We start from the raw sequence: 144179 nt of genomic DNA, 5'->3' as shown, positions 1-144179 counted from the left end.
ACTATCGATACATATATTACGTGTTCATATTTATGTAACTTTTCATTGTACTTGCAGTCCATGAAAGTTGCACACAGAGCTAGTGTCCAACAGTGGTGGGTAAAAGGTCAGAAAGTGGCACAAGTGGTTTTTACTTAATATAGTTTTGTAAGAGCAGATTCCAGTTCCTCGAATGGGGGATTTTATGTGTGTAATTCAACATTTTTGGGGGAATTAAGCTTATTATTTTAAGCTTTCATGATAGATTGATACACTCTCTTAGCTTAGTTTAGCACAAGAAGTGGAAACAACTAGCCTGGCTCTGTCCACAGGTAACACAATCTGCCTTCCAGCACCTGTAAAGCTCACTAATTAACATATAAAAACTGTAGTGTAAAAATGACAAGTGGTTTTTCTGGGGAGTTATGTGCAAGGCTAGCTGTTTCCCCCTGTTTCCAGTCTTTGTGCTAAGCTAAGCTAGCTGGCTGCACTGTAGCTTCATATTTGTTGTACAGACGTGGGAGTGCTATCGATCTTCTCGTCTAACTCTCAGCAAGAAAGTGAATAAGCGTATTTCCCAAAATGTCAAACTATTCTTATAAACGAAGAGTTTTGCCGACAAGTTTATCTTATCATATATCCATGATATCGGCAGGCACTGCAGAGTTTAAGGCGACCAGATGGACTACCTCGAGACAATAACAATTCCTTAACAGAACAAACAAGAAAACAAACGTATGAGGTATTAACCATGATGATAAGAAGATGCATCGCTACGTTTCTTAAAAACCTCCATGTTCTCTTCGGGTGCAGCTTTCCCACCACACAGACTGTGATGCTGTTTGATCCCCACTACCTGGAGATCCTGAAGAACAAGAAGGAGGTCAAAGTAAACCACTACACCTGCCAGGTCTACTACCGACAGCCACAAGACTCCACCACCATGTCCTCGTATTGTTTATAGACCACATTGTGTCCTGAGTCGATGTAGAGGATGCTAATGGGGCTGAGTTTGGACGGGGCGCAGCAGCTGGGCGGCATGTTGCTGGGGTTCATTGAATTCATCAGAGTCTGGATGATGGCGTGGTTGGTGGGCTCCAGGTGGGAGCGTAAGGGGAAGTCACACACGCCCTCGCAGTGGTACGCCTCGTAATCCAGCGGGGCAATGATCCAGTCATCCCAGCCCAGATCCTTGAAATTTACATGCAGTGGCTTCTTACTGCACCTGGATTTGGACTTCTTGCCGTGCCTCTTCCCATGGCGCGTTTTGGATGCAGCCGTCCTCCTTCTCCTGCTGGCTTTGGCGCCAGGACCCCTCTCCTTGGCTTTCCTACCAAGGCCCAGTAACGCTCTCCCCTCTCTCCTCTCACTGAAGAGGGTCTGCCTCTTCTTGGACCTGGTGAAGACCACTAATATGGCTTTCTTCTGCTGGGGCCTGCTGTGCCTGTGCAAGCCCAGAAGGTGCAGGTCCAGCTCCCTCTCAGGGTTGTCCAGCATGGCCCTGAGCTCCAGGCAGAAGAGTTTCCCCTGGCTCAGGTGCTGTCGCTCTTTGAATATTTCCCACACGTCCAACACCTCCCACTTTGGCCTGTGGGAATCCTGGAGGTCCAGTGTCTTGGAGTCGAGCAGCTGCTGGTCGTGGCAGGAGAGGAGCTGGATGTCGACGGGCTCTGTTTCCGATATCCTGAAATTCCCAGACACTTTGGTGTATATCCTGAGCTCGGCTCCCAGCACCTCCGCTTTTTCGGAGAGGGTTGAGACGTCGAACAGATACTGCTGTCTCCTCAGAGGGGAGAGTGGGAGGTCATCTGTGGAAAGCATTAAAACAACGGGGTCAGACACATTCTCACAGAGATGATGTGCATACCACAGAGAAGTGGAATATGACAGGAAGAATCCCGCTATTGTCTGCTCTGAATTAATCTGGAAGAGACAAACTATGAGTCATGAGTCATTCTACCTGCACGTGCACGCGCATGCACGCACGCACGCACACGCACACGCACGCACACACACACACACACACACACACACACACACACACACACAGAGTAGAGAGTAGAGAGTCACATACCTTGCCCATTATCCACAAAACTTGCGATTGTATTTGCAGCTTTTGAGGAGCGAAAAAAACTTGCGTTGAGTCCCAGTTTCTCCGCCGTGGAGAAGGTTTTGTAAATAGACAACATGTAGTCATGAGGCTCAATTAAGTCTTTAGATGCTGCTTTACTATTTCTGTCGATTGAAGGTGGCGCGTAAAACTCCTTGAAATATTTGGACGCCTCTTGTCCATCAAAAAGCTTCGCCACCTTGCTGCTCTTCGGGACTGATGGGGGAAAAATAACGAGAGTCTGGAAACAGGGGATTCCCCACGCAAACACAAGAGCCCCGCAGAGAAAAGTGAAGTGACAGAAATCCATCCTCTGGTCTCTTCCTTTATCAGAGCCGGAGCCTGAGCTGTGTCCGGGTGAGGGGGGGGGGACCAGGGGCAAAGCCGGAGCTGAACTCTGCATCCACTTCTGCAGCAAGTGGTTGCTCCGCAAAGTGCGCACGGCTCCGGAGGACAGGCGGTGCAACGTTAAAAAGGGGGCGAGAACACGCCCACATTGTACTGTTATCGTTACGGCTAAATGGAGGGCTCAAATTAAGGCTGTAAAACTAATTGTTCCTCTGTCGCCCGTCGCCTCCCTCTTGGAGAGAGCAGATGTGCGCTGAAAAGATGCGCAACAACTTAAAAATAGTTAATTTTAGTTTCTACAACAAAACTTGATTGTAATAGTACAAAATGGCTCCTAAATGTGACTTTCTTCTACCGTATTTTGGAGTTTTCCCTCTTTTCAAGCAGGAGTCCAACTCTCACTAGATCTGTACCTCAGTGGACCCTGCATCCAGTATTTACCATGGAGTCTCCTGCCCTCTGGTGACGCGCAAAATAGCGCCATGGTGTGAACGAGGAAACATGCAGCCAATCAGCGTCCTTCAGCACCATGGACAGAGTCTTTACTTTGTATTATTTATAAAAAAAATCTTTATTTAATCAGACAGGTCTCATTGAGGTTGATTGATCTCTTTATCAAGAGAGACCTGAGAAGAAGAAACATTCATAATCAGACACAACCAGCAAACAGAAGCAACACAACCAGGGCCAGACAGGCACAATCAAGGATTAATTAATAAAAACAGATACAAGAGCTATTAAAACAAAAACGATAATTAAGTCTTAAATCTCCAGGGGGTGTGAAAGACTGAAGGCAGTTTGCATTTCATTCAATTTAAAAGGTGCCTGAAACCAGTTCTGCCAACATTAGTGCACACATGAGGGATATCTAAGGTTACTGGATCTTGTTTCTGTTGTTACAAGATTTAAATGTTATAAGAGAGCTTCAGCAGTAGTGCTTTATAGATGAATATCATGAGATTAATATTTCTTCTTGTCTGTAAGGAAGTCCATCCAACTTTGTGATACAGAGAACAATGATGAGTACAAAGTGTGTAATTAGTGATAAAGCTTAATTAACTATGATAAACAGGGTTTAGCTGCTTAAGTGACAATGGAGCAGCAGGATAGTACAGAATATCTCCATGATCAAGACGTGTGAGGTCGACTGCAATATAATCGTGTGGTTTGAAAAAGACAGACAGCCTTTTATTCTATACGAGAGGTTCAATGTTGAATATGAATCTTGAATAACAGTCTGCTATTTGCATGACTCAGCAAGAGTGATGTTGGTACCATTTAAAGTTTTACTGGCAGTACAGTCAGAGTCACTGGTGGAGGTGGAGGACACCATGAACTCGGTCCTTTGCATCTAAAACAAGTCTGTGATTGAGAAGTGATGGTTGAAAAGCATCAAAGGCAGACTGAAGACGAGCCACAGTCTGGGTCCCTCTTATAAAATTGTGTCATTTGCTGAAAAAAAATAAAAATTGATATTGAAGTACTGATTTGGAAGAATGATGTTATTCATGTATAATGTGAATAAGCAATGGGCATGTGAAAATAATTGCATTGATCAAGAAAAACACTGATACAAGAAAGATGTATTTCACAATGAAAAATAGAATTTATTGAAGGGAAAATATAGTTTAAAAAAAAAAATCATCATCACAGTGCAGCAGTTACAAAACTTCATTTCTTCTTTCACCCTGTTAGAGTTTCAAGTTCAGCTCTATTGCACCTGTCAAAAAAAATAAAATACAGAGTCCATATGGATCTCGCACCCGATTTGTAATCATGCCGAACAGAGATTTAGACGTAATGACACAAAAGAGCCCCAGAGAACAGAAAAATAACCATGTGCATAGAATATTTAAGGAATGTATTTGTTTTATGTAACAGACTTTATGTTTACGTGTTCAGGAGTCCTTCATTAATCCCTCATATTGTAGCTTTCACAGCACTACTGTATCTAGCATATCTAGCATATCGGGATGTCGTCTGAGCAGCAGGCCACTGCGTAGATGACGCTGACCAGACACAGACTGCCAGCAGACACAGCCGTGCTGGAGCTGAAGACGCTGTTGTCGGTGGTGGGCTCAACGCTTGTGGTTGAGGTCGTGGTATGATGGGTTGTGGTTGAGACGGTGGAAAGATCGCTTGTGGCGGACGGTGGCTCAGTGACATGGCTGCTGGTCGAGGGGGGCTCGGTGGTCGGGATACTCTTGACGGAGAAGGCGCGTGACTCGGCGCCCCACTCCTTCAGAGTGAAGACCATGGTCAGGTTCTCACCTGCAGGGAGAGGAGATGTCATTGTTACGGTGTTTCATTTAAAAACAAAGTGTTTAACAGTCATTTGGAACGATTTCTATGTAGAAATGTTTCATCAGAGAAGTAAGATCCAGATTTCTGTTGTGAACACGTTTCTTTCTACAGGAAATGATCATTAAAAACTGAAGAGCAAAGTCTCTCAGTCCTTTGGTAAGAAGCGGATACACATAATCATATCAGCTGCTTATGTTCATTATTATTAGTCTCATTATCTCTGATTATTAATGTCTACAGACTTTTGATCTTGCACAATGTGGAGTTGCCTTGTAACAAAGTTTAGATATGCTTCAGTAGGAACAACAAAATACCTAAATTATGTTATTTGTTTACTGCAAAGCCTGATTTCCTTTTACGGTGGAATAAAGTTCATCTTAACATGAAATTCCACTCTGACTCTCACAGAGGAACCTTTCATATCATATTATGCATCTTAACAGGTTATTATTTTTACTCTTTTGTCACTTGTGACAGCTCTTAGCCTGTTTATGATGTTTGTATTTTATTAATTGTTGAAACAATGTTTTGAGGCTGCCCTCTTGGCAGTCCTCTGTTTGTAGGATTGATTTTAAAAAAAGCAGGATGCAGACGCACCACTGTTGGTGATGGACAGGTCGGTGAAGTTGGCCCAGCAGGTGCTGAACAGGATGGTGGCGTTTCCTTCCAGTCCGTCCACGCTGTGGCCACTGGCGTTCTTCAGGCTGGCTGTGACGGTGAGAGTCGTCACGCCCACAGAGACACAGTTACCCTGCAAACGACATCACAGGTCAGTGTTTACAGACACCAGTTACTCTAAACTAAATTGATAAAAATGGTACCAAATTTGAAAATGAGGAGATGATTAATTAAATACAGCCAGCAAATACAACCTCATTTAGGCTAAAATATTTCAAGATGGTTCTAGATGAGAAAAATGTGTTTTTGACCACTAAACAGACAAAAAATTAATTAAGAAAATTAAAAACTAGAACTTGAAGCAGTAAGAAATGTACTGTAAGTACTGTAAAAATCCTCAACAACCAACCAAACAACAGAGGATGCCTGTTAAAAATGCAACTTTACTATTTATTAATCCAATAATAATCCAAAAACTCCCCCAAATAGTGGGCCAACATCAGTCCGTGCAGCTTTAAATCACAGTTTATGTCATTTCTCTGACTGATAATTAGCTTTAATGTCAGCTGTGCAGTGATAATGTTTGTTTGGATTTCTGTCAGTGCTTCACCTCCTCATCCACAGCCATGAGACGGGGCTGCTGGTGCAGAGGACCCACGTAGACCCCCGCCATCGGCTCCTCAATCAGCAGCAGGTTATTCACACTGGACACGTAGCTCACTTTTTCCTCTTCCCTTGTCACTTCCTCTTTTGCGACCTGAGATAAAAAAGAGGAATGAAGCAGTGAATGTCTGGAGAAACGCCCGTCGGTATGAGCACTCGTTAATATTCAATTACTTTAGTCCTTTTCAAAAAACGTAATTGTACTATGAGTCGTACATCATTCCAGCTGGGGTCAGAGGACGGAGGAGGAGGAGGGATGATGCCCATCGAGGAAACTTCGAAGCCGATGGACTGACTGAGGTTACCAGAAACGGCCGCCTGACCCAGATCATCGGCAATATTCTTCAACAAAGTGAAGTCCTCCTCGTCTGAGAAGACAGAGAGAACAGAGAGACGTTACAAATATCCTGCGGTGATCTGTGTTTTCTGTTTTAGCGCTAATAGGGTCTGTAAATACGATTCCAGTGCAGAAATCATACTGCTCACTAACCGTCGGTGCTGTTGGTGGTCTGCTGGACTGGAGGTTTCTTGATCTCCACCTCCACCTTCAGGCCCGTGGATCTCTTCCTGCGCCGTGCGCCTCCGTCCTCCCGGATGATATTGGTGATGCGGATCATATTTGGGGGAACTTTGAGGAACAAAGCAAGGTTCTCGATCAGGCTGTCTCCAAAGAACTCTTCTTCAGTCATGGCAGGCATATCGAAGGCAAGGAAGAGAACTGGGGAGGTTCGGATCTGCACCGGTGTGGAGCCTCTCAGCACGACCTTCAGCATCTTGTAGTCCTGGTCGAAGTAGTTGGTGCCCACAGTGGAGTTCAGCTCGGGGACGTACTGACCTGGAGAGACAAGATAAAGAAAAACAGAAGATATGATTGTTGAATTGCTGAGAAATTTTGAAAAAAAAAAAATCTATTTTGTGTCTTACATCCTCAGTTGTCACCTCACTCTGTTTTTTCTATCACACACAATTCATCCAAAAGAAAAACGTCTATGAAAAACTCTTTGTATGGCTTTTATCTTTATTGTTATGATGGTTTGTTGGCTTTTAATGTTAGAAATCAGGCAGCAACTTAAAATCAGTGATTATCCAGAGAGCCAACAGTCAAATCATCCATCTTTCAGTTGAAGAATCAACTTTTCCAACAAAAGTCAGACATTTAAAGCATGAGTTGCTCTGAAAACTTGTTTGTTCAGGTGCTTATGGTGAAGTTGGAAAAATTAATTTGTAATAATGATAAAATAATAATAAAAAGTTTGTTTTATGAAACTGTTAAATGATACAGAAATCCTCAGTGCAGCCATGTTGGTAATCCAGGACTTAAAGCTCTTTTTACAGTTACTGCTCACTTTACTTTATCTTAATAACATTAGTTAACAGGCAATTTAATGCTGTTGATGTGATTATATGTTTGTAGGTAATATTATGTAATGACAACAGCAGCACAAATCCTGCCAATAATCTTATTAGGACAGAAATGTGACCTGTCCCTTAATCATCCATTTCAGATGTAGTTGTTTTGGTTCCTCTGACAGACAAACGTGAGCTCCAACACTAAAAACAAACAGGCAATTTAATCACATGTGAAGAAATGTGACCAAATTGTGGACTATTTCACTTTCAGGTGTAAATTACACTTAGAGGGAATAAGAAAACTCTGCTGCCAGACATTAGATGATTCTGACATTGACCTTGACTTTTTCTACAATATCTGCACATGGAAACTACGGTATTGTTAAGATTAGAAAAAGAATTTGTTACAGTTAAAAAAAAAGGGGGAACATTAATAACAGGTCTGTGTTGGCCTCTACATAAACGACACAATACTTTCAGCATTGGCACAAGATGTAAGTTGTGACCTGTGGTGACCAGCTGTAGAATGCTGGTCTGAAAAAGAGAGACATAATCTGAATATGCTGTTCAGATACTGCAGCTGTTAATATTTTCTGAACTTGATTACTCTTACATAATCTCCGTGTGTGTGTGTGTGTGTGTGTGTGTGTGTGTGTGTGTGTGTTAAGCATTAGCACCTGCAGAGATTGGCTCCTTCAGGGTGTAGTCAGTGTTGTCAGCGTTCCACTTAGCGTTAGTAGGAGGGATCAGATTGTTGTCAACGTACACATCCAACCGCTGAGGCTTTGAGTAGAAGACTGACACCATGATGCTCTGCACGCATTCAAAAACAAAAGGTCACTTTGTGAAAAATGAGAAAAAAGTGACTGAATTGAAGCTGAAGTGAGATTTACAGGATATATCTATGTTTTATAGGTTGGGAAACTTAACTGATGTGTGAAGAACTATTAAAATAATAACCCAATTTGAATTAATGTTATTAATATTGTGGATTGTGAGTGTGCACTGACCTCAGATGGATCAGCATTAAGCATCATGAGGCGAAGTTTCTGAGGGCTGACGCTGCTGAAGAAGATGTCGAAGCTGCGGCCGGTGGCCACGATGCTGTGGAAGAGAGAGACTCTCTTCTGACAGGTGTAGCCAGCACACCACCCATGATCCTGAGGGCCTGGACACACAAACACACACCTGAATTAAACACACGTTCTCTGTAATTTTTTACACCTAGTCCTGGTTGTATCAGGAGTCTAAAACTGGTCCTTACCATTGATGAGATCCACAAAGCCATCTCCGAGCACAGCGACTGGGGACAGCCGCCTGGTCTCTGTGTCTGAGTCAAGACTCTCAATCACCAGCATCCTGTAATTCAGCCCGAAACACTTGTAGCCCTGCCAGGTACTCATGTACGTGCAGTCTTCTCTGATCACACCTGAGGAAAGATGAAGCAATGACAGACAGTCAGACAGAGCCTCTGCTTTGTTTCTTTTTCTTATATTACAATTCCATTCAAAGAAGTTGTACAACCCATTTTACCGAGGTTTACTCAGAAAAAAGCATCGTCATTTGGAGAAGAGTTGTGCGATCTGTCATCCAGAAAGACTCCCTAGTGTTGTTTTGTACCTTTGTGTGGAGCGATCTGGTTCACAGGGATGCGGCTGCCGTTGGGGAAAGTAAGCATGACTTTGGGGATTCGGTAGTCGCCCAGCCCCCTCCTGGGGTCTCCTCCCCACTCGTACTCAGACTGAGGCACCACAGCTCCCACTGCGCCCAGGAACGAGCCGTCCAAGTCCTTCAGCATGCTTTTCTTCTTCGCGTCGCACTCCATGTCCACACAGTTAGATGGGTCAACTTTACTGAAACACACATCGCTGATTTTACTCTTTGTCATATACTTATATTTAAAAATCAAAAACACATAAACAACCAAATCATATGCAGTTTTATGTAAAAATACACTTGTTTTTTAATCAATTTAAATAATAAATTAAAGCAGCAACCATTACCAAGTTTGGTTAGTTTGAGCAAGATGTGCACAGTTTACGTTTAACAGTTACAAAAAACAGAAAAATAACAAATATGAAAATCAACACATCATTGTAATAACTTGTGTTCATCTGTAAACTATTCGATTTCTGCTTTTGTCAGTGCATCAAAGACGTATCCAGGTGTATCATTTATCAATATCTGGCAAATGTCTCCAGTATTTTGTTTACATCTCATAGATCTTTCAGCTGTATTTTCTCAGTTTTTTTTCATTCTGTTTATGATTTACCCCAGATCAGCCCTGTGGATGAAGACTTTGGCCCCCTCTGCGCTGTCGATCATTTTGATGCCTGAAACCTGCACAGGGTGCTGCAAGTCCTCGTTTATCGGGTTGGTGATGAACATGATGTTCGTCTCGCTGGAGCAGACGTTTCGGAATCCAACGAACGTCGTGTCTGGAAAAAGAGAAAACAGGAAAATAAGGAATAGATTTTCTTCAAATTACTGTGAAGATTTTGATCACGACAGCAGCATAAAATACCTTTTAAATTAAACTAATTTGGACGCAGAATACAGAGCCTGAACTCACCGTTGACTGTCATCAGTCCTTTGATGGCGTTATAGTTGTTGTTCAGATGATGGACCTTTATCGGGGCGGTGTTGTGTCCAGATCCAAAAGTGGGCCAGCAGATTCCAGATCTGCCACCTGCACAGAGTTAAAACAGAGACCCAAAGTGAGGAGAGGAAGATTTATTTTTAATTTTACCAGCCTGCATTTATATGGAATAAAAAGATCCAGCATTTTAATTCATATTCAAGGTGTTGGTTGGTGATTAAATAGTCAAAATTACACAGTCTCTTTTTAAAAATGTAATCATAACCTCCAACCCTAAAAACAGTTTCTGTATCAACACAAATCTTTATCTTTTGAGTTATCAGCAGGATAATATATATATTTAATTAAGGCAAATCCAAAAAGACATTGAATTCAAAAAGAAATTTAAACAGATTTAAGACCTCTAAAAGCCTGTAGCAACTGTATAGTATATTAATTATATATACCCTGTACACTATATCAATTTTCCCAGCTTAAAATGACATGGTATCCCTAAATTAAAACATGAAAATAATCCAAATCAATCTACTTTATAGCAGTGATATATTATCTGTGTGCTGTACCATTGAGAGGTCTGGGGGCTCGATGGCCTTCACTGATCGCCATGTTGAAGTCGCTGCTGGACAAAGTGTCTGCACAGTTGAAGTTCGGGCTGCTGCCAACGATCAGCGCGTTCTGGGAAAAGAGGAATACGACTGTCAATAAAAAAAAGTCACAACTGAATGAAATATGAGAGACAGTAGAAACAAATACTGACTGAAACGCTATAAACTTGTTACCTGAATGTGAACTTTCTTATCAGCGAACGCGTGGGTGACAGAAGGAGGAGCGAAGATGAGAGGCATGATGCCCATCCCGTTGTCCACCAGGGTCACGTTAGAGACAACGACATTTGAGATGGTCTGCAAAGGTTAGAGGAAGAGGAAGATGTTGTAATTTCCTGGAGATAATCTAGATTATCTGAAGCCTGCATCTCCTGGTCTTTATTGTTTTACAAGGACCCATAAACTCCGATAAATGTCGGGAACAAAACTAATTGATATCAAGGTCAGAATAAACATGATCTTAAAAAGTGAGCAGAAACAGAATCGACCTTTCATCTTTAGTAATGTGCTAAATAAAAGGTTTAAACTCATTCTACAACTGTCTAGATCAGAGCAGGCTGCTCATTCTGCTCTTCATACTTGGTCTCTGTCGTATCTGAATAAATCCCCAGTTTATTTTACATTTCCTGACCCTTGACCGGAGTCACAACTCAACACTCTTTCCTCTTGATGTAGTTAAATTTAGTCCAAAAATAATCTCTGAGCTTCTTTTTTTGTTGAGGAATAAAGCTTGTAATTCAAGGTAAGTGTACCTGGAAGTAGATGCCGTAGTCAAAGCTCTTCCAGATGAAGAAGCCCTGAATGAAACTGCAGCCGGGCAAACCGTCTTTGTTCAGATACACACCGAACAGACCGCCGTGAGCCTCGTTATGAATCCACTTCTCGTTCTCATTCACATTTCCTGCACAAGTATAAGTCATGTGGGGAAAAAGTCTTTGAGGATGTCTGACTTGCACCTTTTTCCTCAGTCTGAGCAAAAGCACCAAAATAAAACCTGCAAACTGAAATCATTAAAAACATCCGTGTTTTTACTACCTGGGCATGGTTCGCCATCGATGCGGTACGCCACTCTCTCGTAACCTGCCACGATGTTATTCTGCAGCACGACATTCGTCCCCTCGTTGACCTGATGTTACAGAAAAAAAACAGGACAGGTCACAAAAGCGGCCATAGTTTTTTTTTAAAAGGTATAATAAGTTCTTATATTTTGGGAAAACAGACCTCGATGGCAGCGTTCCAGGCGTAGTTGAAGGGTTCCTCTCTGCCCTGGTACGATCCAGGCCACAACGTCATCATCACCAGGTTTCTCCTCACTGTGGTCTTGTTGCCCCAAATTCTGATACCTGCAAATGGACAAATTTTAATACACGAAAGAGCTTCTGATCAGTGCTGGTGAAGAGTTGCTTCTGTTACTGTGGTCACATTTAATTTGGATAATCACGGCCCATGTGCAAAATGTATAGCATTTGTAAATCATTACAGTGTATTAGTGTTTTCTCTCATTCCTCAGTTAAATTTATGTGTCTACATAAATGATGCAGCTATATTTATATATATATATATATATATATATATATATATGAGGATACATGTATGTAAAATCAAAACTAAAATTAGATAGAAAATGTTTAAATTAGATTTTAATTGTTTCTGTTAGGATTGAAATTGGAAACAGCATGTATGAAAACAACTTGTAAAGCGATACATTATATAAAGTTAACAGTGTAGTGTTTACCTTCTCCGACAGTACGGTGGACGATGTTGTCGTCAACGTTCAGCCCTTCTGTTCCAAAGACTCCGATGGCCGGAGAGAAGCCGTCATGGAAAGCGCAGCCCTGAAGATACGAATCTTCTCCTGAAACCTTTTTAACAAAGAAAAGACAAAATTCATTTTAGATCTCGTTAAGAAACTGAATGCCTCCTGCTAAGATTCCTCTCTCCTCAGTGAACTCAGTGCTATATTTAGTCTCAGCGTCGGCTTCATATAGCGGCCACGTGAACTCCTGCTTGATATTACAGAAAATAAAAAAAACAAAAAAACTTGTTGTTCTCCCAGCTGTATGTCAAAAGTCCGTGATGCAGCCTAAAATGTCTTTTTCAGGAACAACAGCCCACAAACCAAAGATATTCAGTTTTCTCTCATAGAGGACTAACAAAACTAGAAAATACTCACATTTAAGAAGCTGGAACCAGAGAATTTTGACATTTTTTGACATCCAAATTTAAAAATTATCCAAAAAAATGACCCAAAATGATCAATCAATTATCAAAGTAAGTAGTGATTAATTTTACTAATCATTGCAGCTCTAATTGCTTTCATTGATACTCTAACATTTCTAAGACTTTTTTGCTTTATTTAAATTGCATTTGAACCAAACAATTCATCATTGTTGCACAAGAATATTAATACATGACTACATATTACTTATATTTTTATGATTAGAGAAATAACTATTGCAGCTAAATAATACGATAAAACTGGGTTGTGAACCCAGTATGGACATTGAAATCAACTAATGTTCAATTTAATATTTTTTAAATAGGAATATTAATACAGAAGTTTGTTGGACATGTCTACCATCTTTTAAATCACTTCATAAACTTACCTTTCCGAGGTTGAGGAAGGTCACAGAGTAGCGAGGATCGGAGTAGTCGGTCCAGCCCTCCTGACCAGAGCGGAAGAACTCCACATTCCTGATCTGAGCCTTGCCTAAAGAATAAAATATAAAACAATGTGTTAAATATGTTTCAATAACAAGCAAATAATCAAAAGACTGAATAAACAGTCATACTAGGGCTGAATATCCAAATAACACAGAATTTACTTTAAACTCACTAAATAAAGAAGGTCTGCTCACCTTTATAGTTGATTCCATCCCAGGAGTAGGTGCCGACCAACAGTCTGGCTCCGAACGAGTCCTTCATCATATCTGGATACTCCTGACCGATGATCTTGATGTTTCTGGTCAGGAGGCCGACATCAGCGGCCAGAGTGTAGGAGAGCGACGTACCTGAGACGGAGTGAGTCTCACCTGGACAGAGAGACAGAGGGATCAGTTTATAGGTTGCAGTCCCATTTTCCCGGGTTTCTCCCGTATTTTCACCCCCTCTCCTGCTGTGCTCCCGTTTTGTTGTTTCTCACAGGAAACTCCCATAATTTGCACAGTTCCCTCAACCTTTATTATGAATAATCGTCACACACATGGATCCATAAGTTTTATATGTTTGTCTGATGTTGCCAGATCGTCTACGAAACACAATCTACATCATCATCAAATTCTGCATCATTATTAAGTTCTGGAGACATGTGCTGTGTCTGTGGAGACAGATATTGAACTGACCGATGTGCGTGTGGGCCAAAGGCTGGTCCAGGGTCAGTACAAGGCCGTCTGATGACACGGCAGTGATCTTGTGTTTTTCTGTTTCTGATGCGTTGTAGCTAGTGGTGGAGATGGCGACCTCGTCTCCAACCTGCAAACACAAGCAGATATGTAAAAAACAGTAACTGATTACTGGCTGTTACTGGTTATACTGGTATTAAACATTCATATTCAGAGAAGCTGTAGCAGTGTTTAGATTTAGTACAGTCTTCATAACTCAAATGTACACTTAGATATGAATATTTCTGCTTTTAAGATCTTTACATTTAACACAAAATACTGTGTTCAAAGTAAATAAAATAAAACCACAGAGACCTTCCAGTCGACGGACTGTGTCAATCTCAGGCTGTTGGAGCCGGCGTCAGCTGTAGCAGCTAGTTTGGTGTGGTAAACGTTGTGAGGTTGTCCGTAGAGCTCCAGCGTACCAAACACACCTGTTGGACAATAGAAAAACAGACTTAGTGCTCAACTATGTGTCACCTCACATCCGTCTGGGCTGGGATGATTCATTTTACGGTGTCACTTAATAATATTATGTCTTTGTCAGCAAAGACAACGCCTGTCAATCCCAGCATGGTGGACTGTACAATCAAAACTGTGAATTAAGAATTCAAACATCTTCTGAGTGTAGCACAGTTATAACATTTTAATAAACCATCACAAAATCTGAAAAGGGTATAATTAAAATATAGATTTTCTTCAATCATTGATTGATTTATAATATACTATTATAATATTCTGACTTAAATATGATGTAATTTGAAAATATATTAAATATTTGTTTTGTTTTGTCTGATCAACAGTGCAAAACTCAAAGATATTCAGTTTATTATGATGTGTGATGTGATGTGATGTTTGAGAAGCTAAAACCAGCAAATATTCTGCATTTTTCCTTAAAAAATTACTAAAATGATTATTCAATTATCAAAATTGTTACGGATTAATTTTCTGTCGATCGATTGATCATTGCAGCTCTACATTACATACACTGCAAAATTGCATTATAGTTTCTGTTAGAATAGTAAATGTCTTTATATCAGTTATATATTTTGTGTTCAGAATGTTGTTGAAACAACAAAATGTTTCTCATTTATCTCCCCGACAAACATTTGCTGTTAACAGCGACCGTCAGATCTTAAACCTGACACAGTCTTCTTACCCAGGACTTTGGATCCCTGGTTGGGCCCGTTAGGCAGAGGCCAGTCAGGAGTGCGGTGGTTCCCTCTCAGTTTGATGTGCAGCTGACCTCTGAATGGCTCGTCAGCCCGTCCTGCCATCATCCTGCCGCCCTGAAACACGATGAGACATGAACATCACTTCACTGAACATCACAAACTCAGACTGTGACTCATACAGTTTGTGTCGTACTGTGATCTCATCTTCATTTTGATTCACGGTAGTTTCTATAGCTGCACTTTTCTCTTTGCCTGTTCAATCATGGTTAACTGTTGTTGCTCATACAAAATGCCTAAATCTTAATAATACATTATCTCCTTATTTATACTTCACAAACACATCTATTGCTGCTGCTGAGACATGAAAGGCATCACTCCTTGTGTGAAACAATCTCCCCTCCCTCCGAAAATACGCCTACAGCTCCACCCGCTGGTTGTTTATAGAAAACACCTTCAGGAACTGATTATAGGTTCATTGTTGTTTTATGTCCAGCAGTGAGAGACACTAAACTAACATTTATTGACATGAAAGCTGGTTTGCCAAATTGAAACAATCTCAAATCAAGGTCAAGGTTATTTTTACTGTCTCCTGCAGGAGAAAATAGTCTTGGATTGAGGGGGCTGCAGCAACATCAACATCAAACAAAAGAAAAAAAAAAAAAAATAAGGGCACATGTGCAGAAGTTAGCCTGAAATAAAATAAGTTACAGTTACCAGTTAAGTACAGAACCATTCACTCTACTAAAAAAATACAAGAATTGTAAGGCAAAACATCTCAAAATTTGGTAAATAAATTACCAGCAAACAGACACGACTGTTTTCTCGCCTCCCTTCCCTTCTATCTATCCTCCAGGAATTGCCCATAAATAAATTTAACTGATAGAGGGACACATGAATAATCACTGGACTGATGTGAAGCGATAAAGTAGATAAACATGTGAACCAGAAAGATAACTGAACACTGACCTGGATGGAGATGTAAACAGCATCGATCACAACGGTCCTGTTCTCGGGTGTAGAGCGAGCCTGTCTGCTGGAGTCGGGGATCTCGAGAACTCCCAGGACCGTCAGCTTGTTGAGGGGAGGAATGTCGCTGTCCAAAACGACCCACTTTCCTGAGGGCCAACGCAGATACAAAGGTATTGTATTAAAGGTTCATTACTATTTGAAACTGACTTTTTGGTTGTTATTATGAATTTCTTTTAAATTTCAAAAGTCTTGAATGAATTTCCAGTAATTGGTGCTTAAAATATACAAATCTTTTTTATTATCAAACTGTTTCACCAGACAAGCTTAAGACTGTCTAAAAGTCATCTTATGGTGAAGGAAATCATGATATCATTTGTAAATCGACATGCAACAACTGAGATGGACAAAAAAAAGCAAAACTGTCCACATGATGAAGATTTCCCCAGCAGATGTCCTCTCCTTTAACTCAGTCAAGATTTTTAGGGGTTTTTATTCCAGATGTTACCTGATGGGATGACCACATCAGTGCCCTCTGCTGGTACAGTGAAGTTATTCTCAGCTGAACTTTTCCAGAAAGCATCACTGGACCAGCGACTGGAGAAAAAAACACACAGCATTAGAAAGACCAAACCAGAGTCAACATAATAACCACTTTATATCAACAGTGTTTGCTTTTAATGCAACAATTGCTCCCAATTTGATGATAACTTCTGATATTGCAAAAGGTTTTGATGAGTTTTCAGTATGTTTGCTTTAAAGCGATAAAATTTATAAATAAAGTTTTGTGATGTCTCACTGTAGCTAATGAGTTTAAATGTGTTTCCTGCTCATGAATGAAATGTTGCAGAGAGGGGAAACATACATGAAGTCCTCTGGTCGGCCGGTGGGTAAGGGGGCGAGCGTGGCTGGAGGTGGTGGCGTTGGTGGGATGCAGTCGGGATAGAAGCAGCGGTAGACCCTTAAGTTCACGCCAACGTCGACCATGGAGCGGTCAACGCTGTTGCGACGCTCGCGCTGGCTGGTTTTCCCAGACACTGTAGGAACACAACAATGTCGAGTGAATGAAGACGCACAAATCACTGAATCATTGAATGTTTCTAAACATTTTGATATTTTAGTGTGATTTAATGATAAATAATCTGGAGGACAAACTATGAACTCCAATTAGTGATCTGAATGAGGCAAACTATCACTAAAGCACAAAAAGATTTAAGTTACAGAGACAGACTAACAAAATGACTCTGGTACTAAAAATAATGGTGATAATAAAGCAGATTTAAGTGTGTTAATACTGTGATTTAACAGTATTCCGTAATACACAATGTGTACTATATGACCTTTTTTTATAACCTACATAACCTATTTTTTTTATGGTCCACAGAAAAAAAATGCTAAATTTGTCAACAAATAACCAATCGTAAAGTTTTCTGTATCCACTGGCTACTGAAATCATTAAGTGTAGCTTTAAAAAAGTGATTATTTAATATTGTTAATAATTTATTTATTAATATTATAGGTTATAAGATACTAAACTTGAATATACATTTATATAAAAAACAAGAAAAACACTCACATGTGAGAAGCTAAAATCAGTGACTAGCTGACATTTTTCCCTTATATTATAAATGACTTAAACGATTAATCCATTATCAAAATGATCACTACAATCAATGGATCCATAATAAAGCGCGTCTAACCGATGTAGTAGAGGTTGTTGGAGTTGTCGTCGAAGTACCAGTCTCCGTTGTCGTTATCGCTGAAGCTTAGCGGCGTCGATGAGCCGTTCCTCTCGTCGACTATACGGAACCTGTCGGGACTCTGGGTGAAGTTGTGGTTCATGATCATGTATTGATCTGACTGTATGAGGGAAAAAGCACAAGTAGAAACATCAGTGTGCAAACAGGCAGAAAGCCCGCCTGAAATTTGATTGACGATTAGATAATTTGCTTATACGACTATTGAGAGAAAATATCTACTGTAAATGTACCTTGAAGCCGAAGAACTTTGCGTTATAAGTGATGTTTGTGAGATGGTCCATGTCGTTGAAGTACCAGTTGTAAGTTTTTCCAGAAACCAGCATAACCATCCAGCCAAGCTTATGAGTCATTCTCTTCTTCAAATAGGGAATCACAGTGGTGCCTGTAATAGTGTATTTTTTTCATTCAACAATGAAAACACACAGTCAGACAGTCTTATATTACAGCAAAGACATTTATATATTTCCATCAATGTGGCAGTTTTAAGTGATTAAAAAATGTAAACAGAATACTGAAAACTGGTGAACCTATCCTTTAATGGCAGAACTCTACTTCAATTCCCATTAATCACCAGTAGAGGTCAATAAAGGTTCCAGATTAGTTCCTTCTTCTTCAACAACAAACATGACATTTGAAAGTAGCAAGTCTGTGTGTTTTAAATACCATGTTCGTTGGTCATGATGACATCCTTGGCCTTCAGAGAGGCGGGTGTGGGGTTGTTGAATGACAAACGATGGAAGTTGACGGTGTGGTCGCACACGGCGCCGGGGAAACCGACGCTCCACTCGGCACTCTGGGTGCAGTGCGCAGGGTCCAGCAAGGCGCTCATAGGCACGACTTTGTGGTCGACGTTCCCTGGAAAACAAGTAATTATAATCAATGTAGGCTGTATTAACCTCACGTCTAAAACTGAGAGCCATAGAGTTCCACTGTCATCTAAAAACTATTAAAAATTCATGAATGAGTGACATGTTCCTTCATTACCATGAACACATCCTGTAGTTTATATTGAGTCAATCCCATATACACCATCCTGCTACTGTAAATATTCTCTAGAGCACCGAGTGTGTATTAATCCACTGCTGAAAATAGTCCCCAAATGTCCCACAAATGTGCTATTTCCTCCTGTTTGAGTGATTATTGTTTAAACTACAGTGCTCACCTGTTTTAGGAAGTTACTGAGCCTTTTTTAAAAATAAAACTGTATATTTTTAAGCTGTTTTTAAAAACTTCCGTCACACTTACGAGTGTCAGACGACAGAAAGTACTCAGAGACAGACAGAATTGTTGGTTTTGGTCTTATATAATCCCAGACTTTAATAAGAATAATTTTCTGATATAAACCTAATGGTTTTAGGGACTGATTAGGTATGTATGTGGGAAGGTTTTACAACTCTTATATAACAAACTGATCATTATTATGACTATTAAGTGAGAAATAGGAGCAATACATCAAAAAAATTAGCAGTAAGAGACGGAAGACTGAGTACCTGTGAGGGAGCCGTCGGTGTCCACCAGCTGCACCTCATGCTCCCACCTGAAGCCGGCCTTGTTGGGTGAGTCGAAGTACTGGATTCCACTAAACCTGACAGCCCAGCCTCCGCACCGATCCACACACGTCCCATCGATAGAGGCTACCCCGATGGCTGAGCAGGAGCCGCGGTTGAAGTTGATGAACTTGGTGTTAACGACGCTCATGCCATCATCGAGTGGCGCGATGACACCTCGGTGCGTGCAGGAGGAGTCTCCCAGTCCGAGTTCGTCCACATGGGCCACGATGGTGCTGTTGGACACCATCGCCCCTCCGTTCTCTCCGAAGCCGCTCACGGCCCACTGCAAGATGCGCTTGGCTTCAATGCCGGCTTTCTCGTTGTTCACCATGACGAAGCCGTTGAACTGCACAGCGCCCACGTTGACCCACTCAGCACCTTTCTCGCAGTTCCAGGTGGTGAGGGAGTTGAAGACAGCAGGCTCGGGGGTTCTGGAGCGGCAGCCTCCGTCCTTCATTGGGAAAAACTCTTGGAAGATCCAGAGGCCGAACCAGCCCTGGGAGTGCACGGTGTTGTTGTGAAACTCACCGAGGGGAACCTTCTTCTGGCAGATGTTTCGGTCGAAGGATGGACCGTCAGGGTGCTCGTGCATGCGGTACCAGAAACCGAAGTGGGTCCCCCCCGCGGCGACGTTGTGGCGGACGATGTTGTTGGGATTGGTGACCCAGTAGGCTGCAGGAGTGACATCGTCGTTTAGCAGGCTTGTGCTTTGTTTGACGAACACAGCCAGGTTGTACTGCAGGATGTTCTCCGTCTCAATGCCGTCCTCGATGAAGAAGGCCCCGCCCATGATGTCGTAGATGACGTTGTGCTCCACCAGCAGCCGGTGGGTGTTGTGGATGGTTACGGCCCTGTTGAAGGTCTGATGGATCGCACAACCTCTGACGTATGACTTGTAGTTGATGTCTCCCATCAGATGCCAGTGGATGGGATAACGTCCCAGCCTGAAGGCCTGTCCAGCGTGGAAGACCTGTGGCACAAAAGCATCAAGACTTTAAAGTTTATCATTTCAATTTCAAGGAGCAAGAAATAAGAGATTGTGAGGACGAGGACTTTTAGAAAAAAACAGGTTGAAAGTTAAAACGTGGCCTGTTAAGACATGTCAAGTACCTCAACATATTCCAGTCTGCCGATTGCAAGATTCTCATTTGGCCGAGGTGCGTGGAACATGATGCAGCCTCCGAACTGATCGCTGCCGACTTCCTCTCCAAACCTTCCTTGGAAACACGTTTGTGTGGTGAATTCACCTGCAGCACACAGAACAGAGAGATATTAATATTAAAAACCAGTATGACCATATAGATGATGTTGTTATCGTCTCAAAATAAGTACAACGATGTAACAAAGTCTCTGTTGAATTGTGCGCTGTTATTTCATGAGGGTCATTTATTCTTAAATGAAAATGATAATGTAAAATAATTTAAATTAAACATTTTTCTTCTATTTGAAAGGCTTACAGTTCTACTCAATGCCAAGTTGTTGTTCTTTTTACTTTGATTCACTTTGATTTGATTGAATTTATTTTACTTAATGTAATCTAAGAGCTCATCCACAACGACACAGTACCTGTGTTAAAACCATCTGGGCAGGCTTCGATCTTGTCGTTCCATTCTTGGTGTTGGGATCCTCGAACCACGATGTTCCTGGTGAGGAGACCCACCTCTCCTCGGCCCTCAAACACCGTCCCGTCAGGCAGCGTGACGCTCACCCCGAGGTGAGTGTACTTGAGTGGTTCGGTCAGGGTGAGGGTCCTGCCGTCAGATGACACAGAGTCGATCTTCCTCACCTCGTTCTCTCTCTGACTGTGCCTAGAAAACAGAAATAAAAGAGTTAAGATCACGGCCAAATATCACAAAGCGAGATTACTTAGTTAGTTTAATTCAGGCTTTCCGTTATATGGTCCACCTCGTAACCAGTAAGCTTACTGGTAAAAATGAGTAATTATTCCTACAAGATTCTGACATGGATGAAACTGCCTTAACAATTAAATTACAGGTAATAAAGATAAATAGAAAGATTTTTAGAGCTCAGTTGAATCACTTTGCTTTCCATCACAACAATGTCAGAGATAATAAATGTTTCTGCACAACAATGTGTCTACTCAAGGTTTAAATACATACAGTTAGTTTAACAAATGACTGTTGTTATCATGCTGTGGACTTTTTATTAGAATAAACAAACATCTGAACCCTGTTAATTAGCTGTTAACAGTGCAACATGTTAGCCAGATAGCCCTTATCAATGTTAATTTTCTCTTATGCTTTTAGTCTTTTTTTACACAGTCATACTATCTCTATATACATTTTTCTCTGTGAAGTGGCTTTCTGAGACAAAATGGCACAATTGTCAAATTTCCAGTTATTTTCTGTACACCAGACTACAAATCATCTTCCTGACTGTATTTAGTAAGTCCAAAGTGTCCCAAAAATAATCATTTTAATAGTTGTATATTATTTTTATTTATTTATTTAGTTTCTTATGGTATTCTAGATGTATGATTGTATTCTATATCATGTAAATATTTCTTATTAATAACCTAATTTCCCCACAGTATCAACAGTTTCATTTTATATAATACTGAATAATCTGCTCATGGTTCTGATTTTTTTGACTGGCTTATAATTAGGAAACTTCACCTTTCTCATGTGAACACTCAAGTGTCAATTTATAGATTAAAATACAGTAAATATAGTAAATATGACAACAGTGAGCGATTTGCCTGTAACTTTTGTAAAAGAAAAAAATCTTGCAACAGAAAATATTAACATTGCTGCTGAATAACTATGTGATCATATGCATTTTATTGGAGTGAGATTTTTTTATACCTCAAAGGAGACAAATATGTGAATAATGCAGTTATTTTATCCCACATTTTCCTGTCAGGCAGGATTTTTGTGCTGCTGCTGAATGGCTGAGATTAATTTCAACTTTAAAGGATTTGGTTACTTTACAGGATTTGCTTGATGTCAGTTATAATCCTGACTTCTCCTCTTTGAGGGGTTTTCAACTTGACACCCTGTTATGAGAGAAACTGTTAAACCTCAGCCTCAAGGTGTGTGTATGTGTGTGTGTGTGTGCGAGAGCTCGTTTGTGTCCATGCACTCTACCTGTGGCCGGTAGAGGCGATGACAATCTCATCTCCGGCTTTCCATGTCACCGCCTCCATCAGCATCAGTGTGACGGAGCCATTAGTCACAGTCTGGGCCAAACGGGTCCAGGGGACAGGAACCGGAATACCTGGAGAGACAGGTTATCAACAATTACTTTCACCTTAGGAGGACAGGTGAGGTGTCACTGATGATAAAATCCCTGCAGGGCACATGACTCGAATTACACTGTCAGCTTACCATTACGTGACATAATGACTTGTGTGAATTTTTTTGGAATATTTGGGTCACAGCTATTTAAGTTTTCTGTTGCATAATGCCAAAACTTTTTGGATCAACATGTAGTAAACTGACTGTATTCAGATTCTTCACGTAAATAAAAGTAGCAAAACACCAATATAAAAATACTTCATTACAAGTCAAAATCATACTACAAGTATAATCAGCAACATATTCTAAGTAACAAAAGTAAAACTAGTCATAATCCCGAATGGCCCATAATTCTTGAAACAAGTTGATTTGTATTGACAATAGGTTGAAATATTACTTCTACAGAACAACTTTTTTCAAAACTGACTTTTTCATTTTTTATAAGAAAATTGACCTTTTACTTCACTGAAAAATACATCATGTTTAAGCAGGTGATCATACAGTATGTTTAAAAAAAAGCAAAATAACTAGATACTATAGGTTTCTCTTAAATGAAGTGGAGTTAAAACTACAATGTTTTCCTCTGAAACGCATTGGAGTATAGATATGAAGTAGCATAAAACAGAAGTACTCGGTACTTTGATTAAATGTACTTAGTTAATTTGATGTATTTGCAGCATTGATGTTAACAATTTGTACATCATCAGAGGTTTTTCCTTAATATGAATAATAATAAAATGTTTTATTCTTTAAAAAAGCTCATGTGATACTACGTGTACAAACGACAAGCTCATGTTTTAGAAGGGAGTTATGATTTGGACTATTTCTTAGCTGGGAGCAGTGACATGTCATTGTACCACATAAGGATTAAACAAATTACCTTTGGGCACCTGTTTCAGGCTTTAGTGCCAAGCTAAGCTAACCAGCTGCTGTCTGTAGCATCTAATTCTCATCTAACATGTTCTCAAGATGTGAATAACCATGTTTCCCAAAATATTTAACCATTCCTATAAGTTTCACAATCATAAGAAAAATCTCAATTTGAAGTGACATTTTTCAACTTTACAAATCAACCAACTGTAAATCCTCTGTGTGCACCAATGTTGTGTTTTCGTACCATGCAGGTCCAGCACTCCCTCTCTGACGGCCAGCGTTTTGGTTCCATACACAGGAAGTTCTGGTGAGCGCAGGTTTCCATGAAGTGTGATGATGGCTTTGTGTTGGAACGGCGCCCCCTCCTGGCCGATCTGCAGCCGTCCGCCGTCTGCGATCAGGATGTTTTCTGCCTGCAGCTCAATGTCCGCTTCATCAAACACCAAAGTCCCTCCTGAGCACAAAGAACTAGCAAGTTACAGACTAAATACAGGTGGAACAAAAAGAGTATGAAGTTGTCTAATGTGAGGTCCTCAAGTGTAGTTTGGTAAGATGCTCTGTCAAGATTAATATATATATATATTTTTATATTCATATTAAACTATTGGCACCAGTTACATCAATACAAATATGTGTCTTAAAAAAACATAAAAAATACATTCAAATCCTTAAAATGTCTTGTTTTAGTCACAGCTAAACCAAAAAACCCTTTCTGTGTCATTATAAATACACAATGTTTCATAACTATGACAAACATTAAAAAGCAGCCATGAGAAAAGGATTTTTTTGCACCTTGAATGACGAGCATTTTCAGCACAGGGGTGCTGACGTCCAGCAGGATGGTCTGGCCTTTAGTGATGACGGCAAACGAGCCCTTCTCGGGTGGAGACAACCCTCCCCACGTGAATCTGGATGACCACACGTCAATGTAGAAGAAATCGGCGTTGTCCTGAAGAGAAATAATAGATGAAAACACGTCCTCAAACACTATGAAATCTGTCTGATCATATTGTTGGTGTGAAGATTCCCTTTTGAATCCCTTTTGTGAGTGACAAAACAGCACCTGGAGCTATGAAGGTGTCAGTTTTAGTAAAGAGGCTTCAGCCTTGGTCATACCTGATAACTTGGCCAACATTAAAACCTCAACACGTTTCCTTTACTAAACGTCAAACAAGCATCCTCTCTCACCATCTTGGCGATGCCTCGGTCTCCGATGCTGACTCGGACTTTGGTCTCTTGAGACTGCCGCTGAGCGTTTGTCACACAGATGATGTGTGTGTTGTTGGTGGACTGGACGTCACACACAGAACCCGCGATTGTCACGTTGACTTCGTTCATGTCGGTGCTGTAAGGTGAGAAAGTGAACATGAGGTGGGAAAGCGTGAAAAAAAATATAAAGTATTGTATATCAATAGACAGATTGATTGATTGATGGAATGGTAGATTAATAAATGAAATAAAAGCTTATCTTATACATTTGTGCTGTCATGACATCTATTATTGTCTTTAAATTGGTATTATATTCTAAAATCATATTATAAAATAAAGTCTATATTATACATCATATAATAGTCGTAATAGTGATAGTAATAGTAAACACAGTAATATGTATCATACATGTACATAATATAATATCATATAATGTTAAATTATGTTATACTATATTATAGTATTATCATATATGTGTTAGAATTAGTGTTATGTTCTAAAGGTTTATATTATATTATAAACCTTATAGTGATATACGTATTATATATGTATGTAATGTAATATATACCAGATACTTTCAAATACCTATATACTGTACCTCTGCACAATAATGCACCACAACACAGTTTAATCCCATGTTATAATTGAATAATTAATAGGATAATATAATATATACTATAATATATAAGTATATACAATATATAGTATATATAATATAACTATATACTATATGATACAATATTAGGCTATATTGCTAATGCTATATTATCATATAACAAAATTACATTACATTATATTATAATAGTATACTGTAGTTATTACAGTATAACATATGCGACTAAACTGTAGTATTGTACATTATAGTCTGGTAAAGTATGAATATATGCATATAATTACACAACATGTTATGATTTAATATAATTTTATTCAAGATAATATAATATGGGAGTAATTTAATATATAATAATATAATAAATTGCTATATTGACCTGTAACAGTATTACATTACATTAGTATAATATACTTATAATAAAATAATATGTTTAATTTGTACTGCGCTTTTCATTCATAGTGAAACTAAAACTGCTACATTATCACACAACACACATCACATCACACAACATTAAGAAAATAATAAGAGTTATAATATATTATATTATTATCTTGCATATTATTGTATTGTATCTTGTTCGATATAAATATAAATATAAATATATATGTATATATATATATAAATATATAAAACACTAAATAAAATAATCAATATCTATATATAGTTTCAAATTGGAAATCATTGCATGCCAAAAGTAAGGCGACGTCTTTTCATTAAACCCAATCAAAGCAAAGAAGTCCCATGAAACAAATGCAACTGTGTTATGTAAGTTGAGCACTTAATGCTTAACTAATGTTCCCTAATCTGGGCGTGCCTCTCCATTGTGTCATTGTGTACATTGCAGTGAATCTTCCTTTACCGCACCTGAAACCAGAGCCGGTGATTGTGAGCCTGGTGCCTCCAGCGGTGCCTCCTCTGCGTGGAGAAATCTCAGTGATCAGCGGCGTAAGCTGAGATTTGTAGGTGAAGCCATTTGATATGTTGACGGCACCCAGCTGGTTAATGACAGCAACTACGCAGCTCACCTGTGACTCTGTGCCTGAAAGGACACCCATACGTAACCACACGCAGACAGACAGACAAACACACGCAACAACAAAAGGACAGGAAGAATAAAGATGCGTGCTCAGAGATAACACAGCAGCCTAAGTCGTCTCATCATCCTTGATGAGTTATTGTTTTGTCTGACATGTCTGTCATTTTCGCCTCCGTTGAAAGGCCGAGAACATTCCTCGTAGATAAAGTCTGTCGCCATTAGAGCATTTAAAGTTAAACTTAGACAGGACTGGTTTGTCAAAATGAGTTGGGAACCAAAAATATCAAAAACCAGCAGGAACACATTCTTCTCAAAGAAAAACTTACAAAAGCTAGCATCTTATTCCCTTTAACGCTGACCTTTACTAGAAAGATGGGAGCACTTAAAAAGGTAATCTAATGGATAAAATAACATAAATGGTTTCTGGGATGTATCTTATATGTATCATGAAGGCAGCAAAATAATGTTTTTAATTTATTTAATGAAAAAAAAGAAGTAATTCAAAAATATATAACCTGGCGATCACAGTTTGGAATCTTCACCTGCTTTTCACAGAAAATAACCAACTAACCACCCGTTATTTGAAATCTGGTCATACTTACCGTTGTTGAATGGGGACAGGCAGTAGAGACGGCTCGATGTCGACATTTCTCTGTGAACTTCACACTCCTCCCCGCAGATCAGCACGTTGGAGGTGTGCGGGTCAAACCCAGAGCCCTGGACGGACAGCAGAGCACCGCCGCCGAAACTGCCTGAATCACAGATTAGAGAGAAAGAACAAATTCAAGATACCTTGAACTCAAAAACAACCCTAACAAATAATACCAAAACTTTTTCTAGGAATAGCGATAACAGCTGCTAGTAAGTGTATTGCAGTTTGTTGGAAGTAATACGGTTCAATGAGATGTTATCCTGTGTTCCAATTTGGGAAAACTCACAATATATTTCATAAAGTTTGGGGTCTCTTTTAGATTTCAAAGAAAAATTTAAACCAGTTGCTCAGAAGGTGTGTTGGGAAAAAAACTGTATTTAACTACCATTTTTGTGTTTTGTTCTCTATTATTATTATTTTTTTTTTCTTCTTTAAATTTGTTGATATATTTTTCCATGTGTTTATTATTGGATACTCTATGAAATGCACTTAATAAGAGTTATTGTAAAGGAGAGTGATGTTTAGATTTTTGGTGTGGTTTTTGGGAGGGGGGGGTTAAAAATACAAAAAAATTTAAAAAAAAGGATGAAAAAATGTAACAGCAAATTCAAAAGGTAATGTGAAACTTTAATGATCACTGTGGGATAATCACAAAGAAGATGCAGATGCAGATGAAAACTTAAAAAGAAGAAGTTTAACATGTAGTTTTTACAGTAAAAGATATAAAAAATATAGATTTACCTTCATAAACAGAACAGATTTATATTTTGAATTATTTTTCAGATTTCAGATTTTCTAGAGTTCATTTTGCAAGCTGTAGCTACAGATGTTTTAAAAATGAATTACTGGTTAAACACTTTTCATTCTTGATCTGAAAATGTGTTGAGTATTTAATGTGTCTGCAAAGAACAGTGATGTGATCGGGTCTTTAGTTGCTTCAGGGACGCCAGGAAACACGTTTCCTATAATATTTTAAACATAGCAGACGCGGTAGAACAGTTTGTCTCTCTGCTTACCCTCGTTGGGCTGCACGCCGCTGAGAGTCAGCTCATAGGTGAACATGACCTCTGACTGAGCGTGACCTTTGACCTGGTGATGAAGCATGACTGGGTATGCCCCCCCTGGGTTGTCTCCTGCGGTGCACTGAACCTGGCCGTCGCTGACTGTGGACACATTGCAGGGAACGTGGTTTATGGTGACGGAGACCTGCTGCGGGTCGGTGCCAAATCCTGAACCTGTCAGTGTGACGACTGAACCGCCCGGTCCTGTGGGACACAAACAGAGAGAGGAAGAAGAGATAATGAGACGACTGGATGGATGTAATATGAGTATGAGACACTGAATCAGAGACATTATAGCTACAGTTTCTGATTTTATTCAAGTGAACATACACATTGTATGCTTTTATCTGACAGATGTATGGGTGTAGTCGGGTTAAAATCAAGCTGCTTACATGATTGTATGAAGTTTATTGGTTTTACTGAAATAGAAGAATTACACAAAGCTCTATGGGTTAATTAAGTTTACTAATCCTTGCACTTAAAACATACTATCATCTATCTAGAAAAAGAGTTGCTTTTCTTAAACAAGCTAGTAAAGTGCTCTTTTTAGGCCGAACAAGACAATCAAATATATAACGGTTGCCGTCCTTGAACCCTTTAGATTAAAGTCATGATCCTCGTCTTATCAGTGAGGTTACTTTTCTGAGTTTACTATCATAAAGTAGGAATTTGTTTGAATGATACTGAGCCAAATTTACAAAGGTAAAAATCTTACAGATTGGACTGTTTGGTTTTATTGCTATTAGCAAATAAGCTACTGCTGTCACATTGATATTGGGATCTTAAAATGGTTTACAAAATTGAAATCATTAAGCTTTGTGCTTTAAAATAAAGTATAGTTTGTAACGGTTGATTGACATCCCAAATAATGTAACAGACTCCCCCTCTGGCCAGTATTCATACTGCTGTTTGTTAATAATCGGAGTAAAGCTACAATATTTTCTCCCTACTTACTGAGCACAACTGTTACTATGACTACGGGATGTAGAGGACCATAATTACCAGTGGTGGGGCTGATGGAGCTGATGACAGGAGTGTGAGCTGTGGAGTAGGTGAAGTTGAGAGGAGGATACTCCACAGAGAAGACCTGGATGTCGACCGTCACCAGCCCCTCGCTGTGAGGAGGCGTCAGGCAGCGGAGAAGAGCCGGTGTCACTTCCTGAATCTCGCAGCGTTCGCCACCAACCATCACGCTGGTGTTCCCTGGAGCGAAGCCGTTTCCTGTGAGGACAAGAGGGGTCCCACCTGCCAGGCTGCCCACATCGGGGTTCAGGGCAGCCTGGGCGTGGCTGCTCAGGGTGACATGACCGGATGCGAGGCCTTTACTTCTCACGATCACTGTGACTGCGTGGTCGCCTGCAGGAAGAGCGTTGACGCTCAACGTGATGTTTCCATCAGTCACGGCGGTGACTTCTAACTCAACGGTGCTGGCGAAAACTACCACATCATCCACGCGGCTGCCAAACCCTGAGCCGGAGATGGTGACAGTGGTTAGATCGCTGATGCTGTCGGGGGAAATGCTGGTGACGGCGGGAGTGACAGAAGGAGAGTACATGAAGGAGCAGTTTGAGTGACAGGAGCTTGGGATCCTTCCCGCCTGGAAGACGACATTACCAGTGTGTGGCTGAGAAGGGGAGGTGTCACAGATAATAGAAGTGTAATTGACTGATACAACAGCGCACGGCTCGCTGGCTACAGTCACTTGTCCGTCGAGGAAGCCGGAGCCGTGGATGAGGAGCCTGGTGTGGCCGGTGGTGCTGCCGATAGGAGGCGAGACCAAGTCGACGACGGGCAGGACGACAAAACGACGGTCGAGCTCGTTTTGTACAGCGATGATGGCGCTACCCAAGTTGTTAACTCTGACGGCTACGGGGAGAGCGAGGCCGATGGGAAGTTCGCTGTCCTTGCTCAGCTTGCAGTAGATCTCAGAGGAAGAGCTGTTGATCACCAGGCAGGGCTGATCTCCAACCGTCACCTACAGGACGCAGAGCAGCCGAGAGTAAATGACAACAAGCTCCGTCTGAGCTTTCCCTGTATTTCATCATAAAATGTTTTGGCAACAGAATAATGATGAAAGATCTGGAGTAGAAAGATGTTAGAAATTATTTGTCTACAATCTAGAAAATAACTGCCTACTGACTGGTGATAGATTAACTGGTTAACTGCAGAGAACAATACATTTAAATCATGTAAACTTTAAAAATGTTAAATAATGACTCACAATGTAAACAATGGTAATGTAATGTTTAAATATGTGTGACAAAAGTGTGTTTGTTTGGGTCAATAACAAATACAGTGTCTATATTAACAATGAGTACATATTAATGTGGAGAGATAATAACTTACAAAGTTGAATTAAATTAAATTACCAGTGTAATTATCCCACAATTTTGTCAACTATTAATGTATTGATTCAAATTATGTCATTAAAAAGTTTTCCTTCTAAGTCTTGAGAGCGAAGACTTTTGATAAAAACAGTTATTGTTAATAAAAACATAACTGATTGGGATATTGAATATTATACAGAATTCAAAGATGTTACTGACTTTATAAAAGATTTTTGTCGTCACTAAACATATAAAACATAAAAAATTATGTGCTCTCCAGCACCTGCATATATCATGTACATATTAATCTATAATACGTGCTAATATAACTTCTACCTAAGTGTAATTAAAAACTAATCAAAGCATTTCAACACCAAACCCATTAGTTCAGAGCCACCTTAACGCCGCTCACCTCATTGGCGCAGGCAGTGTCGCTGAAGCCATTTCCCTGGATGTGGATGAGCTGCTGGTATGAGCCCTGGTTGGGAGAGATGGAGTGGACTGTTGGGGTTGAGCAGGTGGAGGCGGTGAAGGAAAGGCCGTCTGATGTCCCGTTGGTCTGTGGGCACTGTGGCGAGGCGACACACTGATCGACTGACCTGGAGGTACGACGTGAACCTGCAGGGGGAGACAGTTTGAATCACTGATGATGATGATGAAACTTGGAAATCATCTTTAAAAGATACGCAAGTATTATTTTTACATTTTTTCAATTTGGGAAAAAGCGTGTGACTGAGCATGTTTTACACACATCTGTACATTTACCTCCTGTCATGTGTCTGGCCTCCATGCCTCCCACGCTGACAGAGACCTTACTGCTCTTCTCCTCCCGAGGTTCAACTTTCACGACACCCTGCAGCAGCCTGACGTTGGCGCTATCTACGTAGCCGCTGCTGTAGTAGTACACACCAGGCACGGTGAAACGGTGGCCGAAAAACCCTGAGGGGATCGAGAGAAAGAGAGGGTGTGTCTAAATTTGTGACTATTATTATTATATAGCATACTTGGACATGGTGCATGCATTTGTCTTGTTCTGTCTCTCTCATGCATGTTGAAAGATGTGACACATCACATGGCGCACATCAAGTTCTTCATGTGCGTTCATGTGTCTTGTTTATCACGCCATCGATCACAAAAACTAAAAGGAAAAATCCTCCACCCTGTTGTTTGGTACTTGATTTTTTCTCACAGTATTTTTGTGGATAAATATACAAATGTAGACAAAGTGAAATTAAGTTGAGATATTTTATGAGCACCTATAGCAGAAGAACTCAACAATCATCAACAACAAAGAGAGAAAAGGCCAGTGAAGAGGCAGAAGGAGCCGTTTTTCTACTAAGAATAGGACAAACATGGACCACAATTCAATGCAAGAAATGATGAGCTTCAATTATAGCTTTACTATAATTACTATTTCCATTCTTCACTCTGTTCATGCAGAGAGCCAGAACAAGATTTTCACACCTGTTTGAGATCTCTAACCAAAGTAAAGTATTAAGACGGGAAAAAGAAGCTTTTGAATATGCTGCCCTCTTCACCTGAACATATAAAGAAGGACTTGAAATTGTCAGAGGTTATTATTTTTTAATTTGTTTGGATGGTTTTCAAAAATCCAAATACTTATGTGCGATATGTGCACCGTAACTGAAAATGATTAGAAATGTGCTGTTTTTTCTCAGCCTGTTTATGTTGTTTGCAACGTATTTTTTATTATTACACTGATTCTATACTGCATCAGTTCTTTCTGGAAAAAGGGATTTTAATAACACAATCTCACTTCTATCTTATTAAATAAAGGAAAAGTGAAAGAACATGACACAATCCTGCATCACAAGATGCATGAAAGAGTATGTAAGGGTGGGTTTTTCCTTTATTGGGAATAAAGTGCAATAACAAAGAGGAAAAAAGGGCTTTTTTATAGTAAATGTGAATCATTTCATCATCATTTCTGTTGAGGGATGGGATTTTGTTCTACCTTTAGCGGTCTTGGTGTCTCCACTGGTGAATGGTCCTCCTTCATAGGTGGTGCCACTTGGGCTGGAAACACTGAAAACCTGGTACCCGACTTTCTGGAAGGCCGGTGCCTCCCAACGCCACATTACTGTATCTCCAACAAACACTGTCAGTGAGGCAGGACTCCATGCATACCCCTGGCCATAAGCTGGACAACACAGACAGTCATGAAGTTAGATAGTAAGTCATGTATACATACAGTACAAACAGAATACACAGACACTGATGAATAAACCCATACAGGAGACATTTCCTTGTTACATGTAATTTAAATACTTGGAAGTCCCCTTCGAAATATGGTTAATCATGCAAAGAAATGAGGTCAAACTGGTTTTTAAACACTTCGTCTTTGAAACAGTTTCTAGGTGCAGTCACATTTCTGCTACAGGTGACAGTTTCCTTGCTTGCGGCAGTTTTCTGTAAATTAACCCTGTTTCTGTTGTAGCCTGCTGAGATTTAGCTTGACATCTGGACAAAGGATGGAAACGTAAACCTACTGCGGTGGGATCCCTGGTTGGTGACGGTGTGGGTCTTCTCCTCCGACTTTACAACACACTGCAGTTCATTCTCCGAGGCAGACTCCACTTCACACTCAGCTCCTCCTGTCACAAAACATGTGTGAGATCATACAGGAAACCTGATGCAGTCGTACTATAATATCGCTTTTCCATATTTGCATCTAGTTCCATTATTGTAGATGATCCAGCCAGCAGCCAACATATCAAATTTTGGATTTGGTCAGAAAGCGTTTCCTCGCAACCATCATTCTGTTATCTAATTCCACTGAGAAAAATCTAATTGGCTAATAAAACAAACATTTTTTAATACTTAAATTTAATATAACCTATGTGTTAATTACATTCTCATGTTGCTTACCGACAGAGACTTTGTTGTCAGAGGTGTTGTTGCTGAAACCAGATCCAGAAACAGTCAGCTTGGTTCCTCCCATTAGAGAGCCAAACATGGGGGAGATACTGTGGATTTCCAGGATGTATTCAATGGTGGCGTTCACACCGCTGCCATGAAACAAAGAAGTATATAAAAGAGAAGTTAAAAATGAATCAGTTTTAATACTTGAATATAAATAAATATCAAGGTAGTTTTTTTCAATATGATGTGTAAAACAAGACTAAGAAGCTAGAAGCTCTGTGGGGCTGTATCTCACTTTGAGCTAAATGCTAACCATGTTTACCATGTTCACCATCATAATTTAGCGTGTTTGAATGCTAACATCTGCTAAGTCTGACCTAATGATGGATCACCAAACTTATCAGGGCACATTGTCTAGAAACCATGAATATTTGCAAACTTTTGTGCCAATCTTTCTTGTACATGTTGAAATATTTCAAGTGACTTGTGGTTTCTGCAATGTGCACCAAATTAAATTGAATTAAACATTTAAAGACCTTTTAAAAATCTTTTAAAAACCTATGTAGAAAGCAATTTTATATCTGTTTCTAAGGCGAAACTATGACAGTATAATACATGGGATGATACAGCCTAGAATTATTTATTATTATCACATTTTTTCAGTACTTCCCCTCAGCATATATAGCATATAGCAATAACTTCTAATGATATGATTGCTTAAATTAATGCAACAAGAACCAAGATAAGTTGCAGAAGAAGGATGGATGAATAAACTAATTAAAACTGATGAATTATTTTAAGTTTTTGTTAAAATGATCACATGCCCATTATGATCAGGTGAGCGTCCTCGCTACTGTAGCTATCAGTAGTGACAGTGTTTGCTGCAGGTCTAATGGTGCTGACTGAAACTTCGAAAGGTGTTTAATGTCTCCTGACAGCCTGTGATTAGATACAAGCGCTATTATAACTAAAATTACTGCCTACAGCAGGTTAATGGAGGGTAGGGCAGGTAAATGACATTTAAGACTTTTTAACACCCTCTGAGGCCTTTTTTGAGGAAACGACATTTGACTTGTCAACACCTGCAGACACCACGAATTAGGACCAAAGTCATTAGGATTTATCCTCTGTAGACCATTTATGTCTGTATAAAATGTCACGATATCATGATAATGATATATATATATATATATATATTTTTTACTGTCTTATATGTTTTTATATGTTTTTATATATGTAACATCTTATTTTATGTTTTATCTTTTTTGTTTTATATATGTAATGTTAATGTAATATATTCATTATGTATGATCTTTACTTGTTTTTAAGCACATTGAGTTTACGCTTGCCGTATGAAATGTGCTATATAAACAAATTTGACTTGACTTGACTTGACAGCAATCCATCCAATAGTTGTTGGGATATTTAAAGACCAAAGCGGTGGAGCGACTGAACAATAATGCAATCTCTGGAGCCACGTCGCTAGCTGAAAACTATGTAATCTACCACATCTAACACAACATGCAGAATGTAAGAAAAGATTTCTAAACCCATGTAACAGCTGGCGATACTATCAGCACTCTTTCAGAAGGTATCCTACGAAATAGTTGTTGTCCTTGAGACTATTGCGTAATCACTCAGTGTGGGAGTATCTTTCACAGTAGCTGTACCTTGTCTGGGGGTAGCCATTGTTTCCAACCTGCACGTCCACCTTGTACAGGCCGGGTGGCAGCACGGGGAGAAGACAGGTGATGCTCGTCGCCGTCCACTGCACGGTGACACATTCCTTCCTGCCTACGAACACGGCGCTGTCGTTGTCTTGAGCACCGAGGTTTGAACCCTGGATGGTGAGAACGCGATGTCCTACACAAAAGAAGATCAAATTTTTACCATGAACATGTTTTCCATGAAGGCGCTACTGTCACTCAAGTGCCAAGATAATTAACACTTGTCAGCCGGTTAATGCTGCAGCTTTATTTTTTACAAAGTGCCGCTGATTGTTCTGCAGGTTACTAGGTATTCGTGTTGTATGGATGCTTCCAAATCAATGACTATAATTACATGATTGACATGTTAAGTCTCTTCTGCTCAGATTCTCAAGGTTTACCAAGAGCAAAGGGCAAAAAACAGAGAAAACCTATGAGTCAACATTACGAATACTAATACGGTGAGAACGATAACAAAAGGTTTCTACACACTTCTTTAAGCTCCTGATGACACCAGAGTCACATTGAGCTTTGAACAGGAACAACTAAATAAAAACAACACTGCGCTATTCTCTTCCCTTCAGGCACATATACTCAGATTGATACCTCTCCTCAGAAGGGCATTTCAGGTATTTCATAAATTCACACACCCTCGGCCTCAGTTGGTCTATTAGTTGTATTGTATTCTGGCGAAATTTTTTTTAATGGCTTTTAGTAACCTCTTACACTGTACAACTGGTTTTATAACATTAGAAATGGCACGCTAATCTTGTCGACAATTACAAGAGACATAGCATTTTCTTTCTTTTAACTATTGTCTTCATAGAACTGATTCACTGATGACAAATGTTTTATGCTTGTGGATCAATGAGTGATTTGTTTTGTGAGAGAAAAGGACTGTAGGTATTGAAATGTCATGATGCTCAGCATTGAAACACAAAGAATAAACATTATATCCTATTATTTCCATGAACAAAGGACATGTAGACTCACTAGACAGATGTCTATGTTGATGTCTATTGACCTTTAAAGATAAAAGTTATCCTCCCCATTAAACCTGACTCTTCGTTTAAGCATATCAAAGAACATAATACAAGCGCTCCTCTGGGTTTACCCCACTTTAATATAATGACTCTGCCTCATCGAATGGTTACTGAATGCAGGAACACAATTAATAAAAGTCCCATTTAGAGTAAAAAAAAAAAAAAGACTCTCAACTCACCAATCACAGTGGTCGTCTGGGGACTCAGGTCTGAGATCTGGGGTGTTAGGTTAGTATCGTAGGTAAAGGAGCTGCTTGCTGTCTGACTCATGTTTCCCACCATTACTGTGACCGTCTGTGACCCTGCAGTTCCCTGAAATAAGTAAAAAGTGCATGTATCAATTATAAAATTACCAAAAGAAGTCCAATAAAAGTAAATGACAAGAGCTGGGACTCTTTGGAGAACTTGAAAATATAGGACAAGTTATCTAGCCATGCTCCAAATGTGTTAAAGCAGCCGTCAAACATATAATTTACTAATTTTTCTAAGTATCAAAATTAGTAAAACAAATGACTTAAGCATGTTAATCTGCAGCTGCAGCTGTGCAGGAAAATAATGTGCATTGGAAGTGTGTTTATCAGTCTGTACACTTACTGCTGGTGTTCTGCATTTCAGCTCAGTGTCACTTGCGTGAACCACCGTGCACTCCTCACTGCCGACAGTAACTCTGGTGTTCTCACTGAAGCCGAAGCCCGTCACTGTCAGCAGTGTGCCTCCTGTGAAAAAAAGATTAAAATAAGATGTATAAATGTTTGGGTTGACATTTTGTTCATGGAGAAAGTGGTTTTGCCAATGATTTTGTGATATTATCATGGGTTGAGGTTCTAGTTTGGGTACATCAGGTCTTTATAGATGTCACACCGTATGTTTTATAATGACTTACCTGCCACGCTTCCAGACACCGGAGAGAAAGAGGAAACGATGAGCTGGTAGGTGAAGTGGAGGATGCTGTCGCCTACAAAGCGTGAATTACCCAGAGAGGGGAAGCTGACTGACACTGGGTAAGTACCAGCGCTGGAGCTGCCCAGTCTGCACACCTGGGTGGTAGCTGAAATATCATTAACAAAATCTGGTTAGTCTCCTTCCATTAGAAAAAAAACACAGCTGAATTATTTAACAACAAACTAGAGTAGAGTATTCACTTCTCCAAACATCTTCTACTTACCGGTGATCTGTTCAACATGGCACTTTGCCTTTCCCACCATGATGGAGGCATTTTCACTGCTGAAGCCAGTACCAGTTACAGTCAAAAGAGTCCCCAGTCCATTAGATCCTAAAAAAGTCAGGGATAATTAATAACAGATACAACAGTCTCTACCATCATCATCTCTGATGTTTTACATGTAGCATATATAAGTTCTAAATGTTGAGATGTTTTTTTCTGTAAAGACAGTTTACTAAAACTTATCAATATTTATTTGAGTTATTCAGAACTTGAAAAGTAGATGTTTTGCAACTGGTAACAAGAGGATAAAATCCAGGTGACTGAGTCTTGAGTATAATAATAAAGAGCTTTAAATATTACAAGGCTGACGTGTTAGTGTTAGTCATTGTGCCCTTTGACTTCAAAGAAGATGTTTTACTTTTACTTTTTGTTTACTAGGCAAAGACACACTCTAGATCTTTTAAGTTCTACAACTGGTATTGAATATTTTACACTATAGAATAATTAATTGTTTTTGACTTTTTTGAATCCCTTTTGGATTATTCACTATCAAATTTTACACTCATAACAGCACCCATTTGATTTGATTTAGAAGATATAAAAGTGCATATTTATTGTATATATTGCATATTTTACAGCTCCAAGAGATTTAACCAGCGCTAATAATGCTAGATGATGAATGAACAAATAATATTTCAGAGGGACACCTTGAGATGGGCTGATTCCAGTCACAACTGGTGTCTTCTCCTCGGACCATTCAAAGCCACAGTCACCAGAACACTTTGAGGGAATGCCATTGATGTAAACCTCCACCTGCAAACAGCATCACCAGACATCTCATCAAAAATGTTCAAGACAAAGTTTCCCAACATAGAAATGACACACTGGGTTGTTTTAGCATGTGAACTTGCTGCTACAAGAGTCATAACAAAAGAACAATGGAGGACTGTGACTGTCAGTCACTGCAGTAACTGCGGTGATACAAAGCAGTTATTTAGTAGCATGCAAAGAAATTAATTAAATTGCGCCTGGAGGCAGCGCTATGCAACAACACAGACAAAAATAGTACTCGCTCAACAGAATACACTAAGTAAGCAAACACATCAAGTAATCAGCGGTAGCTACAACAGAAAGCTGATAGGATGATAATGCTGAAACTGAAAACCACATGTGCCGGAGGGTTTTTGAATCAGTTGTACCTGTGGTTTCGTTTCCCAGACACGGAGGAAATCTCCTGTCAGGCTGCGCATCAACAGTCCTCCCTTTTTCCTCTCCTTGACGAAAGCACGGACGTTGTTGCCAACAAGTGAAGAACCATTGACCTGCAATGAAATTGAATCACAGATCAGGACCGGCCTGCTGTTCTCTCTACACCTCTGTAGAAACTTTAATCTTTGGAACAGAAGATTATTAGATCTACAACTGACACTGTGGTAACTATACTACTACTATCACTGCTACTGCCATTATTGGTATTAGTTTAGTTTTATTTTGCACTTATACAGACAAAACTTAAGTAAAACAGATGCAACAGGAAAAGCAAAGAAGTTATAGGCTTATACATTGGACCTCTTCCCAAATTAAGAATAAAAAAACGTGAATTGGTAAAATAAAAATAGAAACAAATACAGACAAAAATGAAATAAGAAAAACAAAGAGATGGAAAAATAAACAGAGCAATGCAACACCAATCAGCTGACAATAATGAATATTGTCTAAATTAATTAGACATCATGAAATAATGTGATGACTTTTTTTTAAAACTTATTTTGAACCAATGGTAAGCTCTTAATAATATGCATCACAATATCTCAGGGAACAAAGCCATGTCTGGTTTAACAAAAAGGAAGGTGAAGGTGGTCAACGTGTCTGGTTTTATGAGAAGTAGTTCAAGAATTACATTTGAAGGACTTATTAAATGATCAGATAGAAAGTGACGACTTCTGCTAATATTATCTTGAGTCTGACCTGCATCAGAGGCTGGTCTCCGGGTTTTGTAAGCCACTCGACCCTCCACTTGGGAAGTCTGCAGCTTCCCGGCTTTGTAACTCTGACCTGGCCCATCCCCGCGATTCCCTCCAGAGCGTACTTCAGGTCCTCCTCACTGATGTCCACCGGCAGACCTGAGAACAAGCACTGGTCGTGTTAGACACCTCTAGCTGCGTTGTATGTTGTACTGCTTGAATGCACATAGAAGTGTACTGATGTGGATATATGGAGTGATATGTGTTCACTACATCTTTCACTGTCCCTCTGCAGTATCTCTGAGGTCCTGTGGTCCATGTGCTCAAATACAGAAGATGATAGTATGTTTTTGCACCAATAACATCACAAACAGAAAATTCCTAAATAGGGCGATTTTCCTCCATTCAGAGCAGAGCATTATGCATCTCTTTAACAACTTGTTTACCTAACTGTTATATGTATACTGTCCATTTTTTTTTTAATCATATTAGAGTTAAGTTTTTCCTTAAAATGTCTGTGTTTTACTACATTGTCATTAATTATTTGTTTATACATCAGCCTCCACTTAACTATGGCCACACTAGGAGTTATAGTTCTTGTCAAATAGAGTAATAAACACTTATATCAGCTAATAACTACATTATAGTGCGTTATAAACCATTTATTATTAAAGTATTATTGATGGTCATGGTGTGATCATTTTAAATTGCAGGAGACATGAGAGAAACTTCTACTTTAACAATTTCTGTGTTGACTGGTACTTTCATTTCTCAGTTTAAATAATTTTGGAAAAGAATCAACACCTGAAAGTCAAAGCACTTGGTTCGAGTGTCATTATTTTGTCATCTGTGAACTTAAGAAGCCTCCTTCACACTAACCAGAGCCAACATCTATTAAATCAATGCTAAAGCTCTCTCTGTCTTTGTTTTGTGTACAATAAATTTTGACAGTAGCTTGTATGAGGAGTGACTGAGTGGAAGTCAATGAGCCTTGGAAACTTTCCCAAACAGCTTCTTCATACCATATATCTTTAATGTTAGCTTATAAATCACTGTTAATGGCGACACACATAGCAGAACAAGTCAGCAGTCAATCTTGAGTCACAAGGAGCTTAACCTTTTGGGTGATCCTATCTGCGCTTACGGCCAGGAAAGGTATAGTTATTGCAATGCAAATGCTCCCGTGAACTACCTTCAACACGGTCTCCGTAAATCTCCACATCAAAGGTGCCGTTTAGGGGAGGTGTGGCTTTATGGGGGCGAGTGATGGTAACGGTGGCTGCTCCTTCCCTGAACTCAGCCATGTCCTCGCTGCTGTTGGACATCTTTGGAAGACGAGTGGAGAGATAATAGGATTAGACAGATGCTGAGGACACACTACTCAGACATTGTTTTCACATGAACAATGAGTGTTCTCTCAACCCTATGATGTGTCTAGTTTTACACAATCATAAGTCTTGGATGAAGCAACCTGCATTTTTCCCAACTGATATCCTTGATTATTTGGTCTCCCAGCTTTTATACTTTTTTTGTGTTTTATTCATATACAGTAAATATAATCTACATAGAAGTCTTTGCCAGTAGAATAGCTTTACAAGCGATAAGACAGACAGATATAAGTGAAACACGTGTTACAACAGACACTTCACCCTGCAGTTAAACATTTCCATGCCAGCCCCTACAGTCTGTCACTGCTCCAAACCTAATCTGTTAAGCAAATGATGCCTGCACAGCGTGCTGAGGCACGAGACACATAGAGGATCATTCTGGCGCCTCTCTGTACTGTAAGTTCCATCACATGGCCGTGGGCTACAGAACATTTCCTCTGTTTTTATGAGTCACACATCTGACACAGCACTGTTCCTTTTATTTACAGCTGGTTGCCTGGGTGGAAATCTTTGCAAAGAACCCTTATCAGGACACAGTGGCTCTGGGTTAGTACTGTTGCATCATAGCAGAAGGACTTGGGTTTGGTTTCTGGCCCAAAAACTTTCTTTGAATGGATTTTATGGTGTAAACAGACTCACAGGTTAGTCTCTAAACACTTCGCTCATAGAGACTGAGGACAATCTCCCAGCTTTCGTTATTTAAACTGGGTGGAAACAATAAGAGGGTTTTAAAAAAAATGCTGCATTGCAGAACCAATCCAAAGTCTTTAGGGCGGCCCTTCACATTGGGGCGGCGACATGCAGTTCACTACGGAGGAGAATCGGGGGGGAGAGCCTCATTTCCGGTAAGGCGTGTCCTTGACAAAATGTAAGGGGCGTAGATTTGTTAGAAGCCGTTCTCGCTACCATTCAAGCAATTAGCGTGCATTTAGAAATCCCCACACATCAGTAGGCGGTCTGGTATGTGTGGTGTTGCGAGACTATGGTCCAATAGACTCTGATTGTAGTGAAGTGAATGGAAAAGCCCCACCTTCTCATGCACGACGCAAAATCAACACTCAACAAGTTGGATCTCAATAGTTTCGCTACCACTAAATTTTGAAATCTCATTAAGAAACCATTGAGGCTTCAGGAGAGATGTCTGTGTTTTAGGGAGTGTCTGATTAACTAACGTGTGGTTGCTATTTGTTTTCTTCACTTCTGCCGCTACACCCTCCACCCCTGTAATTTCCTGCAGTCAACACAGCTGCCCCAAGGGATGAATATGTAGGTTAAAACGAACAATGTCCTTAGTCTTTTTAATATCACATTGTTACAGAAATTCAATGAATCAGTTACCTGCATGAAGCCAACGTCTAGAAGTGGGAACCCAAAGGCACAGTCCACTGGTGTGGCATTGATCTCATAGCTGATCTTTGAAGGAGTTGATGTGTCTTTGCTAACAGAGATCGCCTTGAAGGATCGGCCAGAGCTTTCAAAAGGTGGGGGCCTCCTCTTGTGGGGAACAGCTGTGAGAAACAACACAGATCAATACACTAAATTAGTTAACATTAAAGTCTTGGTAATAGTGACCAACATCTGGACAGTCCTACCTTTACACATCAATATCAAATTTAACATATAAAAAGATATTCACATTCTGCAAAAAATATGTAATTTTCTGCAATTTTCTTCTGTAATTTTCTGCACAAACCGCCCCCCCAAAACATCAGAGTATTGTGCTTATGATGCTAAATGTGTTATCCATTGCAAATGTTATTGATTTGTTACATATTTTTTCTTAATCTTAGCAGCACTTCTGAATAACAACTGGCTTTGATATTAAAAAGCGGCCACCCAAAACCAAAACTAGTATCGAGCTGCGTACCGTTTTCATCATTTGTGGTGGGATTCTTTCCAATGTGAACGGCATCCACGTAGAAATCTGCATCGGAGTCGTCTTTGTAGAGGTAAAACTCCAGAAGATTGTAATTGCTGCCAATGTATTCTGTCTGTGAGAGAGAAGTCTGGAGGTCCATGCATTTGTAACTCCACCTGTGAAGAAATAATCACATTTATGTGCTGCAATGTTGCTGAGAAACAGCGACATGTTATCAGTCTTTGCATATATTGTAAACCTCACTATTACACATTAAGCACACTTGTGTACAATACTGTATAATATAGCTTCTTATTTTAATTTGTGTAAGAGTTTGTTCTCTACTTACTGTTTACTTTTTTGCGTATGTAAATAGATTTAATTACATTTTTATTTTTGAGTAATTTTCCCCATTTTTATATTGTTATTCCCCTGTTTTCTCAATCCTTTTTGTAATGTAATGATAATAATGAACTTAATTTCTATAGCATAATTAAAATGTGACACAAGGTGCTTCACATAAAAGAAAAGAAACATTCTGTTAATAATAAAACTGTAAAATCAGGATAAATACAATAAAACAGGATAAAGTTAAATTAAATAAACAGGATAAGACAAGATAAAATAAGGTAAAAACACAAAGCAACGCTAAAAATATGTGTCTTAAGATTTCATTTAAAGTTTTGGCAGGTTTAGAGTCCCTTAAACCCTGAGGCGGACAACAAAAACAACAACTGCAACATCTAATTTTCCCCTGGAGTTCGATTAAGTGTTTAAAAAATACCATTTATTTATTTTATCTTGTCTCATATAAATGAAAAAATCTTCATGGTTTTTACTGACTTGTGGCCTTTAGTGAACAGAGTGTTGATCTTTGCGGTCTGAGTCTTGGTTTGACCTTGATTGTTGCGGTAAGTGAACTTCATTCCAATTTCATCCTTCAACATCCCCTTGTACGCAAAGCAAAGCTGGAAAGAAAGGAATAAAGATGATGACGAAAATGAAGAGTAAGTCACAGTAAACAGAGCGAAGGTTTTATAACAGATCGCGTCAAAACGAGTATGTTTCAGTACATTTATCAATTACTCTCTGAACTGCATCCATTTGTGTATTTGCAACATAAATTCTGATCCAGCTGTTTGACTCAAACAACAATAAATAAAGCCAGGTTTGTGTTTTACCGTGGGATGCTGGTCCAAGGAAACTGTTCCGTAGGCACCACCGGTCTTTCTGGTGTAGCTGCTCTTGAAAAGAACCTCGGCGTTCTTCAGCGACCACAGTCCACAGAAACCTGAGTTTTTCACGGGAGTCCCTTCCTCAGTATTATCGAACTGGTGAATACAAGAAATGAGAAAACTGTGAAAATCCAAAATCAGATGCTCTCCAAAGATTTAAGGTCTGTGCGTTAGTATATAAAGCAAATAATTGTTGAAAATTAAGGAGAAAGTATTTAATATTTCAATGTAGGAACTCAACAAAGTGCTGGAAACATCTCTCCATTACTCATTCATTTTTTAAAAATATTTTTCTGTGCATTTTTGTGAAAATATGATGGATTTTTTTTGTCCTCACTGACCTGAGAGTTGTCATCTTCAAAGTCTTTGAAGTATTTCACATCAGTTCCTTCAGTGCTCAGAATCTCATCGGGACACTCAGCTGTCATCATGTCCTCCAGAGCCGACTGAACCTGTTCACAATCACACAAGCTGGTTGTTAAATTCGATTCTACTTCTACTTCTACTTCACTGTAGAAGCTGCAAGATTTGCAATGAGTTTGTTCCAAAACTAGAATTTCTGTCATTTTCTTAAGACCTTTGTTTGCAGGACTGCTTTGGATTTAGGTTAAACATTTAAAACATTATCTTGTAGATATCTGAGCACATAGAGAGTCAGGAACTGCAATTTTCACACGACAGACCTCAGATACAGTTGCATTGAAGGCGATGGGCTTTGTAGGGATTCCCCCCAAAAGCAGAGTGAAAGTCTCCATGTTGCTTTTCCCCTTGGTAACCTCCGCGACGGTGACATTGGTGTCGGAGCCAAAAACCTCAGAGTGGAGAGGTTTGAAATCACCTGCAGTCAAAAAAAAAGAAAGATAATCCATTAATTTGTTGCAACTGTTGTGCACTTTATTTACAAGTTCTGCATCTATAAAATCTGAATTTGAGGATGAAGACAAGTCAGTTTACACGTGACTCAAGTGTAACATCCATAGACTTCCCAAAACTCCCTGACTTGTTTCTAAGTCTCTTCTCACCTCTGTCAGACTCGAACGTGACTGTGAAGTGAGACCCTTGATCGTCGTCCTGTTTGGTCACTTGGACTGTGTCAGGTTTGATGGACCAAAGGCTGTTCAAGGCTGCTTCCACTACTGCTGCCGAGGCGCTCACAGGGATCGGTCCTAAAGGCGACAAAGACAAAGCTCATGAACAAAACATGTGAGCAGCAGTGTCAGTTTGCCCAAAATGTATGCACTCATAGTATTTTAGTGAAATTAACTAATTAAACAATGTGAACTTATCTGACTATTTATCCTGAGACTAGTCAATAAACATATAATCAGTAAATTTTCTTTATTTTTGTTATTATTTTTGCAGTCTACTCAATACTCTCCACATTACCAGTGTTTGCGTCTCCGTAGCCCAGGCTGAAGAAGATGCTCCCACACTGATGGCTGGCACAGCTGCTGCTGACGGTCACTCTCTGCACCTCTTGGACTCGGGTGGCGTTTGTGGGCCACGACTCAAAGGTAATCACCTGGGTGACAGTGAGAATGAGCTCAGGTGAGACACAAAGGCAGCGATGGGGTATATGGTGAATCATACAAGATCTTTTAAGATTAGGAGAAGAATCCATTCACAGTTTTTTATCATTAACCTCTGCTTTTTGACACATTGCAGGACTTATTTTTGTTATAAAATATTTGACTTTTTGTTGTATCCCCTTTCCCTCAACCTGCTACGTTTTAGAATTGTAACAACAGAAAAACAAGAACATTTCCAGTTGAGAAAACTTAAAATGCAAATATGTTTCTGGCTTTATCGCTGTGACTACAGACTGAACTAGAAAGTCAGAAATAAAACTTTTTTGAGGACTAACAGAAACCTAATGTTTATGCTAAATTGTAATAAGCTTGGCTGCTTTTTAACAGTTTTGAAATGTTTTAAGATGTATGCAGAAGAGTATAAAAATTAATGTCAGACAGTTTATTGTTAAGCAATGACAAATGAGTTAGATGAGAAGAAGAAGATATTGTGTAATATGCTATATTTAACAAAATAAAACTACAGTTTAGCCACCACATACCTGTTCTTCATCATACACTTCATAGTCTGCCACGATAGTCTGCATTTCATTGACAGCATCGTCTGTCTGGTCTTTGGTGAAAGTGGTGTCCCCGCGGAACAAACCCATTCTGATACCAGCTTTGCCGCCGTATTCTTGATGCAGAATTTCCATGTAGTAGCTGCAGAAAAAGATAGCTTTTAAATCATTTTCAATGAAACTGTAAGTTCGCAGCTATAGTTAATATATTATACTATTACTTACGCTTTTCCTTTCTCGAAAGACATTACTTCAGTCTTCTGTGAACCCAGGTGTGTGATGTCTGAGACGTAATACGGCTGGTGAGCAACTTTAACCTGAAGTGAAGGTTGTGAAAAAATATGTTAAATGCAGGAAAGAAAAGATTTACAAAATAATATATTCAACATTAATATGTTAGGTTACCTTTAATTGTTTAAAATGGAAACATGACTTTGATATTGTACCATCAGGTATTTACAGTAGGTCTTATTATTCTGTACTAAACTCCGTGTTCATACCTTATCTTCTGGGCGGCTGGTGTTGCTGAGGTAGAGTTCACATCGGTCATCACACTGGAGGTAAATCCTGTAGTTGCCGCTGTCTGGAGGGACAAAGAAGCCTCTGGATCGTGTAGAAAAACTATCCAATTCATGATCGAAGTCGTAGGGCATATGGTCGACCCACTGTGACCAGTATCCAGTCGTGTTATCATTGTAGCTCCAAATGTCAGTCAGGGCATGGGGTCTCGTGTCGTTCCACACCTCCATCTTCAAGCCTCTGCCACCTGGGTTTAGATAAAGAAGTTCATGTGATATAATGTCCTCAAAAAGTCTCTGCACACCTGAATATGTGACAGGTGCGTTGGAAGAAAGTACAACTTGAATAAAAATAAGGAAAGTCTCACTTAGTGCTGGAATGTTTAGTAGTTTATTTCAGCCTGATCTGAGTTTTTCTCATTTTTACTCAACATGTGATATAATGGCAATATGGGAAAATCATGTAACAAACTGAGATTAGAAGATGATAGAAAATAGAAAAATTGTGTTTCAGAATTAGAACAGAAACAATAAAACAACAATCGTCAAACTATTTTTACAGTCGATTAACAATTTCAGTCATTTTTTAAACAAAAATGCTGCTCAGTTGTGAGAGTTTGTTGCTTTTCTTGGGTATATATGATAGTAAATCAAATATCTTTGGGTTTTGGACTCTTAGTCGCACAAAACTAGCAATTTTAAAATGTCACATTGGACCCTGGAGAATCATAATGGGCATTTTCCACTATTTTTTGACATTTTATAAATCAAATAATTAATTAATTGACCGAGAAAATAATCAGCAGATTAATTAATAATGAAAATAATCACTAGTTGCAGCCATAATCAGAATTTATTATTCAACAGATGGGTGCTAAACTGTAATGCTCTCTTACACAGTATAAACAGCTGAACCCTAACATACATTCACAGATTAAAACACTTTTTTGGCTTAAAAGAGACTCAACAAATTCAAATCAAAATCCACTTAAATTATTTTTTGCTAAAGCCAAGAATGCAATTTTAATATCAGCTTGGTTGGACACTATTTCGCATGTTGCATACTTTAAATAAAAATCTTCGAATCACATGGAGCAGTTGGGAAATCATTGATGAAATGACATGAAAAGCAACAGCTGATCTCTTCTTTTAATGCTAAAAAATTCTAATACAAAAATGTTGCAGAAATTAAAGGCTGGTGGCAGTATCTGCCGATGATGTCAGCTATAATCAGAGGAATTTTGCATGATGCATGATTAGATATATGTTTCTTTGTCACAGTGACATAACAAATTATCTTGTCACAGTACACAGCACATCAAAGTCTCCGCGGAGTCTTGATGAATAATGATGAGAGACAGGAAGAGCGATATGCTACATCCTCAAAACAAGAGCTTTGCTGACGAGTGGAGGGACGGATGCTTTAAATTCTTTCACTGATTAATATGTTAACTGATGCTCATGTATTGTGCAGATAATGACACGGCGCAAAATAAAGCAACAGGGTGGATCAAGATAAGTGTCGCCTGCATCACATCAAAGGACAAAGACAGAAGCAGAGGGGTGTTCTCACCTGGGTAAAGTGTCATGTTGACGTTCGTCTGGTGCTCGGCGGTCCTGCATGTGATTCTGTCATCGGACACGCTCTGGATTTTACAAGGCAGGCCTGAAGAAAACCAAGTATCAGTGATTGAAAGCTCGTCTTAGCTCACAGTAACTTTCCACTGACATAAAACCGAAGGCTACACTTAAACAAATAAGTGAAACTTCTGTCACTATTCATTCACCTTCAGTTGAAAACACAGTGGTAGTTTGTAGGAACTTTTTCTTACACATTTCAAAGAACTTTCAGCTGACATGAAGAAGAGTTCTCATATCATTTTCTTACAATTTATTTGATTCAATTTAAATACAATGTAGAAAAAAGTTCATTATGTACCTTAGTTGCACAAACAAGTATTCTTCCTCATAACTACACAAGACACTTTATTCTCCACCTGTTTCCAGTCTTATTTAATTATTTACTGAAACGTCCTCATTTCATCACATATTTGTGACACTTTGTGTCTCAGTTCACTTAATGATTATTTGTTATGGTTTATCTATTTGTATTAAATAGATGCTCATAACTGATATAGTATTATAGTTTTTTCATTATTACCTCTCTACACTTTGTATCATTTTTTACATGTTTTTGCTGTTGTGACTCTTCAGTTTCCCTGCGTGGCATCAATTAAGTTTATCTGATCTTAGTTAATATTATTTTGTTGCGGTTGGCAGATTAAAAATGATTCAGGAAGATAAATTCTGTGAGCTCTGTGATCTGGTAGAAGTGGAAGATGAGTTTTTATTTTCCTCTGTATTGTACATTCAGAAGTTTCAAACTGCCATGAAATGGTTCATAAACGTTAAAAAATTCAGGTGTAAAGATGATCAAAAAATTTCTCTAAAGCTTGTAAAAGAGGACGATGCGGACAATTACTAAAGAGGAATATACAATTACTATATTTGCTTACATGACTGTTATTTCTGGTGTCTTAAAACCCTTTTAGTTCATCAATCATTTTCTTTACAATGTCAAAAAATGGGTTCAGCAGAAGTGCTGATCTTCGCTGTCAAACATGTGCTATAGCTTAAAGTCAACAACAAGTTAAATGACTCATGAAAACCTATGAAATACAGTGTACCATATCGTTTGTCACGGTCTGTTGTGTCTCTAAGCTTTCGGAAGATTCTTCCCTCCACTGTGTGACATCTCTATGATTTTCTTTTGTTTTGAAGTATGCACACATTTTGTTGTGTTGAAAAGGATTATCACCATTGCATGTCTCGAGGTCCCCAACAATGTCTTTTGTAGAGTTTTGTTTGGTGGAGACACACGACAATCATCTATTCATGCTGAACACTTTGTACTAAGGGAACACAGTGTCAGCACATTTGTCCTGGTATCCGAAACTGGCTTTAAATGTTGAGTTAGTAAGTTTCCACTGTGGTGGTGATAATTACCTGCGACGAGGACACGTGCTGGGTAATCGGTTTGGTCAAAGAAGCGGCCATGGATGGTTAGAAGTGTTCCACCCATGACGCTACCCACTGACGGTGAGACTCCAGTCACCTCTGAGCAAGAAAAACAAACATTTCACTGTAACAACAATAAATACTAGAGATGAACTTTATGAAAACAGCCACGTTCTTTTGCTTAACATACCTGCAAAGGTCTGAAACATGGAGAGCTTGCCCAGAGCTGAAACTCGAAACAGTCTCTTCTCTGGTAAACTCCTAAAAAATTTAAATAAATGACTTAATATAATTACAGTTGTTCATACAGAAACACCATTGCTGAGTGAAATAATTTATCTGAAAGAAGTCAAATCATCAGGAGCTGTTTCTAGATGAATATCCAGGCAATTATTAGTTTATCTGTGTTTTCAAAGGTTGAATAAACTCAGTGGTTAGAGAATTTTCTGAAACAATAATGGTGTGTGTGTGCAAATCTTAAATTGAAGCTGAGATAGGAATTGACGAAATTAGAGTTAGTGTGTGAGGTTTTTTGCTTTACCTTCCAAATTCACTATCAAGAATGTAGCTCAGGTTGTGATGCCCTGTTGGAACAAAAACATAATTATTAGTCAACAGTTTGGAAAAGGTTGTTTTTTTCCTGTTTTTTTTCAGCAGCTTTAGTAATAAACCAAACCAGCTTACCAACATATGTTCCTGTCATTTTGCAGCTCATGCGTCCCCACCAAGAACTTTCACTTTCCAGTCTCAGGTTGTATCTTAAGAAATGTTTAAAAGACTTTTAATACTGTGCAAAATATCACATAAATATCACTTGAGTTGCTATAAAATATATTTGGACTTGAATCAATATGTTCACTGTCTATAGTTTAGGACATTTTACGCATCCACACAAACTACTTACAGATCATCTGAATTTGGTTTGAGCATCTCACACGGCATCCCTCCCATGTAGGCTCTGCAATACATGAGATTATATTGATAAACTGAGTATATTACAATATAATAGTCTGCATTTTAATTAAAGAACAAGCAAATACACTTCTTTTAACATACAGTAACATTGAATATTAAATTTTCCCTAAAACAAGGGAATAAATGTCAATAGGTTGAGATAATTTCAGCTGTTTTCTCTAAGAAATTTGGTTTGCATCTTCAGCCTTTATCATTATTTTATTATCTGACTTCCTTTAAGATTATATATTGGTATTTTTTGTTAGATAAAATGGGTTAACATGCACGTTTTGGAAGTTGTTTTATTTCCATACCTCAGAAATCTGACGTTGAGACCATTTGAGCTCTTGGCAGTGTTGCTTCCGTACACATCAGTGAAGATCCGTCCATGCAGCGTCACCACGGTGCCTGAAGTGTTTTTAAAACTGAGTTTAATTCAAACTTCAAACTGGGCTCTGTGAATTCACCACTCGCTACAGAAATAAAAGACCGTACCTGGGGGGCCGCTGACTGGACTCAGAGAGTAGATGCTTGGCGTGCGATACCAGACGGTCTGAGGAGAGTCACAGTAAGAATACGTCAAAACAAATCTGACAATTTGACTGCAGGATGTAACTGATCAATTGATTTACTTGTGGTTATACTTACATAGATGCTGCAGTGATATGGTTTGTGATCACCGTTGCATATTTTGCTGTCAGGAATAGGAACACCATCCACACTGACACGGACCACGTACTGACCATTCGGCATGGGCCTGCGAGGGACAAAATTAATCATTTTAGTTTGTAATGTGCATGAAGTGACTTCCATATTTATTTTTAAAGAATCTGTGTTTTTCAGTTAAAGTATGCCTGTTGCCTACCTGGTGTAACACATGATCTGGTTGCTGTGTGTTGAGTCTCTCTCCACATCGCAGGGGACCGACAGTTTATCTGACACCAGGGTCACACGGTTACCGAATGTGTCGTCTTGTGGATTCAGCTGGAACTGTCTCTCCTGGGCAAAACCTAAAAATAAAAAGTCACTTTTTTAAAATTAAGTTTTTATGGTTTTATGGTGGAGTCACTCAGAGAGCCGACAAGCAGACAGGATGAGTACTACAGGGAAGGACATTGTTTGGCATCACAAAACAGGTGACAGTTAGGCAGTTAGTTGCAAATTCTAGATTAGGATTTGACTTTGGTCACAGATTATAAAGAAAAACTCATCAACTTCAACTACCAGATCTACTTTAATTTATTCAGCTATCTGTAGTAACATGTACAGCATACTTCATCTCCTATTAGCTAGTTACTACAAATGGGTAAGAACATTGTCAATTTTCTTTTAAAATATATATAATTTGAATATCAATATAATATGTACACAAGAATGAGGCTGGGCAATATATTGATATTATATTGATATTGTGATATGAGACTTGATATCATCTTAGATTTTGGATATTGTAATATTGCGATAAGTTTTGTCTTTTCCTGGTTTTAAAGGCTGCATTACAGTAAAGTGATGTAATTTTCTGAACTTAACAGACTGTTCTAGCTGTTATATTATTTCTATTTACCTATTTAGTCATTATATCCACATTACTGATGAATATTTATCAAAAATCTCATTGTGTAAATATTTTGTGAAATCCCCAATAGTCATCCCTACAATATTGTCTTGATATCGAGGTATTTGGTCAAAAATATTGTGATATTTGATTTTGTCCATATTGCCCAGGCCTACATAAGAAGTGTGCTTAAATATACAAATAGAGGGTAATTAAATCAACAGACTTTGTTGTTATTAAACTAAATGTAAAGTTTTGTTTTGCCTCACGAGTCATTGATCTATACAAAGTTGGTATTAATGCACAAGATTCATTTTATCTTCAAATTTTTACGTTTTCTTACTTTAACTGCAAGATAAATGTTACATACAGAAATTAGTTTTGATTGTTTTTAGAAAGGTTTGATTATTGCCAATTAATTTCTAATTGATAGACCTAGGACAAATCCCAACTGGAGAGATTTATTATTACTATTGTATATTTATTGCTAATTATCTGTCAATGTTAATCATCTCTGTGCAGCTTACGCAATATAGGGTTCCTGATGTGTCATGCCAATAAAGATTATTTGAATTTGAATTTGTTTAAGAAATTTATAACTTTATTATCGTTGATATGTAAATTACTGACATAAATCACATGTGTACACAGCAGGCTACAATCTGTCACATCACCAGCAAGGTACAGCAAGCTAATACTGCTAGTTATAACGTTATTATCGTAACATAAAGTCAGCTAGTTAGCTTTTTAGACTGATAATAATACATTTCTGACCGTTGGTTAGCTATTATGTTATTGTAGTAGATCTTACCCCGGTTTACACTACGATTTTAGAAAGACTTTTTGTGTTTAACCTGTTAATTGTCTCATAACTGAATTTTAAAAAGCAACAATTACTGCTTAAAAATAACTTACATTAACATTTAAGCATCAGGGTTAAACTTCTTACCTTCTCCTGAGATGGTCAGACGTGTGGCTCCGTTAGAGCTTCCTCGATGAGGATAAATGTAACTTACACGCTGAGCATCTGAAGAAATAAAAAAAACAATATAATGAACTTTTCCCCCTGAACAGTAGGCTGTGTGGGGAGAAATGTGCGCATGTTTTACACATTGAAGGCTAAAAAAAGGGCTAAAAATGACAACTAGACCAAAGGAACACGATTTAAAACCAACACAGGTACTATGAACTTTCAATAAATACTGTAATAGTCAGACTTTACTTACCACAGCAGCACCACAGTGCGAGGAGGAGAGCCGCCGGCCGGAGCGGACGCCTCAACGCGGACTCCATCCTGCAGATTTCCCAGCTTCCTCACCTGCAGCCACTACCTGGTGAATAATTTAAACGAGCTATTATACAATACTGTTTCTTCTAAGAAAATTCATACAAAGCAGAGTTGCAATATTTATGTTTGGTTTGATTGATAAATTAATTTATAATTGGCATTCTGCAGGAAAAATCTAGATACCTGGAAGAGGTTCAAAGTCACAATTCAGTATCTAAACACTACATGTTTATAGGATTATAGCGATGATATAGTGATTTATTGTACTATTTTTTTTAACAATGAAAAGAAATAGCCATATCTATCCATGGACCCCCCATGAGCTTGTCCCTAATAAAGATGAAAGTCTAAATATGTAAAAGTGATTAAAGCTCACCTGTTGTCAGTCACAAAAAGTCGTTTACCAGCTGAATGTATGAGGTGTTCAGAGACAGTATTAGAGGCCTGTCTGAATGTGTGTGTGTGTGCAGGAAGGTGCATTAACTCTTTATAGTGTGCTCAGTGTTCCGCCCTCACCTGGAGCTGGGAGGAGCTGGTTTCATCCCATCCTTGGCTCCTGATGCCACGACGATTAATCACCACCACAGCATAAATCAAACCCAGTGGTTTTGTCCATGTACAAACACATACAGACAGTCAAACTGGGTCAAAATGGGATGATGAGTAACAGGCTTCATGGACGAGGAACATGAAATCAGACTTTGATGGAAGTGTTTCCTAATCAGCCAGATCAAGAAGTGAAGCTATGAATAGCACGGAGTTGATTCGTCATGAAGTCTGTTCTGTCCCGCATGATTTGTAGATCAGGGATGGAGATAAACAAAACATTGAAAGAGATAAATTACTGGAATGTAAATATGTGAGCACATAGCGAACTAACTTGAAGACAATATGCTGATATCCAAAACAACAGCTCTTGAATAAATATGACCTTTATAACTTGTGATTTTATTAATTTTTCCAGCTCTTGTTTGGATTGCATTCTATTATAGTGCTTACATAATATCTAATATTTAATTTAACACAATGAACAACTAGACAGTGTACTCTATGTCTTGTAATGGAATGTATTTATTCTATTTTATTTAATAATTAATAATAATAAATTGTTTTAATCATTAACCTCCATCTAGACCAGTGGTTCTCAAACGTCTCCACATCAAGGACCCCTAACTGACACAAGACAGACAGAGGAAAGAGAAGGTTTTGTCACAGGGACCCTCGTCTGATAAGATTTTGGCTTTAAGATGTTTTATTACAGAAAGTGTATGAAACCCATGACCAGAATAGTCACACATTCTGTCATTGTGTTACTTATGGACGGAAATACAGTGAAAATAAATGATTCCCCTTTTTGCTGGAGACCCCCTGGAACCCTCTCAAGGACCCCTGAGGGTCCCCGGACCTCACTTTGAGAATCACTGCTCAAGGCTACATGTCATGTGTAAGATATACAAGACATGGGTACAATGTTGGTTGAGTTTGTGTCCAGTTTGAAACTAGTTAAAAAAAAACAAATATTATTCAGGGGGTGGACAAAATAATAGGAACACATCATGACACACATCACTCCAACTCAATAGCCCTCTAATAAATTATGCTTTTAATGTCAGATTCAGAGCATCCTTTACATTATTTATTTTACATTTAATCAAGTACTTAAGTATTATTTTGAGGTTCTTGTACTTTACTTGGGTATTTAAATATAATGCTACTTTATATTTCAACTCCACTACATTTAAAAGTCATAGTTTTAGATTGTTTGATTTTTTAAATTTATTTATTTATTTTTAGACTTATAGATTCAGGTTTTACATCAAAATTGGTGACACATTTATAAAATGTGATGCAGTTTTACAAATGACATGACCCAACAGTAGTTAATAGTGGCCTTGTCTCAAACTGCTACATCACAACAATGCTGCATATACAATAATGCATCAGTAATAATAATAATACATATAATATGCATAATTAATACTTTTACTTCAGATATTTTAAGTACATTTTGCTGACAATATGTAGGCCTACATACTCATACTTTAATAAGATTTTTGATTACTTTTACCTGTAATGTATTTTTACATTGTAGTATTGCCACTTCTACTTAATCAAAACATCTGAAGACAAGTTTCAACTGTAAAAAGTATAAAACTGACAAAACATAAAACATAAAATAAACTGCATAAAGACATGTAAAAATGCTGTTTAAATGTATTGTTTATTATATATATTATGTACTGTATTGCATTACAATGTCCACACTCTACGGTTCATACACACAGTTTGTGAATTGTGCAAAATACAGCATGATTGTATGAGATGGGAAATAACAAATCATGGTTGTGTAAAAACATAAAGGAGCTTCTTTGCTCAGCAGGGTCTTTATGTAACCAAATAGTCTTCAATAGTGACGTATAATACGCAGCAATATCTCAGATATTCTGGTAAGTGGTGTTTGCAGGCGTTTAACTATGTGCTGCCTCTGAAACAAGTGGACTCTTGTGTCAATAAACTGATCCGAGACGCTCTGCAGCTCAGGAATGTTTACAGCCGTGTAATTTCAACACAAAATTTTGCAACAACCACTGAGCTCAGTGGACCAAAGACATGTTTGACTCATCATACCATACGCGATATTCATGTATTACACAAATATTATCACCATGACATGCTAAACAGACAGATTTCAGACTGTAATTTCATTGCTAGTCATCATATGTCATATCATCTGTGCCGTCTTCTCCCACACCCCCACACACAAGGAAGTGTTACATCATTTCATGTGTATTACACATTATTATTGTAGAGACTTCTGTATTACAGCTGCTGGGTGTGTGCAATCCAAAACCTCTCCAGGAGGGCAAAAGAAGTGAAAAAGGACTAGAAGACTATGATTATGGAAGCATTTGTTATGTTTATTAGACACCAGAAAAGCAAAATCATCTCTCCATATTCCATCCATCCGACTATTTTTGTTTTCTGGTGTTGATGATGAGGATGCCGTCAGTGCTACAGACTCTTATTCCTGCTGTTAAAAGCTGTTTAGAGCTGGGAGGTTATTAATGGCTGTACATCCATTAAAAATACAACAAAAAAACTTGCTGTGTTTGTTTAATTGTCAAGTGGAGCTATGATTCGTCAAGAGGCAAACAAGGAAATACAAGAATCTGATTACCTGATGAAACCTGAAGACCGAGATAAGTTAAGTGAAAGCACAACTTTGCAACTTTGGCAGCTTCGAGTGTTGATGAGAGATAAAAGTTTGAGGTTTGAAAAGTTTGACTGGCTTCATGTAAATGTTTAATACGACTTCACTCCTTTCACCTCAATTTCTAGCTGCTGCGGAGATGATGAAAATAATTCATACTGTGGCAGGTGCTGGTGTGTAATGGTGAGCTCAGCACGAGGAGCCGAACAGCAGAAAACATCAGACGAACAAAGAGGGAAAAAGACAAGTGAGGAGCAACTTAGTGTTTAAATGTTTTATTTGCAACTTTCTTCACACGTTTGTTTACTGCAACAGCATAAAAAATGCATACTGGATGAATCTCTCTTCAGCCTCCGCTCTGCATGAGGATGTGACTTAAATAGATACTTTTGATGTTTTATTTTATTTCTGCAGGTAAACTGTCAATATTATCTATGAGAAGAGTAAATTGTGTTTATGAATCTGCTACATATGGATTTTCTATAGAAATGAATAGAAATTTGTTAAATCTGTAGTAACAGGAGGGTTTACTGATCAAAAAGTGAATATATCAGACTTGTTTCTCATTTATGAAACAGTAGTGAAAAAATACTGGAAAAACGGTGAGGCATCGATTGTTTAAAGTAGTCTGTGGAGCCACAAATGTTTCTACCAAATTACCTTCTGAGCTCATAAATCAAACTACTCATCCTAGAAATGTCAGTCTGATATTTACAAGCCTCCAGAGTCTGTAAAAGATGTTTGAAATGTCCATTGTTAACTGCAATTTTATGTATTTACATAGTATTATATAGAGGAGCTGTTTAACTGACATCATGTCACAGCATTTGTTCACTGAAGTGCCTCTGGGAAGGAAAAAAAGATTGTTCAAAGAAATGTCGTGTCTCCTTACATAACATCTATGAAGACAACAGCAGAGCTCTGCTGCTCTTAACTTTGACAAGATAATGCTTGTCATTCTTTCTTGTAGCTACTTTTGGTTCAAACCATTTATTATGTTGTTTCACAAGAAAAGACGAGGAAGGAGATGATGATGATAGAAAAATGACCAAACTCCTGGAAATTAACTTGTTGTTGTTGTGAAAGTTATTCACTCAACACCTGCAAATAAACCTTTTTGATTGCAACAGAGGAGAAAAATCAGGACCCCTATTGACCAAAATCACTATTTAATTTAGTTTCAAAACAAAAAAAAGGACAAACGCAGTAAAGCATGTTGCGGTTGCTCTAGTTCAGACTCAAGAAGGAACAAATTAGTAAAAACAACTTGTAATGTAGTTGTGGTCAAACACACAGATGACTAATTACTGTGCAGCATTCACTTCAGCTTGGCCACGAGAGATGAGATACTGAATATCAACAAATGAAAATGAACAATCATCACAGGACAGCCGGACAACTCAAGATAGAATCTGAGGAAGTTAAAGTGTGTATTTAAAGCCACATGCTTTATTATTATAGTGAGCTGTAATAGTTAGACCATATTAATCATGGTCAGAGAGACGCAAATTGTGAAGGAATTATAAAGATAGTCAAGTGATTCTGGTTGAAAGACAAGACATAAATTGTGGTTTATAGTATGAAAATCCCATCTCATGATTCAAGAGATGAAGCAAGTTGTTCTTTATTTACTTTAAGCCTCTACAGTATCGAACAACCAGGTGATCCAGAATACAACATTTTTCTTTATTTGATCCATTGCATAAGGAGCTACGACTGAGTTATTAGACATAAACATTGTTTCTTTTGAGCCTTTGCAATTTTCCAAAGGATATTACAATTATTACAGAATATTCTCTTGTTTTTTCAGCCAGCAATTTATTATATAAATGTAAAAAAAAAGAGACAAACATGTCACAAGTTGTATGTGATGTCTATTTGAACTAAAAATGGTGGATTTGCAAAATGTTAGCAACTCCAACCTCTACATATCAGGCAGCACACATACTACTTAATAGCTTAGCTTAGCTTAGCTAGTTTTGGAAATTAGAGGAAAAAGTGAAGTCTGATTAGTGGTGAGAGCAGTGTGGGTGTGAAGGATAAAACTCTTGGGACATTAAAACAGCTGCTGAATATGTGATCAGGTTGCTTTTTCTGTTACTGGCATTCAGATCGGGTTTCTGCATGAAACAGCACTCTGGTGTGTAGGCAAAACCAGGCGGTACAGAACAACCACCACACATAGAGACTCAGTGTAAGTGGACTCTCAAAAATACACTTGTGGCCTACACACACACACAAGCTCTCACACTCCCCACGCACCAAACCAAAAACTCAATCTAAAAGTATAAATATCTCCGTCACTGTCTGTGCTATTTAAAGACTTCATGATCATCTGATGAGTTCTTTCCACAAAGACTGAAGTCATGCAAAAAAAAAGGGAACAAAGACAAAAATGTTGTGTAGCGAGTTCAGGCAGAGATGTACAATGTGTGACAGTATCGGTACATCTTACTCAACTTCCACTGAACAGTATTATAGAAAACCTCACTGATAATTCCTGAAAGGGCAGATTATTCAACTGCAGCAGCATGACATCATGCCTGAAAAGACAACAACAATGAAAAAGGAGAGTATACAGTGTACAGGGTGATTGTGATGGTAAAAACAATAAAATTAAAAGGTAAAAACATAAAATTGTCTGCATTAGAATTACAAGCGATGTCCTTCTCTTGAAAATATAAAAATACAGAATTGTTTTCACAAATTCACAGTTTATCACCAAGGACAATACTGCAATTATTAAGAGCTCCCTAATAAGATTTTCAGCGTTAGAAGAAATCTTAAGTTCCCTCTAACATAACATTTATAAGAAGAGCTGCACAACATCTTTAAATAACAAAATACATTTCTGTCATACCGCCTGGTCTTATTTTTAACCCTCATCAGCCTCCATGCTGTCTGCAGAAGAAAAGAGCAAAAGAAGTATGACGTGTTCTGTAATGTTTGCATTTTTGATTTGAAAAAGCATATCAATTCCAACAAGTTTTAAGCTATAAATAAAATCAGTACACCAAATGACCAAAATAGGCATGACTTTATTATTTTTTTTCCAAAACTGCTGCATAACAAACTAAAATCAATATGAAAACACACAATACAAAACAAAAATAACACTTCAGCATCGCTCACAATGAGAACAAACATCAGTTTGGGTTTTAATTGTGAATCTACAGAGAGTAAAAAAATGTCTAGAGAATAGTGTCATTCACAAGGTTGCGTGTTGAGCTAGAAATGCTCTGATTCTCTGGAGAAGCTCTTTCTTCACGCTGTCTGGTACGAGGGCTGCGGAGGAGAGAAACATAGATTTAAAAAAAATTAGAAAGAGTTAATGTTAGAGCACATAGAGTGACCAGAAAAATAGAAAAAATACTAAATCTGTCAAATGTAGTTCACAGATTGTTGTTGTCCAGGATTTCATTATATTGTATGATGACTCAAGTATTTTTACTTTTCCATAAATGTAAATGAGGAAGTTAAAGTGTGTATCTGGTTAAGAATCTGGTTCTCAACAAACAACTAAAACAGAAGTCTCAACAGAAACTGCAGATTTTATGTAACGCATCATTTGTTGTAAAACACTTTACACACTTTGCTGCGTATGTTTACAGATCTGAGTCACATTTGTGTCTGTGTATCTCTGAATGAAAGACATCAACATAGTGTGGAAGTAACAGATTATAATTTTCATCTCTTTTAGCATCTTTTGTATAATTGTACCATTTTACTGCAGAACATTTTGACTGGTGTACTGCACTGTGCTGCATTTTATATTACAAATCATAGGGAGCTTACGGGTCGTCTCTCTAGTTGCTCTCCAGTTCAGAAACGTGTCATATGTGAAACAACCAAATGTGAAGCCATTTGAAGTTTACAACTAAAGATGATTTATTACAACAAAATGGAACTATTGGAGTTTTTTTTAAACCTCTTAAAAATCCAGTTTTCCCCTTATTTTCCTTCATTAAGTAGCTTTAAGTTTAGACAAATAATTGAAGCCTGTCTGTCTCACAGTATTACATATAACATGTGCATCAGCTTGTTCCAGCTCTTCATTAAAGCTGTATGATATTTACAATGGCTGAATTATTCAAAGCTAAGAGTCTATGTTTCTTATGGCTGCACCTTTCTATCAAATGGAAATATTTAATGATCTTTTTATAGTGACTATATTTTATTATGCGTTCTATATAATTGATTTATTGGTTAGTCGATTAGTCGATCGACAGAAAATTGCAACTATTTTGATAACCGAATTATCATTTTAGTCATTTTTTAAGCAAGAATTTGCTACTTTTAGCTTCTCAAATGTGACTATTCAATGCTTTTCTTCGTCATACATGACAGTAAACTGAGTACCTTTGGTTTTTTGGACTGTTGTTTGGACAAAATGAGACATTTAAAGATGTAACCTTTGACTCTGGTATATTATAACAGGCATTTTCACTGTTTTCTGACCTTTTATAGACAAAATGACAAATTGAAAAATAATATATACAAAATCGGCAGATTAATCGATAATGAAAATAATCGTTAGTTGCAGCCCCACTGGATAAAAATAAAACTAACAATTATTTTCATTATAAATTAGTCTGCTGATTATTTTCTTGATTAACTGACTCATCATTTTGTTTATGAAATGTAAAAAAAAAAAAGAGAACAAAATGCTTGTTTTGCCCGACCAACAGTCAAAAATCCAAATATATTAAGGAAGCCCAATAATGTTTGTGTTTACGTAGTTTGTATGATGATTGTTTTGTGACGTGAATGAATCGTCTTATTGTGATTCTGTGTATAATAAAATGTTCTCAGGTCTCTCTTGATAATAATAATAATGATAATAATAATTTATGTTTCTCCTAAATTCAGCCTGCCACATTTAGCATCTTTAGACACTTTAGACACATTTAGCATCTTGTCTCCACTAGAATACAAATAAAATTAGTTTTGACTGTGGAAGATGTAGAAGTTAAATTAGGCACTTTTTTCCTTCATATCCAGGTTTTTACGCCCTGCCTGCATAATTCAGCAGCTCTTCTGCTTGATGTGGTAATTTTTGCTGTTCTTCCACCCTCTGCTGTTGTGTTTTTGAACATGAACATCTGTACAATACCTCTGCCTTTCGGTGTGACTTCTGTGACCAGGTCCTCCACTGTGACGTGCTCCAGGCCCTTTTCTCTGATCACATCTGAACACAAGAGTTAGTCACTTTAGAGATCATGTCTTTCACAGGACTAAAGCACCGTCACAAACACACAAACACAAACAAAAATACCTTTGCAGTGTGCTTTCAGCTGATCCTTCCATCCACACTCAACCAGCTTTGCCCTGAGTAATTCTTTCAACCTGCAGCCACACATTTAGTTGACATTATATTAGTATCTTACAAAGCCAGTGCTGTCTCTAAACCACTGGTGACCGAATCACTGCAGAGGAAAGCTTGCTTACCGCTCCCGTTCCCCCATTTCTATCAGCTTCTGGTTTATTGCAGCCCTCATTTGGGAATCTTTGCTCATGATCTGTCACAAATCAAATACAAACAATCACAGGGTCAGTTTGAATGCAACCATTTCAGGGGAATATACAAAAAAATGATTTGTTTAGCGAGCAATCAGGTAGCCGCTACCTTTGTCGAAATGGATCAGCTGAAAAATACACAGTGCCTTCACATAGCCGTACCGTCTAAAACATCATACGACTAATGGTTCCGCTATGGCAGCGGTTACTTTTCTAACAACCGAACCAAACTTACGTTATTCCTCAAAATCTAGTCTCATAACACCCATAATCTTCAAACGAATATATCATGTCTGTGAATACTAAATAAATAAAGGCACACAAAGCGTTTTGAGAGAAAACACAACGAGAACTCGGCTTCCCATGAGCGCGCGGGCTCGTCGTGTCCGCTGTAAAAATGGCTCCGTGTGCGACAAAACAGGAAACGTGTGTCTTGTCTTGCCGAGTTGTTCACCATCATCATCTTGCTGCACAGGCTGTCACCAACTTGTGATTAAAGGCAGTCGCAGTTTAAAAGACATGGCTGCGTCCAACTACTCATTGAAGGTCAACAGAGAGCTGTTGGACCCCAACTTCGAAAGTTACCGGTTATCTCTGGACGCCATACCAACGTACAACGTAGAGCTGGATGCTGGTGAGAGAAACTACAGTTAGTTAGCTTCAGTCTGCTAGCAGATTACTACTGATACATGTCTGTCACAGCACTTATGTAATAAGCTGAGAATTTAAGATAAACATTTGATTTCATTTATTCTCATATTTCTCTGAAATTTGCATCTCATTTGAGGCTATTTTATACTCCACTACATTTATTTGACAGCTGTAGTTACTTTTTAGATTAAGATTTGATACAATGGATAATATAAGAAGCGTTTAAAATACAACACATTGTTAAAGATGAAACCAGTGGTTTCCAACCTTTTTGGCTTTTAATGTCTTACAAAAAGCAGTGTGTAGTCGGGGTCACATTTCACATGTCTAAGAGTTGTTAACAGCTCCACCAAATAGTGATTTTTTCCTCTAAACTTCTCACATGCTTTCATTTCAATAAATGTTCAAATGATCCAATATTTCACCAAAAAATCAAAGATTAGAGAAAAAGTCCAAAAACTGAAAACAGATTTGTGTATCAGAACTTTGTTTTTTCTTCTTACCTCTCCCATTAATCATCTCACGACCCCACAGATTTATCTGGTGACCCTTTGGAGGGGCTCCACCCATAGGTTGGGAATCACTGGACTAAACTAGCTAACTGTATATAAAGTAGTTGAAACTAGCTCCACCTCCAGCAGCTACAACAGTAACATGCTGTTCTAACACTGATGCTTCAGTATTAATAATCTAATGATGTCACATATAATATTATATCAGTCAGAGGGACCAAACCACTACTTTTACTGCAATACTTTAACTACATCAAGCTCATAATACTTATGCATGCTGTTTTTTAAGGTGCTGTCTAAATAAAGTTATGAATATGATGATGATGATTATTATTATGTACTTAAGTAGGATTTTTCATGCAGGACTTTTCATGCAAAAATCCCTCCAAAATAGCACATGAAAACACCAAGACCTTGAGGAACACCATAGAAAAAAAATCATGCTGTGATTTGGTGTCAAAAGCTTTTGACATTTGGAGATTTCTGTGAGAACTGCATTTTTTTTGGATTTGATGGCGAGCACTTCTGTTCTGGAAATTGCTCAGAAACCCCCTTATTGTCAATAAACATAGGAAGACACATTCTCTGAATGCCCTCGGTCTCTAGTTTGTGGTTGTAATGTTTCACGAGAATGTAATTATCCTAGAGGTCACAACAGGTCATTTTATACAGTGAGGTCATGTTTAAAAAAATGGTCTCACTACAATGAAATGGCTACTATGGGGACTAACATCATCACACATGAATACAATTGGGCTCATTGAATCCTGAAGAGTCTCAGCTTTTCAGTCCCAATTTAAGAAATTTCAAGACTGTTTAGGGACCCCAGTATGCAGAAATATTCAAATACACTAACCCATTTATACTGCATGTAAATACTGCATGGTTTTTGCCAAAAACTGCATGGGATTAGCATAAAGGGGAGATTCGTGGGTACCCATAGAACTCGTTTTCATTCAGATATCTTGAGGTGAGAGGTCAAGGGACTCCTTTGAAAATGGACAAAATTTAGCCTAACTTTGGAGCATTATGTAGCCCTGTTCCTGTCAAGCTAGCATGGTTGGTACCAATGGATGCCTTAGGTTGCTTTAAAACTGAGCCTGCTACAGCCTCTGAAACACAGTAATGTTGTCTAAGGGTGCAGATGCCTCTGTAGGTCTCTGAAGGTTAAGACAGACTTGAAAAAAATTGTGAACCTTTAATTGCGTTTGGCTGGAATGACTTGCTGTACACATTTTTGGTGGCTCTCGATTGTCTATAATGCCTCCCTGAGAGTTACAAAGTGCTTTACATTAAACACAAAACATACCGCAGTAAAGAAATGAAGTGAAAAATCGCAACCAAATTAACATCTGCTGAATGTATAGAAGACATGAAAATAAAGGTAAAAGAAGACAAATGTAATCAGAAAATGAAGCCATGGTAGGCAGGGATATGCAAATATGTTTTTTTTTTTTTTATTTTCCTGTTTATTTTGGCCACTACAGATACAAATACGTCTTGCTTAGTACACATGTAGGGGTAAGCTTATCAGGTGTGCCGCTCAAAGTAATTATAAGTGGCTTTTAAAAACATTATTCAGTTGTTAATATGACATATAAAGTGACATTAAAAATGATCAAAAATACTAATTCCACAATCTACCACATATCAGCCAAGATCACACATTTACTTCAAAGCTAATGGTGGCAGATACCAACAATACGCTGATACTTAGCTGCTTCTTTTAATGCAGAACAGCTGTTCTGTTATCCTATATATCACTCTTACAATACTTTATAAAGACTGAAAAAGAAAAATGTAAATATTGTCAATTGTTCTTATTCTAACATTTTGCTTTTCCATCTTTCCTGCAGCTGTGGAGGAAGTTAAGCTGAAGGATACTCAGTACACCCTGGAACACATGCGTGCATTTGGCATGTACAATTACCTGCACTTAGATCCTTGGTATGAAGACAGCGTGTTGTTTGTGGACAGCAAAGGACGAGTTCTCAGTCTCACCGTCACTCTGGTAAACTTTTAAATCTGTCTGTTTTTTTCTTGAAAGTAGCTGGTAGGAGTTTTGAGAGCTGTTTTGCAGCAGCAGGTTGGCCTATTTGCATTTATCGTGACTCAGTTGTCAATATGTTGTTCCACCAATGTCTATGAGGCAAATCCTTGTTTACTTATTGTAGCTGGCAAGTGCAGCTCTGATTTTGTGACAGTTGTGAATTGCTGATGGGCTTTAATGCATCTGACACACCAGCAGGTGGTGACCAAATACTTACCAATACATGTGTAATAGCAGAATCAGCCCACAATGCATTTCTGGCAGGTGAGATAAAAACTAAATTTGAAAAAAATGTCACAATATTAACATTTCAAAGGTTACACTATTAATGTGGCTCATTATAATTTACCTAACTTGCTGTTTTCTTGCATAAGATGCTCTATTAGAGACAGTCAGAGAGTCTCAGTAGAAGGGGAAGAAGACAGCTTTTTTTTATTTCATCTTTTGTCCTTGCTATGATTCACAGAAGATACAGTTTTGAATGAGCCTCAGTTGGATAATCACAGGACCGATTACATAATTGACTCAAGGTGCTGATCCAGGTTTGTTATCCAACACTAAGATACTGAGATGTGGAGCAAAATCAGCAAAATGAACTCGTCAACCAAGAGTTCTTTTATGCCTGAGACATCACTGACCATGATTAGAGATAATTGCGCCACGTCTAAACTGGCCTGAATGATCCGACTATAATCCTGGGGGGACGGTATTTCTGGCTTTCAGTGGAATCATTAAATGACTCTTTATGGAAATGTGTGGCTGAAATTCTAATTACAATCATCACATGATAATTATCATCACTAGCGAGCCTTTTGTGCACATTTGAAGGGAAATGTCGCCCGGCACGTTGTACATAAGGGGGGGTTCGCAATTTGTTCGGGGGCATTAACGGAACAGATGCTGGAGAAAAAGATCTCAAAGGTGCGTCGTACATTAGGTAGCGATATAATACGCGGTGTCACGCTCCATGGCAACCACAGGGCAGCTGCTGCATAGTCCTTTTTTGAGACACTGTTACTTCACGCAATGAGTAATTGATGCTCACGCGCTGGCATATCTGTGTATTACTAATAAGGCTTGGTGAGTCGTGCATCACATGTGAAGCGCAGTCACATGGGCAGCCACAGGATGGTCGGTAACTTCATCTCTCTTTGATGAGTGCATCTTGTTTAGTGTTGAAGATGTTTTCCTGTGGCGTTTTGACAGTCAGAACATCATAGAAATGATGTTTTACAGTGTGTTTTTAATGTATCAGATGTTAATTGCAGTATTTTCTTCTGGGATTAGAGTGACTCATCCAGTATGAAAGCAGTGACCTTTTTCTTCTTCTGTGGTTCAAAGACCTCTCTGATTGAGTGTCTGTTTGAATCTTTGTGAGTCATAACTAGTTACAGAACGTTATTTCATAGGTTGGTTGAACTTGTTTAAAAGCAGTAAGACATTATTCTACAAAATTCAAACTTTCCCTCATTTTTAGTGGAACATGTAGTGAAAAATGGTGACTAAATCAATTTTTGGTACCATCCCTGTGCTTCACTCTACCACTAGAGTTGAAAGGATTAGCTGATTTATTGATGCACAGAAAATGAATCAGCAACTATTCAGATTACCACTTTTCAAGCAAATCAAATTCCAAATGTGAAGGTTTTCAGCTTTTCTTTATCATATATGACAGTAAATTGAATTTCTTTGGATTTTGGACTTTTGGTCAGACAAAACAATAAATTTAAAGATGTCACCTTGGGTTGTGAGAGATTGTAATGGGCATTCATTTATCATGAAATGAATCGTTCGTACCCCATTCACTCCCTGCAGATATGAATAAATCAAACAACGCTCAGATTTATGTAGAAACAAATGCTGCCATATTTTTCCTGAATTCTGACTTGAGAGGTTTGTTGTGTCGTGAATCCAGGACACCGCCCTGGGGAAGCCGAGAGAGGTCTACCGGATAACCTCCGACTCCGACCGGTGCGAGGATCGTCTCTGCGCCTCCCTCAGCCTCACCTCAGCGACCTGGGCGGCTCTGTCTGACGGCACGGGGAGACTCTACCTCCTCCGCACCGGCAAGAGAGGAGACAGCTCCCATACCAAGTGGGAAGTAAGTATAGCGACTGGGTTTACTGCTTTAAGCAATACACAAATACAAATGTTTTATAAAGTAGTAATGTAATGTGAAAATAAAAGGGCAGAAACTTATTTATGACCTCTTTACGACCTCTGTTGGTGACTCACCAGAAGTGCAACAACACGAATTTGAATTCACCTCAGTGATCTATTGCACAGCTGCCATCCCTTGTACAGTATCTCCATGAATAAGTGTTGCCTGTAATTGAATGTCACACTCAACTATTATCACCATTTCAATAGTGAGAGATATATTCTATGCTGAAGAGTAAATATGTCACCATGTACTCTGTTGATAACGGTGCTGCTTCGTCGTCTGCTTTTTCAGCTCGACATCGTGACTTGTTAGCATTAATAATTGACATTTCTTGTAGGTTTAAAGCCCCCTTCTCTACTCAGAAATGTGTTTTTTCTTCTTGTTCCTTCAGTTGGATGTTTGATCTTCACTATGCAGGGTGATACATGTGCAGAGTTTGACACCAAAAGGCTGTTTTACATTCACCTGCTGACGAGGGAAAAGTTTTATTTGTGCTCACCCAAAATCTGAGGTTAAGGAGTGTACCTAGGAGCGTGATTTATGACATCACATCTAGTTTGGAGCCAATCGAGGGCCAGTAAACAACAAACACAACATGAATGTACTTTTCAGTGAAGCAGGAGACGTCTTGTATCCGGCAGCTCAACTTTTGACATAAAGAATATTTGAATATTCATAGATTTCTGGATTGGATTTATACCGTCCCCGAGTCCTTATCAGAGGAAAGACAAGCCAGTCATCTTCTCCGTCGGCCCAGACACATAAAATTTAACACTTCATCCATCTTTGGAAGCATAAATCCAATTTACACAATAAACAACCTGAGCAAAGACACCGAAAAACAAAATATTTCAAGACGTGAAGAGATATTTTATGTCTTTTACGTCCTTGTCTACATCACACTTTGATGGAAAAAGTATTTGCCAACGGTTGATATTGATTTTTTAAGTAGTTTTAATGAGGTTTTTTTTTTTTGTAGGAAAAAACATCAAAGCAGATGATTCTTATATATCATAAAACATGTCTGGAGAGGTTTTTTTAAATTTAGACCAAGTTGTTTTGAATGTCTGGAAAGTGAGTGAGTCTAAACTGGTGATATAATTAATATGTCTGTCACTGTCTAACACTGTCAAAGCCCCACAGGATCATTAGATATTACAAAAAAAGCTTGTTAATTATGATTTTTGGCAATATTTGATCCCTGTATCTAAAAATCTTGGTAAGATAGTTAACTTGGGATGTAGATGCTTCTATGCTATTGTAGATGAAGTAGCAGATGCAGTGCTGTATTTAAAGGACTATATTGTATCAACAGTATATTTTAAGGTAGATAGATCAGAATGAACCAACCAATAGTCCTGTTGAGAAATGCAGGCAGCGTTTAGCTTTTGCATTGAGAAACGTCCTGTTCATCAACTTAAAAACTTGTCCAAAATAAGTCTGTTTGAACAGTTATTCAAATTCTAAGCTTTAGCACCAGTTTCTGTGTTTAAAAAAGCTCAGCCAGGATTTGGAAATTGGCTTGTTGTAGCGAGGGATGAAGGCGGACAATTGGGATTGCCTACAAATGAGAGTTCACCCTCTGAACAAGCACACTCGAAGCGATTCTGGAAGCAAATTTCAAGAGTGGAATTTGTAATGAAGATTTAAGCCCTTGAGTGACTTACTTCCAATGTTCTAATTTTAAGTTTCAGCACTCAGGGATCCCCGCCAAGCCATGAAACGTCTTTCATTTTGGTTTGTGTGTGTGTGTGTGAGTTGTAAAGATATCGGTAGTAAAACAGACCCATAAATCAGATATATTTATGCAGTCACATTAAAGTCTCGGCATCATATCACCCTTCTCAACCTGTAGCTGTAGACATTGATTTAGAAATACTAGTTTGAATTAGCATTTTATTGATAAAATGAAGATGAATATCTTCTTTCTCAAGCGCAACGTAGACCGTTTAAGGTCATTTTGGAACATTTTGATGCAAAGTAAATGCAGTGGCCTTCATTAAAGCATATTTTACAGCTACATTAGCTTGCATATAGCCCTTAATCTTTATAACCATTAACGTTTTGTCATTTCAAACCATTAATCAAATGCAGCTACACCTCCACCTAAACTCCACATTTCACATTTTAAAGCTTATAAGCTCCTGTCAAGACTGATTTACAAGAACTGACACAGTAGAATGAACTTATATATTTTTTAAAATTAACAAATATTAGTAATAACTAAAGCTCATTATTATTGATCAGAGAAAGAGCCCTAAATACTTTACTGATCACCACAGACTGATGAAATAAAACAAAAGTGTGAACGGACCATTTAAATGAAAGAAATCGAGAAGGTTAAAGGGAGTTTATGCCCTCATTAACTGCTCAGTTCATCTGCAGAATGAGCATCACACTGTATGAACATCCTATAAAATCTTTTGATTTGATTAAATCGTTTATTTGAAAACATATGAGGAAAAACTCCCACACACTGTCTCATTTACTGCTGTAATATTTTCTTAGTTCACAATGCTTCGGTCTGTCTGACCTTCATCAGGTATACGGGCAGCATCACAACATTTCTTTATACTGTAAATACCCATAGAAGCTGCCTCAATCATCCAGAAATTAGTCTGACCGACGAGCACCTTGAACTAATCCAAAGCGTAGCCTACTGTATGCATCACCTACAGATTAATCAATGAAAAAAAGCAAAGCAGAGACCAGAGAAAGAGAAAATAACACAAAGGCAGAAATACCAGTAAATCTTACAATATTGTCATACATTAAATATTATATTATAGCAACATCCATATTATCCCAAACTGTCCAAAGGTCATGTATAGAAAATGACAAGTAAAATAAGAGCAAGAGTTCTGATATATCATCAATGTTACAATGTTATAATTGCAACAAAAAACAATATAAACCCATCTATCAAAAAATGAAAAAGGAAAAGGTAAATTAAGGATAAATGTGCCAATTTATCAAAAATCTTTACCGTAATATCCATATAATTTACATAGTATAAAGATATTAGTAAAGTCTAGAGATAAAACAGTGCAAAGGATCATTACTCTTAATCAATGCATATATTCTTTTTTTTTATTAAGCTGTTTGTTAGCAATTAATTTTCTGTCAATCAACAAATTGTCTCAGCTCTTGTCATGAGTTGACTTTTCAGTGATATCAGTTGGTGGTAGATAAGCAAAGCTGATATTCCTTTTACATAAAAACATTCAGGATTTTTACATGAACATTAACGTCAGCTAACAACTAAAATGATCCTAATTATTTGCCGTCTGTGTGTCATGTCTCAGCCTCTGTTCAGTGAAGATACGGGGGAGCCTTTCACCATCCTCCACAGCGTCTCACATGTCCAGGCTGGAGTTCACACCATGGAGGTGCTGCTTCTCCGCATTCTCAAAGACCCGCAGGAAACCAAAGGAAGCGGATACTCGGTGTCTCTTGAGTGGATCACAGTCGCCAACACCGCAGGACAAGGTGGGTGGTACGCTGACCCCCCGCTGTAATTTTGGTAATTGAGCGTGAAGTCGGATGAGACAAGTGTGTCACACATAATTAGGATCTAAATTTCATGTGCATTTTACAGTAGTTATACCCATCCAGTGACAGAAATCCTTGTTAATGAAACCAAGGGAGGAAGTTAGTCATAGTCGGCCATTAATAGAGTTTGATTATTACGCCCCAGATGAGATTAGTGCACAAACATTGGCAACAGGGATTTTTCATTAAAGTTCTTGGCACTTGCTGTGAAAGAAAGACACCCTGACTAATGATTCAAAGATTGGATGGACAAAAAAAAAAACAACAACACAGAAGCAGCCTTTGGAGAATCCTTTCCTCATTTTGTTGGATTTAAAGATGCAGCCGATTGATATCTGCTCGCTGCAGCTTAATCTTTTGTTGTTTGTTTAGTGTCTCAGTGTTCGACTTAATCTACATTTTCTTAATGCTAATTAGCTCCTGTATGCCTGATCTTAACTTCTAATACATGCTTTTCATGGCTCTGTTATCACTCAGTAGGGGTTGAATATCACCGTAGAGGGGAATCTTAGTCTTCAAAGGTATTTTTTTTCATAAAATATGCTTCAATGCAGATTAACATTCTTGATATCAGGATTCTTAAAAGACAATTTCATAAATATTTGCAAACACAAACAAGTTATTGCTTTTAATCTGTGATCCTATCAAGAGATTCTTGACAAGGGGCTCTTAAGATGTTTTTTTTATTGGATGTTATATTTTCTTGGAAGTAGTTATAAGCCTGAAAATGTGTCCAAACCTCGTAAGATCACTGCAGGTTTGACACGTCTCTGTATCTGAGAGCCAGTTGAGCAGCTGTTGCTCTGTCTCTCTACGATGAGATTACAAGAGTCTGGTGGCTTTTGTGTCCCACTTTCAAAGAGCTTCTCCGGGAAAACAAGAGATATGATGCAGTGTTGTATAATGTTTAGATTACACAATTACTTAGATAACTGCTCTCTTTTTGATTTCTCAAGCATTCTCTACATGTGGCAAAAAATAACAGAACTGAACTGATTAGTTGATTAGTAAATGGACAGCAAATGACTTGATGGTAATTGTGATAATTATATAAATACTTTTCATAAGTAAGTAAGTACAAATAACAAATATTTTCTGATTGCAGCTCCTTAAAGGACGGGTTCACTTTTTTTTTTTAAGTCTGTCTTAAAACAGTCAGGTGTCCATATGAACAGTGACAGAGGTTTTCCTGTTCATACTGGTTGTTAAAAGATCCTCTTCAAATGTGTTTTCAATGTAAGTGATGGGAATCAAAATCCACTCTATTGGTCAAAACAAGTAATGTGAAGACATCTTAAGACAAAAATATGAATTGAAAATAATTGATTTATTAATCAGTAATAAAGCAGTTATTAGTAGCAACCTGAATTTAATGTAAAACATGATAAAATTACTGATTTTACTACAGTAAATTGCCATGTTTTACCTCTTCTATACATTTCCATTGGACCTCTAAAGCTAAAGAGCAATTTGGTTGACGGTAGTCAAATGAACAATAAGTACAAAAAACACAGCAATAAATCTAAATAACGTAACTACAGTAAATAAACAACAAAACAAACAGGATACACCCCTCTGACATTTACAACAGCTTGCAGACCACTTACATTTTGTTCAAAGAGCTAATAGCTGATGGAATAAAAGAGATCATACACCTGTTAGTTCCACCTCTGGGGAAGGTAAAACCTCGGCTATGATGGAAGCAGCTCAGTACAGTAAAATAACCCCGAGCTGTCTGCATTGCTTTGACCTGAGACATGTTGACGTTGTCGTAATTCTTCTTGGTCACCATCTTTAACACCTTGCCCTTTGGTTTCCACATGCAGGCCAGGAGAAGAAATATGAGGTGAAGAAGAGGAGGGTCCTGAGGGGGAAGTCGGTGCCTCATTACGCAGCAGTGGAGCCGCAGGGGAAGGGCCTGATGGTGGCCTCAGAGAAACCATTTGTCTTCACGCATGTCGATGGTCGACCTGTTGAGAATCCAGACCCAGAACCCATGGAGGTGGAGAAGACAGGTTGGTTCAAAGGTTTTACAAGGAAAGGAACCAACTTAATGCTAGAAAATGATCACTGTGGTTAGGAATTTCTCTACTTTACATAATATTTTTCATGTTGTAGCCTTTCAATTCTATTTTCCATATTATAAACCGAAGTAGATGGTAAACTGTGGTAAACTACAGTAACCTGTGGATGTAGCTCTTCAAAAACACACTGTTTTTGTGTTTCATAGAATGTCAAGCAATTAAATTTTTAGATATTTTGATGTGCAGTAAATTTATTATGTGGAGAAAAAGCATTTTTTTTAGCAGAGCTAAGCCATTTTCAAATTGCAATACTCTTTTGACATTTTCTGAAAAAGAATCTTTACAAAGCAACATTATTATTTTTTTTGAGTCATATATCTCGTTTCCTGACAAATTTCACTTTGCTTTTAGCTTCATTGTGGTCTGCACCAACACGTGAGAAAAATACCTTTTTCTTTCACCAGCTAGTTGCTAAATCTATCTGCCTGGGCAGGTAGCACACAGTGGATTTATCAGAGCTTGTTTGCTGAAAACAGCAGGGTCAAAGAGAGAGTCTCAGGCTTTAAAACCAAAACAATGAGTTAAAGTCAAAAAGAGGAACTGCAGAGATTTGTTTTTTAACTCTCTATGGATTTCTCGCTCCAAACCGTCTCATATTACACATTTTCTTTTGATTTGTTGTTAATATAAAAATATTTATCAGCAGAGCTTTAAGAAGAAACGTTACTGCAAAAGAACCGATGTCTATATTGTTTACCTTTTTAAAGGAACAAATGTCTGATTTCACTTTTCTGGTCTTCACCTCTACTATTCTCTTTCAGCTTGTGGTTCTTTGTCAAAAGAGTTTTTGCAGAGTGCAGATCTAAAGATCTTTGTAAAAGCCGTGATGTCACGTTTGATATAGTTTTACTCATTCTTGAGACTTTGAGAAAACATTGGAAGACGTTTCAGCCTGGTCTGGCATTGATCATATGTACAGCGAGAACGTGCACCATCTATATTATTTTTTTCTCGTTAAGATCACAGTCTGAAACCGGCCAGAGAGCGAACAAGTCTGTCTGTAAAACTGTTGAAACAAAGTGAAATACAAACATCATCTGAGCTCTGAGCTCCAATCCTGCCTCCCATCCATGAGAGATATGATGTCACTACAACATTCACTTCCTGGCTGTTTCCGGTTGAGATCCATCATGCAGTCGCAGCTGCTTGTTTTCATGCAACATTCACTTCTTCCGCTCATTTCCTTTTAAGAGCTCGAGGTTGGAGGCACAAACTGACTAGTTGGGTTGCAGCCATAGAAACACCAGATTGGGCTGTCACTAGCAGAATATTCAACCAGGGGTCTCTCACATCTGCTAATCTAATCTGTATCTATGTACATATAGTAGATATGTTACCAGGTCATTTATTGTGAAACAGTCTCTATAAAACACCTGCAGCATAATTCTTCCCTTACAGTAGCATTGGTTGGTCAAAGTGTCTGTTTAGTTTAGTTAATGGAAGAGTGTTATTCAGTAATATTTATCAGCAATTAGACTAATGGATTCATTTTGTTTGAAAATGCCAGAAATAATGATAAATGCCTGTCATAGGTTAGCTAAGCGTAGTGAGATCACATCACACATTGCTTATCTGAACAACACTCAAAAAGCCATAAGGTGTGAAAAGCTGCACATTCTCACATTTTAGAGACTGAAACCCAAAATATTTGGTATGTGTACTTGTTAAATGACTGTTGAACAGATGATTATCAAAATTACCATTAATTTATCACTAATCAATTTAAAGGGGACGTATCATGCACATTTACAGGTCCATATTTTTATTCTGGGCGTCTACTGGAATATCTTTGCATGTTTTACAGTTCAAAAAAATCCTTATTTATCTTATGCTGGCCCTTTATACTGGCCCCTTGGTTCAGCCTCTGTCTCAAACAGGCTGTTTAGCTCCTGTTTCTTTAATACAATAGTAGAAGGATTTCACTTTTTTTTCTTGTTCTTTACTCGAAATGGAAAGTTCTTAAATACATCATACATGTTTTAGCCTGAATCTGATCTGAAATATTCGAGTGGACAACATGAACAACTCATGAAACAACCTTAGCAACAACCTTAGCAACAAAGGCTGCTGGTGGACATGTGCGAACAATCTGAGGTTACTTCGATGGTGGAAGTAGAGGTAACTTTTCAAACAGAGCATTCATAGAAGGCTGAGGCTCTGGCTTTTTACTTTCAGGTAGCATTTTTACATACGTTTATTTCATGTTTTGGAACTTTGACAATGTTTAACATCCACTATTATCACAGTAAAAAAAAAATGGCAAAGTCACAAAAAGCATATCATGTCCCCTTTTAAATATAATGCTGAAGCTTCAGTTTAGCAAAGCACAAAGGCTCGAAACCTGTTGTATCTACTTTGTTTTCAAATATGTACAACCAGGAAGCCACTGCGCCCGATCAAGTCCCATACAAAAACCAAAATAGAGATATGTTTGCACTATGTCTTAATTAGTGAGCTTTAGAGGTGCTGCTGAGTGGATTTTGTTACCTTTGGACAGAGCCAGGCTTAATGTTTCCCCCTGTTTCCAGTCTTTGTGCTAAGCTGAGCTAACCGTTGCTACTATCTTCTAGCTGTAACATATTTAGAAGCTACAGCTAGAGAGAATGGTATTGATCTTCTTATCTGATTCTTGGCAAGAAAACAAACTATTCCTTTACTCTACTTATATTCTTTCAGCAGTGATTATTATTTGTTTCACAGATAGATTCTTGGCTTTACTTTAGTATTTCATATGTGCTAACTGTAAAACCATATCACAGGGGTTTGAGATAAATTTGGAATCTGAGATTGAGAGTTTTGTAGCCAATGGACCTTTTTCACTCTCTGCTGTCAGAGAAATGTCAAACGTTGGAGAGTTACAAATAGTTCTGGTGAAAACATCACCAGAACTTATCCTTAATTCACAAAACATTTGGTATATGAACTGGACCAAATGTTCATACCCAGCTGGTTTTATCCATTCCCCATTTCTTGTACACCTGGTTATAGTCACAACCTCTAAACAAGCAGACAAACAGCTACCATCTTGTTTCAAAGATATAAAAAACCTGGAATGACCCAGACAGGGCGAGGTGTATGTGTGTGTGTGTGTGTGTGTGTGTGTGTGTGTGTGTGTGTGTGTGTTGATGGTGCAGAAGCAGAATAATGGCATCTTTTTAGCCTGTCCTTTTATCAGCGGTCTGCCTTTCTCCTTTCGAAGAGGAAGAAGTGGAATAGATGTCAAGAGAGGAGACATCTTCAAAGAGGCTTGTAAGTGATGAGGAGAGGAAATGCAAGGGGGGAAGGAGAGATGGGGGGTGACCTGAGGCTGTGTTGATGCAGGGAAGCTGTAGATATGAATACAGTATACATGCTGTATAGACGGAGAAAGCGTAACAGAGTGATTTATATAAATAAATGTACAAAATAACGGTTGCCCAAAGTAATAAAGTGTGACTATGGGTTATTCATGTTCTGAAAGTGGATGTTTTTAAATTTTCCGTTTGCTATGCAGGGTTGGTGATATGTTTCTGTTCAGCACTTTGACCAGTAGAGAAGTTCAAATAGAAGAAAGCGAGAGAGAAGAAGATCGGGGAATGAAAGATGAAATGAAAGATTTGGCAGCTCACCTGTCGCCTCCTCATTATTTTCTTTGTTGATTCATACGACAACAAAAGGTGATAATGAACATGTCTCGGTTCCTCACATCCTTGCCAGATATGGAGCTGCTCTGTTGGTTTGGAACATCATAATTGGACCAATTTCAGGGCTTAAGCTTTGCCAGTAATCAAGAGTGTGTGTAGTATATGGCAGCTCTGGCACAGAGTTCTCTCCATGGGAGTGTTGTATATTAGAAAGTTGGCACAGAGAAGTCTGTATACGAGTCGGATGACTCAGCTCAGGCTAGTCTCCCCCTTCTGTCATATTGAAACATCCACGACAGTTCTTTTTTTGTGTGAGTTATCTTAAACACAAGCCTGTAACATGCATATCTAATTTGGTTTTATGTACGATTGACTGTATTTAAGGGCGGTGTGCTCTGTGCTATAATAACTGTCAGTGGTTATTCAGGGTATACATCTGTTCTCACCATCGACAACAATATTTCAAAGCCTCTGCGATGACTTATCGTATGTTTCAGCGTACCACACTGTATAGGTGTTGTTTTTGACCACTTAAAAAAAACTGATTTGATGGAGGAATCACAAATGCTAACAGGCCACCCGAGGTGCTGAGTCAGAGACAACAGAAAGTTGGCTTCTTAACAATGTGGGCACTGGTGAGAACAGATTTGTTCCCTGTTAAGAAGAAGCGGAAATACATCATGTTTGTGAAAAAAAAGTCTTTTAACGAGGAAGTCAGATGCTTGAACTAATTTTGGTGTTATGTGTCAAATCACCCTTCCTGTAACTCATCCCACTCTGCCACTCAAATGATTCCTTCTTCAAGGCTACGAAGACCTTTTTAAATTTGTTGTTTTAATTATAGAAAATGAAACTTTCATGCTACATCTAGATCCAGCTCATTGAAATCCACATACAATCACAGGATATATGTGCCAGATTTTTCCATTCAAGTAAGAGCAGCAGTTAATGAGTAAAAGACTTGTTTACTATAGCGCTATTGAGAAATCCTCTTAAAAAAAAGAAAAAAAGAAAATCATGAATCAGCACCTGGCTTGGATGTACACCAAAAACTGCTAATGTGCTCTTTGGCCAGTAGCCTAACAGTGCACTAAATTTAATTGAAACCTGTCTACAGGTTTTTTCAGAAACTATTCTCACTAGCAAATAAACAGAACTAAAACACATAACCTCTCTGGTCCATACTAGGAGGAGGAAATAAATGACATAGATTAGTTTTTGCTGACTCACATGTACTGTAAATATTTAGATTTTGATCCATGACACTATTAATAACTGTTGCCACCATAATTGCATTCTCACTAAAATGTAAAATGTACTAAAATTTTGGATTCTCGCATCAGTCCATGGACCCTCGGTTGCATATTACTGTGTGAATATTAAGATAATAGTCTGCAGTTTATATAATTGAGATCCTCACTTTACTTTAATTAAACTAAGTGCTTTGCATAGACGTCAGCCTGAAAATCATATAAATTGAGAATAAATCATTTTCATGTCAGTAACTACATGTGACACAACAAAATATGAAAAAGTTGAACTGTCTGGACGGTTCTGCACTGCACCGCGTGCTTAAAATGCCAATTTGTGCGAAGAGAATGTTGCTTAATAGCGTCTGGCGTGAACCAGGTCCTCGTAATCTCCCCTCGCAGTCTGATAACTCATTTATTTCAAGTCTCCCGTCTGCAGTGTCACTGAATATTCAACAGTAATTACCTTCAATTCTTGCACTGTTTGAGATGTTTTATGCATGACCCCTGCAACAGCTGGCACAGGACTGTCATTAACTTCAGCACCGTGCGTTTATTCCCTTTTTGAATTCAGATCCCATTTACTTCTGGCAGCAGACGACAGAGGACATCACGGTGTGCGTCCGCATGCCCGAGGGTATCACCAAAGAGGAGGTGCAGTTCAGGCTTACGGCGGACAACGTGAGCATCGGAGTCCGAGGTTTCCCTCCCTTAGTGCAAGGGCAGCTTTTCGCATCTGTAGACCCAGAGGCCAGCGCCTGGATCATCAAAAATGACAAAAGGTTTGCAACTTGAAACATGTATTGTTGTTATTTCAGAATTTTTTCTTTTGAATTCAGGATTTTCAGGAGCTGAAACACCAAGAAACCTCACAGTGTATTACAGCAGTATTTCAGTTTTTCCCAGATAAAAGCCTCATTCAGAATGAGATTTGTGCTCAGGCACCCACACACTATTGACTCTAAAGAACAGTTTCCAACTCTTTGTTTATTCTACTCTGTGTTCACTTTCATTCTCTCATATCAAAACCATGAATCTCACATACTGTAAATAGCTCGCACCCCACGAATCTCAGGAGATAGAGTTGTTCCGCACATGGAAATGATGAAACATTCACTATATGCCACATTCATGCACCATTCCAGTGATTTCAGTGACATGAGACTTACTATGAGCTTGTTTGTACATACACTCATTTTACATGTTGTGGTGTTGCTTGTAGTGGAGAACAGTCTTCATCTATATAGCAATTCAGCCAAGTATACCGTCAAGAAATTCAGATCTTGAAAAGATGCGGGTGGGGGATCTAGTTACAAGTGTTGTTTTGGTCAGGACCCAGAAATCATTCGAGGGGCCTTTGAGGGGTCGGTAGCTCCTTGTAGGGTCTCTCCAGGCAAAAAGCCAGACCCAAGAGCGATTTAAAGAAGCCTTATACATTAAACCAACGCCATCGGGAAAGAGTCACCTCTCCCTGAATAGGGAGACCGAGACAAACTCCTGGAGCCGGGCCTGGAAGGGGAGCCTGCAGACGAACTGTGGAAGGGTAGACGGGGCCTTGTTCAGTTGGTTTTCAGCAGGGGAGACCAACTACTGACCTTGACTGAGGATATACTGTAGTTGGGCAGTGGAACGAGCACTTTCACAATAAGAGTATAACATTTTCATGCTACGATTATTGCGGCCAAAGATGTCACGGTACTATAATACTATTAGTGCTAAGATAAAGTAAAATTACCTTTATACCATGTTTGCCTTGTATTTTATCAAATTTGACAAACTTCACTGTGAACACTATATTGTAATATTGTTAGAATCTGCAAAAAAAACCTTCAAATACACTTCAAACACCATAATCAAAAGCAGATTGTTAAAAGTCTGAGACTAAGTCGGAGTTGGAAATGACTTTGAATGGCAGCATGGCGTCTTTGTCATGTTCTTATGTATGTTCTGATTTTCTGTTGGGTGTTAATAGTACGTTTTAAAGGGCAGAACATTTGTAAACATGCACAGGATATAAGAGCGATGGACTGTGGCACATAATGGGCTCTTAGCCACTACCTCCACTTTACTACAATCAAACACCACGGGCAGAGTGGAAGCTGACTTGTGAGGAAGAGTGTAAAGTGTGCAGTCTTGAGGCGGCAAATATCTTTGTTGTCAGTCACATAAAACACATGTTTTCTCTTGCACCTATAAACTAGCTGCACCCCAGTGGATGTAAGTCATGGCCTCAGTAGCTCGAGTTAGAAGGAGCCTGGTTTGTTGATCTTGCTGTGGGTGTGAGGAGCACTGCGTTGTGTTCATGGTGCCCTCAGAAAATGAAGATAGTTGCAGTAATGACAGAAATTGTCAGTAGTGTCGATACCATCAGAATGTTTCAATACAGACAAATATATTCAAATTTCAATTCTATGAAACAGAGAAATGCAGCAAATAATCTCCCTGGAGAGGCTGGAACTAGTGAATGTTTGGCATATTTGCTTTAAAAATGATTTAAATGATTAACCGATTATCAGAATAGTTGCCAATTATTTGTCTGTCGATCAGCTTATCAATTAATTGACTAATTGTTGCAGCTCTACTTGCTTGACATGCATCCTCAGTGATGTCACATCCACTGTGATTCAGTGTTGCTAAATAATAAGACATAAAAAAGGCTCAGGGGGTTGAATACTGCACTCCAAGCATTAAATCTATCAATCCTGTTGTCAACATGAAGTTGAGTCATATCCCATCCTTTAAGACCTCTCATCTCTCTATTAGCTCTCCATCTCTGCTTCCTGTTCTTTCAATATGAGTCCTTCAATGCTGCAGTTTAAAAACATGTTACATAGCCTGTTAGTTAGTTTTCTGATAATCCTTTATACATTCCAAGGCTCTTGCATGTGAGCATATCTGTCTGTCTGTGTCTTGTTTTTGTGTGCACAAAGAAAAAATCTAAAAATAATGTGGTTGGGTTAACTATCTGTGAGGTGGGCTGGAGTGTTTATCCATCAAGTTTTATTCATTTTTCATTTCGTATCCTCAAAGCTTATACTTGCTTATCTACCAAGGATACATTTTTTTCGCCGTTTTAGCAATAATTCCAGACCGTGACCCTTTCTCTTTGTCTGCATCTGTAGGTGACATCTCCTCCTTTGTGTGCTGAATGCATCTCTAGATGCCCTTTAAAGCTGTGAATATCTCAAGTAAATCACCTTCACTCTGGGTATTCACTGTGTTTTTTCCAAGGATACACAAAGGACATCATGACGGCTCAACAAAATATAAAATAGATGGTTTGATTTGTTTCCATCTTAAGTTAAAAATGCGTAGTTTGGATGGAAATCTAGCAGGAGAAAGCATGTATTGGTGTGCATGCATGCATGCAGACTGCATCTGGATGGCCTATTACAATGTAAATATCTAAAAAAAAAAAAAAAAAAATCACTCCCATTGTTTGTTTTGAGCATGTTTTTCCATACAAATGGCTCTTTATTGACAGACAGCTGAGCACCATCCTGCTTTCCTGAGTCCGGAACTGAATTAAGAAGCTGCCCTTTGTGTCTCTTTCATATCTTGTCATTGTTGCCCAAATATGGTCCTGTTTTATTACATCCAGCAGTATAATAGAGCATACTGAGTGATTCTGGCTTCTGAAGGCTGCTGTTGGAATTTTTCAGTTGAAGCTGCCAACATTTGCCCCATATGTCATGTTGAAGTGGTAGATTCAATCATAGAGGACTAAAGAAACCAGAAAATATTCACATTTGAGAAGCTTGAATCAGAGAATCTGGACATGTTCTTCTTAGAAATGTCTCAAATGATTAATCGAATATCAAAATAGTTGGCAATTAATTTAATCGTTGGCAACTAATCAGTTAATCGACTCATTGTTGCAGCTCTACATCACAGGTAAAACTGTACAATCTGTACATTTCTATTCAACCTTATACTGTAGTTCAAAATGGGTTCACATTTGTACATGATGGAGTCAGTTTCACAAAACATGATAAAGCTCCAACATAGATCATTATTGCTTAATGGAAAAAATCTACAAATGTTGCACTGGTGACTAAGTATTCCCAGTACCTCGACTGACTTTCACAGGAAAATGTAACATCGCTCTGAGCAAAATGCACATATGCAAACATATTTATTACAAGGCAGAAAATCACATTCAAATTTTATTCTAATTTATTCAGATTTTTCCTTGAGTCCTTGAATGATTTTCATTACCATCATTTAATGAGACACTGAGAGTTAATGAATAGACTCACGTTTCTGTGTATTGAATCCACGGTGCACCCTCCAGCCGAGTGCATCTATTGTATAGATTTCATTGGTAGAAAGACACAATTACAGTGTATGTAAACTGAGAGGTGAAACCCAGAATAAAGCACCTGCCCTCACAACTGGCTGCTGCTCGACTCAGACGGACGTAATCAACGCTTTTATCTACTCAGATCTTCTCTAATCTGGACTACGGAGACAGGATAGTAACAAAACAATGTTCAGTGAGACTTAACTGAGAATATCAACCTGACAATAAAAGCGATCGCAAGTGCAAATTACACCCTTGTCATTGTCCAAATTTCATGTTGATGTAAATTTGGCTCAGCTCTGGGCAGCGTTTTTAGGTATATACCACATCAAATGATGCCTCTTTTGGGAGTTTTGAGATTCAGGTGGTCATATTACTATTTTTTTTTTCCTGCCGTCTTTGATTTATTCTGCTGCTCAACTTCAAACACCTCTCACTTGACACTAGGGAACCTAATTTGTGTCAAAACCAGATGAGCCACAGTCCTGTCAGCCCGAATAACTCTACAAGATCTCTTCTGACCTTTCTCATCAACTATGCATTTCAGCTCAGACTGCTCCTGATTGGATGTTTACTGGCTGATTGCATCAGTCTCATTCTAAGTATACCTTTTCGCTCTGGCGTTCTTAAAAATCAGGCTCTCAGGCAATTTCTAGGATTTTGAAACTAAAGCTTTGAGCTCCAACAGTCATACATTTAGCGAACCGGTAACTGAGCTTCCTGATTCTACCTGTCTTCACGCTGTGTGCTTAAGCTTTTATTATTTGCATATATGAATCATATCATCAGCACTTTGAACGAGAGGGAACATGTAATTATTTCTATACATGCGTGTCTATATGAATATGTCCTCAGCCTGGAGGTGACCTTGCAGAAGCGCAGTGAGGGACCCATGTGGTCGGAGCTGGTGATGGGAGACAGGAGAGGGGAGTATGTGATGAGTGACGAGCAGGCCGCCCTCATCCACGAGAGGCTGACCCACCTCACCTCCGAAGACCTGGTGAGGCTGATTCTCCATGTGCATCACTGATAACTCCAGTTGTATACAAACATCCTGCCTTCCATGCATTAAATTACTGAAAACTTTGCAGAGCAGCCCCATCCTGTCCGAAGTTATGAAGGAGAATAATAAAAGTGAAGTAGGAGACAGGACCAGTGTTCCTGATGGCAGCAGTCCAAACTTTAAATCAAAAGTGTTTGTCTCCTTGTGAGTGAGAATGTGCTCATAAATTAGATGGTAATTTATCTTTACAACATAAAAGTGTGCAAGGTTCACATTTTGTCCTGAAGGTTTTGCTGAAGGAAAAATCCTTGAAGGAATAAGAATTAACTCCATAACTTTTGGAACATTCTGCTTATTAGACTTTGATATTTACAAAAAGATGCAGAATACAGCAGAGTTATACGGTATGGATAAAATCTTCTATTATGGTCATACAGCACAATATTAATAATATAATATCTATATATCATGATTATAGTATATTTTCTGGAAACTCAGTTGAGAAACTGTTGATGAATAACAAGATGTCTGTGTGTTACGGTATATATCATCGTATAGCAAAAAGTTTTTCAGTGTTTGAAAATATTATTCAAACATAAAACTTGGGTGATGCATTGATTTTTCTAGTGGGGTAGGTTTGTTTTCTCCAGGGCTTTTCTCATGACCTCCCATACATTTCTTATTAAAGTTCACCCTTCTAGCTTTCAGCCTCCCTCCTTCCTCCGAGGCCTCTCATCGTCATCCCTCTCCTCTTCAGTTGCTCTGAGTCCTCTTCCTCCGTCAGTCTTGTACACATCATAACACTCTGGTCTCCGGAGTCCCTCTCAGTCTCATGTTCGACAGCGTTTTTAGCCACTTCCTCTCTCACCATCACCCTTCATTAGTATCATCTGGGTCCACTTGAGGGCTTCACTGCAAATCAAGCCTTTCACATGTTAATAAATGCAAAACAAGTGTAACCCGAGCCTCTGTCTTGTTATCCTGTTCCTCCTTTTTGTCCAGAATGGTAACCCTGACAGGGACAAGCCCCCTTGTAACTCTCAGGAGCTGGAGGACTGTGATGGGTTTCCAGAAGACAGCTCTAGCCTCACACACTTTGATGGAGAATCGCTCATGCCCACTCAGGTGGTGAGTAACACCTCTCTCCTTCACCGGTACACACTTTCATTCTGAAATCCTTCAAGTCTGAGCTCTCATATTAAACATTTTCAGTTGTTTCTGTCGGCTCTTTCTATCTTTCATTCCCCTCAAGTATGTTATTGGCTACCTGATGCTCACCGCCTTTATGAGAGCATGTTTTTTTATTCAACCCTGCTTTCAGTGCGTAAGCCAGTGCTGGCCTTACCCTTTAACAAGCCACTTGACCAGAGAGCTCTGCAAACGTCCAGTAAAGAAGAGACAGGCACACCAACTAATTTTCCTCACCCCTCCTCATGACTAGAATAGTAAGAAGCTAAACCATTGTAGCCAACATCTATTTTTATAAACACTCATTCTATGAATATATTCATCAGGGTACAACATGTCATTTGGCAGGGTTGTCTGGTGGTTGGAGAGGCTGTCCTTCTAATTGAGAAGTCACAAGTTGTATCCCAAAAAGTTTCTGCCAGCACATGAGTTGGTTTAGATTTGCTGATTCCTGATTAGATTCCTGTTTGGTACCTTCATTATTTATGTTGTTCTGTTGTTGAGTCATATATCTCGACTCTTTGCTTTTTGAACGAGAAATAAGCAGACCGGTTGGCTTGCTTCCAAAGTTATATAGTATCACTCTTATAAAATGTGCTCTGCATCAAAGGGATCTTTACTCGTTATCGCTTTGTTGATATATACCTGCTATGGTCTACCTACTGGGATGTCTGTCTCAGGTGCAGTAAGCCTTAACTTCTCAAGTAAATGGTTACTGTGGATTTGTTTGCTTTATTGCATTATAGGCATTTACTCTGTCCAACTGACATTAAATTGCCTTTTTTGTCTACTACAGCATACATACTGTATCTGCTTTGTAAGTCACTTGTCCTGTTTTCTCCTTTGAGAAAAATTTAGAACCCAAAAGGGAGAAATGTGTATTTTAGAGTCTTTGATTTCATGATCGTGCCCCCTAGTTTTACGTTATTTTGATTAAGTACTGTTCCATCATCTTCTTACATAGCTGGAGACCTTATTTCAATGCAGCAAATCAGATCTTGAATAAAGTCATAACGTGGCGTTCAATCATAGGCAGAGCAGACGGTCACACTGAGCCTGATTGCATCCTGCTACACAACACAAGAGCCACAGACTCTGAACAACAACCCACATTAACTTAACTGCTAAAGTCTCCTTATCTAATTTACAAACATGATCACAGGTCTTGTCCTTCACCTCAGCTTGTTTAACGAGCCACCAAACAAACATTCATCAGGGAAAAGTGCACCGCTATCATCGGTTGGCAGGCTAGAGAGCTAATTAGTTGCTCATTCTCTAGCACATTAAAACAGCATGTTAACATTCCTGAAAACGTCACTTTGGTCCGGTCAGATGTGCTGGTTTGGTCGTTGCTCTTCAAAATTCCTGTTAGTGACATGCTGTCTGTCCATGACTTGTAGCTACAGCAGTTTGTTTACTTTGTCTCCGTTCTGTGTGGTTTAACACCAGCTAATGTCAATCAGACCAGCCTCTAACACAAAAACAGGAATTTCTAATATGTTTTCTTTATTCTAATAATAAAAAAACTATTAACAATGCATTTAAAAACATGTAGTCATTATTTTTATTATTTATGACTGCAAAAAGGGATGATTAAATGTAATTTCAGATAGACTTCAATATAGAATACACTTTACTGTTATGTGGATTATAATGGCTATGGAAGTTTAATATAAAATGTTCCTCCAGTATTTTGTAATTGTATGTTTTAGCAGCTGAGCTGTGAATGATTTTATTGCAGAAGCCTTCTAGCTGTGGTATAATGGGTGCTTATGTACATTTGTTCTGAAGTGCTGCGCAGTGAAATCTCAGTCTTGTATTATGTCATTTTTCAACCTTCCCTTAGGCATTTAGAGGTTTTTGCTCATTAACAGCATTCATTGAGGAAGGTAAGAGGTTGTCTTGTTTACTTACTCCATCCAGATTTTCCCTGAATATGTGAGGAAAAAAACAACAACTGTCTAGCTGCAGGCAAGTTAATCTATTTTAGTTGGAGAAAACTACTACTACTTATATTTCACATTCACATTGTACACTTCCAAAATTGCCGATAGCACAAAAAATAAAAATATTTTGCTCCAAGACGTATTTCAAAAAGCAAAGCTATAACAACTTTGCCTCCATATTTTGAAAATACTGATATAAATATTGAAAAGCAGATACGTAGCAGTTTTCAAAAGCTCTATTCATTTGTGGACATTAGTCAATGTCCGTCACTGATGCTCCACTTACAGCAGTTTCTCTGTTTCATTTGCACAAAATAATATATGTGTTTATGGATAAGAATTCCCCATCACAAAAACTCACACAACGGTCAAAAATGAACCCTTTCACTATGTAATGAAAGGCTAATAATGAGTATTGAATATAAGGTACAGTGTTTCTACTCAGGCTGTGATGAAGGTCTTGATGTGAATGAAAGCTCTTAAATGTTTCTCCCTCCATTTACTCTGCAAATAGTACATCCAGGCAAGCTGCTGCCCTTAAATAAGGTGGATTGTGACCGTACCTGTTTGTTCCACATGTGTGCTAACATGTGAGTCAATGTAGGTGTGTGTGTGTGTGTGTGGATGTTTGCCTGTGTTTATCTCATCCACGAAGCCTTACCCTTCTATTTTTCTCCTTCCCCTCATTGTATCCACCTTAATGCTTCAGTCGCTCGCCTGCCCACCGGGATATATATTTGCTGACCTCTTTTAAAAACCTTTCAGCTTAAAATTGTAGCACCTCCTATTAATTAAGCATCTTTTATTGATCTCCTCCTCTTCGGTTCCGGTCTCAGTTGAAAAGATGGAAAATGGTTTTTATGTGCGTTTCCCAGAGGGAGGCTGTGAGTCATTTCCACTGGCCATATGTGTAATACCTTTTACAATAGAGGATAACTACTCATCTGGTAACTGGGGGTGGGAAAAAAAAAAATCGATTCACTCAAAGCCACTGGAACCTTGAAATAGTAAAAATGCATTTACGATATCAAAATTGAGTATTTCATTAAGCATCCGCAAAAATCTGAGTGAAAATAAACGTTCATAACTTTTAGAAAACCTAATTCAAAAACAGCTCATTTGGCTGCTCAAACCATTTCTCAGGATTGTGGGGGCGTTATCAGGTCACGCTTGATTGACAGCTCCCTTTCTGCTCAAGTACCAGTTTATTTTTCACTCAATCACTAAAATGTTTTGCTGCCATGGAATAAACTACCAAATCAATCAAATGGACCCTACTTGGTTAGAAAGCTTGACTAATCGACTAACTGGCAGACTAGGTTAGACGACCCAAATCTGTGTTTTTATTTAACTATATCTCCCGGAGTATGGTGCTAATAGTTCTAGCATTTTCCATTCACTTACATGAAATGGTTAGCATTAGCTTTTCTGTGCGAAACTTTTGAGCTTATTATAAACTACCCCAGTAGTCTGCTTGTTATCTTGACTAATTGGCTAACTAGCAGACTAGAGTAGACCACAAATATCTGTGTTTTTATTGAACTATACCTAAATGTTTTAGCATCCATTCACTTACATCAAACAATAAGCGTTGATTATTACAGATTTGGGTGGTTTACTTTGATGGTCAAAAGTGACCTGCGACCAGATTTCCGCCTCTTCAGGCGCACATCCTCTGCTCTCCATTTTATCATGGCTGGGGTCATGACCTAGAGCTTCTAGTGTTCCTGTTTTGGCTGGCAAGTGCAACTTCTTACCATGTTGTCTTTAGAGCGTTTGGCATCCCACGTTCCACAGGGTCGCACACAAAAAAATCAGGCTCAAAACAGGGTCATCTGCTTTCCACCATCTGATGAGCTTCAAAGAACTGGTGCTGGCTTTGAACGTCTGGCTGGATCTGCAGCATTCACCAGGGTTGTGGGCTGCAATACAATATAGCAGCCAAAGTTGCATGAAATTCAGTTTGAGGTGGCAAGGTGACCAAAATGAACCACAACCATTAAAAACACCCTGTATTCACCCAAAACTCATGTTATTCCACACCATTTATCATGTGATTCCTCAGCCAGAGAAGGTCATCACAGCTGATGCAAACCTCCAAAAGAAATATTTCTAACTGTGACTCTTCGTTTTTCATAGCAGACAGTCAGACTCACACTTAAGACACTCCAGACTGGGATAGCTGACTTTTCCTTCACATGGCCCAACTGCCGAAAAGGCGTCACACGTGTCTAGTGGCAAACGGCGGTTCCACTTGAAGTTGCCATCTCCTGAAAGTACCGGTCAGTTGGATGAGGAGCAGGAGTGACAGTTGCGCGTGTGCATCTGTAGTTATATGACAGGTGTGAACATGAATGACAGGCGTCAAGAATTGTCCAATAACATTAGATAAAAAAAAAACATAAAAACAATACCAATTCTCTGCCAATAAAAGTGTCTGGAGCGCAGAGAGCTGTGGAAAATCTGAAGCGATCAATTAGAGAGCAGCCTCAGAGATGGAGACACACTTGAGCTTGTGGAACAGGCACTGGGGCCAGATGACCGAGGTGGTCGGCTTCAGCCAGACTTGCAGTGTGGGGAACAGCTGTGTGGGCGCATTGCCACTGCTCTTTCAGCGCCAAACAACACTACTCCAGCTCTTCATGACCATGATTATTATTAAGGAGACACATTAAAGTCAAAACCCATTCACACAAGTTTTTTGATTGAAGCTTAATTTCATGTAAATAGTTTCAATTGCTATTGCTAATAGTGTTAATAGTTATTAACAATATAGCCTTTGATCTGTCTCCATAACATTGTTAAACCCATTGGAAAGTAACGGAAATGTTATGTTAGAATTTTCTTTGTAGATATTAGTTTCCATCAGTCAGTGCTCATCAGTTTCTGAAAAAGAATTATCGAAAACAAACAAATTTCTTTCTGTTTTTATCATTTATATTTTCTCATCTGTTATTTCTAATAAATTTAACAGCCTCTCCTCCCTGGCCTCATCCCGCCTGTCCCTCTCCTCTGCCCTATTCCCTTCCCCCTCCAGCAGTTCCAATATGGCGTCATACCATTGCCTTTTTGGTGGCCCTGGCTCCTCTGACCCTGACACTCTCCCTGGTCTGGCTCAGATGGCACTGAATCAAGGGACGCTGATTCAGAAACAGAAGGGTTCTCTCCCAAGCAGGGCACAAAATTAGCGCCAGCCACCAGCCAAATGCTGGTAAAATATGCAAATGGCTGTTAGATTGGCTTCACTCTGCTCTCACTACTTCACAAAAAACAATGGTAATCTATTGAGTGATTGGTAAAATTTGAACATTCGCTAGCCATTTGGGTGGTGGACAAAAAAAGTTAACTTTATACCCTGCTCCCCAGGCTGAGGTAATGAGGCAGGAGGCTGAATAGCATGCCACCTGTTGCCTGATCCATGAAAGAACCACATCTATGTTCCAGCAGTTGGCTCCACTGATTCATGCCACTCCCCGAGCCCCTGCACACATTACAATTTATATAAAATATTTGTAGTGCACAATTCATGTAGTGTTCATTTCACATGCTAAATACAGCAAAGAAAATACTCGAAGAGATCAATAACTGTGATATTTCATCTGTGCTTTCACTATATTGGACTATAGTTAAATACAGTGAATCCAAACCTTGTATGTCTAAGATTTCCCTCTTCTTGGCTGCTCAAGCACGACTCCCCACACCAGCAAGGCCCCTCTCTTTCAACACAGCTGTACAATATATAATAGTAAAATCTATTAGTATCATTAGCAATGTTGATAGATGGCAATGTAGAAAAAAAAGATAAAGTGTAATTTTTCTTTTGTTATGAATACACATCAAAATGATAATAATATAACTTTATTTGTATAGCACCTTTCATACAAGAAATGCAGCATAATGCATAAGTGCACCATATGAAAAGGACAGAAAAAGAAACTTCAACAGATCATCAAAAGTTAAACAGAAAATTACTTACATAATTTTTGGAAATATAACTCAGGATATACATGATTTAACTTTTTCACATGGTCTAGTGTTAAAAAAGTAAACAAAAATCGCAATAAATTGTAATATGGAATCGCAATACTTGAAGAATTGCAATACTTAAAGAATCAGCACCCAAGTATTGTTACTAATTTGGGGCGGCAGCGGCGGGCTAACCCATTGTTGCTAAATTTGGGGCTAACCTTCACTTTTCCAGCAGTTTGGGAAATAACAGACGAGAGTTTTCTCGGTCTTGAGAGGCTGCAGCATTGATTAACCAACACACTGCAGTCTGTACTGTACATTTACTGCCAGACTGACAACTTACTGCTAACCTTTTCCTCTGCTCCGCTCGCATTCACCATCACTTTTCTGCCGCTCGCTCTCTCACACTCGCCCAACCACACACTCGCTATGCACACACATTATGCACTGCCCTATTCCTTAAAGGAGCTACATTACTCTTAACAGCACCTTTCACATAGATTTGCTTTGAAGAATGAGGAGAGGGAGGATTCTGGGATTTGATGCACTAGTCGACAGCTCAAAACAATTCCAGGGTAACAAGGGTGTTATCGTGCTTGTACAGTGTGCGAGTGAAAAATCATTAGTAGCCAACTGAAATTAGTGATGGTGTGAAATTTCAGCAGTGGTGGTCATAATTCTGCAGCAGCACACCACTCATGACATGGTCGGTACCAATGGATGGCCTAGTTTCATATGATACCCGTATCTTCACTGTAGCTTTAAAACTGAGCCCGCTGCAGCCTCTGAGAGACAATAATGTCAGCCGAGGACACAGCTAAAATTTATACCTCTGTGTTATATCCCTCTCTTAAACTAGAACAATTGTAATTTTTGTGAAAGCCCACTATTTATTTAAATCGGCCTGTGTGAGTGTGATACTGCTGGGCTCACGCTATTGACTCCAGCGAGTGAAAACACAAACATGGTGTGAAACTCTTTCATTGTGTTGGCACCGTCAACCAAGACAGGTGTGACTCCGCGAGCCAATCAACATCTTACAATAGCAGAGCACAGAGAGCACCTCTATCTACTGTGTTTTTGTGTAAAATGGACAATGATACCAGTTTTAAAATAATCAGTTTCCCTTTGATTCAAAGAAGGGACACTAATTCAATGTGATTTCAAAGGGACCAACAGCCTGAGGGAAAGTGATTTTACCATCATACAGTTATGATCACATAGCGCAGACTGGATGATATCAAAGGTCATCGTGTCTGAATGTTGTTTGATCTAACTGGTTTCTCTACGGTCAAACTAATCAACCTGGGCAGTTTAAAAGGACTCGAAAAATCTCTGGCAGGAGAGAGTCTAAACAAACAGAGATTTGTCCTCTGGCTGTAAAGGCGAGTGAACGCCAGCCTTGCAGGAACATGATGGAAGCGATGATGGTGAGCTGGCATTTCAGCTGTTATTACGGACATCTGGCCTTTGTGTACAGATGCATTTGCTTTTGGTCTTGTAATGTGACCCTCTCACTTCCTCTCCTCCATCTACAAAGCCTTTAAACCCTTTGATAAGAAGAGTATTCACTAAAAAGCTTTCTGTAGACTCAGAACAGGTACAAGTAATGTATTCTTGCCTATACTGAACCCAATTATAGTGCTTCATACAGTGTACATCAATAAAACAACCCCTACAATCAGACAATGTTCAGTATCCTTACAAAATATTCTCAACATAAGGTTCAACTTACTGAATAGAGTTACTCTCTTTTAATGCTCAGCTCCATCTGCAGTGCAAGGCCACATGATGTGGTTGGAGACAACAATAAGTTGTTGTCTGCTGTTTCCAAGGCCAAGACAGAACCATCAATGCAATATATAATATATATTGTATTAACTTTTCCTGCTATACACAAGACACCTTTTAAAAAAACATTTTAGTATTATTATTTTTTAAATGGACCCAGATCTTTTTAGCCTGGTTTCAGACCTCTGAATCCCACATCTTTCATTTTTTTCAGCAATTCAAATGCTGTAGTTGAAATTAGAGCTTTGTATGCAGGGTTAAGAACAAGGGTAGCTCTTAAATCTGCATATTACTTCTATCATCATCATCTATCATCATAAATTGTGAATCTGTTTTCTCAATATGTGATCATTTTGTCTAGAAAATGACAGAAAGTATTGAAAACTGCCTATTCAAAGTCTTTTTTTTTTGTCCCACTAACAGCTCCGAACCCAAATATATTCATTTTGCTGTCACATAAGACAAAGAAAAGCAGCAGATTTTCACATTTGAGATGCAGGAACCAGCCAATGTTTGGTATTTTTTTTTTACTAGATAAGTACAGCCTCTGTACAGCTTATCAAAATAGCTGCAGATTCATTTTTTTTTTTCTGTCAACTGACTAGTTGATTAATCTACTATCATTTCATCACCACTGCTCCTAGCAACCACAACTGTAGCTTTTGTAAAAATGGTTTTGGTGGGACAGATATGTCACTCAACACTGATTAGGTTAGAACAAAACAAAATAACTTGAACACAATGATTAAATGATTAAGTGGAACAAAGTGGAATATGAGTCTGATTATCAGGTGAAGATCTTTCGGTCATTTAAACTGATTCCTTTATTAAATGTATATCCTGTAGTAAATATACAAAAGAATAACATAATAGACTGGAACAAACTGTGTTTTTTACCACAAGGTGTAAAGCAGACATGAAGTAGTCAAATGGCAAACCTGCTCATCCCATTGCATTCTGTTTCTGCTGTGTAAATACATCAATTACAGTACATTTAATGTCCTGCAGTGGAAAAGATATTTTTCTTTGCCTGGTGACAGACTACTTGAGACAAGTTCAGCTGTGTCTAGGTCATCCACCGGTTTTAATAAAAGCCCTCTGGACCCAAAGAACTGAGCGTATCTTTCATGTGTTTATCGCTCTCTTTGTAGAGTAGCGTATCTCGGTTCTGCAGGTAACATATTTGGATTCAACAGGTTAATCTGATGCTCTGTTCAGCTGCTGGCAGTTAAATCCTCCTCATTCAATAATGGCTGTGTAAAGAAACTGGATTCGAATAGAGCAGAAACTTCTTATGTTTATATGGATAGTTGAGCTCCTTTTTGTAGATGTTTTGATTTGCCTGATTGCTCTCTTGTAAGATGAAACCTGAACCTTCTACGGTACATATCTGACAAAATAAGCAGTCCAGAGGCTGTTGGAAAAGGTATACTGAAAAATAATGAGATAAAAGCCTTGTAATTGAATTTTTCCTTTTTTCAGAATGTGACCATTATCAAGCCACAGAGAAAATGGTATCATTTTTCAAGACTGAGGCAAAGTTAGATTCATATCAGTCGTATAATGGGAACGCTTAGTCACTGACTCTGAAAATGTCTTGCAAAACAAACTAAACCTACAGAGTTTGAGAACCTAGTTTTATTTTTCTGGGAAATGTAATTGCAGATTTAAATTTACTGCCAGAGATAATTAGTTTATTAGTTAGAACTCTAAGGGCAATATGCCACAATACGTCAGCATCTGTGAGTAAGGGCAAAGGATGTTATTATGTCTTAGAGTGTCAGATATTGAGAAAGAGGTAAGTAGATTTTCTGCAAGTATCAAAGCTTATCCATAAGATTATATCTTCTCTTGTGTCAGAAGCAACTTCAACAAAACATTGTTGGGGATTATTAAGTTTAACAACATCATCAGGAGACTCAGAAATTTTGGTGAAATCTATGGGCCCTGTTTTTGTGGATGCACAACGACCAGTGCAAGCAGTGCTTTGTTTGGTATTTTCCTGACCTTTAAACTCGCTTTGGAGGAGAGGCAGCACAAAGTGAGTAGCTGTATTTTGGTTTAAATTTGGTCCTAGTCGTTGCTCTGAAAACAGATGTCTTAGAATGATGTCTGTTTCTTTTTTCACATCAATCTTCTGCTGCGTCATTGATGTTCATCAACAAGAGCAAACTAAATACTTGCTGGAAACATGGTGCAATAATGGATTAATGCTTGAAATATAAATAATTTATTTCAATTAAACACTGAAAATAACGTTGAATGTGGTTAAAGCAGGAAAGTCGGTAAATCAGTTGGCAGTGATCTATCAATGAATGTGGGTGATTCTTATAGTATCTTTTGTCCACAGCTGCTTTATACTGTATGAAAAGCTTCTCCTTCAGTTCATTAAATCCCTGCAGCATCTGAAGGCAGCAGGATCGATATATTGATAAATCTGCAGACTCTGAGAAGTGCTGCACCAGAGCACAGTGCCCTGACATGACACCAGGCTGCTACAGTATAACTACACACATCAGACTAGTTGCTTATAAGTCAATATTCTGCTTGAGATGTTGGGTTGCTAGCGTTCATCATAGCCTCTTTTCCAACCTTCTTTTTAGCAAAAGTTGTGCCGTGGGGCTCTGAACTATCCAGACATTCCCTGAAGAAAAACTTCAGAGCTAAGAGAGCAGTAATGTGACTGGCTTAGCGAGTATTTAATAACCACCACATCCACTGATCTATATTCTCCTTCACTCAGCCTTTTTGCACTTTTTTCCAGTCTTTTGCATATGAACCAAAATAGCAGGTGTGCACAGAGACGCCCACGCAGTCAGTGCCTCCAAAACCTACCACACCGCACTTGTCGTGGCGCTTGCAGGGTTAAAATAAGGCCCAATGTGTGTTCACTGTCTGTGTTTGGAATCAAATCCGTGGTACCGATGTAGAGCTGCAGCTTTTAGTTGATTCATTGATTGGTCGATCGACAAAAAAAGAATCTGCAACTATTGCGATAATCGAATAATTGTTTTTGTATGTTTTTTTTTTTTAAGGAAATACGGCAAAAAAATTACTGGTTGCAGCTTCTTAAATATGAGGAATTTAAGCTTTTTTGTGTCAAACATGACGGAAAGTGAATATCTTTGGAGTTTGGACTGTTGATCAGACAAAACGTCACATTTTAAGGCGTCACTTTGGGCTGTAAGAAATTATAACAAGATAGAACATGTAGGACATTTTATAGACAAAATAATTAATTGAGAAAGTAATCAGCAGTGAATGAAGATAATCGTTAGATGCAGTCCTAAGACAATGTCTGCCATGTTGTCTTTTCGTATCCTACTGATTAACATTCTTTAATTGCAGAGATTAACTAATTATTAAAAGAATTCGCTGCAGGGATTGTGATTAAACCTGCACATTCTCTGCCCTCCACGGCACATAAAATCATCTGATTTAAGTCATTTTAATTTAGCATACATTGTAGTTGTTTAATTTTTTTTTTTTTGTTGTTCATCACAAAACATGACCCTTTGCAATCACTGCCGTCATTGTCAGTCAACTTGCGCACAAACACAGGCTCCACTAAAGCATTAGCGAATGTCTGCTGTGCGCTCCAAGTCAAACACAAGTGGCAAGAAAATGAGTTCTAGAGTGGAGGAGTGATGGTTCGCTAAAAGGCTTGTCACTGTGCGCAACCGTCAACATATGGGCTGGTTTATGCTGAATTTTCAATGCCTGTCAAGTGTGTGTTGAGACGGGGAGGACAGCGCTGCCTGACAGCCTCCGAGACATGATGCTGGCAGTTGGATTCACGGGATGGGAGTTGAGTCTGAGTGAGAGATCGGTGTGAACAGTCAGATGTCAAGGAGCGATCATGTCGTAACAGCGGTCATTTTCTTTCCAAAACAAATGGAGTCAGACTAGAATAGCACCAGACTGCACACATGCAATTACTTGAAGTACATTCATGAGTGTGAGCTGAACGTGGAGCAAATACATAGACTTTTATGGTTGTTATCAGCTACTATGCAGAACAGCTTTTTACCCATAATGGCCATGTTCAGTGTCAGGATGGAGATCTGCTGCAAACTCCCTGTTTAATCAAACTGGTAACTATGTGGAATGAAAAAATGAAATGAAATGAAATATGAGCAGTGTAAACATTAATAAATTAAAACATATCAGTAATACATGTCCCCAAACCACCACCATCACGAAAATTAACACAAGTCTGTCAGTAAAAACATATAACATAGTCTAACTGACACTGATATCAAGATTAAAGAGATTTTAAAAATTAGATTAAACATACATCAGCCACAGTTCCCTTAAGGGAAATAAAATATGTACTGTGCAAATAATTTTTTAATTAAAATAAATACTTATCAGTGCTTTCTCACGGACAAACTGTGTTTTTAAATGACCTCAATCATATCATATATTGTCATATGTCATATAAATGTCTTGTACCTTATCGGTTGACATTTAGACTGATACCATAATATCTTTGATATGCTAATGTCAGCTGATATATCAGTCCAGCTCTAAGAGATAAAAAGCTAAAATAGAAAGATGGGGGGAAAAATGAGTGTATCAGCAATCCACATGGATGTGCATAACTGGTATTCATGGTTACTAATGGATCATGATGGCTGCCCCGTCACACCACTCCTCTTTAATATTTCTGCACGAAATATTGAATCAGAGATGCTAAACAGAAAAAGGAGAATGTCAATGGAAAGGTGTCATTTAACAAATTCTGCATCTCAGTTTTTTTCCACATCAGTGTAAAATCTTTGATGTGTTGCATTTTGGGAGATTTCACCCTAATCCTTGTGAATGCAGATACTATCTATCTCAATTTCTGGACAGATTTTGAGGCTATTGTGGGGTGTTTTTTTGTAGCTGGCAAGTTGATGAAGTCTGGCTGTGATAGGAGAATGATGGCAGAAGTCATTCGGGAGTTTATTATAGTCGCTTTTCACCGTAAAGGAAAAGAAGGTGGAAAATCACAGGTTTTATCCTCACTCTATCCTCATTATTGTGTCAATTCACTGCAGCACTGATCCTCAACCTGCTCAGGGATGTCACACTCGTCTCACACGTTTGTGTATGACAGATGGAGAAAAGGTTAAAAAACATATATACCTATACCTGCCTCTCCTGTCTGTCTCTCTCTAGGTGAATCTAGGCAGCCATCAGTACCTGTTCACAGTCGATGTGAACCCATCTGAGATGCCTTGCCTCTGCCTCAGACACGACGTCGACGCTCTGTTGTGGCAGCCGCGTCCCGACCAGCCCAGCAACATGTGGGAGCACATCGCCACCTTCAATGCTTTGGGTAAGAGCTTCAAGTCAAAACAAACTCATTGTGATTCTTTCAAACAGGCGTACAGACATCCTGAAAGCATTAAACATGCTGTTTCTAAAGTATCTCCCAGAAAAACTGAATTTTTGTATTAGACATAATTATTTATGATTTATTATCCATGTCCAAGTTGAAACATGATACATCATTAGAAAGATAAAACCTTGAAAATGAGGACATCACAGATCACTAGTTTCCTCGCTACATTGGAGCTTGATGATGTAATGCTGGGATTAAGATGTCAGCCATGTAAACACCTAGTGATGTCATCTTCTTAAGGTCATATTTTTGGCATTAATGTTGCTGATAAAAGTAACACAGTAGAGTTTTCCATATAAATCAGCAGTCATCACTGACGCATCACCTTTTAAGTTTATATGTTGAACTTTTTTAGCGAACAGTTGCTTATTTAAACATCCAGGAGTTACAGAAACACATTATCATTCATTTGGAGTTTCTGTCCACCTGGTGAATGTAAGTCCAATATTCACTCTCTTTTATCTCTGTTTTTTGCTCTCTCCCAACTCCTGAGGGAAATATCTGAGTCTGTAGCTGCTAAATGCTCCACTCTGATCAGCTTGCCACTAACTGTCTCTGTATGCCGTTTGGTGCTGAGCAGGTAGAGTACAGTGGGTTTTTAGAGCTTTTTTTTTCTGAAAACAGCTGTCTGCCGCAGCCAAAAATCATCATGAGACAGTAAACCAAAACAGTAAAGCTGCAGCCAGACAGAAACTCGCTATAAAGCTCTGTAAAGCCGAGGGAAGCTGCAGAATAGCTGATAATTCTCTGTCGGTTCATCACTACAAGCCTCTCATACTAAACATTTTCATTTGATACGTTGTTATTATAAAAAATATTGATTATAGCCGCTTTAAGATCTAATAAAAATGCCGAATGCATTTCTTACCTCATAAAACAATTGCAAAACCTTAACATGCAAACTTACTACATTGTATAGTTAAATAAAAACAATTATTTGGGTGGTTTAACCTGTTTTGCTAGTTAGTCGATTAGTCAAGCTTTCTAACCAAGTAGAGTCCATTTGATAGATTTGGTATTTTATTCCATATCAGCAAAACGTTTTAGTGAATGAATAGAAAATAAAGTGGTACTTGAGCTGAAAGTGAGCTGTCAATCAAACGTGATCTGGACACGCCCACACAGTCCTGAGAAATGGTTTGAACAGCCAAATGAGCTGTTTTTGAGCTAAATTTTCTAATAGTTATGAACGTTTATTTTTATTCAGATTTTTTGTGGATGCTTAATGAGCCACTCAACTTTGATATCATTTATGCATTTTTATGATTTCAAGCTACGTTTCCAGAGGCTTTAAATCTATTTGCAAATGTCTTCTGAGGATTTACTCAAAATACAGCCAGTAGATTTTATTTGAAGTTTTTTAGGTTACATTGTAAGTCGGTACATTATACTAAAAGGATATATTAATAATTGTTAAGGCTATTTATGTAAGTACATTTGATTTAACCTCTGCATTGGTAGAAAATTGGCTTGGGGAGAGCCTGAGTGTCCAGAGTTCTTGCTTTCTTCTTTTGCCACCTCATCTCTTTCACTACAGTCCACTTTGAGTCCACTTTAGAACAAGCTCAGTCACAATAACGCCAAAACAAGCTATTTTGTCCCCATTTGCTCCACTACCAGTGTATCTAGGGTAGTATCCAGGATTTACTAACATTTATCACTGTACTAGGATTATAAAAAACATGTTCTTTGTTTGACAGTGTGAGAATCCCTGAGATTTGAATTGCATGGATGTGAGGTGCTACAAAAGACACTTAAATATAAGTCTCACGATGAAAGAGGTGACAGGAAAAGACCTCAACAGTCGGCAGAAATGTGTACCTCTGGGCGTGTGGTGTGCACGTGTCGCTGGATTACATAACAATCAATATATAGACCTGCTCATTAAAACCACTGCTCCTAGTGGTAAAAAAAAACCCCACAAGCTACCTTTTATGATTAGTGAACATTAGTAAAAGTATGTGGGAGTGGTCAGCATTCTCAGTAGAAGCCTTCCTTCATTTCCATTTTTGATGAATCACACCAACTCGAGTTGAATAATTCATTCTTACAGCTATTAACTTTGTTTATATTCACTCTCATGCAGCTGCCGTGCCTCCGGTGCTGTGGCGGATAGACGACAAACATTTTAAATGGCTGCAATAAAAGCCCAGTAAATGATAAGAGGGTGTTTACCGGCGCTGATTTCAGCCTACGAGGACACAAAACGAAATATATGAAAGTTGTTTGAAAACAGGGTCATTAGCAGGTCTCTCCTCTGCTGTGCATATAAACCATTCAAGCAGGTCTGGGTTATATTTTGCCCATTAGCTCAGTCACTGACTGATGTGTTGACTGTTCATCTAACTCCAAATCTTAAATCAGATACTCAGGCCATCAACCACTGTACCCACTTCTAGAGCCGCGTCTCTTTCAATCTCCGTCTTGATTTAATTTATCTACTCATCTATTTCTCCTCAACGACGGCATCTGGAGCATGTTTTATTTCAATTTTCCCGTTTGGCAGGTATGACATCTTCATTTGTCTGCCGCTAACACCGCAGAGTTTTGCCAATCTGTCCATTTCTGTGTGAAATGTATCATCCAATTTGAGAATATAAATGGATCCCCGGTGATATTTTCAGACGTTATCTCAGCGAGCCAAAAATGAGACTCAGAGGAAAATTGGTGAAAAAGTATGTTTGAACACGAAAATCAAAGCCTGTTTAGGTGCAACAGAAAGGACTCTGTCATTATTATAAATGGCTTTCACCTCGCAAATGAGTTTATATATATTCTCATATAGAAAGATCCTGCACTGTCGGGACAAACATTAGTCTCAAAATGTTTCCCAGTCTGACAGAGCAGAATTTATAATTCAGTATTGGGTTGGGAATAGATTGTGCTGGTCGAAGCTCTACTAGGCAAGATTTTGTTTTGTTTTTTTTTGTTTTGTAAAACTAATCTTATTAGCCTTAATGAGTAAGTTGGGCAACTGAAGAGAAAAATGCCCCGTCTTGTGTTATTGAAATGCCCTTGTCTCAGATGGGAAATCTCAGAACGCAGGTAGTAGCTAATCAGATTTTAAGAGTGAAAGATAATTTGTTTTTCAGCAGCAAACGAGCCCCTTGCCATCGAAAGCTCAGTTCACTAACATCTGATCTTTTGTCCTCTTGGTATTGTGTTATGTGACCACGTACTTTCTGCTTTGGTAGATATGAGGGTACTGTCACTGTGGGCAGTTTACAGATGGCAAATGATTTTAATGAGTTTAAACGTCCCCTCAAGACATGTTTTAAGACATTAAAAAAATACTCTGCTTTGAAAATGTCTGATATGGTTTTTCCACAAAAAACTGCAGTTACCTTGTAAAACAAAATCTGAAAATTAATCCTCTGTTGTCCTTCTGCCTCACTGAAAAGCCCAGAATCTATGATATGCAAATATATTTTTCTTTTCAAAATTATAATAATCCAAACTGGTCGTGATGTCAGAAGTCATGCTTGTAGGTAAACGCTTTAAACTCAGATTTAAGGTGAGCACAGCAGCAGACGAATGTGAAAACAGCCGTCTCGTGTCAAACTCTGCACATACGTCATTCTGCACAGTGAAGCTCAAACATCCAACTGATGTAACAATAAAGCAAAACACATTTTTGAGTAGACAAGGAGCATTCAGAGCTTGAAGAACAGAATAAGAAACCGAAAAGCTACATCAGTGCTGCAACTACTCTAACTACATTACATTCATCATGATTAATGTGTAGATTGATTTTTTTAATTAAATGACAGTTCAAAACACAAAGATATTTATTTTACATTAACATGAAGCAGTTAATTAACAAATCCTCATATTTGAGAAGCTGGAACCAGCAAATGTTTGTCATTTCTGCTTGATAAATGACTCTTTTTATGACTCAACTAAGTGATTCATTGTGTCATCATTAATGATTTTATTCATGTGTTACATCTGTTGAGGCATTTTGAAGTGGATTTCATTATTAAACATGTATGTAACTGTGCTACGTTAGCTGTACTCTGCACTTAAACTCTGCTGCATGATTAGTTTTTAAGCTGTTTTGTTTTGTTTTTAATTTTGTTAATTGTTTTCCTGCAATCATCAGGAGGCACATGCACATCCATAAATATTTGCAGGTGCTGGATAACAATAATCTGAAGCAAAAGGATGAAAAAGTACAGGCACTGTGCTTTCTTGTTCCCAGTTGTTCTTTATTTCTACATGGACAACTTTTCAGCCACTGATGGTCTTCTTCGAGTAAAAGTGAGGGATGTACTGTATATGTATATAATGATGAGCTGTGTCCTTTGTGATGTCTGACTTTTATTCTTTTGTCCAATTCTTTTCCCACCTACACACCAAATCCAAGACAAACGATTTGGAGCTGCTAATGTGCAGTTTACAGTTCATCAGGCAATCTGAAAAAATCTAGGCGTCACAGTGGTTTTCATGTGTCTGATTTTTATTGTTAAATTTTTTTTTCATAGGCTACGTCCAGGCATCCAAACGGGATAAGAAGTTCGCGACCTGCGCTCCGAACTTCTCCTACGCTTCACTGTGCGAGTGTCTCCGCCGCGCGTTCATCTACCGACAGCCGTCGCCGGTGGAAACCGTCCTCTTCAACAGGAAGCAGGGCCGCCAGGTGGGGCAGGTTGCCAAGCAACAGGTGGCCAGCCTGGACTCCGACAAACCGATTCTAGGCTTCAGAGCGACCAACGAGAGACTGTACATCCTGACCTCCAGTAACCTCTTTGTTCTAAAAGTCAATAATAATTAGATTTGGGACTTTAGATTTCAGATTTTCATCTCATTTCACCCTGAAAGTGAAATCATTCCAAACTTAAACGTCCTTGTGTGCAAATTTGTGCTTCATCTGTCTGTATTCTCCTCATGTTTCACCTGTCACACGTCTTCTGTGCTACAATATGTCTGTACAACCAAGAAATAAAGAATCATGTTCAGAAAGACAGATTATAATAATAAATGTTCACAGGAGCTGAATTTTTTTTTAAGGAAATTCTTTAAGGCAACACACTGTTATATTATGGATCACATTTGATGATACTGGATGTCACTTACATTTCATAAACAGGTACTGTAGTGCTGTTTTAATGCTCAGTGCATTCATTCCAATTCCAAAATAATTAATACTTATTTCCATTAATGAATGACTGGCGTATTGTTGGCTGGCTGTGTTGCACTGAGGGTTGGTTGTCGCGTTTTGTCAGATGGTGAGTGGGGAGGAGGACACATGAGGAAATCCCTCCGCTTGACTCATTTTACAATCATTACTGTGGAAGTTATGAAAGAAGCAAACATTCATTTCCATATATCTCCATAAACATGTTTTAAAACATTTACACTGACTCACTGTTGCATTAGCCTCAATCTGGGATGGACCTCAAGCCTAAAATCTCAAGTGGCATAAAAATGCAAATGTGTTTGCACATGTAAACATCCTGTTGTCTTCTTGATAAGCCTTTATCTAGGTTATGAGAAACCAGAATATTGTGGCATCTAAACTCTTTCTAAATGTTTTTTTTTCCTTTTTATGTTGGATTTGAAGGTTGAAATGGAAATGCTACACTGCTCATACAAGCTAGAAATATATTTATAAATGCTGTGGTGTGATTTTTGTTCTTGAGCTATTAAACTAGAGTGCGTGTGTACCTCAGCAAGATGTGACACATGATGGAGAAAAGTTCACATTTTAAGCATTAAGCAACATTTTCCTTTTCCATTTTAAGAAATCCTGAAGAAGTCCACTCAGCCAATCGACCAGCTAAATACAAAAACGAGAGACACTAATGGACTTTTTTTTTTTGTGAAAGAAAAGGGTGGTTTTTAAAAATATATATTTTCTTTCATTGTAACACAAAAAAGAACCGAGAGAGACAAAGGATGAATGTTTTTTCTGCAGGGTTTGATCCAAAAAGGCAAGAGGCTTAAACATCCTCTTTGGATTCTGCAAGAAACAGATTAATATCAGTGTCTTTTCATGTTCAAAGGTAGCAAGAAACAGAACAGCTAGTCTGTGTTTGCTGTTTGCTGATATTCAGTAATTATAGGAGAACATAAGTCCATGTTTGCTTTGCGATGACCCAGTCAAAGGCAATTTGGCTTTACAATTCAGTAGTCTTGATCAGGATGGGCAATTTTGTGAAGACTATATGCAATTTATGTCCTCATCTCCCCTTGAGTCCTGCAAGTTTCTGAGACGATTCGTTTTCCTGTGCTAAGCCACACTATTGGCCGCAGGTAATCACCCTTTTCTCTTGGCTGTCATTGTTTTGCTCAGGAAAATCCAGTTTTACTCAGAGTTTTTATTTAATTATCGGTGTGTAATTGAATCAGACTGCACCGCTTGTTTTTTATTAGGTGCACCAGCATCCCTAGATTACTTGAAGGGGGCCTGTCAGAGCCGCTAATGTCTCTGAGGATTAGCTCTGTGTTTACTCAGACACAAAGAAAAAACACGTTGTCAAGCCATCTGACCGCAGAGAATTGGATAATGAAAGATAGTTACAGCTCACTCTCTGTATTTCCCAAACCTCCACATCGCCGCTTTCAGATATCACATCACACATCTTTATAAATCATCTTTTTGAGAACTTGATTAAAAGAGAATTTTCCAGATTGACAGACATGCTGTTTTAAAATTTAATCAGTCCCGTCGAATGAGTTTCATTGGCTCCAGGATCAGGAAACTTGATCTAGTTTTACATTAAAATCAAGTTTCCCAAAACAGGGTCAGTTTTTTCAGTCATATCATGCAGTAAACATTCAGTACTAGTATAAGATATTTGTTGTAATCTGTTAATCATAATCAAATAAGGTGGACTCTGATGCTCAAGGATTAGTCATCAGTGCTGACTCAGGCAACCAACTGAGTCATATGACATTCAGTAAAATTAGCATGCAGCTTTAATAAAGGTAATCACATTTTATTCATTTAAGTTTATATTGCAGGATGACGACTGCTCCACCTGGCTAGATCTTTGTAAGGTGCTGGAAGCATCGATTTCTGCACACTTAGATCTGTGCAGGATCTCACTTTATTTTGAGCTCAAAATCAGACATGATTCAATGATGAACAGGGAGGTAAAAAATAACTTATCCCATTCTAATCATTGGCAGTATGAGATACACCTATGCACCGGTGGTAGAAGCTCCACCTCTTGGGAATTGTAGTTTTTAAGTGAAGCATACAAAGGGGAGCCATACTTGTTATAGAATAAAAAAAAAAAGTATGGAAAACAGTGAATATAGAAAAGAAAAATACGATCAGTAGTACCAGCACATCATAAATCAGAGATCCCCAAATCTATAAGAAAAAAACATCTCAAAACAAAAATAGAGCTATGGAGGGCCATCATGAACTGTAAGCCCCAAATTCTATACTACAAATGAAGAAAAGAAACATCTTGATCACAGCAGAACACTCATATCAAAGTCCTTGTTGAGGTTTTATACATTTGTTAATTATGGCTTCAGGTGGAGCCCGACTGATTGAGATATTTGATATCTATATTCCAAATTCTGCGATACAGACAGTATGATTACAGAGTGTTACACCATAATCTGAGAACATTAATATTCAGATGTGAATACTGCATTTGGTACGCATCTCAGATCACGAGGACACGATATGAGGACATAGTGATTGATAAATATCTCAGTAAGAACACAAAGCAAAGAAAGACAAGGAGGACAAATACAACAATGTCTTCAGATAGGATAAAAGGAATTGCACCAAGCTCTTTATTAGGAACACCTGTGAAATATAATGCAATAACATACATGAGGAGGGCAAAATATTAGGAATACTTATCAATATAATGCACTCCAGTACATCACCACCCACTACAACTTTAATAATAAACATAAAGTAGAATTATCATCAACTGAAAATGTATAAGCTTCATAAAAGTAGAATTTATGGCAGAGTTGTTGTGTTGGATTGTACTGGATTGCACAGACGTTCCTAATAAATTGCACAGTGAGTGTATATCTGTGTCATAAAACTGCAGTTAAAGGTTTAGTTGTGATGAGGGATCAACTGTATATCTTGATGAATATTTATTCAGATCAATATTTAAGATTTCTTACCCTCAAATATAAGTAGTGGCCCAGTTGTGATTTAAAGATGTATATAATAATAAAAAATAATTTGTCTGATATGGTTTTTCCACAAAAAAATGTTTAATTATCTTGTTAAAATCCTTAAAATTACATCTACTCAAACTCTGCACATACATCATTCTGCACAGTGAAACTCAAACATCCAACTGATGGAACAAGAAGAAAAACATATTTTTGAGTGCAGAGGGACTTTAAATGCACTCACTTGGTGATTTCATTTTGTCGTCCTTCCAGTATGATGCCAAGAACTGGAAGCTACTCCATAACTTCTAAACAACACCGTCTCAAATACATCTCCTTAACTTATGAGCACCAGGTGCAGGTTCAGGTTAGCATTTTTATGTAATTGCACATGTAAACATCCTGGTGTCAGAGATCTTGACAAGGCCTCATCCAGGTTTTGAGAAACCAGAATATTGTGGCGTCCAAACTCTTCAGTGATCAGTGTCTGTCAACAGGTGTGTCTCCAATTTAAGTGACGTAGTGGTAAGTCAATATAGTAAAAATATGATGACAAAGAAATGATGTAAAGATGATTTACACTGAAATGAAGGTGAAAACAGGAGATAAACTACTGTTGCTCCTGTTTTTCATTACTAGGTTCATGTTAGAATCATGTATACAGAGAGATGCATAACATGTTTCTCTTTTCATATGTCATATCCTGTGTAAACATTAATTCATAGATAGGTTAATAAGGAAATGTAAATATTTTAGTTTTGGTGTAATGAGCATTGGTATTTGCTTTAATTCATCATTAATCATCAGCTGAACTGTTGGTACATCCTTCAAATGCTATATATTGCTATATCAGAGTGTTATTATGTCATCTTAACTGTGAGGAGAACCGAGAGGCCTTGTGATTTTGGTTTGTGATTACAGAGCTCAGCAGCTCCAGATGAGACCGCTTCTCTCTGCAAGGTGTAATTGGCACCTTTTCAAATGATTAAAGTAAACAAACCCACATATTTCTTCGGTAAGAGAATCACATAGGTAAATTGTTATTTGGTTGATTGCACATTCTTCTGTAATGAATAGAGCTCCTCCCCTGCTGGGATCACTCGCCGGAGGGAAAGTAATTAGATGTTATGGATGTCATACCTGCATGGTCGCCTTTCTGCAGGCAGCGGTTGTTAGGACAGCGTAGAAGTACGTTAGCATCTTGAAACTAGACAGATTACTTAGAAAAGGAGTGTAGTGTTTTCCATCAACCTTGTGTTGTCAGTGTTTGAATGTGTTGAAATTATAGATATATATATTGCAGAAAACTTACAGTCTGCTGTATATTGTGCAAGGTGTGAAACAGGGCATTGTGAATGATTACAGGCTGCTAGACTGTAATTAAAGGAATGGTTTGACATTTTGGGAAATGCGTGTATTCATTTTCTTGCTGACAGTTAGATGAGAAGATTTTTGATATCAGGCTTTGGCTACATGGATGCTTTCATTGTCTTTTTATGGGAAAAGGAAAGAAAAATGTACAATAACACCAGTTGTGTCCTTGAAATATACGGCCAGATAAATTCTGGGCTTTACAGCACACTGTAAAAAAAGAAAAAACAGCAGCTGGGTGCCAATAAAATACTGTAAAATAACAGGAAATAACCATCTCATAAAAATACAGTAATTGTCTGTAACTAAAATGCAGTTTATAGTTTGAATTTTACATGAAATCTTATGTATTTTTTAATTTTTGTATCTTTTGTGTTTTTAAGTTGAGTTTAATTACACGTAATAACAGGTTTAGGTGAAATCTTGTATATTTAATTATTATTTAATGTAATAAAATGATTTATCACTGATAAACATTTGATATACCTTTTAAAAATGTCAAAACACTGCTGTAAAACAGATGATCAGGTTTATAATCTCATCAATCCACTTAATTTAAGATCATATTAAGTGTGATATGAGTTACATGTTTTTCATGTTATTTTACATCTGTAAAATATATTCTGTGAAACTATATTTCTATAGTTTTATTGGCATTTTAATATACTTTTTAAATACAGGAAAAATCAGTAAAAACAAAGATTATTTTTTACAGTGTAGTTGGATTTACAGCACTTTGTTTCATTACTGTATAATATGAAAACTGGTTTTCCATCACAGTTGTTGGAGAAAAGGTGACTTCTCTTTGAACAGCGACACTCCACTTGTAATTATTATTCATAAAAGCCGACGCTGCTCCCTCGTTGCAGGAGAGCTGTAATTACACCACCCCTTGTCTTTGTTGCTGTCTCTGTCCGGGGTGTCATAACGAACATTACAGTCCCATTATGACTGAACAACCTCTTTTTATTGTGCTGAAACACATTTATCTCAGAGTTAATGAGCCAGAAAGTTTCTTAACTCTACCTCTCTACCTCTCTCCCCTGCTCATGCTCCCTCTTTTTCTTTTTTTCTGATTGTACTTTGTGTATTTCTTTCTCATCTTTCCCCTCACGTCAGCTCATCCTTTACACCTTGTCTGTTTTGACACTTGATTAAGCTACATTCAGACTATTATTAATATTACAGCGAGGATGCACTGTTATTTAACTTCCTGAGGGGTACTAATGTAATTCATCTAGTTCAACGCTTGCATCTTGCAGATAGTCTGCTAATTATATCCTGTCCTACAGAAACATCATTTAAAGAAGTAGTCCACAAGTTGTTTTAGATTTTGTCCTTGTCACTAATGGGTAATTGCTGTGGTGTTTCTGCACTGCAGTTCCCTGAAATCACCTGTCAAGCAAACAGTGTTGGTGACATAATGATGTCTTTTAAATTGTTTTTAGGCTAACTTTGTCACAAAAATGTTGTAGTTAATTGCTAAATGCACAAAACTGTAGTAATGTTATAAGAATAAAAAGCTGTTAATTTTGTTGTGTAGATATTGTAAGACTAATGTCCCGTATATTCATTACAGTACATTACAAAAATGGTTGTGAGTTATATTATATGGTCAAGCAACTACATAAATAGCAGATACAATACATGGCTGCACTTCAACATTTTGCCCAGTCAGTAATCAGTGATTTTTCAATTACAAGCAAGTTGGAAAAAGTAGGTAAATTTAGCTTCAGCTAGGCTAGCGGTTGCTATCTTACCTGCTAGTTTTAACTTAACAGAACTCCATCACTTCACTGCGATTTTTACATGGGAAAAGCAAATGTTAAAAAGTCAGTTTTGACCAGATATGTAGTGAAGTTTCTGCATTTTGGCTTTGTGGGGCAGTTGTTGTGGTTGCTGATTAATGGACCAGGTTTTTTTTAACATGTGCATCAAGTACATTTGTCATCTGTCTTTTCTTCCAGCCCACACTGAATGAAGATCAATTCTTTTGCCACAGTCCCACAAAACACGTCAGATAAATACAGGTGGTGCTGCTAATGCTCGAAAAACACATTGGTGTTGATCGATAGAGCAGACACACAATGGCTGAGCTGTGAGGGTTTTTAGGTAAAACAGCACTGAAAGCATATTTCTTTCAAGTCCAAACACCTATTTTATCTGACTGCAGAGGTGTCAGACTGTTGCCTTCACCCAGAAACAGTGGAGATGAATGGTGAATAGTTTCTGGTGCTCAAAGCTTTGAAAGATTACATTAAAAAGTTTCAATGATCTACAGAATATGCTGTTCACAGTTGTAATAATGACTATTTCTTCAGTAGTACTGTTTGCTGTACTGTTTCTAATGTTTTTTGGTATATATTGAATTAATTTAATAAAGTACATTGTTAATACTGATGCATCGATGTATAAGCAGCTTTTTACTGTTGTAGCTCTTTGAGGTAGAGCTAACTACAGTTTAACCCAGACTTTCCCAACCTAGGGAACCTCTAAAGGGTCATATGATAAATCTGAGTGGTCATGAGACAATTAATGGGAAAAGGAAGAAGAAAAAACAAAAAGTTATTCCACACAAATTTGGATTCATTTTTCAGGCTTTTCTCAAATCTTTGCTTCTTTGTGAAATACTGGAGAGTTTTCAGTTATTTATTGATTTAATCTTTAATAATGTAGTGTTATTTACGAGGTCATCATATCTTATTTCATGTAACATTTAAATCTGAAAAGTAACTAATAGTAACTAATGTACAATATTTGCCTCTGAATTGTAGTGGAGTAGAAGTATCAAGTAACATCAAATGGAAATACCAGTAGATACTAATAAAGTACAAGTACCTCAAAATTGTACTTAACTACAGTACTTGAGTAAATGCACTTAGTTACTTTCCACCATCGCTTGTTTAGTTATTTTATTAAACTATCTCCATGGCTAGATACCACTAAAGGAAAATGTTGAGTTTTCTTTGTAATTTTTGGTGAACTGACCCTATAAATGAGTCAAAATGGCCTAAACACACATTGTTTAATGTAAGCTACATGCCGGCTACTGAGTGATTCTTGTAGTATAAACTACAAGAAAGGTCGCCTGCTCCTTTGTTATTGTACGACAGGTTTACATCAGAGAACTGCCTAAAGGTTAATGTCTCTCTGTGGACCGCCTGTCTTCTTTATAAGGAGTTTTATAGCCATTCTCACCTCGGAGTTTGCAGCCCATAGCAGACCAACATCTGCGTACAGGGAGGAGGGCTCACATCAAAACATTATTTACACTCCATAGAAATTGTATGAATCCTTTTGAAATTCCAGTCACGTAACTCAGCCCTGGCAATGGAGGTAAATTAGCAGTAACTGAAACGGTTCTCAGGCTGAGTTTTTATTAGGTGATGTGCGATGGATATGATGACAGAATTTGCATTTATTGGTGAGAAATGCTGTGTTTATGTTATCATATATACTCTCAAAATAAATCCAGTCTAGGAACGATGTCCATTTGAATGCAAATGAGTGTGACTGTTATGTAACTAATATAAATTTATAGATGGCAGCTGGTATTTTTTTTGTTTTTTTTAACATTAACATACTAAACATCAGCACATTTCCATTTTGTCAGAGGAGCTGTCTGTTAATGTCAACAAAACACTACATAAATATGATTTACTGTCTCTGTGGCTACTAAGATGGAAACATAGACACAGTATTCACAGTCACCAGTATTATAGTTGTTATGTAAGTAGACAGATAGATAAATGACCATGTGTTATTCTTTAATATACATTATGATTTTTTTTTTATTGTAATAAATCAAGATGACACATTTCATGTCTGTCTTTCTATTCTCTGATTCTCTTTAGGTCCTCCAGAGACAAAATACTGTGTTTTCAGTATCATTTGTTTTTGCTGCCTGTTAGCTGACATTTTAACCAAAAGCCAGTTGTTCAGTCAGTTCTTCTTGTTGTTCATAAGGAGCAGCATAGCTTTTGATGGCTGCAAAGACTCATTTTTAATCCACAGTACTTTTAATTAATCAATTAATTGCGTAGTCTTCAAAGGTCTTGTTTTGTTCAGTCAACAAATATTCAACTTACAATATTATAAAACAGAGAAAGCAATGTATCCTCACAATTGAGAAGCTGGAACTCGAGAATATTTGCCATTTTTTGCCATTAGCAACAGCCTGTCAGTCTATGAGGCAATCAGTTAGTCCACCACTTGGTCCAGACCAAAATATCTCAACAACTATTGGATGGATCGCCATGAAATGTTGAACAAACATTCATGATCCCCAGTGGATGAATCCTACCACTGGCTGATTTGGTGACCCTTCATCTCTCCTCAACAGTACATCAAAGTCTCCACTTGTCCATTGAAATATCTCAACACCTTCTAGATTGAGTGGCATAAAATTTGGTAAAGACATTCATGGTTCCTTGATGATTTATACTAATAATGATTACCTGACTTTTCATCTATTATCAAGGAGGCAACTGACATTTATGGTTTTGAGCAAAATGTCTGTAAAACTATTGAATAGATTGCAATGAATTTTGGTACAGAAATTCATGCCCTCCTCAAGGTTAATTGTTTGGTGGTTGCCTAATTTTGCATCTAGCACCATCATCAAGTACATGTTTTGAATTGTCAAATACTTTTTTTTTAAAGATTTTTTTTTGTTTTTTTCTCTTTTTTTCACTTCATTGGACGGTTACTGGCAAAGAGGGGAGAGAGATGGGTATGACATCCAACAAAGGTCCCTTGCCAGACTTGAACCAGGGACACTGTGGATATGTGGCATCAATTCAAGGAACTCCAGTTGACAAATACTTTTGACCTGCAAAACTAATGATATTCCCATCAGCCCCACATGTTGCCCGTCTCTTTGACGGTGGGCCATTCAGAACGGCTATTAACACCTCTGACAAGGTCTGACAACATATCATACAGAATAGATCTTTTCAAGCATGCAGCCTTTAGTCTTGTTGAGGCCTGTTAATGAGGTGATGAAGGCAGTGGATCAAACAGTTCAACCCTCCAGTCAGATATAAGAAGCAGCGTGGCCCCTGTTAGCCGCTAGGACTCATGTTTGATCCATAGAAAGAAATTTAGTTTCAGGAACATTGGATTTGTCCTTTTGAATCTTCTCTGTTGGGCTGAAGTTCAGTCCTGCTCAGTGTGGGTGGTTATTGAAGAGATGGGCATGCAGAACAATAAACATTATCACCTTTTTTTTTTTTAGAACATGCTGTACTTCATATAGAAAAGAAAGGTCGACACCCTCAAATGTGAAATGGGAATAAAGGTCTACTCTAATTTCAGAAACAACTTTATTTGGAACATAAACATAAAATGTACAAATGAACAATCTCTATATAACCATCAACATATTCACAGAAACATATTAATCCAAAAAGCCAAGGCAGAAGCTTCCAAATAGCACATCACAAAATAATATATATATATTATATTATATATAATGTTTTTGATGGGCAATAGTAAAGGCAACAGAGTGCATAAAAATATACAGTTATCCTCTTGTAGCTGCCGGACAAACAAATAAAAATCACTTTAAATACACAAGGAACATACACACACAAGTGCATGAATCTACTGAAACTCAATGCATGTATTGTTACAATCATTAAACAAAACTGTAGCTGTTTTCCCACATACAGGAGTGAGTGAAACCCTGTTTGCCTGCAACAGTAGCAGAGCGAGAGCTTCATCTTCCTCCACCGTGGCTTCTGCTGCTGCTGCTGCTGCCCAATTATATTCCCCTGTGTGGCAGACTGTGCTCAGAAATTCATGAACAGTCACTGATCTGGCAGAAAATGACAAGAAACATCATCATATCTAAACTAAACACGTCCATCCATGTTCACCGGCTCACTGACGGCTTTCACAACTAAAAAGCGAGACGAGCAAAGCGGTGGTTTGTTAAATCCACAGTTCACATGATACACAACACAGACCGAAACATTCACTTCACTTTGTTGCAATTGGAGATCATCAACACTAATGGTTAGATGAAAGCTAAAATATATCATTATGTTATATTACACTACATCTCTGTACCATTATATACAGTCTTTCTCACTTAAAATATTGAGGTTTACAACGACTGCTGCTGTACAAACAAAACTTCTTTTTAATATAATGTGTGAGTTAACCATAGAATAATCATTCAAGAATGATGGAGGCATCAATGTCTAATAAAGCATATATTATAAAGGGCTTATTAGTTGTAACTAATGCTGTATCAATATTTATTAAGAGATAAGTGTTAAGACTTTCCTACATAACCCATCAGTTCTGCACTGATAAATGTTTATGAGTTCTTAATAAACATATAAATACATTAATTAATATATTCATGACAGTAATCCATTAAGTCTGGAGCAATAAATGCTAATACGTTGTTAGTAAAAGGAATTAGGTCCAGATGATCCACAGCTCTAAATGAGATGGAAAGTGGGGCATTTTTCTCCCTAAATAGTCAGCAGTGATCCCTTGTGGTTGCTGGGAACAGTTAACTTGATGTTTGTCATGTTGCTCAAAGAAATATGTCAATTCCAGATGTTTTATTTCTGTAAGTAGACTTACAACAATCTAGTTGTGTCCATCTCATCCACATCTACATCGCCATTTTAGTCTGGAATAGATTCTGGCTTTTGCATGGGAAAATTACATCCCCATTCTGATGATGATCCCATCTACTAAGCTCTGATTGGCTCTGATTGTTTTTCCAACCAGGAAAACTACAGTTAATGAGCACAACACCAGATCTACTTACTATTTGAAAAAAAGGTGTCTGGAACCAGGTTAGTGTTTTCCAGCTGAATTTAATTTATAGTCGATTTTAGTCCTGGCTGCTTTGGCGACATGCGTGGTCTACTGGTGGTAACAGCAGGTGTGGCTTGAGCAGTTGCTTTATCAGAAAAACAACAGAGGAGCAGCTGGTGTTGTCTGTTTACAGTGCAGCCAAACAAACTCATGTTGTTTTTAATAAAGAAGTCAGTCAATAGCATGATGATGATTCCATGCTGCTCACGGTATTAGTGGTTGTCCACACAATAACGGGGCACAGGGAAGCTGATTTCTTTGCTGAGAAGTTGGAGGTGTGCAGCCTTGTTCCATTGAACTGCAATATTTGAAACTGATTCTCTGTCAAAAAATGCCCAAAATGACCGTGCCTTGTTTTGTGGACACATTTTTGATAAGCGATTGTGGGTAGCACTATCCTCAGTGACAAAAACATTAAACTTTCTGTGACTACTTCACAATAGAAGCCACCCTGCAGTTTGTTTGTTTTTTGCACTGGTGTGGTTTGCATCAGTGTGAATTAAATATGTCTCTGAAAATGTTGTGGTTAGCACTGAGGCTGATATCAGTGAGATCAAATTAAAAAACAGATTACGGGCATCATTTCCTGTGAATCCTTGTGCTGGTAGCAAATTTGAATGGCAGACTCTGTTACTGACATTGAAAACTACCATATAGAGGGATTCTTATGGGATGTAAATACACTGAATGCCTTTGGCTAAAAAAATCTGACATAAATAATACTGAAAACAGCATTTAATTTCATGCTAATCCTAAGGAATATAACTTTTAGCTACATAAAAAGAAAAATCAAGTTATGCTGGAGGGGTATACACAACAACCAAAGGGATACTTGGCAACTCAAAAGTTATTCTTACAAATGGCTTATTATATATCTATAAAGCATTATAAAAGTATCTGTTTCCTATGAATAAAGCCATTAGTCACAACTTTTAAACCCTTCATAAAGTATTATTTGTTTTGAATGAGGGTGATGCTGTGGGAGCTATTACTACACATATTAAACTTAATTTTTATGGCACTTTTTGAACTTAAGTTACAAAGTACTTTATACTGAATACCTCTCAGTAAACACTTGTCAATTGCAGTGGAAAAACCCCACAATGTCCGTACAGAGACTTAACCCCAGGCTCCAGAGCCCTCACAGCAGTCTGCCTTGGTTTTCACATGGTGCTCGAGGCTGCATCTGCGTCCTTCACTATAAATATAGGAACCGTTTTGTCAGTGAAGGTTCAGGTGTGACTCACCCTTTAATAGACTGTCTGCCTTGGAAAAACATCAGAGAAGCAGGATGGCAAATGGTTATCAAAGCTGCACGGGATGAGGTTTTTGGTATGAAAATACACCGTTCTCATCAGCCTAAATCAGGCAGACATGCTTGAAGCGGAGAAAATCCTGAATTTTGGTATGTACAGGGTCACTTCACGCATTGCAATTGGTGAATCAGAAAGGAGAAAGAAGAAATCCAAACTGTGACTCCATCCAGACTAAAGCCGCCCTCGTTGGCATCAGATCGTTTTGCTCCTGTCATGTCTTTTGTATCCTTTGGCGTAAAGCATCACTGACAAACACTGGTAAACATGTAGGTAGTTTAGTGACATCACATCACAGGATTTCTGGGTATTGGAGTTCACATTTTTTCCAGTTACCGCTCACAGCCGTGCAGTCTTGTGCAGCTTTAAAGATCAGATATGAGTCTTTGTGACACTGGCATTGAAGAGGTGGGGATGGTGTTATTGTTCACATTCAGGTTTTGTTGACTCAAACACAGTATCTTACTTAGGTAGGTCCAAGATAAGATAACAGTTGTCCGATTAAAACAGTGCTTATTTGTCAATGTTTGTGACTCTACAATGTGCAGGATCATTCTTGATGAAGATCATGTTTGGCTTTGTGCCTCAAACACTGTCATTACGCATCAGTGGATGTAATCTGTGTTTACATCTCCAGCTACAGCAGTCTGGCTTTGAAAAGGTCAGCAGGCACTCAGGAAACAATATCCGCATTTAAAAGACTCCATTAAGTGATGTTTCCAAACTCTTTAATCCTCAGGTGGCCCTCAGAGTCGTCCCTCTGGCCTCAAACATGGAGTCTTTCAAACCTCAAGCATCACTGAAATTCACTTTCCCATAAACGCAGGAGTCTGGGAACATCATTTTCTGATCAGACAGCAGTTCGTCTGTGACAGTAAGCTCCTCCAGCTCTGTTGTGAAGTGATCTGTGCTCTCCACAATTGACGTATCCTTGACTACGCTGTAGGTGAGGGCGACGCTGTAGGTGGCAGGTTTATCCAAGCTCTGCCGCCCGCAGCGGCAGATCTTACGGAAAGCAGCGCGAAACTTCTGAGACATGGCGTTGTAGATGACCGGGTTTATGGCACTGTTGAGGTAGATGCAGATCCGGCAGAAGAGCAGGAACCAGCTGTTCAGGTAGGCCCGGTCCAGGAAGGAGTTGACCACCACTAAGGTGCGGTACGGCATCCACAGCATGGCAAACAGGATCACCACCACTGCCAGCATCTTAGTCACCTGTAGTGGGCAACAAGGAGAAATATGAGAGCTGCCGCAACAGTACAGCTCCCAGCAGAGCCGAGAGGCAAATCAATACTGTTGTTGAGCAATGAACAAGTAAATAAAAATAACAAATGAAGAGCTGCACATGTTATAATGTGAAGGAGCAATGATTGAAAGATTCTCTAAGATAATCCGTTCTTGCACTTCATCATTTTGAGTTTATAGACATCCAGAGAAAAATGCTTTTTTTTTAGTTGACAGTGAAGGAGTTCTGGCCACAAATGATGCCACTTTTTAAAGGGTCATTTCACCCATAATACAAAAAGAAACAAAACAAAACATTTTCCAGCAAGTAGTATCCAAATGTTTTTTTTTGTTTTTTTTAAACATGCCCAGACTTTGTCATTTAAAAAATCTGCATGGAAAAAAGAGGATTTTTTCCAAGAACCTACCAGAAGATTGTGTTTTTGATATAAATATGTGATGAAGTGCAATGCAGCAAATAGTCATCACAAGCCACTCACTGAAGTATTGACTCTTATCAAATGCACAGAGAATGTAATACGTTTCTAATACACAATTTTTATTGGTATTTTCTCCAATTTAGTGGCATCTTGTCGAACTAATCTGCATTCTTTCAAGAATATTTATTTTTATTAGTTATCAATTGGGTAGTTAGTTAGGTAATTGGTTTTAATTGACGTAATTTATCTTGATGAACTAAATTTGTCAATTGTGTTGCAAACATTTCATGGCACATTGTGCGACAAAAACATATAAGATAGGAAATTTTTGCAATTTTAGCAGAAGTCTAAGGACAGTAGTTTGGTGTAACAGCTGTCAGCCTCCTGCACCCACCTGTCTGCGGGAGGTCGCGGTGGAGCTGGAGTGGCGAGAGTTTTTACAGCTGGTGCTCTTATTTATGGCGTGATTGCTGTGTCCGTTCTTCTTCTTCTTGTCTTTGGGGTCGGAGGGCAGCGGGTTGAGGAAGAGGATCCTGGCGATGAGTCCGTACAGGACCGCGGAGAGCAGCAGCGGTAACACAAAGAAGACGCCGAAATCGAAAAAGTAAATGGGCAAATAAAACTTCCTGGATACTCTGTAGCCGCAGGTGATGATGGTGATGTTGTCGTACACGAGCTCCTGGATGTCTGAAAGGTAGAACCACATCACGCAGTAAAGAGACGTAAAAGCCCAAACAAATAAAATGATTTTCTTTGCTCTGGACAAAGTGCACAGAAACTGAGCTTTAATGGGGTGGCAGATAGCGATGTATCTCTCTATGGTGAACGCGGTTATGGAACAAGAGGAGGCGTTGATCCCGAGGTACTGAAAGTAGGTGATGCAGAGGCACCCATAGTGTCCAAATACCCAAGATCCAAAGATACTGTCCGTGATAGTCGGTAAACCAGCAGCTGTCAGCACCATCAGATCAGCCACAGCCAAACTGACCAGGTAGCAGTTAGTAGGAGTCCTCATGTGTTTGGTAGTGAGCACCACCAAGATGACCATAACGTTTCCAACGATTCCCAAAACGCAAATCACGAAAAGCAGCAAACTACTTATCACTTTGTACTGGATACTGTAGTCCGTCCAAATCCCTAAAGTGTGGTTCAGCTTTGGAGCTGTTGTTAAGTTTTCCATTTTGTGTTATTGGCTCAAATATCCGACGAAAAAACTGGACTTCACGGCGGATTCGTTGCTCCCCGACGCGCCCAACAGGTTTTACGCGCGACAGAAGCGAGAGATCTACTTAAATCTGCAGGTCTGGAAAAGTGCAAATCGACGTCTAATACTTTAAAAGTGCACTCAGACTTGTGCTGCACATCACACCAACATGAAGTGCCAAAGAGCTGCTCGGACTCCGGTGTAATTCCGTGGTCGTGTTGTGCGTAAAAGGCGATCCGTCGCCTTGCTCTCGTCCGAACAAACTGTGTCTGTCAGACAGATGGCGATTTGGTTTTTGAGCCCTGCTTTTGGCACGAGCTCTCATTACGCACACGAGGGGATTAACCCATGATTACATTTTCGAAACCAGACCTCCCCCATCAACAAAATGAATCAATATATTTGTGTCTTTCTGCTGTTCTGACATAAATTGATGGGTTTTATTTTATTATCGACAAAATATAGCAGAAATCAGTGATAGCAATGCCTAAAAAGATGATTTTAACATACAGTATAGGTGTGCTTGGCACTACTTATTATGTTACTGTTCATGGATGTAATCTTTGGACTGTTTATCTGAATCCTCAAATCGATTTCAGGCTGAAAATCTGAATTCAGTTTGTGAGCTGCGTGATTTTACAGGGCAGTCTAACCTCCTCTGAGTAGCCCAGCTCAACAGGCTGACGCTTTAATGAATTAGGCTCCATAATGGAATTGCATGCAGTCTTTATATGATGAAGCTGGTCAATATTTGCTGGCTTTTAGGTGAAGCTGTAGGCTGACTCCTTGGTGCAGTGTTTCATTGGGAATCTAATTTAGAAGTAGATGCTTTTTGGAAGATGATGTAGTAGGCTGTACAAGCTCTTCTGCAGGACTGCATTTGCATCAAAACAGAGTCATTACATAAATAATGTTGTAAAATATGAATTGGATCGTTCTGTTATATATGTCCTAGTGACTTTCATGGATGAAGTCATGATATTGATCGAAGATGAATAAGGTGCTGACAATAAATTGTTTGTTGTTTTTCCAACTGCAATTAAGATCAGATTTTAGCCAGCATTTTAGAAATACTGAGGTCATGTGTCAAAGTTCATCCCAATGCAACACTTAACCCCTTCAGAAGATTTTGACCAGACAACAAAATAATAATTTATTTGAATATTCAGGTAACATTTTCTTTACTCTTTCCCTCGTCACGTATCTGTAATAAAATTCTGCTGGAAAAATACCGAATCCTGTATTTATTTACCTTAAAATTGTCAAATTTAAAGTCACCTTCCACTCAAAAATATGTTTTTCTTCTTGTTACTTCAGTTGATTGTTTGAGCATCACTATGCAGAATAATGTATGTGCAGAGTTTGACACAGAAGGCTGTTTTCACATTACTTTGCTGAAGGCGGAAAGTTTCTCTGTGTTTACCATAAATCTGAGTCCGAGTAGTGTATGTGCAGACAGTATTTTGCTCACAGCTAGTCTGGAGCCAAATGTGGTCCAGTATGAAACTTACACAAGTAATGTGGAAACTTGAAACCTCCAGTGCGCATACTGAGAATGTGAAGTAGGAAACAACTTGCATTTCTCAAAGAGGGAGAAGGATCAGAAGTCAGTAATTGAACTTTTTTTGTGGAAAAAACACATCAGACAGATGTTATTATTCCATACGGAGCATTTTTATACCTCTTAAAATATGTCTGGAGGAGAACTTCAAACATACTGAGCCTAAAAATACTGGAATCAGCCTATACAGTACCCACCATGTAATGTGCACATTTTTGACCACATATTTAAAAGTATCTTGAGGCTTCAAAACTCCCCAAATATCCAGAAAATTAGAGGATAGATAACTTCACTGTCCTCAATGGTACAAGCCCTGATTAAGACTGAAGGAAGAAAGATTTCAGAACAGTGGAGGTTTGGTGTTAAATATTAATTTCATTCGTATATGCTGTAACACCATCTGTCCATGTTTCACCATCAGATGTGACAAACATCTTTATAATATCTTTATTTCAGTGTTTCTACCACAGCTGGTAAAATAACAGTGTATGAACTTACTGAAGAGTCCTCCTGAAGCAGGGATGCAACTAACAGTTATTTTCATTATCTACTCATCTGCCAATTATAGTCTTGATTAGTCGATTAATCATTTAGACTATGACATGTTGATAAATAATGGATGAAATGGCATTTAGAATTTCTCAGAGGCTACTGTGATGTCTTCAGATTGCTTGTCTTGTCTGACTAACAGTTTAAAATGTTAAGATATTCAATTTATTGTCATATATGAAAAGGAAAAACAACAAATCACCACATTTGCGAAGCTGGAACCATCAAATATTTGTCATTTTTGCTTGAAAAATGATGATTAGTTAATTATCAAAATAGGTGCTGAGTAATTTTCTGACCATCAACTAATCATCGCAGCTGTTTCTTTGCAATCACTTACCAAAAAAACCTCCCTGATACACAGTGCACTTAAAGCAACACAGTGTAAGTACAACCTGCTTCTAAAATGTGATTACTGAATACTGTAATGATATTTTTAGTTAATAAAAGTACTAATTAGTTCCTTGTCCAACACTGCCTTCTGTGCTATTTAATTTGTGCTGTGCCTAACTGAGTGGAAAGCTGATACATTAAATTGTAATATATGAGTAAATGAAGCTGAAAAATAGACCAGTTCTTTGTTGTAAAGCCAACATGAAAAACACAAAAAGACAGATCTGCAGTGCGTAACCTTCATTAACTGCCGTGCTGTCCAACAACATGGGAATCTGCAGGGTTGCCTGTTCTCTGCACAACATTGTGGAGGTGGTAAACTCTCCTCCACACCAACTGTGCACATTCTCCAGGAACTGTGCTGAAAATGGTGACGATCACGCCAACACGCCGTGTTATTCATTGTGCTGCGAGCGCTGAAGTCGCCAGCCGTCCATCACGAGCAACAGGTGGACCAGGACAACGGGGAATTACATAATAATGACACCCTCCCCTTTTTTCTCCCATGATTCCCATCATCTCTCAGTGAGGGAAGAGTCTGTTTTAGATCAATTGCTTTTACGCATGTTTGTTCATCTGCTTTTCAGGCCTGGGTGAAGTCAGTTGACACAAATCTGATAACGAAGCCGGTTTGTTTACTGTAGGAGGTTTTATGTGACTTTTCCTTCTTTCTAAATTGATTCAAATTAAGAGTTTACTGCCCTTACTTTAGAGTGGAAATCTACTCTGAGCAAGGGAAGAGTCTGTTTTAGATCAATTGCTTTTATGCATGTTTGTTCATCTGCTTTTCAGGCCTGGGTGAAGTCAGGTAACACAAATCTGATAATAAAGCTGGTTTGTGTGTAGCAGGTGTTATGTGAGTTTTCCTTCATTCAAAATTCATTCTAAGGAAGAGTTTACTTACTTTAGAGTGGAAATCCACTCCACTTGGAAAGGTTAACAATATGGTTTTAAGAATGGTTCTTTTGCCAAGTGCTGCACTTGAAAATGGCACAAAATGAGACTCTAAAGGAGTGCAATTATATACACATCACATAGGTGCAAGACTATTAAAAACAGCCCCAATAGGAAAAGAGTAACGTCTGCACACTTATTCCAAAGCCACAATTTTTAATCAAATAAACATTTCAATCATCATCAGGTCAAAATGTTCTGCAACATCTTGAAACATTGAAACCTTTTGACATGACAAGGATCCCACTTAGATCAAAATGTCATCTATTTGAATAAAAATGGTGGTTTTGGAGTAAGTCCAACAGAAGACTTTAGCCAACTGTCAGCTTTTTATCTCCTGGTTACAAATGTGCAGAGTGAAAATGTTGTGGCACATCCTCAAAACAGCCTGAACCTCTTTCTCTGATCAGTTCAGTTATTATTGTCCCTCATGGGGAATTTAACTTGCACACAAAAACAGGGAAACATTGAAAAAGAAATATCACTTAGACAGAGTGACACACAACAAAAGCAATAAATACAATACAGAATGGTGATTAAAAACAAATTAGTAAAAGCTAATGAAAACAGGTAAGACCAGTGGATAAGAACAAGTTAAAAATCAATTAGACAGTAGGACAATAAGATAGGGACGGCCTCTTTTTGGTTATTACAAAGGGTGCAAATTAATTGCAATTTGTTTTTCTGGAAATGAGCAAAACTGTTTACATATTCATGCTTTAATCAGTATTAATTATGTTGTTATGTTTCATTATTGTTTTATCATTATTGTCCAGCTTTATCAACTCTGTGTGATTACATTATTCACATCCCAGCAGCAGTGGCCGAGAGGGATTTGTAGAAAATAACTAAAAGAGTTTTACTGCCACCCAAAGGACAAACCTGATCAGTGCTGCGACTGAGAGGAAACTGATCACCTGAATTTATAACAGACATTTCTATTACATAGTCCCTATATTTTTGATGGTCATTCCACAAACTCAAATCCAAAGAGCAGTATAGAGGTGACATGATGTGAGGGGAGATGAAATTATGATGCAACAAAAGTCCTTGGTCAAAATCAAACCAGGGATGTGGAAATGATGGTCAGTATCATAAACCTCCAGGCCATCAGGATGCCCTCCAAAGAACTGTTCTGGCTGTAATCTAAAATATCTCAGAGACACTTTTTAAACAATAACTGACAGCAGTGTGTGTGAGCACATGCAATGTTGATTTTAACCTTTACATGGATATAAATTTAGATTTCTAGTTGTTTTTACTGATTCTATCAGACAATTTCCGAAATACAACAATAATCCTCTTGAGTACAGTCTGAAAGTCAGTTACATTGTTATCAGCAGAGCAGTATGATTTCATAGATGTCAGTCTTTCCTCTTAAATTTACTTTAGGAAAAGCCAGGCAGCAAAATCAGCCCAGACATGAAAGGAAATTACATTAAAGGACCAGTATGTAAGATTTAGTGGCATCTAGTGGTGAGGTTGCAGATTGCAACCAACCATCCCTCCCCTTTCAAGCAGGAGAACCTATGGTGGCTGCAAAACTCACAGAAAATGTGAAAGGCCCTCTCTAGAGCCAGAGTTTGGTTTGTTCGTTCTGGGCCACTGTAGAAACATGGCAGTGCAACATGGCGGCCTCTGTGGAAGTGGACCTGCTCCCTGTGTCGATATAAAGGGCTCATTCTAAGGTAACAGAAACACCACAATTCTTATTTTCAGGTGATTATACACTAATGGAAACACACTTACGAATATTATATTCCATTTCTGCCAATAGATCCCCCTAAATCTTACACACTGGTCCATTAAGTAGGATTTTAAATGCAGGATTTTTACTTGTAATGAAGTATTTAAGTTGTGGTATTGATACTTTTACTTAGTTAAAGGATCTGACTGGGTCACCAAATACAGAGTAACACTGGCATTCTCGAGACTACATCTGACAATCCTGAAACAAAGATTACAGACTTCATGAAAACTCACCTTAAACTCCCACCAGAAACAGTAAACAACATAACCTTCCATTGGTACACCATCAACCAGAGGACGCAGACCAGTCATCACAAAGTTTGAACATTTTCGACAGAAAGAACTGATCAAAAGCAGAGGGAAAGAACTAAAAGGAACTAAATTCAGTCTGAACGACCAATTTCCAGTAGTGGACAAACTTTACATTGACGGACAACTACTCCGAAACACAAAGTTAACCCCATGGCTCTTTTAAACACATCATAGACAAAACAATCAACATGATGTACCTGTAAACCCCTCAAACGTTCTTTGCTCTTCTTTTTTGTTTTTTCCTTATTTATATTCATTTTGTTTGATTCTTTTTCCTCTCTTTTGCTCTTCTCACTCCACGCCTATATACAAACTGGCTCTTGTTGCATGCATGCACAGACTCAGACTGTCGCCCCACATACAGATAAACACAAACACACACTCTCCAACCTTAACATCACCTCTCTATCTTACGTCCATTCCTTACCTCTCTCCTCTCCCTCTTGCTCTTTTTCCTCTCTTAGTTTTGTTTTTTATTTGCTTATTTGTATTATATTTGTGTAACTAAAAAAACTGTTATATTGTCAACAAGAAGCATGCACAAACACACACTCTAAAAGAGGCTCACTCAAACTAACATAACACAGACACTCAACTTAATAACATGGAATGTGTGCAGCATTTGTTCTCATACTTAAATGACAAAAATCTTAAAACATCTTATTCAGCTATAGGCAGACATATGTTTGCTGCAGGAGACTCATTTATCACATTCAGAATTACATAACTTCAGTCTCAACAATTTATCAATCAAGTATTCTCACCAATTTACAACAGTAGACAGAGAGGTGTCTCTATTTTAGTAAACAAAAGAATCCCTCTAATTCACCACTCCATAACTGCTGACTTGGTAATGAGACATGTTATAATTACTGCATCCATCTATGACAAAAAATTCAAAATTGCCAATACATACAGTCCCATTAGTGACGATCCATCTGTCTTTGACACATTTTTCTCTACATTACAAGAACCAACAAATATCATAATTAGCGGGGACTTGAATACAGTAATTAATCCTACAATTGATCGGTCAAGCACGGCTGGCAGTTTGAGTAATTGGCACTCTACCGAATTATAAAAACAATACATGAAAGATTTTGATCTTGGCGACAGTTGGCGAATGAGTAACCCACCATCTAGAGAATGTTCTTATTTCTCCTCACCACACCAATCATTCTCCTGATTAGACTTCTCTTTGATCAATAACACACTTCTAACCAAGGTATCTGAAACCATCATACATCCAATCATTATTAGTGACCACGCACCAGTGTTCCTCACCTCAAACATTGAATCTACTACCAAAGACTCTCCCTGCTGGCACTTCATTAACTCACTGCTTCAAGACTCTGATTTCACTGCCTTTATACAGAGAGGATGGGCCTTTATGGAACTGAACAACTACCCATAAATTTCGTCATCAGTACTATGGGAAACAGGTAAGGCAGTAATTACAGGACAAATAATATCATAGTCCTCAAACAAGAAAAGAAAGAAACATCTGGAACAGAAGATTAAGAAATTTACAGACATGTACTCAAACAATCCCAATGAACAAATACAAATTAGCCATAAAATGCCAAATTCCAGTTAGACGAAATTACAAAAAAGAATACACAATTTCTGATTCAACAACTTAAATATGATCATTTTGAAAACAGCAATAGGTCAGGCAAATATTTAGCTAATCAGTTACAACACAAAAAAGAAAGAGCAACAATTCCAGCCATAAAGAATTCAACAGGCAAAACCAACCAAAACCAACAAGAAATTTTACAAAATCTGATATTTTATAGTAATTTATATTCTTTGGACACAGACTCTGACCTTTCAGAGATACAGTCCTTCCTTAACAAGCTGGATCTACCCAAATTATCTAAGCAAGAGGCAGACACCCAGATGAACTCCCCACTCCAGATGCCGAATAATAAATCACCCGGACCTGATGGCTTCTCTCCTGAATACTACCCCCAGTATTTTACAGATTAACATCAGAAATACAAAATACATCACAAATTATTTTGCATATGAATACATCCGTTATATCAGTTCTACTTAAACCCAGTTCAAAACAAACAATTTAACTGGACTTTTGTGTTAAACACACTACACAAATTTGATTTCAGGGAGTCATTCATCCATTGGTGAAGGACACTATACATCTCACCCAAAGCCACAGTCACCACAAATGGAATCAGGTCAAAGAGTTTCACACTTCACCAGGGCACCAGGCAAGGATGTCCACTCTCTCCTTCATTATTTATTATCATCCTAGAGCCACTTGCCGCAGCTTTACGTCATAACAATGCCATCAAAGGAGCCTCTATGCAGATGATATTTTATTGTACTTACAGGACCCCTTATCGTCACTGAAAGAAACCTTTATTCTCATTAACACCTTCTTTAATATCTCTAATTACACAATAAACTGGAAAAAGTCTACTATACTCTCACTTTCAGAAGATGCCTGGGATTCATTCATTGACATTTCGCCAAGACTGTCAGAGTTATTTCATCTTAACTAGACTTCCATTGTTAACAACAGTATAAGATGACCTTCAGCACTGGATGAATCTACCTCTATTCCTCATAGGACAAATTGCAGCTGTCAGAATGAAAATACTCCCCCAGATTAACTACTTTTTTTCAATGCTGCCTGTCACACCAACAGATAAATGGTACAAATCTATTGACTCTCTCGTTACACATTTCTACTGGAAAAATAAAAAAGAAAAACTATCCACTCTACAAAAAAGCAAATCTCAATGTGGGCTGGATGCTCCAAACTTCTTCTTCTACTACATGGCAAATCAAACACAATACAATACCTTGTTAAATGGATCCATCAAACCAACCACAATATCCCATGGTAGATTTGGAGCAACTATAATGCAAAAACTTCTCACTCTCAGATTTACCTTTCCTCAACACTTGAACCCTCCAAAAATAATAAATGATATAATTCAATTTTACAAACTTAAATAAACTAACCTCAAAACTCTCCAGACTTTTATTAAGCTCAGATAATGCTGTAACAGTCCCAGCAGCTACAGTAGGAACACTGATCTATCCATCTCTCCCGCAACCGATTTCTGGATAGAAATAAATAAAAATAGTTTTGCTATGACGCCCAATACAAACCTACAGCTAATCCAATACAAAATCATCCACCGAATACATATTGCTCAATATAAAATGTACATAATGGGACTGGCAAACACAGATAGTTGCTCACAATGCACAATAGGCACAACAGATCATTATTTTCATGCACTCTGGGCCGACCAACAGGTTCACTCTTTTTGGGACTCACAAAAGCTCTCCACCATCTTGGACTGCAGAATCCCTCCATCCCCACAGCTCTGTCTGCTAGGATACACTTCAGAAATGAACATACCAAACAAAAAGAACAAGAACAGCTTGCTCATTTCTCTAACTGTTGCCAAGAACACACTTCTCTTAAACTGTAAATTCAAAAATTCAATGAATATTAACTATTGGACCAACTTCCTTTCTGAATACATATCTATGGAAAAAGCCACTGTTTACAGTAACAACAACATCAAGTTTTTAAGGAAAGATTGGGGCTGGCATAGTGCCGCACACATTCCCACACACACAACACATCATATTGCAACACACACATCTACTTGGATACACACACTCATGGCACATTGTACTCATACACCCCCACACACACCTACAGCCCCTTCTTATTTCTCTTCTTTCACATATACATACTACTTATTGATTTAGAGAATTGTTATTACTTTTTTATCTTCTCTTGCTGTAATTGTGGTGATGACATTGTTACTGTTAAACAAAAGCAATGGGGTGTGGGGCCGGACTGCGTTGGCTGAGGGGGGCAGTGGTGCCTCCCCAGGAATACAAACAAATAAACAATCAAAGAAAACAAAGAATGTCACTCCTCAGCAGACAGACTCCCTCCCAAAAGGTCTGGAAGGGGTCCAAGGTAGGTCAAGGCACAAGACCTGCAATGGGTCAGCGCCCTCCTCTGGGACTGGCTAAGGCTCGAAACAAAATCTCCCTAAAACTAAAAGGGGGGTGACCTGCTGGCCTGCCCCACCTGTCTCCCACCGGGGCTTCTGGTTGTGTTGCTAGGGGGCCGGGAGGTGGCAGCCTCTCGCTCGCCTCTCTGGTGCCCCGGTCTGGTCTCACTCCTCATTGCTGTATGTTAATTATTATAATGGTTATTATGATATAATGTTATATTGCATTGTATATAATGATTATAGTATTATGTTATTATCATATTATTTTATTATTATATTACTATTATAGTGATACTGCTGTTACATCATATATTTATTATCACTATAACATTAACACTATGTCTTTTTCTTTCTGTCCGCACACACGTCATACTCCTTACTCCACACACCAATCTGTCCAGGATGACTAAACACAGGTACATATCACTGCCTCTCATACAAACATCCAAACACACACACACACACACACACACACACACACACACACACACACACACACACACACACACACACACACATAACCCATCACATACCCTATTTAATCTAATCTCTACTCCCAGACTCTAATCATATCATCACATACAGCATCGTAACTGCTTTATGTTATTGTCTGTATGTCCACTATGTTTATCTTATTTATCTTCTATGTCACTCCTTTTTTTGTCATGCTATTTCACCCCAAAAAAAGAGACTGATGCTGTGCAGAAAACCTTTCATGATGTTCAGAATGAGCACAATGCACTTAAATTTATACAGGACAGTTTGTATTCATTGAAACTATCAAGTTGTATTTTTATGGTTGTTGTAATATCAATGTGCTGTACTGTGCAGAAAAGGAAAAAAGGGGGAAAAAGACCTGTGAACAAGTAAATATTGTGCTATCAAAACTTTTAGGATTGATATTTGACCTGATGTGAATTTTTTTTTGCAAAACAAAAAAACAAAAAAACATTTCAGCCAAATTGGTTAAATTGACTGCTAATAATATAATAATCACTTCTCTTTAGTGGTATATACATATGAACAATTCAAACCTTAATGGAGCATGTGTATCCATCCATCCGTCCATCCGTCCATCCATCCGTCCATCCATCCATCCATCCATCCGTCCATCCGTACATCCATCCGTACATCCATCCATACATCCATCCATCCATCCATACATCCATCCATACATCCATCCATCCGTACATCCATACATCCATCCATCCATACATCCATACATCCATACATCCATCCATCCATACATCCATTCGTCCATCTATCCGCACATCCATCCATCCATCCATCCATCCGTCCGTCCGTCCATCCATCCATCCATCCATCTGTACATCCATCCATCCATCCATCCGTACATACATCCATCCATCCATCCATCTATCCATCCGTACATCCATCCATCCATCTATCCATCCGTACATCCATCCATCCATCCATCTATCCATCCGTACATCCATCCATCCATCTATCCATCCGTACATCCGTCCATCCATCAGTACATCCATCCGTACATCCATCCATCCATCTATCCATCCGTACATCCATCCATCCATCCATCTGTACATCCATCCATCCATCCATCCATACATCCATCCATCCGTACATCCATCCATCCATCCGTACATCCATCCATCCATCCATCCATCCGTCCATCCATCCATCCATCCATCCATCCATCTATCCATCCGTACATCCATCCATCCATCCATACATACATCCATACATCCATCCATCCATCCATACATCCATCCGTACATCCATCCATCCGTACATCCATCCGTACATCCATCCATACATCCATCCATACATCCATTCGTCCATCCATCCATCCATACATACATACATACATACATCCATCCATTCTTTCTTCTGTATTTAGAAAAACAAGGTGCTTTGCTTATTTGTCCTCCAGCAACTATAAATTACTTTCCAAGAATTTGCTGTTGATCATTTAAACAACAAAATCAGTGTGTATTTCCTGCTGAGCGTGAATGTGAGCTGCATATTTAGAAACTGAATGTTTTCCAAGAAGCAGGTTTGTTAACTTTGTTAGTAAAACCTGGAACTTCAGAAAAACTGGAACATGAAAAGGGGGCCTAAAGTAAAGGGTTCACTATGTATGATTGATTAATACTGATAAATGCCGATAGAACGTATAGATCACATGTCAGGAGCATGAATGTGCATCCCACACAGAACTCTATGCATTTTTGTGGAAACATTTCTGATGTAATGTGTGTATTCATCATGTTAGTACATTCACTCAAGTAATACCTCTTCATGTTGTATAAACACAGTTAAGTGAAATGATCTATGATTTATTTATGTTAACGATGCTCACACAATAACTTTTCATATTTAAACATTTTTCTAAAGATAAACAGTTGTTGTGTCACTAGCATTATATCTGCAGTCTAAAAATGACAAAGTTTAACAGAGAAAGATTTTTTTAAAAGCTCAAAAACATAATTTTATAACTTTTCTTATACCTTTAGGTTTAAAACAGTTTTTAAAACTACTTAATATATATAATTAAAACTGCATTTACTATGTAATCAAACCTTCATTGACTGTTTAAACACTAGTTATGAATGCCTCTAAAAGAGGAGTTATAGTTGTTAACACAGACATTAATAAACACTAAATCTGTTTAAAACTACAATATAGTGTGTTATAATATATAACTGTTATATACTGCTTATAAATGCTAAATAAGGGGAGTAGAAATAAACTGTTTCTGCTAAGTTGCTTTGTTTTGTTGGGGGTTTGTTTTTCTTTTCTTTTATGCCAAATTTTTGTTTGATTACTTACAGAAATAATTGAAAAGGATTTCAGATTTCAGACTCCCTCCTCCCTCCTTGATGTCCTCTTTTTTTTTTCTTCTGTAAAGCTAACAAACAAAAATCTTACAGAAATAAAAAAATAAAGAATAAAAAGAGAACGTGCGCTGGCTGCTGAAAAACATCTTCAAAGGGCTGTAAGTTCAGCACAGCAGAACCCACAGTGTGTGTTACGTTTGTTTCTGTCAGATTTATATTTAGAACGAGGGAGAAGAAGCAAAGGAGACAAATCTGCAGAAATGCAACAGATTAAGCTCTGTCAGGTTTCAACCTGAGGCCAGCAGGGGGAACATGTGTGTTTCCAGAGCTGGAGGACTCGATGATGTCTGGGCCCACAGACCATTACCTTTGACAATAACAAAAACAGTCAGTGCCGTGTTTCCAATGTGGAGCCCTGAACAGTGTTCAACATGAGCCCTGCACAGGCTGCAATGCTGATGTCTGACAAGAACACCATAAAAAGATGGCAGTGGAGGGAAGATTATGATTTTCTCTGCAGGTACTTCATGAATATTGATGAGACTGAGCCTCATGATATTTCACACAAACCTATAACATATATATCAGTGTGTCTGTATCTGTTCCCAAAGAGCGATAAACCATAAAACATGGCAATTCCTTTGAGTTATACGGCTGTTACACAATGTGCAAAGCAACTGCTCACTTCTAGTGTAGTAAATCTAAATGTGAATGTGTTCTGTGTGAATGTGATCAGGGCGTTCCTGCCAAAGTGAAACTTCCCTGAATATATACACACATACACTACATATATAAGTATTTATTGAAAAAAAACATTACTTTTGTGTTGATGCAAAGGAAAACATATACAGTATGCATAATAACTCATCGATGGCATGACAGTGCTGCAAAATGTGAAATGACTCTTGACCGCCCTGGTTTACTGGTTTGGTGGCAGGTCATTTTAAAGTAAATCAGATGGAGCCGACTGAGACTAATATGGCTGTCAACTACACACACACACACATGCACACTCACACACACACTACAGACCCATGACTCAAGGTTGGTCATAAACAAGCTGCCCAGTGCTTCGACCCTGACCTGCATCAATTAATGGTAAGTATACTGTGGGGTCCGGTCCATAACCTCCTCTGATAGAAAGCATTACTCCTGCTTATAAGGCAGCTCACTGTCTTCTTCACCACCTTCTTCTGTGTGGGATTTTTCTGCACACAACACGCACCGAGACGGTTGCAGGATCAAAATAAGAAAAAGACTGATGGTGCGCACAACAATGACAGAAAATTGTGTTTGTTCAGGGCAGCTGAACCAGGTGTGAATACATGGAGGTATGTAGGAGTGAAGGTGCGAAAGTGCCTTTCACAATTCATAAAATTAGAACTGAGATGATTTGAAAGGTTGAAACTACTCTTTTAAAGATGTAACCTATTGTTTCAAAAGAGGAAATGTGAAGCTGCAATTTTACAGGTTTTCTTTCTTTCTTTCTTTCTTTCTTTCTTTCTTTCTTTCTTTCTTTCTTTCTTTCTTATGCACCACAATATCAAGGCAAATTCCTTATATATACCTGGTTCTGATCCTGATTCAGTGTTTGCAGTGTTGCATAACATAAAATTTCAAGTTTCTGGACACGTCTTGCAGAGATTCAGTTCACTTATTGAGTTACAGAGTTACTTAACACCCCTTGAAAATCTGGTTTCTGCATATGTACACTTGTGTCCAGGTTTACTCCAGGACCCTTTGACATCACTGTTGGATTTGGTGTAGTTTTTAAAATCTTCTCTTTCAGCTTTGCATTTATGACTCTAGGTTAAATACAACCAGTCAACCAACACATTTCTGGCTAAATGTGTTTTAGACATTACTGTATGTGTTACACCCATAGAGTGCAAGCTGACTCAAGGGGTGACATATTTTAGAAATTATTTATTCTGAATCATTATTATATCAAAATTTCAATATTTCAAAATAGGGTAATAACAATGCAGTCACTATATATTTCCATTTATAATCAGTAGGCTAATAGAATTACAATAAACATAAAATTGGCTGTTATAAATGTAAAACAATAACAATATAATATCAAAATCATCAAAATTTAAATATTTAAAAATAGGATAATAACCATGCATTCACTAGATATTTCCAATTAAAACCAATAGGCTAATAGAGTCACAAAAACAAAAAATAGGCTGTTATATATAACAGGCTATTAAAAATGATCAGTTCCATGTAAGGATATTGAAAGTGCTCATTCTATATAACTCTATTATCTACAATTCTCATCATTTCCAGTACAAAACAATTATTACTCCCTTATCCCTTCAGTCACACAACAATTACATTAACGATATAATCTCTCTTATTGTTCCTCTTTGTTTACATGTGACTTATTACAACCTGTGAGCTCTGCCTGGTTGCTGTGGCAACAGTAAACAACAGCGCTGCTAATCATGCTGTTCGGGCTCTGGCTCTATCATCCTATTAACCACTATAGACTGAAACTGAAAATGTACTGAAGTTATTAACTGTTAGGAGAAAATAAATAAAACAAAGAAAAAATACAAAACACTCTAAACATTAAATCCTACACATACATCTATATCAGCGGAGTCAAGCAAACGTTACATCTGACTCCCTTCGACATGTTTTGACAGGTGTAAGCTAGTGCCAACATGCTACAACACATAACAGTACACTAAATAGAAAGCCTACAAGACTGACAAACTGTATCAATGCTTACATGACATTTACTTACCTGAAAGAATAAATGAAAAGCACAGTCCTCAGTGGCTTTACTGGTTCAGGTGTTAACTGCCTTTTATACTCAAAATAGTTGTTTGAAATTGAATGGAGGTGTCTGTAAACATGCAAGATAAGGTGCATACACATTAAGTATGTGGGCAATTACATATACATACCCTATGTGCTACATATGTCAATCAGTAGAGAAGTTCAACTTCAAGATGTCATGATCCCCTATCTCCCTGATCTGCTGCCACTCCTCGAGTGGTTCTCTCCCTCTCTGTGTGTGTGTGTGTGAGTGTGAGTGGAGACAGGTGTGTTATTGTCAGAGAAGGGCGACATCAGCTGCACCTCATCTCAGTAATCAAGCCCTCTTCAAATACTCAGCCCTGCCTCTTCCACTCTGCTAGATCATAGCCTCTGCTTCAGTCAGTGTTACTACTCTTCAAGCCACTTCACCCGCATTCATCCAGTTTTCTTGTTGTTGCCTGTATTCCTGTCTCCTGCAGTTCCGTCTGCTCTGTTTCTGTGGTTTGTCTCCAGTCCTCATCTCATCTCGTCAACCCTGCTTTCCTGCCCTAGATCCCCGCTCTTCCCAGCTTCCAGCCCAGGTCTTAGCCTCAGGTTTGCAGCTTCGCAGCTTCCCGGCTTCCCAGCTTCCAGCCCAAGCCTCAACCCTAAGTTCCCAGATTCCCAGCTTCCAGCCCAGGCCTAAACCCCACGTTCCCGGCTTCCAGCCCAGGCCTCAGCTCCTGGTTCCCAGCTTCCAGCTCAGGCCTCAGCTCCTGGTTCCCAGCTTCCAGCCCAGACCTCAGCTCCTGGTTCCCAGCTTCCAGCCCAGGCCTCAGCTCCTGGTTCCCAGCTTCCAGCCCAGGCCTCAGCTCCTGGTTCCCAGCTTCCAGCCCAGGCCTCAGCTCCTGGTTCCCAGCTTCCAGCTCAGGCCTCAGCTCCTGGTTGCCAGCTTCCATCTCAGGTCTCAGCTCCTGGTTGCCAGCTGCCAGCTTCCAGCTCAGGCCTCAGCTCCTGGTTCCCAGCTTCCAGCTCAGTCCTCAGCTCCTGGTTTCCAGCTTCAAGCCCAATCCCCAGCCTCAGTTTTCCAGCTACCTGCCCAAGCCCCAGCTCCAGTACTCAGTTATCTGCCCAAGCTTCCCCAGGCCTGCATTCCTTTTCCCCAGCCTTTACAATAAATATCTCAGTTCAGGTTTGGTTAAAGCTGAAATAATACCGTTAACAGAATCAGATAACCTGCGCGTACGTCTATATGTAAGATTTCATATTACAGCAGAGCAGGTAGGTACACTAACATTCATAAATATTTGGCTTGCACTGCTTCTAGGAGCTTTGAGCAGCAGCCTCATACTGTCATTATAAACCACTGTGAGTCTCTCCATGCTGCCCTTTCTGTAGCAACGCCACAGGTGGGCAGTATATAGTGAGGAGAGACCGATGACATCTCATTCTGCTTGATAGCTTAACACCAGCAATGACAAGGTGAGATTGTACATTTGAATCAAAACACTGAATGCTCCACCATCTTTAGTGCAGTTTAACTTCTTCCACTTGACCCCTATTTTGGAGCAAAAACTAAAATTTAATACCCAAATTAAAATGGCTGTAGATCCTGAACCATGGTGACTATATGCATAAACAAGGCCTTGCCAGAAAGGAAACCTCCCAAAGTTTCTTGTGACAGTGTCAGAAACACTCGAGGCAATACAGACACAGAGAGGAAAGAGGTCTCTGAACTCAGTAAAAATTTAAACATTTTGTCCACCTAAAAATAAGATGTTTTTTCAGTCTAAATAACTGCTTGTGTCTTTGTCTGTAAAGGTCAAGGACAGTATGGGGCTGTAAACGAAATACCAGAGAATACCTGCCTCACATTTGGAGAGATAGCACACAGCATGACAATTCTGCAGTGTTTTTGTTATGAGGTCCAGACGAATTTCCAAAAAGATTCCTAATTTTTGTAAACACGACCTGATTATGACAAAAATGCAAGAAAGGGAGAGAGGGACAACTAACAGAGTTAATGAGGTTAAGGGCAAAAACATGTAGAAAGTTACAGATAATTTATTTAAATCTATTCTCCCAACCTGGCAACTTAAAAGTTCTCTAATTTATACATTGAATCATTAATATACATATATAACAGGTGATGTTAAAGAATATAAAAGAATATGAAGTTGATTAACTATTCCACAACGGATGTTTTATACCCATCATAATTATGCCTCGTTGTAAACTGGTACTCGCACTATAATTTCACACTGTCCCGGTTTCAGCAGGATTTGTCTGAAATGTTCAAAACTGCAAGCAAATAAAAAACTTCTCGGAAATATGATGCAGCAACTGTTCAGACAATCAGGCGCAAGGAAAAAAAACAAAGTACAATTTGGCCCAGTTTCTCCTGTGCAAACTAACACAAAACTAGCCTCCCTAGACACATTTTGAACAAGCAACCACAGCTGAAAGTTCAGTGTTGTTGCTCCAAAAACCCAGAATTTCAATCAGGAACATGTCCAATATTTGATGGTTAAACTCATATGTGTTTTTGGATGTAGACGGAGATGTTTTGTACTAGATGGATTATCAGTGGAGACAGGAGGAGGTGAACGGGGGCCTCTGGTGAACTGTTTCCTGTGTTTTAGCTGCACTCCTGCTTTCAGGGCAAACTCAAATGTTTGTTTGATGTCTGTTTGATGCTGTTTTATGATTTACCTGTTTGAACATCATCCAAAATACCCTTTAAGTTGCGCTGAGTGAGAGCAGTGAGACAAATCAAATCGACTCAGCTGAGCTTTGCATTGCAGCTTGACTCAGCTCTTATGCAACGGGCCTCCGGTTAGTGGCCACAGGACACAAACCATGCAGCAGATATATGTGTGTGTGTGTGTGTGTGTGTGTGTGTGTGTGTGTGTGTGTGTGTGTGCTCTGTCCAGTTTAAAGGCGTCCTTGCTGTCCAGCTGAAAGGCCGTCTGACTCAGTTGTGTCTCTCCTTTACGCACAGTTCCTGTATGTGTCCTAGTCTAACCTTGGACCAGCGTCTTTGCCTCTGCTGCTGGCTTCCCATCAGCTATTCTTAGCTTTACTTGTGCCCTGGCTTCACAGCAGATCCGTCAGTGTAAAATGCCACACTTCGCCGGATGGCATGAATAAAATGGCCTGCTGGTTGTGAGCATCTCTGGAGGAAATGACAAATCATTTCAGATCATAAAACAACAGAGCAGTTGTGTTACTAGAAAAAAAAATCTCATGGGAATAATCTGGTGGAAGCGTTTTTTTTTTTTCGAACTGTGATGTAGGCCTTCATCTCAATACATCTCTCAGTGGTTAGTTTTAATTTCACTGCAGCGCTGCACTTAAAGTCGTATTTAGACAGATATATTTCCCTTTCTCTGTTTACTGCTTTGCTGGCGGAGATTAGGTTACACACACTCACAACCCAGGAGAAGCCATCACTTGCACAACACTGTGCTGTCTCTCTCTCAACACTGAGAGGCTCCGACTGAATGAGTGTCTGGTGCTTTGCTCAAGGGCACAGATGGCAGTTTCTGCAGCAATTTTCTGCTGCTTCTCCACCCCTCCTCCCCACCCCCTTCAGTTTGTCTCCTTTTAAATCAGATAAAGCAAATCAGACTCTATTTTCTTGTGTCATGCATAATTATTTAAAATACAATCAAATATTTACTTCTGAAGCAAACAAACCGTGCCTTTTTAAAAAAAAATTTGGTTAGATATTAACTAGTGAACCAATGCATCGTCCTCGACCTACAGCTGCACTTTGGCATGTGAACCATGTTATGTGCCATGTTTAACATTGGACTGATGCCAACAGCCACCTCAGGCATGAGTGTGTGTGTGTGTGTGTGTGTGTGTGTGTGTGTGTGTGTGTGTGTGTGTGTGTGTGTGTGTGTGTGTGTTTGTGTGTGTGTGTAATTTATGAAATATGCGTGACTCTGTGACATTGCGTGGTCATGGTTATGTATTACAGGCTGACAGGCAGGCCAGCAAGAAGACTGTGCAGCATGAACTGCTGCAGCACTGTGTTCATATTATATGTTAGTAACACAAAATATGACATTAGATAATATAATAGGTAACATATTAGATAATATGACATTGTTAAAGTGGACAAATAGTTTGTTTGGCAGGTTCTAATAACAATCTCTTATGATGCTGTGTTATACTTAATGGGTGCTTTTATCTTTATTATGTTACATTGTGTTTCACATTATTTTTTTTATTACAAATGTTTTTTTTTTTTAATTAACATCATCTATTGCAAAATGAAACATGACATTACCAAGGAGAAGAGTCTGCAGTCACACTAGCAGCTCTGTGAGTACTTGAGCTGAATGCTAATGCTAGCATGACAACATGCTCACAATGACAAATGGTAACTAGCTGGTGTATAGCATGTGTAATGTTCAACATCTTAGTTTAGCATGTTGGCATGCTAACATTTGCTAATTAGCATGAAACACAAAGTACAGCTGAGGCTGATGGGAATGTCATTTGTTTTGCAGGTCATAAACGAAAGTATTGGACAAATTGAAACTTTGACTTGATGATGGCGATGGATGAAAAGGTATTACAAATCATGCACCTGAGTGTCTGTACCAAATTTCATGGAAAACATCCAATAGTTGAGACATTTCAAAAACTACAAATGTCAACCCGATAGTGGCGCTAGAAGAAAAGTCAGAGGAACGCCAAAGTCGTTAGGATTTATCTAGTTATTTAGTAAAACTAAATATTCACTAAAAAAATATGGCTAAAAATTACATTATCACATCTCAAAATTGAATTTTACAACAGAAATACACAGACATAATCCACATGATTATGTTTATAACATAAGATGCATCTTTATGTGCTCACCAACTAAACACTTCTGTCTTCAGTAGGTTCACTTCCAGCGTTGCACCTCACTGTTTTGTATGCGGCCTTGTCAGCTGAAAGCATTGAATACAGAACTGTAAGACACTGCTTCCAGATACTGCTGTTCAAACTGCTGCACATACCAAACAAAACACAATGCTGTGGGACAAGTGAACAGTAAGCAATGAATAGACAGTGGGCTGAATATACAGCACAGCAAAGAAAGAGAGAAACTGGCAGTATTTGCCTGGAGTGATGTATCCAACCTTGGTTATCGCCCACATCAGTATGACCACGTCACTGCCTGGAGAGAAGGCATATGTGCATGGAGGTTGCTGGTGGTACATCCTCCATCACCAGGCTGGAAAGAGCTCCGAAATGGGGAGTATATAAAGCGAGGCAAGAGATAAAGAACATGAACCAGTTATAGAAAACTCACATTGAGACATATTTGCAGTTTCAATTAACTTTAAAAATATTATCAAGAGCAGGAAGAGCTGTCAGGAAACAACAGCTAATGAGTACTAAGTATGTCACTTGATTGCTCAGTTGATGATGTTACAGATTTGAACTACTTGTAGAACATCAACACACGTCAACACCCAGTGCTCTCAAACAACTTCAGTTCATTAGAGGGTTTTAAAGTAAAACTGAGAGTTTGAAACAGCAACAAGTAACTCTGTAACAGTGTCACGTCAATGGATGACAATAGTCTGACTGACAGCTTCACACATGGTGATATTTCCCCTCGTGCTGCATAGGGACTTCGACTTTGAGATAACTTAAAAGATATATACAACGTAGCGAGGTGTGACGTTACCCACTGTTTTGTATTGGAGCTGGTTTGAAGCCCAGAGTTGCTACCAAAATATTGCATGACAGCATCCTATGAGGGTCCTGTTAGTGTAACTCCCAAACTGCAAACACAGTAGAACTGTCTGGAGAAAAATAAGTTTATACCTAAAACACAAGATCTGAGAGCAGCAGGTGAGCGAGCTGTCAATCACAGACGTCAATCAACACCCACACGGCAAACATCAAAGCTGCTATAAGTCTTCAAATCTTACTAATGGAGCAATAATTTCTAAAATGACCACCAGCACACTTATGAAAGGACCCACATTTAGTGATTAAAACCAAAATAACTCATGATTGTCTCAGTATTTTACAGAGAAGTTGACATTTTTTGAATAGGAGTCAACTGGAGCCAGGGATTTTTTGGAGCCTGCATCTAGCAGCTGTTAATGGCATTGCAATTTGAGGTACTTTCACTTTTTCCCCCAAGCTTTTTGATTTGCTTCCATGTAGCTTTTTTGCACATGTGAGGGCCGGGTGTGGCCCATTAGATGTGGCATATTGGCTGACCATGCCTTTAAAAATGTGTATTTAATGGGAGAGAACCGGGTGGTCTCACTGGTCTGTTTGGCAAAATGTGTGATTTAGATTCTGAAGCAAAAAAAATTGCTCTTTCTTAACAATAAATTAATAAATCAATCAGTCAATAAAATAACAACCTACCAACAAGCAGCAGGATGTCAAACTGAGAGTAAGAGTGTATTTAGGTTTCGCACATATAAAGCCTCTGCAATCCCCGCCTGCCTGCCTCTGCTGCTGACCCCTGCAGACTTTAAGTCTATACGCTGCAAAGCTGTGAAATTTGTTACTTCCTCATCCTTTGTCAGAAATGTTAAAACCACTCTGAACGGTGTCGCCTCTGCTCTCTTCTCCACCTGAAAAGGTCCTGACTGTTAAATGTACAGCGAGCAGAGTGTGCAGTATGTATTGTATGTACCCAAAAATCATCAGGGTGGTTGATCTTAGTAAACAGTCAGACTGAATTTGAATAGCGCAGCACTGAAGCATTTTGTAATCATGACCTTTGGCTACCTTATAACCTACATATGCTCCAGTGCTCTGCCAAGAAAAGCAGACCAGTAGAACCAGGAGAATTTCTATAAGGAGCTCAGGAAGTTCCCTTTTTCTGCATATTGTGACATTTAAAAATCGTGTGACATGATTTTTTTTTTTTTTTTTTTGTAGTTTTCATCTTTTAACATCAGTGGAAAGATAAGATGCTCCTCTGCTGATTCAGAAAATTATGATGCATATTACCCTTTTAACTCTTAAACAAATGATAATGAGGCTGATGTTTTTGTTCCTGAAAAGCTGCCAGTTTGGAGATATGAGCTTTGGATAGGATTTGACATGCTTTTGATTGAATATCAAAGTGGAGTTTACTTTTGGCTGCATGTTGCTCCTCTGAAAATGGGCCAGTCGGGGAAATGATTTGCAAAATGCTTGTTTCAAAGGAGGAGTATCCTTCCTTCCGGACTTCTCTACTTTTCTTTGTTGCAGTAAAATTGTTTGATTGCATATCATATAGATAATGATGCTCCCTGAAGGAAGCATGCTCCAGTGACCGGTTGCTATTCAACTAGAGGACCAGGATTCCTACCTTGCTGAGGTGCAGTGCTATAGCTGCCACCAAGGACACTAAACTTGTACCATCTGTGTTTCTTTCTGGGAATTCTAGGGGTTTAGCAACTTGCAGCGGATTTAAGATCCTACAATTAAAAACTAAAAACATGGTAACATTTTTTAGACCCAATACTGTTAAAGAAACAGTCCAACATTTTGGGGAAATTTGCTACTTTGCTTTCTTGCAGATAGAAGATGAGAGGATCAATTCTCACATTTGTATGGGGAATATGAAGCTACCACCAGCAGCTGGTTAGCTTAGCTTAGCACAAAGACTGGGAAAAGGGGGAAACAGTTAGCCTCACTCTGTCCACAGGTGAAGTGAATATCTGTATTTCCCAAAATGTTGAGATATTCTTTTAGATTTTGCTACTTTTAGGCCAACAAAAAAGATATGATTCAGTATTTCTCCACCAGAATTTTATTACTAGCAGTGTGGAGAGGACGTTGAAACCACCACCATAGAATTCACAGAAAATGCAATTATACAGATCATAATTACACAAACTGACTAAATAAAGAATGAAAAGTCCTAATAATTTATATAAAAGACGGACGTGGGCCCATTACTTCAGTATTTCTAAACGGCCCTGAATGAGCCTGACACTGATTGTGTTTGGAGGCCCCACCTGCAGGACTCCTGCTCTCCAGATGACCTCTGACCTCTCTACAAAGAGAGAAATCAATAAAGCATAAATCATATCATTGTTGTGTTCCCTCAAGCTTTGTTACAAAACACACACACACAGACAATAGCTACACACTATCAAAGGTCAAGTCAAGGGTTTTTAAGTTGTAACTAATTATATTAATGGTACTGATACTTTATCGATCAGTTATAATAGCACTTATAACTGACAACAACTTTTAGATTGTGAAAATCTCTCTGGCTGATGTTCGTCCTCTTCCAGCGGAAACCTTTCTTTGTCTTTTTAGCTCTTTAGCTCGTGAAGCAGACTCTTGACCTCTGACCTTCTGTTGAAGGGCAGCAGGTCATCTGGACTGCAGTCCAATTTATTAACATACAACTGAAGACATGATGAATTATTGTAAAAAACCCTTTATCAATTACTTATTAGCCACAATAACAGCGTTGCTTCAGGCATGAGAGTAAATCTGACGGTCAGTCGACCGCTTTGGTCAAGACTGAAATATCTCAACAACTAGTGAAAAAATGACCATGATATTTTGTAATTGACATTCGTGGAACCCAGAGGATGAATCCTACTGACATCTCATCTCCCACCATCATCACATTAAAATTTCAGTTTGTCCAAAACTTTGGTTTATGGTAAATGGATCCATTTATATTGCGCTTTTATCCAAAGCACTTTCTGCTGCTCATTCACACTCACACACCGGTGGCAGCAAGTTACCATGCAAGGTGCTGGCGAAACCATTTGGGAGCAATTTGGGGTCCAGTATCTTGCCCAAAGATTTAAAAATGTAAAAAAAGCAAAACTGCTAAACTGAACTATCAGCCTGAGCTGTTTTTAGTGTTTAGTCCTAATTAATTAATTGATTAATGAATGAATTAATTAATTAATCAACGCACTAAACTAAGATGCTGAAACATTATACCTGCTAAACATCAGCTTTGTCATTATGAGCATGATAGCATGCTAATATTAGCATTTAGCTCACTATACCTTACTGTGCACTGTGCACTGAGCTGCTAGCATGGCTGAAGACTTTTGTAATTGCAGGTGACTAATTAGCCTAACTTTTGCTAATGGCTTATTAGAAAGTGAGAAATTTGTGACTCTTTATTTGTTGTGATACTTTTAGAGCTGAAACAATTAGTTGATTAATCGATAAAATCAACAGAAAATTAATTAGAGACATTTTTCATAATTGATTACGCTACACATTTTGGTCATTTTTCAAGCAAAAATGATCAAAATGTACTAGTTCAAGCCACATTAAACTGTGAGAATTTGTTGTTTTTCTTTATCATATAGTAAACTGAAGATTTCTGTTTTGGTCTGTGGGTTAAAAATGTGTTTAGGAAACTGTGGCTGTAAAAAAATGGGATTTTTCACTATTTTCTTCACTTAAACCAAATGTTTGATTGACTGACAGACAAAATAATCATAGTGTAGGCTAACTGCTCAATTCATGGTTTATCACCCTTTATTAATAATTCATTTGCATTTGAACATTTATTAGAAAGCATTTATAACTTCATTAATGACTCACCAGCAAGAGAGATTTCTCACAACCTGGCAACCCAAAAGTTGTTCTCGTTAAAAGCTAATAACTGAACAATAAAAGATTAATCAACTGTACATTAAGCCATTAGTAGCAGCTCATGAACTCTGTTTAAACAGGGATCTTATTAGGAAGTGGTATCTTGTATTTCTACTCACTTTCCCACAGGCAGAGTCTGCCGCCTCCTGCCTCCCATCTGATTAGTGTGCATGTACCGGGGAACACTGAAGTTGGCTCGGTAATAAGCATTTAAGGCGGTCTGCCTGCGCTCAGTCCGTGGGAGGGGTCTGCCAAACCTTTCCCTCTAATTGACCAGGGAGCAGAAGCAGCCGGGGGTGCGAGCAGCCACAGACCGGGAGAGAGGTACTCAGCTAACCGCATTTTGTTGCTTAATAACCGATTACTGAAACACATTAGCTGGAATAAGATTCATTAGCGTGTCGCATGGTTACTCAGTGTTTTGGGAAAGCGATTTGAGAGCTTGCAGAAGCCAGAGCGGACATAAATAAAGTGTTACTGGGCAGTGGAAATATTTCATTGTGTTGCATTTTTACATGATGGCATTGTGTATTGTCATGGGAATTCATTTATGATTTGCTTGGCTGTACTTTAAAATGCTTGCGGTGCACACAAGAGAGACAGAGATGCGTGTAGATTTTACTTCAGGCACAGATAAGTGGCTCTCAGCGACCAAGCATGCAAAGAATTAAAGTCATTTCAGCGAGTTTGAATATCTTTATTGTTTTCTTTTCGCACTGACAGAGACGGGCGCATGGGCTTGACAAATCGGGAAACCCAGCCCATGTTCAAATGGCTGATCTGGAACTGTTTTACTTTGATCAACCCGATCAGAGAGACACCTCCCTGGTTTTTAATAAGCAAAGTGGCAGCGAGAGCAGCTGCAGCGGCGGAAAGTCGCTTCACCCCGGCGGAGGAGAGGTTTCAGCACCATGGACAGAGAACCGGGGAGCCGGGGAGGAAACAGAAACCTCTTTCACCCGAAAAGAGGATGCTTATGAGGATGAAGATGTCGGACTAATAGGGACAAGTCCACAAACCTGCTCATCAAGTGAACTGTATGAGGAGGAAGAGGAGGAGGGGGTGGTGGATGAGGAGGAGGAGGAGGAGGAGGAGGAGGAGGAGGACATCCCGGAACTTTACTTGCTGTCCGACGACGACCTCTCCTCTGAGGGCTCGGGGAAGTCGGTGGATTACGGCTTCATCACCGCCGTCACTTGCCTTGTGACCGGCATCTCTTTGGTCGCCATATCCTACACGGTCCCCAGGGACGTCCGAGTGGACCCGGACAGCGTGTCCGCCAGGGAGATGGAGCGGCTGGAGAGAGAGAAAGCCAGGGTAGGAGCCCATCTAGACCGCTGTGTCATAGCGGGACTGTGCCTGCTCACCCTCGGGGGTGTGCTGCTCTCCACCCTGCTCATGATCTCCTTGTGGAAAGGGGAGATGATGAGGAGGAAAGCCTTTGCCTATTCCAAACACGCAGCAAAGTTGTACGGCTCGATCAATTTGAGAGCAGGCTCCAGCCCGACTCGGGAATCCTGCTCACATTTGTCAGCGGCTGATGAGGATTTAGAGGTGCTCAGCTGAATTTATGGACAGGACAAGCGGAAAGACTCAGAAACTGCTTAGAAAATCCTACCAATGCTGTCCTATAATCGGAGATGTGGTTGGGGTTTAATGCCTTTTTTATTTC

General features: G+C 38.6%; 6 protein-coding genes across 6 annotated transcripts in view; 2 read left to right on the top strand and 4 right to left on the bottom strand.

Moving 5' to 3' along the window:
• The window catches only part of gdf6b (growth differentiation factor 6b), a 4108-nt gene extending 1188 nt beyond the window's left edge, over positions 1 to 2920 (bottom strand). The window contains exons 1-2 of the mRNA XM_044335269.1: positions 2054 to 2920; positions 1 to 1787 (exon numbers count right to left, since the gene is read on the bottom strand). The exon at positions 1 to 1787 is cut by the window's left edge and continues 1188 nt beyond it. Coding sequence (XP_044191204.1) covers positions 895 to 1787; positions 2054 to 2492 — 1332 coding nt within the window. The 5' untranslated portion in view covers positions 2493 to 2920 and the 3' untranslated portion in view covers positions 1 to 894. The remainder of the gene's footprint in view (positions 1788 to 2053) is intronic.
• Positions 2921 to 4021: 1101 nt separating this feature from the next.
• Positions 4022 to 53124, bottom strand: pkhd1l1.1 (PKHD1 like 1, tandem duplicate 1). The gene is made up of 76 exons (XM_044335235.1): positions 53038 to 53124; positions 52761 to 52838; positions 51122 to 51266; positions 50905 to 51013; positions 50752 to 50809; positions 50571 to 50664; positions 50207 to 50260; positions 49987 to 50060; positions 49844 to 49886; positions 49493 to 49563; positions 49291 to 49401; positions 47858 to 47950; positions 46267 to 46532; positions 45992 to 46083; positions 45749 to 45908; positions 45064 to 45199; positions 44700 to 44843; positions 44361 to 44515; positions 44019 to 44129; positions 43624 to 43773; positions 43286 to 43410; positions 42452 to 42618; positions 41923 to 42092; positions 40389 to 40521; positions 39201 to 39355; positions 38432 to 38554; positions 37940 to 38045; positions 37233 to 37340; positions 36951 to 37115; positions 36662 to 36783; positions 36247 to 36379; positions 34989 to 35181; positions 33325 to 33464; positions 32946 to 33050; positions 32411 to 32596; positions 31201 to 31374; positions 30848 to 31053; positions 29111 to 30083; positions 28064 to 28312; positions 26998 to 27147; positions 26224 to 26398; positions 24726 to 24882; positions 24330 to 24486; positions 23782 to 23991; positions 22515 to 22644; positions 20974 to 21215; positions 20518 to 20654; positions 19348 to 20377; positions 18521 to 18712; positions 18088 to 18239; positions 17798 to 17957; positions 16963 to 17134; positions 16606 to 16694; positions 16098 to 16246; positions 15116 to 15245; positions 14272 to 14390; positions 13918 to 14047; positions 13435 to 13608; positions 13183 to 13286; positions 12312 to 12438; positions 11798 to 11919; positions 11612 to 11702; positions 11329 to 11477; positions 10751 to 10873; positions 10535 to 10646; positions 9945 to 10061; positions 9645 to 9810; positions 8993 to 9225; positions 8637 to 8801; positions 8383 to 8540; positions 8050 to 8185; positions 6513 to 6857; positions 6239 to 6390; positions 5970 to 6116; positions 5339 to 5492; positions 4022 to 4708 (listed from the first exon to the last, which is right to left on the bottom strand). The coding sequence occupies exons 1-76, from the start codon at positions 53102 to 53104 to the stop codon at positions 4398 to 4400; spliced, it is 12711 nt and encodes a 4236-aa protein (XP_044191170.1). The 5' UTR covers positions 53105 to 53124; the 3' UTR covers positions 4022 to 4397.
• A 6204-nt stretch (positions 53125 to 59328) lies between these two features.
• On the bottom strand, positions 59329 to 62032 carry LOC122970199 (transcription and mRNA export factor ENY2-2-like). Its single transcript, XM_044336271.1, has 5 exons — positions 61937 to 62032; positions 61759 to 61829; positions 61586 to 61656; positions 61424 to 61498; positions 59329 to 59595 (listed from the first exon to the last, which is right to left on the bottom strand). The coding sequence occupies exons 2-5, from the start codon at positions 61824 to 61826 to the stop codon at positions 59519 to 59521; spliced, it is 291 nt and encodes a 96-aa protein (XP_044192206.1). The 5' UTR covers positions 61827 to 61829; positions 61937 to 62032; the 3' UTR covers positions 59329 to 59518.
• Positions 62033 to 62215: 183 nt separating this feature from the next.
• Positions 62216 to 102303, top strand: nudcd1 (NudC domain containing 1). Its single transcript, XM_044336269.1, has 10 exons — positions 62216 to 62461; positions 64847 to 65001; positions 66956 to 67141; positions 70510 to 70693; positions 72583 to 72771; positions 78288 to 78495; positions 82872 to 83016; positions 84022 to 84147; positions 97080 to 97239; positions 101790 to 102303. Exons 1-10 carry the CDS (start codon positions 62347 to 62349, stop codon positions 102077 to 102079), a joined length of 1758 nt encoding a protein of 585 aa, XP_044192204.1. The 5' UTR covers positions 62216 to 62346; the 3' UTR covers positions 102080 to 102303.
• A 12150-nt stretch (positions 102304 to 114453) lies between these two features.
• On the bottom strand, positions 114454 to 118044 carry trhrb (thyrotropin-releasing hormone receptor b). The gene is made up of 2 exons (XM_044335889.1): positions 116988 to 118044; positions 114454 to 116144 (listed from the first exon to the last, which is right to left on the bottom strand). The coding sequence occupies exons 1-2, from the start codon at positions 117771 to 117773 to the stop codon at positions 115719 to 115721; spliced, it is 1212 nt and encodes a 403-aa protein (XP_044191824.1). The 5' UTR covers positions 117774 to 118044; the 3' UTR covers positions 114454 to 115718.
• Positions 118045 to 143593: 25549 nt separating this feature from the next.
• LOC122970314 (transmembrane protein 74) overlaps positions 143594 to 144179 on the top strand; it is a gene marked incomplete at its 5' end in the record, with an annotated part of 1332 nt that continues 746 nt past the window's right edge. Inside the window, one exon of the mRNA XM_044336446.1 lies at positions 143594 to 144179. This exon is cut by the window's right edge and continues 746 nt beyond it. Coding sequence (XP_044192381.1) covers positions 143594 to 144073 — 480 coding nt within the window.

This window comes from Thunnus albacares, chromosome 19, assembly GCF_914725855.1.
Source record: "Thunnus albacares chromosome 19, fThuAlb1.1, whole genome shotgun sequence".
NCBI classification, from domain to species: Eukaryota; Metazoa; Chordata; class Actinopteri; order Scombriformes; family Scombridae; genus Thunnus; species Thunnus albacares.
The sequence above is the reverse complement of the archived record's forward strand: the minus strand, read 5'-3'. Positions and strand labels throughout refer to the sequence as shown.

Bases quoted from the DNA above. Each gene is read 5' to 3' on its own strand.
- pkhd1l1.1 (XM_044335235.1), bottom strand. From the start codon at position 53,104: ATGGAGTCCGCGTTGAGGCGTCCGCTCCGGCCGGCGGCTCTCCTCCTC. The intron at 44,844-45,063 runs GTAATGTGGAGA...TGTCGCCTTTAG, and splicing joins CTACGGAGACGCAAACACTG to GACCGATCCCTGTGAGCGCC. The intron at 23,992-24,329 runs GTGCAAAAAAAT...CTTTGTGCTCAG, and splicing joins GAAAATGCTCGTCATTCAAG to GAGGGACTTTGGTGTTTGAT.
- LOC122970199 (XM_044336271.1), bottom strand. From the start codon at position 61,826: ATGAGCAAAGATTCCCAAATGAGGGCTGCAATAAACCAGAAGCTGATA. The intron at 61,657-61,758 runs GTAAGCAAGCTT...GTGTGGCTGCAG, and splicing joins GAAATGGGGGAACGGGAGCG to GTTGAAAGAATTACTCAGGG. The intron at 61,499-61,585 runs GTATTTTTGTTT...TCTTGTGTTCAG, and splicing joins GCTGAAAGCACACTGCAAAG to ATGTGATCAGAGAAAAGGGC.
- nudcd1 (XM_044336269.1), top strand. From the start codon at position 62,347: ATGGCTGCGTCCAACTACTCATTGAAGGTCAACAGAGAGCTGTTGGAC. The intron at 67,142-70,509 runs GTAAGTATAGCG...GTCATGTCTCAG, and splicing joins GCTCCCATACCAAGTGGGAA to CCTCTGTTCAGTGAAGATAC. The intron at 70,694-72,582 runs GTGGGTGGTACG...TTCCACATGCAG, and splicing joins CGCCAACACCGCAGGACAAG to GCCAGGAGAAGAAATATGAG.
- trhrb (XM_044335889.1), bottom strand. From the start codon at position 117,773: ATGGAAAACTTAACAACAGCTCCAAAGCTGAACCACACTTTAGGGATT. The intron at 116,145-116,987 runs GTGGGTGCAGGA...TGCCCACTACAG, and splicing joins CCGCGACCTCCCGCAGACAG to GTGACTAAGATGCTGGCAGT.